Raw genomic sequence first — 144,179 nt, forward strand, 5'->3', positions numbered from 1 at the left:
AGTGGGCAGAAGAAAAGATTAAATATTGAGGGAAAAAAATCAAATGAGTTCTGACTTTCCCAAAATGTTCATATGTCAACTGTGGCTTTTGTTTTAAATTTCCACTTCCCCTTCATCTGGAGAAATAACTTTCCACTTACAATTTCCTCAGACATTGTAAATATTTTCCATTTTCACTGTGGTCTAAATATTTTTTCCCTGTTTTTAAGATACACCTTGCTACTTCTTCACTCCATTGAGCTTGAATATATTAATCTCTGTCAGAGTATAGACAGACCAAGAACATATAAGCTGCTAACAAATGTCATGTATGTCTGTGACTAGGATGTTATAAGTGTAGATTCTTTTTTGTTGTTGTTGTTGTTGAGACGGAGTCTCGCTCTGTCGCCCAGGCTGGAGTGCAGTGGCCGGAACTCAGCTCAGTGCAAGCTCCGCCTCCCGGGTTTAAGCCATTCTCCTGCCTCAGCCTCCCGAGTAGCTGGGACTACAGGCGCCCGCCACCTCGCCCGGCTAGCTTTTTGTACTTTTTAGTAGAGACGGGGTTTCACCGTGTTAGCCAGGAGGGTCTCGATCTCCTGACCTCGTGATCCGCCCGTCTTGGCCTCCCAAAGTGCTGGGATTACAGGCTTGAGCCACCGCGCCCGGCTAGTGTAGATTCTAAGAATGTCCTGAGCATACCTGACGTCATGCTTCATGGTGTCAAAAGAAAAAGAACCACGCATTTGAATTAAGAATCGAGACTTGCTGGGTGGCATGGACTGGATGTTTTTGATAAGTAAGATTAACAAGTGATTTCAGAGCGTTCTGATGCAATTATTATAATCTTAAATCACACTACCATATAACAGAACAGAGGTTTCTGAACATAACCTTTATTTGATCATTTTAGTATATGTATTTTTTGCCCATTCATATATTTATTTCACCAGTTCAGAATACTTATAATGCATCAGGCTTCATGTGAATTACCAGGAATTCACAAATGTATAAAATATCAAGGAACTTAGCATCTAATGAGGGAGACACATGTAAATAAATAAAGTTTAACTTACGTGATATAAAAAGTGAAGTGGTAAATAGTAATTTTGCTAAGTTACTGTTGTTTCTGGGGGTATTACTGGTTTTATACAGAAAGCATTATATACAGAAAGTATATCAGCATAGCACAATAGACAATCCAATGTCCTTGTTCCTTCTCAGGGGACTCTGATTATCCCCTATATCACAATATAAATAATATAGCTGAGGGGTCGAAAAGACAAAACAATTCCACGGGATGAATTAAAGCAGGAAACTGATAGGATTAAGAGCATATTCGAGCCGCTCCATGTCCTCACATGGCCTCTTCTCTGTACACATACAGAATGAGCCACCTCCGGTGGCTCTTCCTCTTCCTATAAGGACAGCAGACCTTTAGGATTAGGGCCTCACCTTTATGATCTCTTGTAACCTTAATTGACTCCCTTTAGGACCTATCTCTGAACACAGTCACACTGGAGATCGGTGCTTCAAAATGTGAATTTTGAAGGGATACAATTTGGTCATAACACATTCCCCGCTCCACCCCCACCCCACCCATAACACATTTACACTTCTGGCCCCCATAGGCCATATGCATAGCAACACTAAATTACTTGAGTTCCCTGAATTGCCCACATTTTTTTCCTCCATGGCATTGCTTGTGCTTTTCTCTCTGCTTACTTCTCCTTGTTTCCCCGCCTGCCAAATCTTCAGCTCAACCTTATCTGTGAAGTTTTCCCTGACTTTCTTTAGGAAGAATTATTGTATCTCATATATAATCTCCAGTATGGCATTATCATATTAAATATTTGATGGTAGATGCTCAATAAATATGAATATTTTTGAACATATGAATGACTTAATATTTGACAAGACTTCCCAATGTTGTGGAATTCTGAAGCCAGATCTCCATTAAGTTATATTCATGGAATACTGCTATGCAATTATGTCTTTCCCTCCAAACTTGATATATGAAGTAAGAGACAGGGGCTTTTGCCTAAGACTTTCAGGGAGAAATTTAATTGAGGAAATATCTAATAATAAACATTATTGCTAATTTTATATTTTCAGTTCGTATCTTAATCTTATTTCCTGAAGATGAAGAATTTTTAGTTAGGAAACACAGTGATGTTATTTAAAATAAAAAGGATAAAACAGGCACATCTGGGAAACCCAGACTCCCTAATGATGTGGAACAGCTTCTCCAAAATGACCTATGACTCCATTGTAGCATTACTCAAATCCTACTTATTATTCCCTTGGATTGCTGCAGTCTAGACAATTTCAGGTCATAGACCAGTGTATATTCCAGATATTGAGGGTGCAATCAGATTTTCAAGTTCACACCCTGTGTTCACTGCCTAGCACTCACTGTCAATTGGAACATATGGCCCAGATAATAGAAAAATTTAGCTGCTAACACCTCTCACTAATAAAAGGAACTGTCCAATGACTTTGATAATGTGGAACTCATAATGTCTCATTGTACTCATAATGTAACAGGTGACTTACTTATATGGATGATACTTCTTATGATCTGAAACAGGCAGTCTGAGCTTAGAAGTAAATATTAGCTGTGTTACCTTAGGCAAGTTTGTTACTCTGTAGCTCACTTTCCTCATCTTGAAAAAGAAATAAAGATTACCTCTCAGGACCACTGACAATATTAAATGAATTAATATATGCAAAATACTTAGAATAGTATCTGACATTTAGTAAACACTGAAATGTTAGCTATTATGATTATTATTGAAGTAGTGCTTACTTAGAATTGGTCCTACTTAAGTATACTCCAATGAACAAGCCTGCAGTCTTAGAATTCCACATAGACTTCAACGACTACAACCAACCAGGGAAGGATACTTCTCATGTGAAGGATGTCTTAACTTTTTTTTATTTTTATTTATTATTTTTTATTATTATACTTTAAGTTCTAGGGTACATATGCATAACGTGCAGGTTTGTTATATATGTATACTTGTGCCATGATGGTGTGCTGCATCCATCAACTCGTCAGGACCCATCAACTCATCATTTACATCAGGTATTAACTCCCAATGCAATCCCTCCCCCTCCCCCCTACCCATGGTAGGCCACGGTGTGTGATGTTCCCCTTCCCGAGTCCAAGTGATCTGATTGTTCAGTTCCCACCTATGAGTGAGAACATGTGGTGTTTGGTTTTCTGTTCTTCCGATAGTTTGTTGAGAATGATGGTTTCCAGCTGCATCCATGTCCCTACAAAGGACACAAACTCATCCCTTTTTATGGCTGCATAGTATTCCATGGTGTATATGTGCCACATTTTCTTAATCCAGTCTGTCACAGATGGACATTTGGGTTGATTCCAAGTCTTTGCTATTGTGAATAGTGCCGCAATAAACATACGTGTGCATGTGTCTTTATAGCAGCATGATATATAATCCTTTGGGTATATACCCAGTAATGGGACGGCTGGGTCATATGGTACTTCTAGTTCTAGATCCTTGAGGAATCGCCATACTGTTTTCCATAATGGTTGAACTAGTTTACAATCCCACCAACAGTGTAAAAGTGTTCCTATTTCTCCACATACTCTCCAGCACCTGTTGTTTCCTGACTTTTTAATGATTGCCATTCTAACTGGTGTGAGATGGTATCTCATTGTGGTTTTGATTTGCATTTCTCTGATGACCAGTGATGATGAGCATTTTTTCATGTGGTTGGCTGTATGAATGTCTTCTTTTGAGAAATGTCTGTTCATATCCTTTGCCCACTTTTTGATGGGGTTGTTTGCTTTTTCTTGTAAATTTGTTTGAGTTCTTTGTAAGTTCTGGACATTAGCCCTTTGTCAAATGAGTAGATTGCAAAAATTTTCTCCCATTCTGTAGGTTGCCTGTTCACTCTGATGGTAGTTCTTTTGCTGTGCAGAAGCTCTTTAGTTTAATGAGATCCCATTTGTCAATTTTGGCTTTTGCTGCCGTTGCTTTGTGTTTTAGACATGAAGTCCTTGCCCATGCCTATGTCCTGAATGATATTGCCTAGGTTTTCTTCTAGGGTTTTTATGGTATTAGGTCTAACATTTAAGTCTCTAATCCATCTTGAATTAATTTTCGTATAAGGAGTAGGAAAGGATCCAGTTTCAGCTTTCTACTTATGGCTAGCCATTTTCCCAGCACTATTTATAAATAGGGAATTCTTTTCTCATTTCTTGTTTTTGTCAGGTTTGTCAAAGATCAGATGGCTGTAGGTGTGTGGTATTTCTGAGGACTGTTCTGTTCCATTGGTCTATATCCTGTTTTGGTACCAGTACCATGCTGTTTTGATTACTGTAGCCTTGTAGTATAGTTTGAAGTCAGGTAGTGTGATGCCTCCAGCTTTGTTCTTTTGACTTAGGATTGTCTTGGCAATGCAGGCTCTTTTTGGTTCCATATGAACTTTAAAGCCATTTTTTCCAATTCTGTGAAGAAAGTCATTGGTAGCTTGATGGGGATGGCATTGAATATAAATAACCTTGGGCAGTATGGCCATTTTCACGATATTGATTCTTCCTATCCATGAGCATGCTATGTTCTTCCATTTGTTTGTGTCCTCTTTTATTTCACTGAGCAGTGGTTTGTAGTTCTCCTTGAAGAGGTCCTTTACATCCCTTGTAAGTTGAGTTCCTAGGTATTTTATTCTCTTTGAAGCAATTGTGAATGGAAGTTCATTCCTGATTTGGCTGTTTGTCTGTTACTGGTGTATAAGAATGCTTGTGATTTTGCACATTGATGTTGTATCCTGAGACTTTGCTGAAGTTGCTTATCAGCTTAAGGAGACTTTGGGCCGAGACAATGGGGTTTTCTAAATATACAATCATGTCATCTGCAAACAGGGACAATTTGACTTCTTCTTTTCCTAACTGAATACCCTTGATTTCTTTCTCTTGCCTGATTACCCTAGCCAGAACTTCCAACACTACGTTGAATAGGAGTGGTGAGAGAGGGCATCCCTGTCTTGTGCCAGTTTTCAAAGGGAATTTTTCCAGTTTTTGCCCATTCAGTATGATATTGGCAGTGGGTTTGTCATAAATAGCTCTTATTATTTTGGGATGCATTCCATCAATACCGAATTTATTGAGGGTTTTTAGCATGAAGCGCTGTTGAATTTTTTGTCAAAGGCCTTTTCTGCATCTATTGAGATAATCATGTGGTTTTTGTCTTTGGTTCTGTTTTTATGCTGGATTACGTTTACTGCTTTGCGAATGTTGAACCAGCCTTGCATCCCAGGGATGAAGCCCACTTGATCATGGTGGATAAGCTTTTTGATGTGCTGCCGGATCCGGTTTGCCAGTATTTTATTGAGGATTTTTGCATCGATGTTCATCAGGGATATTGGTCTAAAATTCTCTTTTTTTGTTGTGTCTCTGCCAGGCTTTGGTATCAGGATGATGTTGGCCTCATAAAATGAGTTAGGGAGGATTCCCTCTTTTTCTATTGATTGGAATAGTTTCAGAAGGAATGGTACCAGCTCCTCCTTGTACCTCTGGTAGAATTCAGTTGTGAATCCATCTGGTCCTGGACTGTTTTTGGTTGGTAGGCTATTAATTATTGCCTCAATTTCAGAGCCTGCTATTGGTCTATTCAGGGATTCAACTTCTTCCTGGTTTAGTCTTGGGAGAGTGTAAGTGTCCAGGAAATTATCAATTCCTTCTAGATTTTCTAGTTGATTTGCATAGAGATGTTTATAGTATTCTCTGATGGTAGTTTGTATTCTGTGGGGTCAGTGGTGATATCCCCTTTATCATTTTTTATTGCGTCTATTTGATTCTTCTCTCTTTTCTTCTTTTTTGTTTTTTTATTATACTTTAAGTTCTAGGGTACATGTGCATAACGTGCAGGTTTGTTACATATGTATACTTATGCCATGTTGGTGTGCTGCACCCATCAACTTGTCAGCATCCATCAATTCATCATTTATATCATGTATAACTCCCCAATGCAATCCCTCCCTCCTCCCCGCTCCCCATGATAGGCCCCAGTGTGTGATGTTCCCCTTCCCGAGTCCAAGTGATCTCATTGTTCAGTTCCCACCTATGAGTGAGAACATGCGGTGTTTGGTTTTCTCTTCTTGTGATAGTTTGCTAAGAATGATGGTTTCCAGCTGCATCCATGTCCCTACAAAGGATGCAAACTCATCCTTTTTTATGGCTGCATAGTATTCCATGGTGTATATGTGCCACATTTTCTTAATCCAGTCTGTCACAGATGGACATTTGGGTTGATTCCAAGTCTTTGCTATTGTGAATAGTGCCGCATAAACATACGTGTGCATGTGTCTTTGTAGTAGAATAATTTATAATCCTTTGGGTATATACCCAGTAGTGGGATGGCTGGGTCATATGGTACATCTAGTTCTAGATCCTTGAGGAATTGCCATACTGTTTTCCATAATGGTTGAACTAGTTTACAATCCACCAACAGTGTAAAAGTGTTCCTATTTCTCCACATCCTCTCCAACACCTGTTGTTCCTGACTTCTTAATGATTGCCATTCTAACTGGTGTGAGATGGTATCTCATTGTGGTTTTGATTTGCATTTCTCTGATGGCGAGTGATGATGAGCATTTTTTCATGTGTCTGTTGGCTGTATGAATGTCTTCTTTTGAGAAATGTCTGTTCATATCCTTTCCCCATTTTTGATGGGGTTGTTTGTTTTTTTCTTGTATATTTGTTTGAGTTCTTTGTAGATTCTGGATATTAGCCCTTTGTCAGATGAGTAGGTTGCAAAAATTTTCTCCCATTCTGTAGGTTGCCTGTTCACTCTGATGGTAGTTTCTTTTGCCGTGCAGAAGCTCTTTAGTTTAATTAGATCCCATCTGTCAATTTTGGCTTTTGCTGCCGTTGCTTTTGGTGTTTTAGACATGAAGTCCTTGCCCATGCCTATGTCCTGAATGGTACTACCTAGGTTTTCCTCTAGGGTTTTTATGGTATTAGGTTTAACATTTAGGTCTCTAATCCATCTTGAATTAATCTTCGTATAAGGGGCAAGGAAAGGATCCAGTTTCAGCTTTCTACTTATGGCTAGCCAATTTTCCCAGCACCATTATTGAATAGGGAATCCTTTCCCCATTTCTTGTTTCTCTCAGGTTTGTCAAAGATCAGATGGCTGTAGATGTGTGGTATTATTTTTGAGGACTCTGTTCTGTTCCATTGGTCTATATCTCTGTTTTGGTACCAGTACCATGCTGTTTTGGTTACTGTAGCCTTGTAGTATAGTTTGAAGTCAGGTAGTGTGATGCCTCCAGCTTTGTCCTTTTGACTTAGGATTGTCTTGGCAATGCAGGCTCTTTTTGGTTCCATATGAACTTTAAAGCCGTTTTTTCCAATTCTGTGAGAAACTCATTGGTAGCTTGATGGGGATGGCATTGAATCTATAAATCACCTGGGCAGTATGGCCATTTTCACGATATTGATTCTTCCTATCCATGAGCATGCTATGTTCTTCCATTTGTTTGTGTCCTCTTTTATTTCACTGAGTAGTGGTTTGTAGTTCTCCTTGAAGAGGTCCTTTACATCCCTTGTAAGTTGGATTCCTAGGTATTTTATTCTCTTTGAAGCAATTATGAATGGAAGTTCATTCATGATTTGGCTCTCTGCTTGTCTGTTACTGGTGTATAAGAATGCTTGTGATTTTGGCACATTAATTTTGTATCCTGAGACTTTGCTGAAGTTGCTTATCAGCTTAAGGAGATTTGGGCTGAGACAATGGGGTTTTCTAAATATACAATCATGTCATCTGCAAACAGGGACAATTTGACTTCTTCTTTTCCTAACGGATACCCTTGATTTCTTTCTTCTGATTGCCCCAGCCAGAACTTCCAACACTATGTTGAATAGGAGTGGTAAGAGAGGGATCCCTGTCTTGTGCCAGTTTTCAAAGGGAATTTTTCCAGTTTTTCCCATTCAGTATGATATTAGCTGTGGGTTTGTCATAAATAGCTCTTATTGTTTTGAGGTACATTCCATCAATATCGAATTTATGAGGGGTTTTTAGCATAAAGGGCTGTTGAATTTTGTCAAAAGCCTTTTCTGCATCTATTGAGGTAATCGTGGTTTCTTGTCTTGGTTCTGTTTATATGCTGGATTACATTTATTGATTTGTGAATGTTGAACCAGCCTTGCATCCCAGGGATGAAGCCCACTTGATCATGGTGGATAAGCTTTTTGATGTGCTGCCGAATCCGGTTTGCCAGTATTTTATTGAGGATTTTTGCATCGATGTTCATCAGGGATATTGGTCTAAAATTCTCTTTTTTGTTGTGTCTCTGCCAGGCTTTGGTATCAGGATGATGTGGCCTCATAAAATGAGTTAGGGAGGATTCCCTCTTTTTCTATTGATTGGAATAGTTTCAGAAGGAATGGTACCAGCTCCTCCTTGTACCTCTGGTAGAATTCAGCTGGAATCCATCTGGTCCTGGACTTTTTTGGTTGGTAGGCTATTAATTGTTGCCTCAATTTCAGAGCCTGCTATTGGTCTATTCAGGGATTCAACTTCTTCCTGGTTTAGTCTTGGGAGAGTGTAAGTGTCCAGGAAATTATCCATTTCTTCTAGATTTTCTAGTTGATTTGCGTAGAGGCATTTATAGTATTCTCTGATGGTTGTTTGTATTTCTATGGGGTCAGTGGTGATATCCCCTTTGTCATTTTTTATTGCGTCCATTTGATTCCTCTCTCTTTTCTTCTTTATTAGTCTTGCTAGCGGTCTGTCAATTTTGTTGATCTTTTCAAAAAACCAACTCCTGGATTCATTGATTTTTTGGAGGGTTTTTTGTGTCTCTATCTCCTTCAGTTCTGCTCTGATCTTAATTATTTCTTGCCTTCTGCTAGCTTTTGAATGTGTTTGCTCCTGCCTCTCTAGTTCTTTTAATTGTGATGTTAGAGTGTCAATTTTAGATCTTTCCTGCTTTCTCTTGGGGCATTTAGTGCTATAATTTCCCTCTACACACTGCTTTAAATGTGTCCCAGAGATTCTGGTATGTTGTATCTTTGTTCTCATTGGTTTCAAAGACATCTTTATTTCTGCTTTCATTTCGTTATGCACCCAGTAGTCATTCAGGAGCAGGTTGTTCAGTTTCCACGTAGTTGAGCAGTTTTGATTGAGTTTCTTAGTCCTGAGTTCTAGTTTGATTGCACTGAGGTCTGAGAGACAGTTTGTTATAATTTCTGTTCTTGTACATTTGCTGAGGAGTGCTTTACTTCCAATTATGTGGTCAATTTTGGAATAAGTGCGATGTGGTGCTGAGAAGAATGTATATTCTGTTGATTTGGGGTGGAGAGTTCTATAGATGTCTATTAGGTCCACTTGGTGCAGAGATGTGTTCAATTCCTGGATATCCTTGTTAACTTTCTGTCTCGTTGATCTGTCTAATGTTGACAGTGGAGTGTTGAAGTCTCCCATTATTATTGTATGGGAGTCTAAGTCTCTTTGTAGGTCTCTAAGGACTTGCTTTATGAATCTGGGTGCTTCTGTATTGGGTGCATATATATTTAGGAGAATTAGCTCTTCCTGTGGCATTGATCCCTTTACCATTATGTAATGGCCTTCTTGTCTCTTTTGATCTTTGATGGTTTAAAGTCTGTTTTATCAGAGACTAGGATTGCAACCCCTGCTTTTTTTTGTTCTCCATTTGCTTGGTAGATCTTCCTCCATCCCTTTATTTTGAGCCTGTGTATGTCTCTGCATGTGAGATGGGTCTCCTGAATACAGCAGACTGATGGGTCTTGACTCTTTATCCAGTTTGCCTGTCTGTGTCTTTTAATTGGAGCATTTAGTCCATTTACATTTAAGGTTAATATTGTTATGTGTGAACTTGATCCTGTCATTATGATATTAACTGGATATTTTGCTCATTAGTTGATGCAGTTTCTTCCTAGCCTCGACAGTCTTTACATTTTGGCATGTTTTTGCAATGGCTGGTACCGGTTGTTCCTTTCCATGTTTAGGGCTTCCTTCAGGGTCTCTTGTAAGGCAGGCCTGGTGGTGACAAAATCTCTAAGCATTTGCTTATCTGTAAAGGATTTTATTTCTCCTTCACTGATGAAACTTAGTTTCGCTGGATATGAAATTCTGGGTTAAAATTCTTTCTTTAAGAATGTTGAATATTGGCCCCCCTCTCTCTTCTGGCTTGTAGAGTTTCTGCCGAGAGATCTGCTGTTAGTCTGATGGGCTTCCCTTTGTGGGTAACCCGACCTTTCTCTCTGGCTGCCCTTAAGATTTTTTCCTTCATTTCAACTTTGGTGAATCTGGCAATTATGTGTCTTGGAGTTGCTCTTCTGGAGGAGTATCTTTGTGGTGTTCTCTGTATTTCCTGAATTTGAATGTTGGCCTGCCCTACTAGGTGGGGAAGTTCTCCTGGATGATATCCTGAAGAGTGTTTTCCAACTTGGTTCCATTTTCCCCCTCACTTTCAGGCACCCCAATCAGATGTAGATTTGGTCTTTTTACATAATCCCATACTTCTTGCAGGCTTCGTTCATTTCTTTTTCTTGTTTTTTCTTTTGGTTTCTCTTCTCGCTTCATTTCATTCATTTGATCCTCAGTCACTGATACTCTTTCTTCCAGTTGATCGAGTCGGTTACTGAAGCTTGTGCATTTGTTACGTATTTCTCGTGTCATGGTTTTCATCTGTGTCAGTTCGTTTATGACCTTCTCTGCATTAATTAGTCTAGCTGTCAATTCTTCCCCTCTTTTTTCAAGATTTTTAGTTTCTTTGCACTGGGTATGTAATTCCTCCTTTAGCTCTGGGAAGTTTGATGGACTGAAGCCTTCTTCTCTCATCTCATCAAAGTCATTCTCTAACCAGCTTTGATCCGTTGCTGGCGATGAGCTGCACTCCTTTGCAAGGGGAGATGCACTCTTATTTTTTGAATTTCCAGCTTTTCTGCCCTGCTTTTTCCCCATCTTTGTGGTTTTATCTGCCTCTGGTCTTTGATGATGGTGACGTACTGATGGAGTTTTGGTGTAGGTGTCCTTCCTGTTCGACAGTTTTTCTTCTAACAGTCAGGACCCTCAACTGTAGGTCTGTTGGAGATTGCTTGAGGTCCACTCCAGACCCTGTTTGCCTGGGTATCAGCAGCAGAGGCTGCAGAAGATAGAATATTGCTGAACAGCGAGTGTACCTGTCTGATTCTTACTTTGGAAGCTTCCTCTCAGGGGTGTACTCCATCGTGTGAGGTGTGGGGTGTCGGTCTGCCCCTAGTGGGGGATGTCTTCCAGTTAGGCTACTCAGGGGTAAGGGACCCACTTGAGCAGGCAGTCTGTCCCTTCTCAGATCTCAACCTCCATGTTGGGAGATCCCCTGCTCTCTTCAAAGCTGTCAAACAGTTGTTTGCGTCTGCAGAGGTTTCTGCTGCTTTTTTTTTGTTGTTGTTGTTGTTGGATGTCTTAACTTTTCTACTGATGAAGCTTTGTTTATGGGCCAAAGTAGAAGATCTGATCCAAATATTCCAAAATGAGTCAAGTTAAAGAAAAAAAAAAAAAAAAAGAAAAAAGAAAGAAAGAAATGGATGAAGAGAGGAAGCAGTGCTGATAACCAAAACCCATCAACTCCATTAGCTATTATTCTTTGAGAGTTGAAAATATTTGTACAATGCTGCTATTAGTGCGTTTCTTTAGAAAAGACAGCATATAACCTTTTAATGTATACATAGAATTCTCACATTTCTAGAATTACAAGTCATATATAAATTCTACAAACATCTGAGGATATTAATTTTCAAGCCCATAACTGGAGTCTTTTTCTTGGTGTAGTCCTGATGTCAGTAAACTTCCTTGGCCATGTGAACCATGGGAACTATTCTTGGCTTGCGGCTTCATTCAGCAGTGATTTGGTGAGATATCTGTGGCCATCATTGTCAACAGAACCTTATTTTTTCTTCTCCCTCTGCCGCATTGACAAAACACTGTTATCAATTTCACTTGGAATGGTCACAACAACTTGGAAACATTGCACTTCAATCTAAGTGTGAGAGGAATTCCACAACTTTCCCTACTGCAGTACGTGATTACTTATTCCTTGCAGGCATTCAGGTGAATCTGGAGTCAACCTTTACTCTTTCTTTTATGTTCATACCTCATATCCAGTTTACAGAAATCCTGTGTCTCTACTTAAAAAAGAGGCTGCCAGAAACCAATCCCATTTTATTTCCCCCAAGGCTACTCCTGGACTAAGACATCGTAACATCTCACCTTGATTATTGTAATTTTTTTTTTCTGAGAAGGGGTCTCGCTCTATCGTCCAGGCTGGAGTGCAGTGGCGCCATCTCTGTTCACTGCAACCTCCGCCTCCTGGGTTCAAGCGATTCTTCTGCCTCAGCCTCTTGAGTAGCTGGGATTACAGGTGCATGCCATGGTAGGCTAATATATATGATTTTTATATACATACATTTATATATTAATAAATATATATATTCACATATATTTACTAGAGACAGGGTTTCCCCATGTTGGCCATGCTGGTCTCAAACTCCTGCCCTCAGGTGATTCACCTGCCTCGGCTCCCAAAGTGCTAGGATTGCAGGTGCTAACCACCGCTCCGGTCCTATTGTTAATACTCTTTTAACTGGTCTCCCAGCCTCCTTGCTTACTTACCACCTTCCTTATGGTCTATTCTCAACATAGGAGCCAATATGATTATTTCAAAAGTCAAGTCACATCAGGCTACGCTTCTGCTGAAAACCTTTCCATATAGCTCCCGGTCAAGTCCCTAACAAAAAAGCTGTATGATCCTAAGCTTTTAGCTCCCTCACCAGCTTTTCTCCCACTTCTACCCTCAGACCTGATTTCTGTCTTACCTGTTGGGAATGCTATTCCTCTATGTATGTATCTGCCTAACTACTCTTTTCCTTCTTTGCTCAAATGTTACCTCGGGGAGGTCTACGCTGGCTATCCTATTGAAATATGCATATGTCTGTACACACCTAAACATCTCCTATCCTGTCCTCAATGTTTTCTCCATAGCATTTATCACTATTTAATACAGAAGTTCCCATAGTGTGGTCCCCAGAACTTTAAAGTTCCCAAGTGATGCTGATGCCGGTCATCCAGACACCACACCTTTGAGAACCAGTTTCAGGAGAATCTGTTCTCAGACTTGCAACATTTCTAATTTGGGTAGAACTACACCACTCAAATTTTAGGGACCACCTTAAGTGTCTCTTAAAACTCAGAAGGCTGGGACCCATCCCTAGAGTTTCTGATTGGGTAGGACATGTGGGGCCCAAGATTTGTATTTCCAATCACACTCAGAGAGCCACTGATGAAATGTACTGTATATTTTATTATCTATTTCCTGCCTTTTAGAATGTTAAACTCTGTGACGGAGGGACTTTTTTTTTCCCTGCTGTTTCTGCTTGCAAAGAACAATACCAGGCACATAGTAGCTATTCAGTAAATATATATTGAAGGAATAAATGAAAATTGCTCATCCTATTGTTACATCAGAACACATCTCCTAATTTTACTGTAACATTTTATAGGAAAAAATACAAATACAAAGTTAACAAACATTGTATAGTTCAATCCCCTCATGCAAGAAGGCATTTTTAAGCACTGGGCCACATAGACAACTGGGATTTCCTGATACTTGGGAAATAAATTATTAACAATTTACATTACTAGAGCATTACTATTGACACTAAACATTTATGAAATGCTACCAAGGTGCTAAGCACTTCGGGTACTGTATCTCTTTTAATTCTCTTAACTATTGAGATGGCTAGTGCTGTCATTTCCATTTTACAGAGAAGGGCTCTGTCACACCATGCAGCCCACTATCAGTGAACTCCATAGTTTCTATTTCGTCTCCTTCCCTTCATATGCTCTCCCAACTGGGAACCAAAAGGTACGGTATGAAATAGGAGGTGATAGGTTTACTTTTTAGTGTCCAGACATACCAAGGTTTAAATTAAAATTTGCTGAACATCGTATAACACTAAAGATCATCCTGGCGATCTAGTAACGTTCTGAAGAGCACTGGATTTCTAGATGCAAATGTGCAACCCTACAAATGTTCATACATCTTGTAAAAGATAGGGAAATGTTTTTTAGGAGGCATGTTTTTTGGGGATATTTTTGTGATAATTTAGAATAGTCAGTCTGAATATTTATTCTACCAAACCTTGTACAATAGTATTACATTTATGCAGAAAATAATGGATATAAATGATTGAGTTAGTGATGCGTTTTTTCCCAAACAGGCCATTAGACTAGGTGTCTTTTTCTTAGAGGGCCAAACAGTAAATGTTTTCGGACTTGCAAGCCATACAACTCTGCAGTTGTGGAAGCAACCACAGACAAAACATAAATGAATGAGTATAGGCTTGTTTCAAAGAAACTTTATTTACATTAACAGGTAGCCAATCCATGAGCCAAAGCTTGCTCACCCTTGTGTTTAAAGATTTCCATCTAAGTAGCATGAATAAAATGGACCAGATAAATTTCAGGTAACTTTGTCAAATTTATCATTAAAAACAACAACAACAACAAAAACTGTCTCTTCCTATAGAAACACCCATATTCCTATAAATAAAAATGACTTTTAAAAAAGACAATTCTAGCAGGCAAATAAAAACAGACATTTGTCTTTGTAGTAAGTTGAATTAGCTAAATGAATCCTTGTATTTTTCACACAGTACAAATGCAGGTGGTACACAGTAAGTTCGTAATTCCCCACAAAACTTACAAACTTAACAAATGGGAATCTAAACATAATATTCTGAATCATCCATAGCTATCCACTGTGTGGAATCCATTCTACAGCAGCAGAGGAGTACCTTAATTTAAAGCACCAAGTTTCCAGGCAAGTATCTTCTTTTCATTCTCTAATACATGCAGTCAAACTGCCTATGAAGCAAATACCAATTCATCTTATGCTTTAATAGATAAGGTAAAGCAGTTGGGAAATCAACATTATTCTTAAGTCTGAAAGTGATTCTACCTCTTTACCTTATCATATTTTCTCCCATGAAATATTAAACTTTTAATGGAGTTATATTTAACATAAGAATTAAAAAAAAATTGAACTGAATGTCTTTTCAGATTAATCCAGCAGTTTAGAATGTTCATATTTGTTTTATGTCTTGAGGGAAACAAAAACATAATTTCTAATTTAGAATATTCTGGCAATCTTTATTAAAAGTTACATTTATAATTTTATAGCAAAGTAATATCATCTGTTTGTCCAAACATTACAGATTTAAAAAAATTCCCCTAATGTATGTAAATACAAAGGTTATTCCCAGTATACATTTTATAGAGGTGTGTTTTCATTTGTTGAAGCAGGGTTCAATGGGAATTTTTAGGGTCTTGCTGACATCAGCCCTATATACTCAGAGATGACTGAATCTACTAAATGGACAATGAAAACTGGTTGAGGCTGCTGATGAATGCTTCAATAAAAATCTGATACACACAGATTTCATTGTCATATTAAACGAAACCAAGTCTTCCTTAAAACTGTGATCCTGATAGGCTGAAGATAGAGTAATGGACTGTTAGTTCCTCATGCCAAAAATACATGGGTCTGTTATACAAAGGCTTCATTCTCTGCCCGTCGTCAGTAACTTGAGCGCCTTTTGTAGATTCTGTACAGCAGTGCTTACATCTTCATACTGCAGAGCACTGCCAGCATATTTGCAGTACTTCTGAGCTCTAGCAAAGTCCTCTGGGGTTAGACGAATATCCCCTAGAAGAAAAAAAAAAATCAAGATATTTATAAGAATATAAAAAGTGTTCTGTAAGGTTGGGCAAATGCTTATGTTTAAGATTAAAAAATATATTTAAGGCTATGTAAAAACCGTAGTTTTAGTCAATCTCATAAGAACTTTGATACATTTTCTTCATTCTTTTCAATTGTATTTTTATTACTAATATAAACCATAGACACACCAATATGTAATATCTTAGATGAATAAGATTTTCCTTCAAGAAGCAATAAGGACAAACAAGGATAGTAGCTTTGGTGTCTATGCTAGAATCACTTAGCCTTTCTCTTCATGGAACAATACACACAGACTAAACCAATCCAACCCTCATTTGAGCTGGACTATAAATATACCCTTCAATAAAAAAAAAGTGAATAACAAACTTTATGTAAAGAAAATCAGGTTGCTTAGCTTATTTTAAGCATGAAAATATTTTACATTTTTGTGCCATCTATGTAAAAATCTCTTAAGATTTCTTAAATTTTATATCACTGAAATATGCAATTAAACATGTAAACAACCATTACATATTATTTCTCTAAAATTTATTCTTAGCAAGTTTTCTAGTTATACATATGATTAATATGTAGGGCCCAACTAAACAATTTCAGTAACAAAAATTAAAAACATTTCATTTAATCTAAGACACAAATTTCCTTGAATATATATTTCTAAAGACAAAATAAAAAATGGACATTATATCTTGTCTTTTGAAATAACCACCATTTTCTTTGGAAATTTTTATGAGAATTCTACGGAGTACTAATCAGAAGGCTGGGAGGCATAGAATATAACAAGCAGATAACATATTTCAATTCTGTTTGAAATAAGTGCAAGACTGTACTGATAAATAGAATGACTTCATTTAGTTGCTTTTAATTTTGCCGTATGCATATATTTTATGCTGTGTGTGTGTATACACACACACAGCATTTCAAAGATTTCAAAGTAGGTAGCAACTCCAGGCAAGCTGATACAATATTCTGATCCAAGTTATTGCTTTATAAAATTTTCAAAAAAGAGTACTGAAACAATATATGCTACCGTTTCCAGCACAGTGCCAGGCATCTGTAGGTACTCAGCAACTTCACTGCATGAATATGAAAAAGTTATATTTTAAATTATTTAGTCTATTTTAAAACTAAGTTCATATAGAATTAAACATTAATTGCAGATTTTAAAATACACATATATTTACTAGCGTAGGGTACCATAGTAAGTCTTCAAATATTTGTTGAACTAGTAGTATTTAAGATTACATAAAATTTGGCCTTCACTGTTGTGAATCAGGGATTACCGATTCCAATTTTAATAGAGGTTACTGCCTTGGTGTTTGTTGCCCATTAAACGTAAACATCAGCTATCCTGCAGTTCTGTTTACAATTTAGTCAGGTATGCTCCAGTTCATATTTCTGATCTTGAAAAATACCTACCAGATTCTTTAATGGTTTTTCAAAATATATTTACCCTACATATGCTGTCTAGGTGAGAAAACATCGTTGAAAATTGAGTTTACTTTAATGCTACATTTTGTGCTTTAAGTCTCTCCTGTCTCAGGGCACTCTTTTAAATATACAGACCATCCATCCAGAATTTACTGGACGTGCTGAAAGAAGGCCGTAATGGTCAGATTAATGTTATTTCTACAGCATTGGCTTTAGCACTGTTTGGCTGAGGTATCACTTATTAATAAGGTAAAATGGCAAGATCTCTGTTACTATTTTTGTTTTATAAACTTATCTACTAAGGATTATTTTAAAACACAAATATTGTATTTTTGTGAAATAATTTCAATATTTATAAAATGTGAATGGAAATATATTATCAGAAAAATATAATTATAAAATATATAAAGTTTACAGACATGCATAACTAATTATATAACTCATATATAAAATACAAGAACTAAATAACCAGTGTATAGATTTAGATCCAAAATGTAATTTATAGACAGATATTAGATTTATTTTCAACAATGAAAAATATAAGCTAAATAACCATGTTACTTGCTATTTTGTAACACATAGGCTCTCCTTTATTTTAAAAATATAGTAGTCTACAATTCATTAATAAAATATGAATTAAATTCTTAAACTAAGTAAAAATAAAATGTCACCTAATTACGAGTCTTTAAAATTAGCATTTAAAAACTCAACAAACAAAAAATATATAAGGGTAAACACATTTCAGAAAGAGAACAAGTGTTAAATTTCAGTTTATCTGATTTTATACTCAAAATGGTCAATATAAGCTTAATGCACCAAAATAAAAGCTGTTTTTCTATCATTAACATTTACTAGAGGCCATAATCAGAACCACAGTATGTGCAAGTGGACCTTAAAGATGTTTCAAAGATTAGAGGGGTTGCCTAATATATCTCTCTTCTGAAATTTTAGCTTATAAGTTCCAGATGAGTTGCAGACAGGACCATCTATATATAAGAGGGCTTCATCTCTTCAGAGGTCAGGACAAGATCAGGCAGAAGAGAGCTAGAACTATCAGTTAAATTCTCTACTACAGTGGCAAAGAGAGCCTGGGTCAGCACTGGATCAAAGATAACATTACTTGGTGTGAAGAGAAAACATTGCGTGCCCAGTTGACATAAGCATCCATTTCCAAGGTTGATATATCTAACGTCATAAGAGAGGATAGAACACTTGTAAATAATCTCCAAAATGAGTCTTCAGAGGCTCTTTCCAATTTTACTAGAGAGTTCTAGAAATTCTTATGTCAAAGGCCTTGGATGATCTCATTCTGGTATACTCTATTATCCTTTGACTTGGATGGAATGCACAGGACACAGACAGAACCTTCATACATACAGGCATTGCTAAAAGATGTCACTTAACAATTTCAACGACAGTAGTAACACATACAGGCAGAATTTCATTATGTCAAGGGCTGTGCTAAATACTATTCAGATATTATATCACTTAATGCTCAAAAACCTTTTTTTTTTTTTTTTTGAGACAGAGTTTCGCTCTGTCACCCAGGCTGAAGTGCAGTGGTGCAATCTCGTCTCACTGCAAGCTCCACCTCCTGGGTTCACCCCATTCTCCTGCCTCAGTCTCCCGAGTAGCTGGGACTACAGGCGCCCACCACCATACCTGGCTAATGATTTTTGTATTTTTTTTTAGTAGAGACGAGGTTTCACCGTGTTAGCCAGGATGGTCTCGATCTCCTGTCCTTTTGATCTGCCCGCCTCGGCCTCCCAAAGTGCTGGGATTACAGGTGTGAGCCACCACGCCCAGCCAATGCTCAAAAAACTTTATGAGGTAAGTTGTCATTCACACTCTCATACTATTCAGAGATGTAAAAGTAAAAAAAGTAAACACTGTGCTTCAAATACCCACCTATTGCAATCCCACTCTCCAGAGTCAGCCACAAATTCATTACAATATATTTAATATCCATTAATATCACACATATATGCATTAAAAGGTGATTAAGTACTAAGCACTAACGAGAAATATGTAGCAGAAAAGGGATATAAGAAGTACTAGAAGCGGTGGTAATGGTAGTCACAGTGGTTATAAATGCACTATTTTTTAAAAAACACTTTATTTTTTAGAGCAGTTTTAAGTTCACAGAAAAGTTGGGAGAAAGGTACAGAGATTTCCCTTCTCTTCTCTTCCCCACCATGCATAGCTTCCTCCATTATTAAACTCCCCAACTTGAGTGGCACATTTGTCACAATTGATGAACCTGCATTGATCCATCAGTATTATCCAGAGTCCATGTTAGGGTTTACTCTTGATGTTTTGCATTCCATGAGTTTGGACAAATTTATAATGACATATATCTATTGTTATAGTGTGACATGGTTTGGATTTGTGTCCCCACTCAAATCTCCTTTTGAATAGGAGGAGAGGCCTGGTAGGAGGTGAATGGATCATGGGGGTGGATGTCTCCCTTGCTGTTCTTGTGACAGTGAGTTCTCATGAAATCTGATGGTTTAAAAGTGTGTGGCACCTCCCCCTTCATTCTCTTATTGCCGTGTGAAGAAGGTGCCTGCTTCCCCTTTGCCTTCCACATGACTGTAAGTTTCCTGAAACCTCCCAGTCATGCTTCCTGTGCAGCCTGTGGAACTGTGAGTCAATTAAATCTCTTTTCTTCATAAACTACCCAGTCTCAGGTACTTCTTTATAGCACTGTGAAAACAGACTGGTATAGAAAATCGGTACAGGGAGTGAGGCACTGCTATAAAGATACCTGAAAATGTAGAAGCAATGTTGGAACTGGGTAACAGGCAGAGGCTGGAACAGTGTGGAAGGCTCAGAAGAAGACAGGAAGATGTGGGGAAGTTTGAAACTTCCTAGAGACTTGTTGAATGATTTTGACCAAAATGCTGACAATGATATGGACAATGAAGTGCATCCAGCCTCAGGTGGTCTCAGATGGAGATGAGGAACTTATTGGGAACTGGAAGAAGGTCATTTTTGCCACGCTTTAGCCAAGAGGCTGGAGGCATTTTGCCCCTGCCCTAGAGATCTGTGGAACTTTGAAATTGAGAGAGATGATTTAGGGTATCTGGCAGAAGAAATTTCTAAGCAGCAAAGCATTCCAAGAGGTGACCTGGCTGTTTCTAAAAGTATACGCTCATATGCATGAACAAACAGATTATCTGAAACTAGAACTTATATTTAAAAAGCAGAGCATAAAAGTTTGGAAAACGTGCAGCCTGACCATGTGGTACAAAAGAAAAACCTATTTTCTGGGGCAAAATACAAGCCTATCACCCAAATGTGCATAAGTAAAGAGGGGCCAAATGTTAACAGCCAAGACAGTGGGGGAAAATGTCTCTAGGGCATTTCACAGACCATCATGGCAGACCCTGCCATCACAGGCTTGGAGACCTAGAAAGAAAAAAATGGTTTCATGAGCCAGATACAGGGCCAGCTGCTCTGTGCAGCCCTGGGACATGGCACCCCAGCTGGTCCAGCTCCAGCCATGGCTAAAAGGGGCCAAGGTGTGGCTTGGGCCATGGTTTTAGAGGGTATAAGCCCCAAACCTTGGTGGCATCCACATGGTGTTGGGCCTATAGGTGTGCAGAAGGTAAGAGCAGAGGTTTGAGAACCTTTGCCTAGATTTCAAAGAATGTATGGAAATGCCTGGATGTCCAGGCAAAAGTGTGCATCCCCACTGGGGCACTGCCTAGTGGAGCTGTGAGAAGAGGGCTACCATCCTCTAGACCCCAGAATGGTAGACCTACTGACAGCTTACATCATGCACCTGGAAAAGCCACAGACACTCAACACCAGCCTGTGAAAGCAGCCAAGGGGGCTGTACCCTGCAAAGCCACAGGGGTGGAGCTGCCCAAGGCCTTGGGAGCCCACCCCTTGCAATGGCATGACCTGGATGTGAGACATGGAGTCAAAGGAGATTATTTTGGAGCTTTACGATTGAATGACTGCCCTGGTCGGTTTCACACTTGCATGGTGCCTGCAGCCCCTTTGTTTTGGCCAATTTCTCCCATTAGGAATGGGAGCATTTACCCAATGCCTGCATCCTCACTGTATCTTGGAAGTAACTAACTTGCTTTTGATTTTACAGGCTCATAGGTGGAAAGGACTTACCTTGTCTCAGGTGAGAGTCTGGACTATAAACTTTTGAGTTAATGCTGAAACAAGTTAAGACTGGTGCACTATTGAGAAGAGATACTTGCATTTTGCAATATGAGAAGGGCATGAGATTTGGGAGGAGCTAGGAACAGAATGATATGATTTGGACTTGTGTCCCTGCCCAAACCTCATGTTGAACTGAAGGAGGGGCCTGGTGAGAGGTAACTGGATCATGGGGGTGGATGTCCCCCTTGCTGTTCTTGTGATAGTGAGGTCTCATGAGATCTGATGATTAAAAGTGTGTGGCACTTCCCCCTTCCCTGTCTCCTGCTGCCATGTGAGGAAGATGCCTGCTTCTCCTTCACCTTTCGCCATGATTTAAGTTTCCTGAGGCCTCCCAGTCATGCTTACTGTTAAGCCTGTGTAACTGTGAATCTTAAACCTCTATTCTTCATAAATTACTAGTCTCAGGTAGTTCTTTATAGCAATATGAGAACAGACTAATACACAGTGTAATGCAAAACAGATTCACTGCCCTAAAACTTCTCTGTGATCCACTCATTCATCCCTCCCTCTCCCCCTAACTCTTGACAACTACTGATCTTCTACCTCCTCTATTGTTTGCCTTTTTCAGAATGTCACATACTTGAAATTATACAGTATATAGCTTTTTAAAATTTCACTTTGTAATATACATTTAAGTTTCCTCCGTGTCTTTTCATAGCTTGATAGCTCATTTCCTTCTAGCACTGAATAATATCCCATTGTCTAGATGTACTGCAGTTTATTTATCCATTCACCTACGGCAAGATAATCTTGGTTCCATCCATGTTTCGGCAATTATAAACAGAGCTGCTATAAACCTTTGCTTGCAGGTTTTCATGTGAATATATGTTTTAAACTCATTCAGGTAAATACCAAGGACACAACTGCAGGATCCTAAAGTAAATATATTTAGTTATGTAAGAAACTGCCAAACTGTTAAAAGTGGCTGTTATCATTTTGCATTCCTACCTGCAATGAATGAGAGTTTCTGTGGTTCCACATCATCACCAGCATTTGGTGTTGTCAATGTTGTACATTTTGGCCATTCTAACAGGTGTGTAGTGGTATCTCATCGTTTTAATTTGCATTTTCCTGATGATATATGCGGTGAAGTATCTTCTCATATGTCTGCTTTCCATTTGTATATCCTCTTTGGTGAGGTGACTGTAAAGGCCTTTTGCTAATTTTAAAAGAGGGTTGCCTGTGTTATGTTTTTTAGGAGTTTTATGTATGTTTTGTTAACAGTCCTTAATCAGATAAGCCTTTTGCAATGTTTTCTCTCAGTCTGTGGCTTGTCTTTTCATTTTCTTGACAGCATCTTTAGAAGGGCAGAAAATTTTAATCTTAATGAAATCTGCCTTATCATTTCTTTCTTTTATGGATCATGCATTTAAAAAGTCTTTGCTCAGCCCAGGGTCATCTGGATTTTCTCTTTGCGATCTTTCAGAGGTTTTATAGTTTCGCATTTTACTTCTTAAACTTATTTTTATTAAGGTATTCATATATAATTTGCCATCTTTATAATTTCAAAGCATGCATTTCAGTGGTAATAAAAACACATATATTCTTTTTTTTCCATTTTCATCCTCCACGCCTTCCCCCTTTCCTTCCTGGCCTTTGGTAACCACCAATCTACTCTCTATTTTCATTAGATCCACCTTTCTTTGCTCCCACATGTGAGTGAGAACATATGATATGTGTCTTTCTGGGCTTGGCTTATTTTATTTAAAACGATGACCTCTAGTTCTATCTATGTTGCTGCAAATAATATAATTCTTTTATTTTTTTGGTTGAATAATATTCCATTGTGTATATATACCACATTTTCTTTATTCATTCATCCACTGATGGTCATTTAGGTTGATTCCATTTTTGGCTACTGTGAATAGTGCTACAATAAACATGAGAGTGTAGATTTCTTGCAGCATATTGATTTCCTTTCTTTTGGATTTTCCTTTGGAATTGTTGAATCATATGGTACTTCTATTTTTAGTTATTTGAGAAACCTCTGCACTGTTCTCTATGCCTGTCTTTTGGTATGAGCCATTTTAACTAGGGTAAAATGATACTGCAATGTGATTTTGATTTGTATTTCTCTGACGATTAGTGATGTTGAGCATTTTTTCATATACTTGACATTTCTTATATGAAATGTTAGATCTTTTGTCCATTTTTAAATTGAATTATTTGTTTTTTGCTATTGAGTTGTCTGAGCTTCTTCTATATTCTGGTTATTAATCCCTTGTCAGATAGATGGATTGTGAATATTTTCTCCCATTCCATGGGTTGTCTTTTCACTTTGTTGGTTTTTTCCTTTGCCATGCTGAAACATTTTAGCTGGATCTAATCCCATTTGGCCATTTCTGCTTTATTTGCCTATGCTTTTGAGGTCTTCCACAAAAAAAATCTTTGCATAGACCAATGTCCTGGAGTATTTCTCTAATGTTTTCTTGTATTAGTTTCACAGGTCTTAGATTTGAGGTTTCAGATGTAAGTCTTTAATCCATTTTGACTTGATTTTTGTGTATCATGAGAGATGGGGGTCTACTTCCATTCTTTTGCATATAGTTATCCAGTTTTCCCAGCATTATTTATTGAAAAGATCGTTCTTCCCCCATTGTAGGTTCTTGGCACCTTTGTCAAAAATGAGTTGGTTGTAAATGCATACATGTATATCAGTATTCTCTGTTCTGTTCCACTGTTCCCTGTGTATGGTTTTACGTCAGTACCATGTTGTTTTGGTTATCATAGCTTTGTAGTAAATTTTGAAATCAGACAGAGGGTGATGCCTTTAGCTCTGCTCTTTTTGCTCAGTTCTGCTTTTGCTATTCAGGGTCTTTTATCATTCTATATAAATCTTCGGGTTCTTATTTTTTGGTGAAATGTCATTCTGCGAAGAATGTCATTGGCATTTTGATAGGGATTGAACGGAATCTGTAGATTGCTTTGGGTAGCATTGTCATTTTAATAATATTAATTCTTCTAATCCATAAGCACGGAGTATCTTTACATTTTTTATGTGTCCACTTCTATTACATTCATCAGAATTTTATATAGTTTTTCTTACATAGATATCTCATCTCTGTAGTTAGATCAATTCCCAGGTATTTTATATTTTTTGTAGCTGTGGTAAATGGGATTGCTTTCTTAATTTGTTTTGCAGATTATCTGCTGTTGGTGTTTATAAATGCTACTGATTTTTGTATGCTGATTCTGTATCCTGTAACTTCACTAAATTTATCAGTTCCAACAGTTTTTTGGTGGAGTCTTTAGGTTTTTATAGGCATAAGATCATGTCATCTGTGAGCAAGGCTAATTTGTTTTCTTCCTTTTCAACTTGGATGAACTTTCTTTCTTTTGCCTAACTGCTCTATTCTCTATATTATAAAATTGCTCTATACTAATTTTATATTAGAGTATTAATTCTACCAGTGGATTTTATACCTTGAAATGTTTTCTTCTGCACATTAGTGTTTTCTTTCAGACTGAAGAACTCCTCTTAGCTTTTCTTGGAAGATGGGTCGGCTTTTGTGTTTAGGAGAGACTGTATCTCTCCTTCATATTTGAGTGACAATTTTGCTGGATACAATATTCTTAGATGATAGGTTTTTTTTGAAAATGTTGTTCCAATCCCTCCTGGCCTGTTGAGAAGGCTGTTGCCAGATGACTTGGAGCTCCTTTATATGCTATTTGCTTCTTACCTTTTGCTGTTTTAAGGACCTTCTCTTTGTCCTCGGCCTTTAGCATTTGATTACTACATGCCTTTAGGTAGTCTTATTTGGGGGTTGAATCTGTTCGGTGTTAAAAGACCTTCCTGTACCTGGATATTTATATCTTTCTCAAGTTTTGAAAAGTTTTCAGTTATTATTTCTTTGAATAAGCTTTCTACCTCTCGTTCAGCTCCCTCTTGAACATCAGTGGCTCTTAGATTTGGTATTCTGAGGTAGATATCTATATCTTGTAGCCAGTCCTTTTCATTCTCTTTTTTCCCTCCTCTGACTGTGTATTTTCAAATAGCTGGTCTTTGAGCTCACTGTTTTTTTTCCTCTGCTTAGTTCATTCTGCTGTTGAGAGCCTCAAAAGACTTTTCCAGTTTGGCAAATGTATTTATCAGTTCCAGTATTTTATTTTTTGTTTTTAAAAACTATTCCAATATCTGTCAAATTTCTTTATGGCTTTTCTGTATTATCTTAGAGGTCAATGAGTTTTCTTAAAATTGTTATTCTGAAGTCTTGGTCAGAGAGCTCACAAACTGCTGTTTTGTTAGGGTCAGTTTTGGGATTTTTTTTTTTTTTTTTTTGACGGAATCTCATTCTGCCACCCAGGCTGGAGAGTGCAGTGGGGCGATCTTGGCTCACTGCACTCTCCACTCCCCAAGTTCAAGTGATTCTCCTGCCTCACCCTCTCAAGTAGCTGGGATTATAGGCATGCATCACCACGCCTAGCTAATTTTTTTTGTTTGTATTTTCAGTAGAGAGACAGGGTTTCACCATGTTGGCCAGGCTGGTCTTGAACTCCTGACCTCAGGTAATCCGCCCACCTCAGCCTCCCAAAGTGCTGGGATTACAGGCTTGAGCCACCGTGCTCGGCCAGGATTTTTGCTTTGTCCTTTTGAGAAGGTCATGATTCCCTGTTTGCTGTTGTTTCTTGTGGGTCTTTCCCATGTCTTTGCACTGGAAGAATTATTTATTCCAGTTTTCTCTGTCCAGCTTGTTTTGGTTTTTATTGCATGTATTTGCTGACAAATCTTCACTGTTATGTCGCTACCTCCTTTTCAGCTCTAGGTGGCGCCGTACGCGCAGGTTTCCCTCAGTTCTAGTAAATGTTTGGAGCACTGAATTACACTGGCAGTGTGGGAAGGCAGACTAGGTAGGGGTTTGTGCTTACAGGACCTAGGAAATATACCTCCTGCAGCTTGGTACTGCTAAACAGCCACTCTGATTTGGTGTCTCCTTTGGCCAAGATGCAGAGTGAAGTCCCTGGGGCTGGGAATAATAGTCTCTGCTGGTCTTCAGTGATATTTTCCCTTCAGGCAGTCATGATGCTACCTGTGGGTTAAGGCAAGGACAGGTCTCCTGCCAAGGAACCCAAGAAGGTGGGGACGATGGTTGACCACTTCAGTTTTACTTCTTCCAGTGTAGAAATTATGAGGTGGCGGAGATTTTCTGTGTGGACATAAGGGCAGGGCAGAAGCATCAAGAAAGTGGAAGTCCGATTCTCCTACTGGAGTTTTTCCACTTCTCTGTGGCCCAGGAACTATTTCATCCTCATACTTGGGCTCTGGGTTGTTGCTGGTGTCGATCTCGGTGCTGTATATTTGTTTTTTTTTTTGTTTTCTGTTGGTGGGGAATGAAGTCAGTATGCTTCTACATTGCCATTTTGGAACCAGAAGTCCCTAGTTTTGGAGTTCAAATTTAGGCATCAGACTATGTTGAGTTAAATTTTGAGATGAGTGGAAGGTCTGTGTCTAGATTCACCCTTTTTTTGCTGTATGTGACTGTCCTGTTATTCCAGCACCATTTGTTGAAAAGAGTATCTTTTTTCAATGGTATTCCCTTTGCTCCTTTGCCAAAGATCATATGACTTTTTCTATATGGGTCTATTTTTTGGACTCTCTGTCTCACTGATCTATTTGTCTGTTCTTCCGCCAATACCATACTGTCTAATTTACTGCAGATTTATGTTTTGAAGTCTAGGTGGTGTCAGTCCTCCAACTTTGTTCTTCTCCTTCAATACTATGTTGACTATTCTGGGTCTTCTACCACCCCATATAAACTTTAGATAGCTGGAGTGCATATGCACCAAATAATTTGCTGGGATTTTGATGGGAACTGTCCATAATCTATAGATCAAGCTGGGAAGAACTAACATCTTGAGAATACAGAGTCTTCTTATGCATGATTATGAAATCTCCATTTATGTAATTCTTTGATTCTTTCATCAGCATTTTGTAGTTTTCCTCATATAGATCTTGTAATGGGTTTTGTTACATTTATACCTGAATATTTTTGGTGGAATGCTAATGTAAATGGTACTTTGTTTTCGATTGTTGTGTTTATGTAAACACAAACACAATGGCAGTGTATTTTAATTTGAAATCCCACTTGTTTTGTGCTATGTGGAAAGCAATTAATTTTTGCATATTAATCATGTATACAGCAATCCAGCTATAATTGCTTATCAGTTTTTTGCTTGATTCTTCCAGATTTTCTACAGACCATCATGTCATCTATGAACAAAAATAGTGTTATTTTTTCTTTCCCTATCTTTAGAGCGATAATATTTCTTTTTCCTTTCTTACTGCACTAGCTAGGACTTCCAGTATAATGTTAAAATGTCAGTGTTGATGTTTATATTTCATCCTGAATGAAGTACTCTATGTTTTGTCATAAGCCTGGTACCTTTTGAAGGAGAATGTTCTTTGTGTCTAAGTCAAATGAAATCCTTTTCTTTTTTATTCCATAATTCTATTACGGTTCAAAATCAAGGCATATTTTTGTTTGCTTCCAAATTAAGATTTCTTGTATAATATCAAAATTTTTCTTAGATGTTTTGTTTTTTTTTTTTTTTCTTACTGGTAGGATTCTACGGCTTCTTATCTATGTCTTTCATATTCTGAAGCTTCTATTCTATATATTACATGAAATTCATGTTACTTTTCTTAAAGGAGGGGAGTTCTCCAATTTCCTATTCTAATTTTGGAGCAATTGCTTTCCAAGCATGTGGGAAAGCTATCATAGTATCTAAAGAAGTATATTTCACCATTTCTTATATTCCATATTTCACTTTTGCTTGATTACCACCCTTATCTTGATGGAGTACATCCTAAGTTCCTTAAGAAAGGTATGTGCTAGGCAAAAGGTGAGAGTTCTTACATATATAAAAATTATTTTGCCCTAACACCTGCCTGACAGTTTAGATGGGTAAAGAATTCTAGGGTTCTGGTTCTACGTGGTAGACTAAGCATATATAATTAACTATTGTTTCTCCTGAAACCATAATGAAATGATAAAGTAACACAAAAGGAAATAAATCCACAAAATTGAAAAGGAGAAGAGAAGAGAAAAAGAATGAAAAAACTGAAAAGGGAAAATTGACAAGAGATTTAAAGAACATCTCCCTAAAACTGTGTAACAAACTGCCCAGATAGTGTTAGGACTCTTAAGGTAGGTATGATATCCAGCTCACCCACAAAAGGCTCTCCTCATTCCATGGCTGAGAGGCAGGAAGGCTTAATTAGCCAGTTCCCACTCATACAGGGAGAACAGAAAATTTGAGGTGAAAACACACTGACAGACAGTATCAGAGGAAACTAAGTAACAGCTATTAGAAATAAATGGCTGGGCACGGTAGCTCAATTAAAGCTTACCAAATATCCCAGCACTATGGGAGGCTGAGGCAGCCGGATCATGAGGTCAAGAGATCGAGACCATCCCCTGGCCAACATGGTGAATCCCCATTTCTAATAAAAATATAAAAATTAGCTGGGCATGGTGGCGCATGCCTGTAGTCCCAGCTACTGGGGAAGCTGAGGTAGGAGAATTGCTTGAACCCAGGAGGCAGAGGTTGCAGTGAGCTGAGATTGCGCCACTGCACTCCAGACTGGCGACAGAACGAGACTCCATCTCAAAAAATAAAAGAAAACAAAAAAGATCTTCACTTTAAATATAAAAGGATTAAATATCATCTGACATATGAAGAAAACAAAAGTCTGAATGAGAAAGACCAAAATAAACACAATGCCTGATTTGGGCTAAAAATCAGAGAAGTAAAGATTATATTTACACCAATCATTTAGCCTGTAAACCAAACAACCAAAGTAACCTCAGAAATTTATATTTTCAATAATGGTCAGTTCCTTTCTTTTTAGATAATTTAGTAACAGTGCAGATAAGTCACAATCAGAACTCACAATAATCTTGAACTAAATTAATATAATCTAGCATTGGCTTCCATGGCAGCCTTGGCTATACGTCTGTTCTATATTCGGTAGTGCATGAAGAAAATAACTGTAACAAAAGAGGACACCTTTGGATGTTGGTATTTTTAATATCAAACAATCCTGGTTCATTTGAGAATCTAGTGAACATAAGTATTCAAGGAAATTTATTTCAAATTACCTAGAAATTCAAATTTAAGTAACAACATTTAAATATATGGTACTGTCAAGGTAAAATTACAAAACAGCAACCCAAAACAGGAGATAAATGTATCTCACAAAACAGTCAGCTGACTTACCCTGGGAAATTGTATTGAAAAGTGCGGGATCAATGGCAGGTATAGTCTGTTGAGTAGGTTGGATAGTATTACTTGCTACACCTGCAAATCAGAAAAGCATAAATGGGTATAAAAGTATTACACTTTTTAATTATACAGTAGGGCAGCACTTAAAAATCATGAGGCAATTTCATTATTTTATTTATTTTCTTGAAACATCAATGGATTCTAATTGGATATACTTATTTGATGTTGGAGGATATTGAGTGTTTACATATGTGTATGGGTTATGCTTTCCTAATATATATTTTGTCTAATGCTTCAGATTACTTCTCAATTAAAGCTTACCAAATATCTGTAGAAGTAACAGACTTCCTACCTTTCAATTTCTCAGCCAATTTAATTTGGTGATAAAGTAGGACAAAATTCTAATTTAGTTTAACTTAGATGAATCCAGTTTCATCACTGTGCATGAAATTTCAAATTAATATTTGTAATTTTCTAGTTTACACATTTTAAGATATTTTTATATATCCTAACAATTATCCAATAAATAACAGTTTTGACTTTGTTAGAATGTTTCAAAACTGTCATATTAATGAGTAACTTAGCATTCTTGATTAATGGTAAGGAATATACTAAAGTTGAAGATTATTCATTAATCATCTAAAAAACTAACAAAAAGTGTTAAAAGTTCCCCCCCGAAAAAGGACTGAAATGATTCTATCAGCAGGAAAACAAAATGAGGAAAAGTTGATTATGGCAAATCAATGGAGTTAAACAGTCTCTAATACACTGAATTCAAATAGGCGATTTGTAGAAAGGGTAAAGTGGGAAAAATACTGGAATAAGAAAAAGGAAACAGAGAAAAAGGTTAAATAAAGAGGAAGTTTCTAGGGGAATGGATAGGTATCCACTGAGAGTTCTAGAATAATGGTTTCACAAAAGATGGCTGAAGTTCTAAAATTTTCTAAAGGTCTAAAGTTTTTCTCGTATGAAGTTCCAAAGTTCTTCTGGTGTGAAGTTTTGACTTTTAAGATTTTTTTCATTTCCAACCTAAGAGAAAAAATGGTTTAAATATACATTATTTACCTCACTTAATTGTGCTTAAGGACAAACTCGCTCCATATTTATACCCTTTGGAACTATTAAAAGCCATACAAATCTTGTTTTTTAACTAAAAATTGAAAAATTTTAAAGTACATAGGGATACAGATGAACGGTGAAGTACAAATTTTATATAGTACAAAAAAATATAAAGGAGAAAGCCTGCCTCTCCTACTCCAAAGCACTTCAGGGCTAGCACCAGTTTCTATGACACCTTTCCACCCACCTACAAATAACTGTGTGTCCAATCCAATCCATGTATATGTCAATGCTGTTCTTTGCTGAGAAATTTGTGTACTTGTCTAAACCAAAATCTTCTAGAAGGCATACTGTGTGTGTGTGTGTTTTGCAAATGGTAGTAAGTTCTGCATACTATACTGTTTTATGCATTTTTCACTTAATGTGTCCTAGCAATAATTCCAGATTAATATATATAAGTCATGCTGTTTTTAATGGTTAGTGTCCCATCCTCTGCATGCACAGTTTATAAAGCAATCCATTACTGATGGACATTTAAGTTTTAATTTCCAATCTTTTGCTATTACAAATAATCCTACAGTAAATATTCTTATATACTGTGTATATGAATATATTTATAGAAAACTGTATAAAATATAAATCCAAAGTGAGGAGACAGACCCATTTTAGGCTGATCTATTCAATGACTATTTTTTGCTTGATTTTGATAAATACTCACCGAATGTATTTAAATTATAAACATCTGACAATTTTCTCCATAAAAGTTGCCAAACACTGAAAGGCATATAAATATATATTATTTTAAAAATGCTAGAATGTAAAATCTGAGATGGATCTTCAGAGACTAGTCGTGTCTAGTGCTTTGAAACAGGTGTACCTATAGCTTATGTAGATTACATGTATTTTTCATATATATCTTTATAAACAAGGTAAATCTACTACACTTAAACGGTCCAATCTATAGATCAATGCCATTTGTTGCTAAGTAATTTGCATTTCTGCCTAAATTAAAATACTCCAAACAAATCTCTAAATAGAGAAGGCTATCCAGAAAGTGTGATTAAACAGACTCCTGAAAGAACATAACATTTGGAGAGACACAGAAAAAGAAAGACATGTTACCTACATTACCTATGAGGAACAGCATAAGCAAAGAATGAGTGAAACCTTAATCATGAGAGATAGTGTTGACAGAAATGCGTAGGCCAGAGTATCAACAATAGGATATCAAAGCTTACAGAAGAATGCAAACATGGTACTTCTGACACAAGTACACAGCCTATATTTTGATCTATGAAGTGAGTTGCATTTTACAATGAAAGGCTAGCTTTGATCATAAAATAACTTTATTATTTAATCTAGCTTTATTATTAAAATCTTCTCCTGTAATATGAACTATAAAAAGCTTTTGTTTCTTGAGAAAGAATAAAACACACTGTATCAACTACATGTGATATCTGCGCAGTGGTGAAAGCACAAGAAGCAAACATTTCGCCTGTTTAAACAATCACTATCCCTGTCCTCATTGAACCCCCTTTGCTTTTTTGTGGAAGAACTAAAAACTGCAAATTAGTACATACTATTCTTTTCAGCTATCTTAAGGATTTCCCTTTGATAAAAGTGCATCCTGGACCTTTATATGAGAGAAAATAAATCATTCTTAAAGTGAGTAAGAAGGGAAACATTTGCTATTATTTATACATTAAAAACATTTTGTTTTTTATTAGGCAACTATGAACTACTTTTTTTTTACCATTTCAAATATAATAGAAAAAAAAATCTGGGGCTAAAAGGAGATTTCAACATCTCAAACCAATCTTAAGGGGAAATATACTATCAGAAAAGTAGGTTTTGAGAGGATTTGAGTTCCCTGGAGGAAGGAACAGAGAAGGCAGGTGGCCAAAACATGAAGTCAAAAAAACTTGGATTCAAATCCTGGTTCTGTCATTACCGGGTATGTTTGTTTTCTTAGAATAACTGCTTAGTCTCTTGAGAGTTTGTGAATTAAAGACAGTAACATATAATATAGTTGCGCGAGAATAAGTGTGGAAATTAGCTATGATAATCGTTTGACTGGTAAGGCTACAAGAGTGTATAAAATATGATAGGATCTCATTCTATAAAAGTTTTAAGTTTTTTAGTTTTATTCTTCCCTCTAAGGAACAAAAGAGAGAGAAAACAAGAGGCTCATGCTAGAGTTAACTGGATCAAATTGAACTGTTTTTTTATGACAGAAAACTTTCTAATGGAAAACCACCTAATATTTATCTTTATGTCATGACTATTCTAGCCAGGAGATACATTGTGTATTAGTTTGAACATATAAAACTACCAATACTTTATCGTTTTTGTTACACAAAACTAGCAATTTCATATGGATCAATCTACTATAGCCCTCCTACTAAAAGTGTTTTCTCTTTCGTATACTCATAGAGTTTAGCTATATATAAAATATACATTGATATGCCTATGCCACAACTCTGCCTGGAGATATACTGTCTAAAACAAAACTTTTTGGACAGTCTTTCTATAAGGTTAATATCCTACCCCCAGTTGTGATACTTCTCTTGATTTGCATAATAATTTTAAGTGATCATTAACTTGCCATTAAATACCTTGTCTCTCCTTGGCACAGAAATAGGAAGGAAGAGGAAAAAAAAGAGGGAAAGGAGGCTAATTTGCTGAAAACTCATTTTGCGATAGGCCTACTACTAGTCCATTTTTATAGTTTTTCCCTTTTAATAATTAAAATAACCATGAGAAGTATGATTAATTTCATATTAGAAGAAAAATTAAGGTCATGAGAAGTTAAATATCAGCTGAGTTTATGCTTTAGCACGGGGTAGAAACAAATAACCAATATGATTTGCCTCCTAAATGCATTTTATTTCCTCTTGGCTCCTCTATAGAATGCTTGTGTCTAGGACTCTTGATCGGATTTAAACCTTCAAGCATAATTTGAACAGTATTCATCTATGGCAAACAGATCTAAGTAGCTGGTTTCACTTACATTATTCTACACTGGAAATAATGAATATTTCTAAACATAACAAAATACTTAATAGTGTTTCAAGAAATTTTACTTCCAAAACAAATGCAAATAGGTTTGTCTATTAATGTCATCACACAGGCCATAAAATATTGAAATGTCAGGGTAAAATATGCTGAATGAAGACACAAAAAGAGATCAGTGCTAAAATTATTTCATCAATAATCTTAAAGAAAATGTTAGCAATATTTTTGCAGATAATATAAACTTGAAAGTTTAAAACAGGAGGAAAGACACTAATCATACTTGATGTTACAATGATCAAAATAGAAAACTTGCATATAATGTAATTCATGCAAAATAACTTACAAGGTTTGGGTAAAATAAGGCTGACAAACGAAAGTCAATAAAGTAACAGTGTGTTACATAATAGGAACAGTAGAAATCAGGGCTCGAAGGATGACTATCATTCCATTCATTAAGTATTTTAAAGCATTTATATAGTTTATTACCATTAAGTCACCTGGGATAAAAGTAAATTTTTAAGAAAAGTTTTTGAAAAAATTAAATTAAATGTGAAATTTAAATAATAGTTGCAAGTGTGCTACTTGGAGATAAAGGTGACACTTTGTCAACAATGCAATTAAAGGGAAGAGTAACTGAAATTTTGTCAAAGTGTCTTTACTGACCCTGACTTAACTACTGAGGACTAATTTTGTCAGATTTTTAAAAATAAAAACATACACATAGAGCACTGATTTATTCAAAGATAGGTCTTTCTTTCCTGTTAGTTTTTTAAAGTGTCACATTTGTAAGGTTAAAAAAAAAATAACCCAAATCCCTCCTTTCACTTGTCTTATGATTTCATTGTTACTGAGATTTTATGCCTTAAAGCCCATTCCCTATCACGGGCAGAGGCATAGTCCCAAGGGAATGAAACAAACAGGTATCACAGTGAGACCCTAACTGACACATCCTTTAATCAACCCCACTCACCTCTGAGCCATTCTAAAACAATAGTGAGGGGAAAAGAAAGGGAAGAGAAGAAAAAGAAAAACAGCATATATATGAAAAGCATAGAAACTAATCTTATTAATAAAATATAAAGTTAATAGTAATCAATGCACATAATACTTGTCATTTCTCAAATAATGAGAATACAACTTTTATTAAAACTTTAATGAAAATAATTTAATGTTTCTTGTGGGTTCAAATGGAATTCAAGGAACTTGTCATGTTTCACGACCATCATTATGAGGCACATATATGATAAGAAATGCAGTTCTTATTTATAAAAGGGGAATTAAATAAATCATTCAGTTATAGTTTCCTACCTGTGCTGTGAGGCACTTCTGCTGGTGTATTAGCTGGAGCGTGTGCACCCGGAGGAATCTGTATTCCAGTATAGTTGCCTGATGGCATGTTGCTTGGGTCATAAGTTGAAGATGATGATGGCTGAGTTGGCTGAGTGGGCAGAGAGGCTGCTCCAGCATCTTCATTTTCTTCAACATCTATCAGATCACATATACACAATGTTATACTAGGTATTTTGAAATACAAATGCTAAGTATTCTTATTTCACTATACACATGACAAATAGAATCTTTAAATGCAATTCTATTTAACCAGTGGAGAAGCAGGCTCTCTATGCTTAAAACAATATTTTTAATTTTTTTTATTTTCTTAAAAAATGTAAACGTACCTGACAATATGATTATCACATCTTTCAGGTTAATATTTTCTAATTCTATAAAATCTCTGCATATAGTGTGTGTGCATGTGTACATATGTGTGTAGATATATATATACACAAATATCTACATATGTGTGTAGATATATATATATATACAAAAAAAAAATACATATATATGTATTTTTTTTTTGAGATGGAGTCTTGCTCTGTCGCCCAGGCTGGAGTGCAGTGGCATGATCTGAGCTCACTGCAAGCTCCGCCTCCTGGGTTCACACCATTCTCCTGCCTCAGCCTCCTAAGTAGCTGGGACTGCAGAGGCCCACCACCACGCTCGGCTGTTTTTTTTTTTTTTTTTTTTTTTTTGTATTTTTAGTAGAGACGGGGGTTTCACCGTGTTAGCCAGGATGGTCTTGATCTCCGGACCTCGTGATCTGCCTGCCTCGGCCTCCCAAAGTGCTGGGATTAAAGGCGTGAGCCACCGCGCCTGACCTATATTTTTCTTTAAGATAAACTTTCTTTAAACTTATGAAGACTCAAGGACATTTCTGGCAAAACATGTCACATTTACGCTATCCAATAAGAACTCCATTTTCTGACAGCTGACTTTTACTTAAGATTTACTGTGTACTAGCTACTAAATGATTGTGAGTTGTTCAATGCATTTGGCTAATAAAAACAGAGAAATAAAATATTGCATTTAGCTATGTAGAAAGAAATGAGATATTTCATTTTGAAAAGTCCTGAAATGTAAACTTTTAAAATATACTGTATCATGAGCCGAATTTGAAAACTACTTTGAAAAATTGAATTTTGAGTATAAAATAACAATCAGCCACTATTGGTAATCATAATAACTTAAAATAAAAGCAAGCTAGAGCTACAGGTTCATCAAAGAGAATAGATCTTACTGCTTCCTACCACATTTTTAAATAACTTTTTTGTCTGATTATAAACAGGTTATTCAATGTAGTTAATTTCAAATAGGAAAAAAGTTAAATTTACTTACTAATCTGAGATGAGCATTTTATCAAGCAACCTTGTGGATGTATTTATACTTTACACACATTAACATGACTTTTCCCAATACTGGAGAACTCTAACATTTTTACATTCTGAGAAAGAAAAAAGCTCCACAACATAAAAGCACTAGAGCATGACCAAAAGTTGGTAGAAACGAGAGTAAAGGTAAGAGGAAATCTTACCAGGTAACATTTGATTTTATGTGGCTTTTCATCTGAGGGCACTCAATAGTCTACACAAAAGAAAGAGTTGCCAAGAAGTGAGTCATGAAATGTTTGTATGAATCCCAACTAAATACCTACAAGTTCCTGAATTACGCACACTCAGGTAAGACTCTAGGGGGCCCTGGAGAAAAGCAACAACTTACAGCTGAAAGTGGGGGACAAAGTTTGAGTTCTGGCAAGTCAATGGTCTGCTTGAACAAGAATCAGGACTTTGCAGAGAAAGATAACAGGCTGCAGAGGAGCTTCAACATGTTATCAACAATAGAAGTTATTAAAAATTAGGGAAGAAAAGGAAAATGTGAAAAAAAAGAGTCTACAAAAAAGACCTCAAAATGACCCTGATACTGAAAATCAGCAAAAACGCACTTTAAAGCAGCTATGACAAATTTGTTCAAGGCCATAAAGAAAAACATAGACATAACAAATGAAAGAGAAAAAACTAACCGGAGGGGGGAAAAACTGTAAGAGGAGAAAAAAAAACAGATGGGATTAACAGAAAGGAAATGGCAAAATAGGTTTAAATCTAGCTATAGCAATTACATTAAATGTAAATGAACTAAACACTATTTCTCACACAGGGGCTGAGAGTCAGAATAAAAAAGTGCTTTTATGTTTTTTGCAGGAAATGTACTTTAAAACACAAAGATCTAGATTTGTTTAAACTAAAAGGAGGAAAACTGACATACCATGAGAATATCCAGTAGACAAAAGCTGGTGACTAATTTTAATAATAAACAAATGGAATCAATGACAAGGAATATTAGCTGAGATAAAAAGGACCATCATAATGATAAAAACGTCACATAAATATCAAGCTGACAAAAGCTGGGGTGGTAAACTTTAAAATCAGGACAAACAGAATTAATAACCTGGAATATCAGCAAGATATAGTGGGATGTTCCATAATAATAAAAAGGTTAGTTCATAAAAAATAACTATAAAGGTACATGTGCCTAATATAATAACAGAGTCTGAAAATGAAACAAACTGACAGAACTAGTAAAACCACTATAGTTGGAGACTTAACACAGAACATCAGAACCAGTAACTGCAGAATACATTCTTTTCAACTGCACATGGGACATTCACCAAGACAGATCATATGCTGGGCCATGAAATAAATCTTGGTAAACTACAAAATACCGAAATCTTTTATAGTATGTTCTCCGACTAAAATGGAACTGAATTAGAAATCAGTAAGATACCTAGAAACAACTCCAACATTCTGAAATTAATATATTTAAATAATCCATTACTCAAAGAAGAAATCACAAAGAAAACTGTAATTATGGTGAACTGAGTGATACCAAAATTTGCAGGATGTCACTAAAAACCAATGCTTAGAGGGAAACTGATAGATTTAAATTCTTCTATCAGAAAAGAAAGATTTAAAGATCAAAGATCCACATTTCCTCCCTAAGAAGCTAAATAAAACAAAAGTAAATTCAACTCTAAGTGTGGTGCAGGAAAAAATAAAAGGAATAGAAAAGAAAAAAGAAAAAAACTTACTAAAAACTTGTGGCCGGGCGCGGTGGCTCAAGCCTGTAATCCCAGCACTTTGGGAGGCTGAGACGGGCGGATCACGAGGTCGGGAGATCGAGACCATCCTGGCTAACACGGTGAAACCCCATCTCTAATAAAAAAAAAATACAAAAAGCTAGCCGGGCGAGGTGGCGGGCGCCTGTAGTCCCAGCTACTTGGGAGGCTGAGGCAGGAGAATGGCGTAAACCTGGGAGGCGGAGCTTGCAGTGAGCTGAGATCCGGCCACTGCACTCCAGCCCGGGCGACAGAGCGAGACTCTGTCTCAAAAAAAAAAAAAAACAAAAAAAACAAAAAAAACAAAAAAAAAAACTGTTGAAATAATAAAAAAAAAATTAAAACATCTCTGTCAAGAGGTTGGGGGGAAAAAAGAGGAAACAGCTATTATGAATATGACAAATGAAGGAGGTGATATCAAATACATCCTACAGACAGTAAAAGGATAGTTATGACAATAAGAAAATATTATGCCAATAAATGGCACTGCCTCAGGGAAATGAACAAACCACTTGAAGATACAAATACCATAACTCACCCAAAAAGAGATGATCTGAATAGTCCTAAATCTATTGGGGAAATTGAATTCATGGTTAAAAACCCTCCTACAAAGAAAATGCAGGGCCTAGATGGAATAAGCAGTGAATTACATCAAACATTCAAGTAAGAAAAAATACCAATCTTACGCAAACACTTTCAGAAAACAAAAGGGATTACTTTCACCTTGTTTTACGAGGCCAGTGTAACCCTGAAACCAAATCTCACAAATACTGAAATTTAGACATACAAATTCTTAATATCAGAATCAACTCCAGTCATATAATACAAGGCCTCATCATGACTAAGTTTACCAATGAGTGCAGGGTTGGTTCAACATTTGAAAAATCAATGTAACTCATATTAACAGAAGAAAAAAAGTCCTATGACAAATTCAATTAAGTGCATAAAAAGCACTTGACAAAATTCAATATTTATGACAAAACTTCTCAGCACCCTAGAACTAAAGAAAATTTCTCAGTATTGCACAGGGCAAAAAACCAAACAAAACAATGGACATATTTATTGCCACTGGCACAACAGGCAGGAAAAAGAAATGAGGATTGGAAAGGAAGAAGCAAAACTGTCTCTCCTTGCAGATGACATAATTATCTACATACAAACTCTCAATGAATTTACAAAGTAATTATCAGAATCAACAGGTAAATTTAGCAAGGTTGCAAGATAAAAGATTATACAAAAATCAATTGTAATTCATATTAGAAGCAAACGACTGGAAAACTAAATTATAAAATTAATTTCATTTACAAGAGAATGAAAGGACACAAAATACTTGAAGTAAATTTAACAAAAGAAGTATAAAACCTCTACTCCAAAAAATCTAAAATACTGCTGAAAGAAATTACAGAAAGCTTAAATAAATGGACAGATATATTATGTTCATGTACTGAAAGACAATTAATTCTCCCTAAGTTTAATACTAATCATAATCCCAGTAGGCATTTTTTTCTAAAAAAGAGAAACTGAAAATCTAATTCTAAAATTTATGTGGACGCTCAAAGGACAGAATAGTTAAGATAAAGGAAAAAGAAAAGAAGACTGAGTTACTCAGCAGATGGGTCAGAGTAATACACCCAAATGAGGAACGTGTGGACTCCAAAATCCAAATAGGTCCACTAGGCACTGTACTCTATTCTTGGTTGTAGGAGTGGCTAGATACAACAATATCACCTTAGTATGAATATCTTGACATGCCCCATATTACTAGAACTTTAGAAATTTCACTGAGGTTCCTGAATTTTAGTCAGACTGATTTCCCATTCTCTGAGAAGCAAATGTCTTACCACTAAGTCCAGATTAGTTGCTCACGAGGTCCAATCAGCATAATGTCATCAATATAATGGACCAATGTAATATCTTGTGGAAGGGTAAGAAAGCTATTAAGATCCCTGCAAACTAAATTGTGACATAGAGCTGGAGAGTTGATACACCCCTGAGGTAGGACAGTGAAGGTGTACTGGGGCCGTGCCAACTGAAAGCAAACTGCTTCTAGTGAACCTTATGGACAGCTATGAAGAAAAAGGCACTGGCCAGATCAACAGCTGTATACTGGGTACCAAAGAATGTTAATTTGCTCAAGTAATGAAACCACAACTGGTGCAGAAGTTGAAACAGGAGTCACATAAAGGAACATAATAAAGAATAATGGGTAATGAATTATAATCACTGAATATAAATTCATGAGCCCATATTGATGTAAATAATTAAATAAACACACACATTTATTTATGTATAGACTGGAAAGTCCATCCTCATGGTAGAGTGCCAACTAATTAAAACAAAAAGAATGATAAATCATCAACCTAGGGGGTGAAGTTGCATAAAAAATATAGGATATTTACGTAATATCCAAGTATCTTCCTTAAATAGCAAAGGGAAAAATAACTTTAATGGGGAATAACTCAGAAGACATCACATTACCCAAGTGATCACTTAACATCACCAATATTTCATCAAAATCGTATACTTCTAATATAAGCCAGGGAGGATAAAACCTTATTTTGGGCTATTCTGCCAAAAATGCATAGGGTTAAACTAATTATGAGGCAACATCAGACAAACAAATTGAGGAATAGTTAACAAGTAATTGTACTTTTCAAAAACATCAAGGCAAAGAAACACTGGAAATCTACCCCAGATTAAGGACACTAAAGAGATATGGCACCCAGATGCGACGTATGATCTATTTGCATGAGGAAAAAAACTGCAAAGGGTATTACTGAGTCAATTGCTGAAATCTGAATACAGATGGAGATCAGTTGATACACTGAATAAATACTATACTTCTCAATTTTGATAAGTACACTGTAGTAAAAAGAATGCCACTATTCTTAGAAAACACAGAAGTATTCAGGAGTAAAAGAGCATATCTCTAATTCCTAACAAAGACCTCTCTCTCTCTCTCTCTCTCTCTCTATATATATATATATATACAGAAAATAAATAAATATATATATAGAAAATAAATACATATATAGAAAAAAATACATATATATATATCGTCTTGTGAAGCCATAAGCCATTTCTAAGGAGATACAGCTAAAAATCATGACATTAACACCAGATTATGATACCAGGTTGTATTTTAAAATTTTACACACACACACACACACACACACACACTATCTATCTATCTATAAATAAAATAACCTCATGTCCTTTCTTGTGTATGTGTGGTAGGGAGAGTGGGGAGAGAGAAAAGGGGACAAGGGGTGAGAAAGAGAAAGAGACTATGAATCAATGAGAGAATGTTTAATTTGGGATCAAAGGCCTACCGGAATTCTTTATATCATTCTGGCAATTTTCCAGTAAATTTGACATTGTATCAAAACAAATTTACCATATAAAATGAGTGGTTTCAATGATCTATTGTTCTTTTTTTATCATTAATTCTACAGATGCTCATCAACATATGATGGTGTTACATTCCAATAAACCCACTGTAAGTCAAAAATCTAAGTAAAAAATGCATTTAAAATACCTAACCTACTGAAGATCATAGCTTAGCCTGGCCTACATGAAACATGCTCAGAGCACTTACATTAGTGCAAAATCATCTAACACAAAGCCTTTATGTAATTTAATAAATACTGTACTGCAAGTGAAAAACAATGACTTTGTAAGGGTTCTCGAAGTACAGTTTCTATTGAATGCATATTGCTTTGCTATCTTCTTAAAGGTGAAAAAGTATACCTTAAACGATAAGTTGAAGCCTGTTTGTAATATCTATTAAAATGTCATGGTGATGTGGTATTCAGCTAGAACTTAATACACAGTACTGTTTTCAAAAGTATATACTCTTGTTCTTTATCTAAGTTAACTAAAGTACAGTATCTATTATTTTATACTGGTTTTACTAGAAATTCAATTCCAGAACAATAAAAAATTAGGTTTTTGTGAAATATACTATCTTTTACACTTAGACTATGATCCAAGAGTTAATCCTAAAACACAACAGAATATAATTCTACATTCAGAAAAAGAAAACAAATCAAAGTCTTAAGACTTTTCTCACACAAATTCAGATTTAATGACATTATATCTTGTAGATATATAGGCTATCTTTGAGAAGATATTATTAGATGTTATGACATTAAGCCCTGATTATGACACCAGGTTATGTTTTAAGTTAAAGAGTTGAAAAAGTATGCAGTGAACATATTCTTCTTTATATTGTAGAGGATTTATTATTAATATTCTGTAGCTTACAATATTCTACTATCCAGAAACTCCATCAAATCTGTATGAAAATAACAGAAATGACAATTTCCATTTAAGCTGACTTTTGGAAAACAAAATCTACATTAAATAATCTATTTGGTATTATTAATAGTAAGGGCCTACAATAACCATTTCAGAACAAAACAGATCAATGTGATAATCAAAATGCACACTTCCTACTTTCAAAGGCAAAATGTTAAAGAGTTTTTAAAGAAGTCATTGATATTGAAAGAAAGCCAAAAACCCCAAACTGACAATTTATTAGGTATTTCAGTATACCTAAAATGAAACATCTAAAATAGTCCTGAAAAGTAAAACAGCTAGCTGGTTTCACAAAAAAATGTCTAGGATGAATTTAAAGACCAGATAATTCCACTGTTCCAAAGCATAGAAAAAGACTAGAAACATTCTGATTATATTTATGAAGTAAGCATAACATCATAACATTGATACCAAAAAGGAAAACTGTAGACCATTTTTAGTTATAAATGTCAACGTAAAAATCCTAAATGATATAGTAGTGAAATGAACCTATCAGTATAATAAAAACAAATATATCATCACCAAGTGGGGTTTATTACACAATGTAAAGCTGGTTCAATAACAGGCAATATTTCAATATAATTCATTATAATACTAGATCTAAAGAGATTAATCAGATTGGGGTTAGCCAACTATGGCCAGTGGGCTGGTGGCCTGTTATTGTAAATAAAACTTTACTGGAACACAACCACACTCATTTTTTTACATATTATCTATGGCTCCTTCTGTACTATAACAGCAGAGCTAAACAGTTGCAACAAAGACAGTATCATTCATAAACTGAAAACATTTATTATCTGATCCTTTAAGAAAGTTTACTGATGCCTGTAATGGGTAATTATCTTCATATATGCCTAAAAGTGTGTAGCAAAATGCAAGGATCGTTTGGAATTTTCTCAGTTCCAAGAACAGTGGTCATTCTCTTTATAACCATCTATTCACTACGTCTAATACATAAAAAACAAGTAAGTGAAAAAAGGTTTCCCTTTTCTATTACACATTAACTGAAAGGCCAAGTAAAATAATGACCTTTTTTTTTTCATGATTAAAATTTGTAAAACACATTATGTGATGGTAAAATTTTCCTGTATATATTAAGTTTAAAAAAAAAACACAGCCAGGTACAGAACAGCATGTATATTACCAGTTGTGTGAAAAACGGGAGCATATATGTTTCTACTCGGTAGTAAATTCATAAAAAATTATCTCTGTAAAGATACACAAAAAAACTAAAAACAATGCTTACTTGAGTTTTGGTAGGAGATGTGGTAGACAGGAGAAATTCACTTCATATTTTTTATATACTCTATGATTTTTTTTGAACCATGTGAATGTAAGTTACTAACTCCCCAAATAACCTACACAACTCAAAGACATTTACAAAAAATTATACAGTATTCTTTGTGGTTTGAAAACATTTTATAAATTATAAATGGATTGCCTTTCCTATATAACAGGAATGAAATCTGATTAAAAGTAGGAGACAGATAAGTCATTTTGTTGACATGGACAGGTATTACAAGTTTGACCTTTATTTCTATTTCTCACTGTCCCTAAGTTTATGATTTTATACTTAACTTTTAGAGATTCTGGGCCTGATGAAAACAAAATTGTATTGTTCCCTCCAAAAACTCTGAATAATCTACTGAATAATTATGATTCTACTAAGTCCTTTTACTCAGAATAAATAAATACATACCATTATCTTCTTCAATTCCAACAGGGCCTGCTTGAGGAGTCTCCCCATTCTTTAAACAATTATGGATGTATGTTGCCTTCCATCTGGCATACTTCCTGTGTTTCACATTCTAAAAGAGAGCATTTTTATATCAACATTGGACTACAGTAAAGAAGTAAAGAGTAAACATTTATGATGATCTATATCATATTTCTGACATAAAACCTATTTATGCAGATTACAGCTCTGAAAGAAACTGGCAACTCCCGCCCTATTGCTAGAATCCACCAAGTATTTAAGGCTTGACAGAATTCATGAAAAGCTATTGTTCTCAAAACGCATGCCCAGTTCTATCATTTAACATTTCAGAAAGGATATGCAAGGTAAAAACAGCAGTGTCCCTCCAGGAAAATTTGCATCTCTTCTGCACAGGGGAGAAACAGGCTAAAGTAGAATTCTAAGACTAAATATAAAAATAACAATAGATTTAATTATTTTCACTAAAGACAAAAAAAAGACCTGTACAAATGAAGAAAAAAAAAACTAAGATGATGTAGTGGTTAGAGCAAATGCTAGACTGATAGGTAAACCTGACTTTTTAACTAGTCACGTGCTAGTTAACAGCTCTGAACCTCAGTCACACTGATTCTAAAAAGGGAAAAATAATACCTAATTAGGTTGTTGTAAGAAGAACTGAAAAGATGAAGAACCTGTTAGTTGCCTCTTCTATGCCTTAAAACTAATTTTACATGATATGCTAATGTTACAGGATATAAGATTAAAATTTGCTTTAAAAAATATAAAAACCTCTTAGAATTTTGGATGTGCTAGTGATTTTTAGTTTATATTTTCAACTGACCTTTATAGTGGCATCGTTATAACTTGGGAACTTGTCAGAAATGCAGAATCTTCAAGCCTACCTCAGATCTACTGAACCTGATCTACAAGTGCCAGTCTGCACCTGCACTACAAGAACCCCAGGTGCACATTATAGTTTGAGAGCAAAATATGCACATTAGAGTTTGAGAGCGAATGTGGTTTTACTATCTGAAAAAAGGCATGGTGGCTCACATCTGTAATCCCAGTACTTTGGGAGGCTGAGGCAGGCAGATCACGAGGTCAGGAGTTCGAGACCAGCCTGGCCGACATAGTGAAACCCTGTCTCTACCGAAAATACAAAAATTAGCTGGCTGCGGTGGCAAGCGCCTGTAATCGCAGCCACTCGGGAGGCTGAGGCAGGAGAATCACTTGAACCCGGGAGGCAGAAGTTGTGGTGAGCCAAACCATGTCACAGCATTTCAGCCTGGGCAACAGAGCAAGAGTCTGTCTCCAAAAAAAAAAAGAAGAAGAAGAAGAAAATAAATAGCTAGGCACAGTGACTCATGCCTGTAATCCTAGCACTTTGGGAGGCCAAGGAGGGTGGATGGCCTGAGCTCAGGAGTTGGAGACCAGCCTAGCCAAAATGGTGAAACCCCATCTCTACAAAAAATACAAAAAATTAGCCGGGCATGGTGGCAGACACCTGTAATCCCAGCTACTCAAGAGGCTGAGGCACGAGAGTCATGTGAACCCAGGAGGCAGAGGTTGCAGTGAGCCAAGACTGCGCCACTGCACCAGCCCAGCTCCAGACCTCCTCCCAGCCAAAAAAAAAAAAAAAAAAAAGAAATAGAGTATCCTTTTGCAAAGATCCACTAGGTCATGATGAGTACAAATGCAGCATGTGGTCCAGATACTTAGTTGAGTATTCTATAATGTGAGTCTCTAGATACTACTAGAGGTAGCTTCTGTACAGAAAACTAAAAAAATTAACCCCTAAATTACTGAATTCGTATCACATTTCCTTCTTATCAAACACTCCTCTTACATATTCAATTAAAAAATCTATACATGGATTCTGATTTTTCTTCCAGGTATGACATTTTGCTCCACTTCACAAATGAGCTTTCCGACAGAAGTATCCACATTTAAAGTCTTCACTTCTTTACCATTCAGTTCACTCTGGGGCTGGGGAGGGTGTATTTCTTTTCTGTTTACTTCATATTCTCCAGTAACACAAAAGGTTAGGGAATCTGAATATGCCTGTGTCTTTTACTGGTAGGGCGCCCCCATGTGTCAGCCTGTACCTCACTTAAGTTATCAGTTCATTTGAGGAACTGACCTTGCTAATATCAACTGCCTAGTCCACTCTGGAAAATCCAAGGCACACTTTTTAGGTATCATCTTACCAAACTGCTACACTCTGTAAATATATTAAAAGCCCTGGACTATGCCAATCTTTGGGAAACATTCTCTACCTCTGGTTTTTGTGACACTCAATTCTCTTGGTTTCTTTCCTATCTCCTTTGGCTCCTAATCTTCCAGCTGACCTTCAAGTAATTTTAAATACTCTGTCCTAGCAGAGAGTGCAAAATAGTGGGTGCAATCAATAACAACACATATAGAATTTTTAATAAGAATTATGTTTTCTATATTCAAATATGGGAAAAGTTACAGAAAAGCCAAATTTCTAACTTCTCTTTTAAAAATGAAAGATCTGGGCCCACATTTATTTAGTAATAATTATCTGAGCTGAATGAATACAGGCAGTTCCCTTCAGATAATGTACATTCATTCATTCTCCCTCTCCCCCATCTCAAGTACATACAACATACCAGTTGCCATTTGTTATCTTACAGTGGGCTGTCTTAAGTCATTATACCACCTACCAGATTCATACAAGCATCATGATCCTGCCATCTAGCTTATTTTTTTTTTTTTACCACTTCATATGCCTCCCCATAGCTTTAAGTACTATTGATAAATTTATTATTCTTAAATTTATGAATCTAGCCAGAATCTGCTTGGACAAATATCCAACTCACTATGTGACATCACCACTTGGATGTCTCACATACAATTAAAATTAAAACTCTTCTTTTGATCCCCCTACCACCTTTCCTTTCCTCTGGGAACTTCACTCTCAAGTAAATGGGAGGAGTCATTTTTAACAGTTATCCCTATGCTTTGCCTCTCTCCCCACTCCCTGACCTAATTCACTAAGAATCCAGTTGATTTTCCTTCTGAAACATACCTTGATTGGTCTTCATCTCCCCATTTTCGCTGCATAGCCCCCTAATTTGTCCCAACTTCCATTCTTGCCCTAGGCCCTACCACATCTTCCTCATCTAGTACTCCGAGTACAGGGATCTTTCTAAAATATAAATCCATTAATATCAATCTTTTCATTTAAAATGCAAAATAAATTCTAAGTTTGGATACAAGGGTCTACTCTACCTGATTCTTGATTGTCCAACCTCTTCTCAATGTCCCTATCCCATTCACTGACTACTATCCAGCTATGCATTTTTTTTCTGTTACTACACACGCCATGGCCCATACAACCTATTTGCCTGTTGTCTTTTTTCTTCCTCACCCAGCTAACTCACTCCTATTCAGCTCATTCCTCATATGTCAGATCAAATGCCACTTCCTAAGAAAGGTTTTCCTAATGTTCCCAATCTAAGGTCAGACTCTCCAGTAATCTTACATCTTTTTTTAAAACAACATTTATCACAGTTTGTAATTATATAAGGATGCTGACAAAGTGTCCTCTCCGACTCTCAAAACACACACATACGTTACAATATAAGCTCATTAAAAGAAGAGTCTATCTGTTGTTTATACCAACTACTTGGCTTTGTGATCAGTATGTAGTAGCTGCTCAAGATGCATACATATCTCCAACGTATGACAGCTTAACTGATTCTAACTGAAGTTTCTGAATAAAGAGATCATTATTTCTGTCGTATGTAAGGGGCTATTGGATTTAGTAAGTTCTGTTACATTTATGATACAGTTAGATAGAATGACTTGAAATTTCCAGTGTTTGTTTTAGGCCTATAGAAACAGCAATAACCTGTGGTTCACCTTTTTCTTTCGTTTTCATTCTTTCAGAGCAAAGAATATATGCTAAAGCACTGACTTTTCCAGATTTTTAATTTTTCAAAATCTTGAGCGATTAGAACTGAAGGGCTACAAATGTTAGATTATTATCAGATTTGAATCTCTATGTTCACATGTCCACTTGAATTCAGTATCTGCAAAATGACATTCTTTTAAAATGTTTATTATTAACCTAGGCTCCAGCAATGAAAACTAATGAAGGTAATTATCTACTCTACATTTTTAGTGGTTTAAATTTTCCCTCTTTGGGGGAAAACATAAGATATGTATAGTTAACCTCAACATACTTTTAGGCTCTGTAAAAGTTTGCTATTAATTAAGACCTTTAATTAGCAATATGGGATATATAAAGTAAGTCAATACATTATTTCTGCCCTTAGGGAGCTAATCATCTGGCTATGGATATGAAATTAAAATACAAAGAACTATTACTATAAAAACACACTTAGTAGGAAGTATTACACTTGTTTCCTATAGTAAGTACATGGAACAATTCAGAGAATAAAGAAAAAACAGAATAAGGTAAAGGAAATGATGCTTTAGTTTGGCCATGCAGGATGGGTAAGTTATGAAAAAACTGAAGCGGTAACAAGATCCTGGAGAGAAGGAAAAGTACAAGCAAAGGTAGAAATAAGGAAATATTTGGGGAATAAAGATAAAGAAATCAATATGCCATGGATAGAAGACACATATTAAATGCTAGTTGGATAAGATAAATCCAAGACAAGATTAAAGTATTGGACTGACATCTTTAGAACATCCTACAGGTTATAAAGTATTTCCACACATTTTCCTCTACTTGGTCCTCATCAGAACCTCGAAATTTAGGCAGGTCACATTGTACTCACACTAAGGCTTTGAGACATTATAGGACAGGCTCAGTATAAATACAGTTTAATCTGGCATTCAAGGCCCTCCACATTGTGGACACTCAGTCTTATTTCCATTTCCCTCAATCAAGATTGGATCCCTGTCTTACCTGTATTCTCTTCTCATGTTATTCTCTCTTATCTAATATGGTTTCCTTTCTGCCCAGTCTCCTTTCCTCCAAGGCTAAGTGCAAATGCTTACTCCCTATGAAGCGCCCTCATTTCCACTAAATCAACAGTTATTTATTATTTACTCAAGTCAGATACTATGCTAAGCGCTGGGGATCCATGAGATGAATGAGTCAAGCATGAGCTTTACAGTCTAATGTGAAACCAGGCAATAACTGACATTCCTAAATCTGGCACATGTCTTATCTGAAGTCCCATATTTCTTCATCCTTCTTTCTTGGGATTCAATAATCCTATCATTTTAGAGACGAAGAAATGTCATTACAAAAATAAAGTAATTTACTGAAGGTCATACTGTTTTAGTAGTAAAGTTAGCCACTCATTCGGGTCTATCTTGGTAAACTACAATTACCACACTGCAATTTGCAACTCAGATTAAAATATATGAAATAATAGAAAATAAGCCTTAAAGGTCAGCTACTTAATGTTTATCAATGTAGAATGTATCTTTTGGTAGTTACAAAGAAAACTATTTTAAAAGTAGATGAATAAATTGCTAAGGAAAGTTTAAACTGCCTTCTTTGAGGGTCTTTAAAATTAGGACAAATTTTTTTCTATCTGAAATAATTTAATCCTGTCTAAAGACTTAGTGGAAAAGTTGTAATGACTTTAGAAGGTTCTTTCAGTCCTAATATCTAAGTATTAGCAGTGTAGAGAAGTTTAAAACAATTTGGGTTTCTGCATTAGTAAGCGAAATTTAAGAAACTAAGTTGAAAAGGGCTCATTTCAGTAAAGCAACTTAACATTTTTTATTTCATACTGTTTCCAAAACATCCCTATTCCTAGACACTGATGTATATACTATTTAGCAGAAATTTCTGGCAGTTGTAACTCCACTAATTCACTTTTCAATGTTGTTTTATTTAAAATAAAGGATGTAAAGGATGCCGGATACTAAACATTATTTTAAAAGGAAATTTTCAAGATGTATTTTTGAAATTCATTAACTCCTTTTTGCTGATTAGACATCCTTTCTAAGAAACAGGAACTGCAAAAAGAACTTTTACTTTTGTCCTTGGCCTCTAAGTTCCTGTTTTGTTACTGGATTGATGAGAATCACTGACAACTGTAAATTTTGGCCACTTAAGAATTACCATGAATTTTCATTTAATTTTTAAATCACTTGCTACACTGAAGCATGACTGGCTAGAGAACAGCAACTGCAGGCTGGAGCAGAGATTTTCAAACTTAGTACCTTTAAGATTCACAAGAATGTAATAATAAATTCCTGGCTAGAACGATGAAAAATGTGATATAAATTATTCTCCATTAGCATACCAAAAAGTCACCTTGAAAGACAAAGTTTTAATTCTTCTGTCTCTATCTAATTCTTCCTCTTTGATTTTTATATTGGACCCATCCTAGGCAAGTTTTTAATCCCCACTACTCACTGCAACAGTTTTCGTCAAGGTTACAGATTACTTCTATATTCCTATTAGGTTGGTGTGAAAGTAACTGTGCTTTTTGCCACCTAAATTCAAGGCTTACATGCCATCTTCCTTGACCCCTATCAGCATGAACAGGTGATTACTTCCCACCCCATTCCTTGATGCCCCACTTTACACTTGCTTTCTTGGTTATCAAGACCTCCTGGTTTTCCTTCTCCCTTGCTGTGCTCCTTCAGTCCTTTATACTGGTTCTTTTTCATGTCCCAGTGTCAGGAGTACCTCAGGCTTCAGCTCTTGGATTACTTGTCTCCTCTTTCTACACTTGATGATCTCATGCAGTCTAATAAATATACCACCTTTAAATACCATGAGGTGTATTTGCTAACTTCCAAATTTATATCTTCTGTTCAGACTTCTCTGAACCTTAGGATTTTGTATAAGTATATACCCAATTCCACATTTCTTGTGTTTATTTGATAAGTCCTGATTTTCCCCCACAAGTCTATAAATGGCTACAGTGGTTAAGAATGATCTTACAGTTGTCAGGTCCAACTCTTGGGAGTCATTTTTGAGTTCTCTGTATCTTTTACAGTTTGCCAATGAATCTGTTAAATTTTGTCAGCTCTACATTCAAAATACATCCAGAATCCAACTATTACTCACCATGTCCTCTTCTGCAAACTCTGATCCTAGCAAGATCTTTTACCTTGATTATTTAATAATGTACTAATGAGTTTGCCTTTTCCAATCTTGTCCATTACAGAAAGGAAAAATACTTTAAAAATACAAGTCAAAATTTATCAATTCTCTGTTTGAATCCTCCCCCCCCACCACCCTCATCCTCATCTCCTATCCTATCACTCCTTCTCATTTTGGATTCTGCCACATTGTTCTCCTTGTTATTTCTTGAACAAGAATAGGTAGCTTGTACTGTAGTCTCAAAAATGTAGCACTTTATCTTGCTTCTTCCTGGAACTCTCCCCAAATTACAAAAATTGCAAAAATGCAATACACATTAGCCTGAGAATCCACAGCTTTCATAACACTTTCAAAGTAGTCAGTGATAACAATGGGATTAATAACCTCTAACTTTGTGGCAACATCACAAATGCATTTATACTCTTAGTCCTTCAACCTCCCAAGTTATTATATAAACAAGACTTCCACATAACTCCGAGAACACTGAGAAGTGGTATAAGAAATGCTTGAAAAACACATACTGAACAAATGTATTATTAAAATGATTCAGATACTGAAATATTTATAGTCACAGATTACATGTATTTCCTGATATTTATTCAACATTTTAATCTCTTTATATTTTTCAAAGCAACTATAACTTCATCAAACAAGTTTTTAAAAAGGAGAGCAAAACTATACCCCCAAAATCGTAACTATAACTTAATATACAAATACATAAATATAACTCCATTTTTAAAATATCATAACATTGGAATATACGTTCCAAGTAAACAAAAGATTTCCAAACAAGGTATGGTCAGGAACTGTTTAATACTTAATCTACTGGGGTAAGACAAGAAACCAATGTTAATTATTTTCTGGGGAAAAAAAATATATAGTTTTCATCAAACAGAAGTTTTAAAAATAGGACAACATACTCTCATATGTCTTCTACTCAGATTCTCCAACTATTTAATTTTTGTTTTATTCATTTATTTCTATATATAAATGTATAAATATATATATATATATATATATAAATATAAAAAGTGTGTGTGTCCGGCCAGGCGCGGTGGCTCACGCCTGTAATCCCAGCACTTTGGGAGGCCGAGGCGGGTGGATCATGAGGTCAGGAGATTGAGACCATCCTGGCTAACAGAGTGAAAGCCCATCCCTACTAAAAATACAAAAAATTAGCTGGGTGTGGTGGGGGGGCGCCTATAGTCCCAGCTACTCAGGAGGCTAACGCAGGAGAATGGCATGAACCTGGGAGGCAGAACTTTCAGTGAGCTGAGATCACGCCACTGCACTCTAGCCTGGGTGACACAGCGAGACTCCGTCTCAAAAAAAAAAAAAAAAAAAAAAAAAGCTTGTGTGTCTGTATGTATCTATTTTTTTTTCTGTACCATTTAAGAGTAAATAGAAGACACTGTGTCCCCTTTCCCTTTCATTGCACTTTCCAAAATCTAGGACAATCTCAAAAATCAGAAAATTTAATATTTCAACAACACTACTGTCTGATCCACAGTCCCAAGAAATTTTGTCAATTGTCCAATCATGTCCTTTGTAGTTATTTTCCCCCCAGGCCCAGATCTAATCTAAGGAGCATGATTAGTATTTCTTGAATTTACTTTTTTTTGTTTGTTTTTTAAACAACACAAATTTATTATCTTATAGTTCAGTAGGTCTGCTACACATCTTATCAGAATAAAATAAAGCTTTCAGCAGTCTGTAGCCCTTCTGGAGGCACAATAGAACCATTTCCTGCTCATTCAGGTCATCATATGGTTGTAGGACTAAGGTGCCTGTTTTCTTTCATTTATTTATTTATTTTATTTTTATTATACTTTAAGTTCTAGGGTACATGTGCCCAACGTGTAGGTTTGTTACATATGTATACATGTGCCATGTTGCTGTGCTGCACCCATTAACTTGTCATTTACATTAGGTATATCTCCTAACGCTATCCCTCCCACTTCCCCCACCCCCTCCACAGGCCCCGGTGTGTGATGTTCCTCTTCCTGTGTCCAAGTGTTCTCATTGTTCAATTCCCACCTATTAGTGAGAACATGCAGTGTTTGGTTTCCTGTTCTAGCGATAGTTTGCTGAGAATGATGGTTTCCAGTTTCATCCATGTCCCTACAAAGGACATGAACTCACCCTTTTTTATGGCTGCACAGCTTTCCATGGTGTATATGTGCCACATTTTCTTAATCCAGACTGTCACTGATGGACATTTGGGTTGGTTCCAAGTCTTTGCTATTGTGAATAGTGCTGCAATAAACATACATGTGCATGTATCTTTATAGCAGTATGATTTATAATCCTTTGGGTATATAACCAGTAACAGGATGGCTGGGTCAAACGGTATTTCTAGTTCTAGATCCTTGAGGAATTGCCACACTGTCTTCCACAATGGTTAAACTAGTTTACAGTCCCACCAACAGTGTAAAAGTATTCCTATTTCTCCACATCCTCTCCAGCACCTGTTGTTTCCTGACTTTTTAATGATCACCATTCTAACTGGCGTGAGATGGTATCTCATTGTGGTTTTGATTTGCATTTCTCTGATGGTCACGGATGATGAGCATTTTTTCATATGTCTGCTGGATACATAAATGTCTTAAGAATTGTCTGCTCATATCCTTTGTCCACTTTTTGATGGGTTTTTTTCTTGTAAATTTGAGTTCTTTGCAGATTCTGGATATTAGCCCTTTGTCAGATAAGTAGCTTGCAAAAATTTTCTCCCATTTTGTAGGTTGCCCATTCACTCTGATGGTAGTTTCCTTTGCTGTGTAGAAGCTCTGTAGTTTAATTAGATCCCATTTGTCAATTTTGGTTTTTGTTGATATGGCTTTTGATGTTTTAGACATGAAGTTCTTGCCCATGCCTATGTCCTAAGTGGTACTGCCTGGGTTTTCTTCTAGGGTTTTTACAGTTTTAGGTCTAACATTTAAGTCTCTAATGCATCTTGAATTAATTTTTGTATAAGGTGTAAGGAAGGGATCCAGTTTCAGCTTTCTCCATATGGCTAGCCAGTTTTCCCAGCACCATTTACTAAATAGGGAATCCTTTCCCCATTTCTTGTTTTTGTCAGGTTTCTCAAAGATCACACGGTTGTAGATGTGTGGTGTTATTTCTGAGGGCTCTGTTCTGTTCCACAGGTCTACATCTCTGTTTTGGTACCACGCTGTTTTGGTTACTATAGCCTTGTAGTACAGTTTGAAGTCAGGTAGCGTGATGCCTCCAGTTTTGTTCTTTTGGCTTAGGATTGTCTTGGCAATGCGGGCTCTTTTTTCGTTCCATATGAACTTTAAAGTAGTTTTTTTATTTCCAATTCTGTGAAGAAAGTCGTTGGTAGCTTAATGAGGGTAGCACTAAATCTACAAATTACCTTGGGCAGTATGCCCATTTTCATGATATTGATTCTTCCTATCCATGAGTACAGAACGTTCTTCCATTTGTTTGTGTTCTCTTTTATTTCGTTGAGCAGTGGTTTGTAGTCCTCCTTGAAGAGGTCCTGCACATCCCTTGTAAGTTGTATTCCTAGGTATTTTATTCTCTTTGAAGCAATTGTGAATGGGAGTTCACTCATGATTTCGCTGTTTGTCTGTTACTGGTGAATAAGAATGCTTGTGATTTTTGCACACTGATTTTGTATCCTGAGACTTTACTGAAGTTGCTTATCAGCTTAGGGAGATTTTGGGGTGAGACGATGGGGTTTTCTAAATATACAACCATGTCATCTGCAAACATGGACAATTTGACTTCCTCTTTTCCTAACTGAATAACCCTCATTTCTTTCTCCTGCCTGATTGCCCTGGCCAGAACTTCCAACACCATGCTGAACAGGAGTGGTAAGAGAGGGCATTCCTGTCTTGTGCCAGTTTTCAAAGGGAATGCATCGTTTTTGCCCATTCAGTACGATATTGGCTGTGGGTCTGTCATAAATAGCTCTTATTATTTTGAGATACGTACCATCAATACCAAATTTATTGAGAGTTTTTAGCATGAAGGGCTGTTGAATTTTGTCAAAGGCCTTTTCTACATCTATTGAGATAACCATGTGGTTTTTGTTTTTGGTTCTGTTTATATGCTGGATTACATTAATTGATTTGCATATGTTGAACCAGTCTTGCATCCCAGGGATAAAGCCCACTTGGTCATGGTGGATAAACTTTTTGATGTGCTGCTGGATTTGGTTTACCATATTTTATTGAGGATTTTTGCATCCACATTCATCAGGGATATTGGTCTAAAATTCTCTTTTTTTGTTGTGTCTCTGCCAGGCTTTGGTATCAGGATGATTTTGGCCTCATAAAATGAGTTAGGGACGATTCCCTCTTTTTCTATTGATTGGAATAGTTTCAGAAGGAATGGTATCAGCTCCTCCTTGTACCTCTGGTAGAATTTGTCTGTGAATCCGTCTGGTCCTGGACTATTTTTGGTTGGTAGGCTAATAATTATTGTCTCAATTTCAGAGCCTGTTATTGGTCTATTCAGCGATTCAACTTCTTTCTGGTTTGGTCTTGGCAGAGCATATGTGTCCAAGAATTTATCCATTTCTTCTAGGTTTTCTTCTTTATTTGTGTAGAGTTGTTTATAGTATTCTCTGATGGTAGTTTGTTCTGTGGGGTCGGTGGTGATATCCTCTTTATCATTTTTTATTGCATCTATTTGATGCTTCTCTTTTCTATTTGTCTTGCTAGTGGCCTAAAAGTTTTGTTGATCTTTTCAAAAAACCAGCTCCTGGATTCATTGATTTTTTGAAGGGTTTTTTGTGCCTCTATCTCCTTCAGTTCTGCTCTGATCTTAGTTATTTCTTGCCTTCTGCTAGCTTTTGAATGTGTTTGCTCTTGCCTCTCTAGTTCTTTTAATTGTCATGTTAGGGTGTCAATTTTAGATCTTTCCTGCTTTCCCTTGAGGGCATTTAGTGCTATAAATTTCCCTCTACACACTGCTTTAAATGTGTCCCAGAGATTCTGGTATGTTGTATCTTTGTTCTCATTGGTTTCAAAGAACATCTTTATTTCTGCCTTCATTTCATTATGTACCCAGTAGTCATTCAGGAGCAGGTTGTTGTGTTTCCATGTAGTTGGACGGTTGTGACAGAGTTTCTTAATCCTGAGTTCTAGTTTGATTGCACTGTGGTCTGAGAGACAGTTTGTTATAATTTCTGTTCTTTTACATTTGCTGAGGAGTGCTTTACTTCCAACTATGTGGTCAATTTTGGAATAAGTGCAATGTGGTGCTGAGAAGAATGTATATTCTGTTGATTTGGGGTGGAGAGTTCTGCAGATGTCTATTAGGTGTGCTCGGTGCAGAGCTGAGTTCAATTCCTGGGTATCCTTGTTAACTTTCTGTCTTGTTGATCTGTCTAATGGTGACAGTGGGGTGATAAAGTCTCCCATTATTATTGTGTGGGAGTCTAAGTCTCTTTGTAAGTCTCTAAGGACTTGCTTTATGAATCTGGGTGCATACATATTGGTATTGGTATTGGTATTGGGTGCATACATATTTAGGATATATCATTAGCTCTTCTTGTTGAATTGATCCTTTTACCATTATGTAATGGCCTTCTTTGTCTCTTTTGATCTTTGATGGTTTAAAGTCTGTTTTATCAGAGACTAGGATTGCAACTCTTGCCCTTTTTTGTTTTCCATTTGCTTGGTAGATCTTCCTCCATCCCTTTATTTTGAGCCTATGTGAGTCTCTGCACGTGAGATGGGTCTCCTGAATAAAGCACACTGATTGGTCTTGACTCTTTATCCAATTTGCCAGTCTGTGTCTTTTAATTGGAGCATTTAACCCATTTACATATAAGGTTAACATTGTTATGTGTGAATCTGATCCTGTCATTATGATGTCAGCTGGTTATTTTGTTCGTTAGTTGATGCAGTTTCTTCCTAGCATCAATGGACTTTACATTTTGGCATGTTTTTGCAGTGGCTGATAGCAGTTGTTCCTTTCCATGTTTAGTGCTTCCTTCAGGACCTCTTGCAGGGCAGGCCTGGTGGTGACAAAATCTCTCAGCATTTGCTTGTCTGTAAAGGATTTTATTTCTCCTTCAATCATGAAACTTAGTTTGGCTCTATATGAAATTCTGGTTTGAAAATTCTTTTCTTTAAGAATGTTGAATCTCTTCTGGCTTGTAGAGTTTCTGCAGAGAGATCTGCTGTTAGTCTGATGGGCTTCCCTTTGTGGGTAACCCGACCTTTCTCTCTGGCTGCCCTTAGCCTTTTTCCCTCGTTTCAACTTTGGTGAATCTGACAATTATGTGTCTTGGAGTTGCTCTTCTCAAGGAGTATCTTTGTGGCATTCTCTGTATTTCCTGAATTTGAATGTTGGCCTGCTTGCTAGGTTGGGAAAGTTCTCCTGGATAATATCCTGCAGAGTGTTTTCCAGCTTGGTTCCATTCTCCCCGTCACTTTCAGGTACACCAATCAGATGTAGATTCGGTCTTTTCACACAGTCCGATATTTCTTGCAGGCTTTGTTCATTTCTTTTTAGTCTTTTTTTCTCTAAACTTCTCTTCTTGCTTCATTTCATTCATTTGATCTTCAATCAATGACACTCTTTCTTCCAGTTGATTGAATTGGTTACTGGAGCTTGTGCTTTTTTCAGGTAGTTCTCCTACCATGGTTTTCGGCTCTATCAGGTCATTTACGGACTTCTCTCTACATTGGTTATTCTAGTTAGCCATTCGTCTAAACTTTTTTTAAGGTTTTTAGTTTCTTTGCGATGGGTTCGAACTTCCTCCTTTAGCTTGGAGAAGTTTGATTGTTTGAAACCTTCTTCTCTCAACTCGTCAAACTCATTCTCCATCCAGCTTTGTTCCATTGCTGGTGAGGAGCTATGTTCCTTTGGAGGGGGAGAGGCGCTGTGATTTTTAGAATTTTCAGCGTTTCTGCTCTGTTTTTCCCCCTTCTTTGTGGTTTTATCTATGTTTGGTCTTTGATGATGGTGACATACAGATGGGGTTTTGGTGTGGATGTCCTTTCTGTTTGCCAGTTTTCCTTCTAACAGTCAGGACCCTCAGCTGCAGGTCTGTTGGAGTTTGCTGGAGGTCCACTCCATACCCTGTTTGCGTAGGTATCAGCAGCAGAGGCTGCAGAAGAGTGAATATTGCTGAACAGCAAATGTTGCTGTCTGATTGTTCCTCTGGAAGCGTCGTCTCAGAGGGGTACCCAGTCGTGTGAGGTGTCAGTCTGCCCCTACTGGGGGGTGCCTCCCAGTTAGGCTACTTGGGGGTCAGGGACCAACTTGAGGAGGCAGTCTGTCCGTTCTCAGATCTCAAACTCCATGCTGGGAGAGCCACTGCTCTTTTCAAAGCTGACAGACAGGGACATTTAAATCTGCAGAGGTTTCTGCTGCATTTTGTTTGGCTATGCCCTGTCCTCAGAGGTGGAGTCTACAGAGGCAGGCAGGCCTCCTTGAGCTGTAGTGGGCCCCACCCAGTTCAAGCTTCCTGGCTGCTTTGTTTACCTACTCAAGCCTCAGCAATGGTGGGCACCCCTCCCCCAGCCTCACTGCTGCCTTGCAGTTAGATCTCAGATTGCTGTGCTAGTAATGAGGGAGGCCCCATGGGTGTGGGACCCTCCAAGCCAGGCATGGAATATAATCTCCTGGTGTGCCATTTGCTAAGACCCTTGGAAAAGTGCAGAATTAGGGTGGGAGTAATTCGATTTTCCAGGTGCTGTGTGTCACGGTTTCCCTTGGCCAGGAAAGGGAATTCCCTTACCCCTTGTGTTTCCCGGGAGAGGCGATGCCTTGCCCTGCTTCGGCTCTCACTCGGTGGGCTGCACCTAACATCCTGCACCCACTGTCTGACACACCCCAGTGAGATGAACCTGGTATCTCAGTTGCAGAAATCACCCGTCTTCTGTGTTGCTCACACCAGGAGCTGTAGCCTGTAGCTGTTCCTGTTGGGCTATCTTGGAATCACCTCAACCTTGACTTTTAAAAAAATATCAACCAAGCAGTAAAATGTCTATTGATTTGTCTGATGTCACCTCATGATTAGGTTTGGGTTATACATTTTTGGCAGCATTATCACTGAAGCGGTATTTGTCTTTTTCAGATCATCTTATTAGGATGCACATGATGTGGGCTGTGCCAACATCAGTGGTGTTAGGTTTAATGACTTGGCCTAAAGAGGTGTGTGACAAGTTTTCTCATTATTGAATTACTATTTTCCTCTGAAAGAAATAAGCAATTTGATAAGATATTCATAGATATGTATATTTACTTCTTTTTATCAAACTTTCCACCTACTACTTTTAAAGCTCACTAATAATTTTCTAATTTTATTATTATTTGTACATTTATAGTTAGAATCCTATGAAAATGAGCCTTCTCTGCTCTTCTATTATTTATTCATTCATTTATTTCTTCATGTGTATCAGTCTGGACCTATACAGATTCTTTATTCAATGAGTTATCATCCATTACTATCATTCTACTTTTTATGCTCAAACTGTCCCTGGCTTGGACAATGGGAACACTTTCAAGTCGGCTTCTGGGTCCTATGATTATGATAACACTTTCCTACTTTCTGTCACAAAAAGGTCCGGCCTTATCTATAGCTTTCCTGGACTCGGTCCTAGATTAAGCACTTTCTATGAAAGTCCTGGTTCCTTATGCAGAATAAAATTAGAATAGAAAATCAGGTACTAGGGATGCTCACTGTGCGCTCACTGCTACTGGTGCATCATTGCTCCTAGGAGAGCACAGAGACACACAAATAGTACACATACAGTATACATATTATACCTATATATCTATTCATCTAATATATTTTAAAAGCATGAATTAATAAGATTACAACAATTCCAACTTAATAGCATAACACAATCTAGTCTTCTCTCATTCCACATCGTAACTGAATTCCTCAAAAGTGAGAAAAGTGTCTCCCTCAATATATTTAATCATTTGGTCACTCCCAGAATACAGAATAAGCAGGTTTAGAACTGCCAACTCATACTAAGACAAACCAAACTTATAAGCAAAATAGTTCAATATTTAACTTCTGCAGTAAAATGAACATACTTTGAGATGTATACATCTTCGGTGCACAATATTTTGACAAACAGATTAGTATACCTGGGTAAACCATACTTCTAATTATATCCCTTCCTAGAGCAACTTCCTTTGGTGTGCATGCATGTACACACACATACACACACATGTGTATGAAGGCAGTCATATAGTTTGCATTCTTCCGGCTTTCTTCCTCAGCATAATGTCTACGAGATTCATCCATGTTGCAGGTTATATCAGTAGTCAGTTCCTTTTTGTATCTAACACCCCAATGTGTTTGCCAGTGCTCCTGTTGGTGGACATCAGGGTTGTTTCTAGCTTTGGGCTATTATGAATAAACTTCCCATAAGTGCTCCTGAACTAGTCTTTTTCCGGACATATGTTTTTATTTCTCTTGGATAAAAACCAGAAAAGGAATTGCTGGGTAAAGGGAGTATGTTTAGCATTAAAAAAAAAAAAAACTGGCCAACTCTTTTCCTAAAGTGGATGTAACATCTAACATCTCCATCAAGCAATGTATGAAAGCTCTTGGTTTTTCACATTCTAGACAACAGTTTATGTGGCCACTCTTTATTAGTGTTATTTTATTGATTTTTAAAAACTATTCCATCAATGACTAACGGGGGGTATTAAAATTTCCAACTATGATTATGAATTTTTTCTTATTTTTCTTTTCTTTTTGTCAATTTGTTTCATATAGTTTGAAAGTCTTATTCTTAGGTGCACAGATATTTGTAACTGTATTGTTTTCTTGATGAACTGGCCCCTTTATTATTATAAAATGTTCCCTTTTATTTCTAGTAACACATCTACTCAAAGCCTATTTTATCCATGGCCACTTGGGATTCTACTTATTTAGTATCTGCATTGAGCATCTTTTTCCATATTTTCATTTTCATAATATTTATCTTTGTATTTGAACAGTACCTGCTATAAACAGTATACAGATAACTAAGAAACAGAATAGTGGCAGACAAAATATTAAAAAATAAAAAAACAAAAATGTTGAAGGACTGAAGAAAATAGACTTTAGTTTTATACAAGTGAGTAATGACATGAAATTAAAAGGAAAAAAAAAATCAAGAAATGACCAAGAAAAATATCATTGAGTAAATGAGATCTATTTTGGAAAAGTTATGAAATATAAGTTATATATAAACAAGTATAAGGTATTTTTCCATCTACAGATTAAAAAATGAAACACTACCGCAACTTTTCAAGCAGAAACTAATCAAGAAGACAAAGCCCCCTCTTCAAGTTCTTGCCATATAATTTATTCAAAAATATAATACACAAAAATGTAGTTAATACATTCATAGTGTAATATTCATAAAGTTAGAACTCTAAATACAGGTGGGGGAGAGCTGAGAGAACGGAGAAATTCATGTAAGGACTAGAATAATGTAGGTGAGACTCGAAGAGAAGATAAAACTTAGGCAAAGCCCGCTAGAAACACAACATTTCCAAGGGTAAAAAATGAGAAGACAGTGAGCAGCCTGATCTACAAAGAAAGTAGGACTGGCAAATAGTGCTGCAAGCAGAGTACGGAGCATTACAGAAAACCTGAAAATCTGACAGAGGAGCTTGGACTTGCAGTGTTAGGAAGTAAGAGGTTCCTGTAGGTTCTTCAATGACAGTAGAATGAATTGCAGGGAAAAAAAAAGCTCAAAATAGGATGCATTAGTTATGCACACTGCATAATTCATCTTGTGAATCAGTGGCCTTTTTGAAAGGGGATGGAATTTTAAGTAAAAATAACTTAATTAGAATACCCCAAATCATCACATACAGATATCATACAGAAGGCTTTGGCTATTCAGATTGTTTACATCTTGTATTAGTCTATTTTCACTGCTATAAAGGAATACCTGATGTTGGCTAATTTATACAGAAAAGAGCTCTTACTCATGATGGAAGGCAAAAGGAAGCCAGCGTGTCACAAGGTAGGAGAGGCAGCAAGAAAGATGCCAGACTCTTTTAAACCACCACTTCCCACATGAAATAACAGGGCGAGAACTCACTTATTACCATGGGGAGGGCACCAAGCCATTCATAAAAGATCCACCCCCATGACCACTCCTCCCACCAGGCCTCACCTCCAACACTGAGGATCACATTTTAACATGAGATTTGAGGGGGACAAACATCCAAACTATATAATTCCACCTCTGCTTCCCGCCCCCCTCAACTCTCATGTCCTTCTCACATTGCAAAATATAATCATCCCTTCCCAAGAGTCCCTTAAAGTTTTAACTAATTGCAGCATCAACTCAAAAGTCTGAAATCTCATCTAACAATCAAGGCACATTCCTTTCACTTGTGAGCCTGTATGATTAAAAGCAAAGTATTTACTTCTAAGAAAGAATGGTGGTACAGGCATTGGGTAAGCATCCCCATTCTAAAAGGGAGAAACTACCCCCCAAAAGGCGTGATAGGCCCCACACAAGTCCAAAAACCAACAGGGTAGACATTAAACTTCAAAGTTTCAAAATAATGCTTCACTCCATGACCAGCATCCAGGGAACACCGGTACAAGTGGTGGCCCTGGGCAGCTCTGCCCCATGGCTTTGCAGGGTGCAGCCCCTGTGGCTGCTCTCATAGGTTGGAGTTGAAAGCCTGCACCTTTTCCAGGCTCAGGGTGCAAGCTGTCAGTGGCTCTACCACTCAGGTAGGCCTGGGTGGTGGCAGCCCCGCTCCTACAGCTCCACTAAGCAGTGATCCAGGTAGGACTCTGTGTGGGAGCTCCAACCTCACATTTCCCTTAGCACTGCCCTACTAGGATCTTTCTGTGAGGACTCTACCCCTGAGGCAGGCTTCTGCCTGGGCATACAGGCTTTCCCACACATCCTCTGAAATCTAGATGGAAACTGCCAAGCCTCCTTCACTCTTGCATTCTGTGCACTTGCAGACTTAACACACCATGTGGAAGCTGCCAAGGCTTACAACTTATGCACTCTGGACCAGTGGCCCAAGGTATACCTGCAGCCCTCTGAGGCACAGCTAGAACTGGAGCAGCTGGGACAACCATAAAAATTTTCAAACTTTAAATCAATTAAAAATAATTGTCTGCATTATAAAGATGTTTAAATTAAAAGACAAATATACAAATAAAAATTATGCCATTCCCTTGCCCATTTTCTTTTTTTATTTTAGATTTCAGTGTTTCCCAAAACACATTCTATGAGAAGGAAAACAACCAATTTTGAAGAAAGTTTCAGCTTTGATAAAAAGCTACGGAATATCAAGCAGTTAAATAACACCAGTGCCTTTCCTTATCAACAAACAAACCAGTTATGGTGAGTCTTGAACTATATCTATCTAATGAGTATACATTAAAAAAAAATTCTGTCTACCTGAAATCTTCAAACTCATTCCTTTCCCACTTTTCTGTTTCCTGTCTTTGTCTCTACCAGTGTTTTCAAATTACACAATGAAACTAAAGTGGAATTGTAGAGGAGGAAATGAGTTAATACTGCTAAATGCTTTGAAGACCAGTTTACATCCATGGTTTTGGAACAACCCATCTTTTTATAGTATTTGAAATAAAGGTTATAATAGTTTGTGTCTTGTTTTAGGCATATAGTGCTTAAATGACAGGTAAGTAAAAAAACATTACATGTTCTTAGACAACAATGAGGACCTGTGAGAGGGCTGATGCTGCTGACTATCTTGCTTATCAATATTTGTAAGGGCTGCTAAAATCACAGCTGAAGTGTACTTCTCCCTTTTCCACCTAAACAAGCATTACTGAAAACTCCTGGCATTTTAAATCATTATTATTATTATTATTATTATTATTGTTTTTGTTTTTGGAAACAGAATCTTGCTCTATCACTCACGCTGGAGTGCAGTGGCACAATCCCGGCTCACTGCAACCTCTGCCTTCTGGGTTCAGCAATTCTCTGCCTCATCCTCCCAAGTAGCTGGGACTACAGATGCAGGCTGCCACATCTGGCTAATTTTTTGTATTTTAATAGAGTAGGAGTTTCACCGTGTTGCTCAGGCTGTTCTCAAACTCCTGAGCTCAGGCAATCCACCTGCCTCGGCCTCCCAAAGTGCTGGGATTACAGGCGTGAGCCACTGCACCCGGCCTAAATCATCGTTTTTTAAAAACCTCAGTAATCACCATGAAGACTCTGTTTCTAAAATGGAAAACGATGGAACAAAATACAATACTGAAAATAAGAGAAAACAAGTCTCAATAAGGCTGATCACACTGGTTGGCCTGAGGCATATGGATAGACTTAACAGTATTTTCCTTTCCTTGGCTGACTTTATACAGTTAGTCAACCTTAGTTTGTAGTCAAAAATCAGTTTACTAGCCATGTCAGATCACTGTAATATACTGCATATGAGAAAAGTTAGTATTTTGAGTGTCAAGCAATTTGTACACTTCTACAAATGTACAAATATGTACCTATACACAATTTTTGCTGAAAGTGCAAACTTTATATATAACAAATTTAAGTTAGTAAAAAGCACCCACATAATTACATATTAACTGTGTATACACACATTTTTCAATACAGATATGCAGGATTTATGGAAGGCCCAAGAATATACTTCAGCCCAAAGCATATGACCACAGAGATGTCCCTTTCCACTCTGGCCATAGAGGTTTAATTTCTTCTTTCCATCCCATTCCAGACCCCTCCAACTATCTAGAATCCTTTATCCACCAACAAAGATGCAATCTCCTACTTTATTCTCGCACTAGTGCAAGGCAAAGGGCCTTAGGGAGCAGGTTATGTAGTGAGATAGGGGGTAAAAAAAACCTTTTACCCTTACTCTTTAGTAACTCTAATATCTACACAAATCCCATCCCATCACCCCAATCTCACCTGAAGCCTTCTCATTGGCCTCATTTACAGTGTTTGCCCTAGTTTCTATGTTCAAAAAACTAAGGAAGCTGGTTCTTCATTAATGGTAGCTAAAAGTAGCTAAAAGTAAACCTAGATTTTTCTCCTGAAATACAGATAAATTATGTAGTGTATGTATGTGGAAGTGTTACATATTCTTTAAGTGAAAAGAACCTATTACTTACTTAAGATTTCTGGAAATTTTGTTCTTTTTCCTATGACTATTACTTAACCTGTTAGCTGGGTTCACCAGTTAGCAGTTATAACTTTAAAGGATTATGTGCTTGCTTCTAAAATGCATAGCTGAAGGTAGCTTCCCTAAGTAAGAAATAGGAGAAGGCAAGGAGAGCACAATAAACCATGTGGCATTCTGATCTGCTACTTTGCCTTATCATGATCCTCTCCTCTCGTATCTTGAATTTCCATTCACATCTACAAATGTGTTTCTTTATTAACTTCTCCTCTTACGTTGCAAAAATAGGTGTTTACCAAGGGTTTTAACTTAGTCATCTTCTCTCTCATTCAAAACAATCCACTTGCCTGAAGGGTTGGTCTAATCTTATAACTTGAATTGTCCCCTCTACTTTGCTGTCTTTTGCTTATTTATTTCCAAGAGGCTTCTGGTGATTCCTTTTTGGCTGTCAAACTTGCAACTCTAATTTTAAAATCTAAGTTTCAACAAATTGTTGCTTCTCAAATCAAAAACAACTCATCATGTACGGTTCTCCACCTCTCAAATAAGGCCCACAGTTAATCATCAACCAGTTTTTTTTTTTTTTCTTTCTTTTTTTTTTTTTTGTCAAATGGTTTCGTAGTTCTCCCTCACTCCAGTTCATTGTACGGACTCCTATTATACGAAGCACCCCAAGGCATAATTCTTTACTCAAAAATACAAATTGAAGATTGCAGGTCTTCCATCATCTGTCTGACCTGGCGTATGACTTACTCTTCTAATCTGAATTCTCACCATTCTCCTTCACCTACCTAGGACTCTCCAAAGTTCTACTGAACCACTCAAAGCTTTCCTTCATGTCATATTTATATTACCTCTGTATCCCCAAGTATTTAGCATAGTTCCTCACACTAGTAAAACGGAGAAGAAAAGAAAATTTGGATCATTAGTAACAGGAGATGAGGTGAAAGGGAGTTAAAAATGTGGATCCGGCCGGGCGCGGTGGCTCAAGCCTGTAATCCCAGCACTTTGGGAGGCCGAGACGGGCGGATCACGAGGTCAGGAGATCGAGACCATCCTGGCTAACACGGTGAAACCCCATCTCTACTAAAAATACAAAAACTAGCCGGGCGAGGTGGTGGGCGCCTGTAGTCCCAGCTACTCGAGAGGCTGAGGCAGGAGAATGGCGTAAACCCGGGAGGCGGAGCTTGCAGTGAGCTGAGATCTGGCCACTGCACTCCAGTCCGGGCGACAGAGTGAGACTCCGCCTCAAAAAAAAAAAAAAAAAAAGGGGATCCATGAGGCCATCAGAATATAAAAAGGTAATACCCATAGGTTATCAGTTCTCCTTTATATGACTCTGTACAAGAGTTAAAACATCTGAGAGCAGTGGCTCTGAATGGGCATTGCTCCATACCTGAAAATATCTCAGGTGGTTTCTGGTTAGCTCAGTTACTGGGAAATGACACTGACAGTGTGTGGGCAAGGGCCAAAACTGCTTTATGTTTTGGAATAAAAGGGACAGTCACATTAAAAAAAAAAAAAATGTCCTGGCTGGGAGTGGTGGCTCATGCCTGTAATCCCAGCACTGTGCGAGGCCGAGGCAGGCGGATCACGAGATCAGGAGATCGAGACCATCCTAACCAGCATAGTGAAACCCTGTCTCTACTAAAATACAAAAAATTAGCCAGGTGTGGTGGCGCACACCTGTAGGCCCAGCTACTTGGGAGGCTGAGGCAGGGTAATCACTTGAATCCAGGAGGTAGAGGATGCAGTGAGCCGAGATTGTGCCACTGCACTCCAGCCTGGTGACAGAGTGAGACTCTGTCTCACAAAACAAAACAAAACAAAACAGTCCTTCATTTGTCACAACTTTGAAATGTCCTGAACAACTTTCATGCTGACATAACCCCTGCTTATACTCATCAAGCTTAGAGAGTAACTTCATTTTGAATATAAAGAAAAAACAACTTTTTGCAGTTTTGCTATACAATCTTTTATAAACATGCCTTATACACTGATTGTACTTTGTTTTGTTTGGGACTTTAATAAGAGCTAGTCATCATTTTGAAAAACAAAATTCTATCACAGAAAACAACATTGCCCGTAGTGTTCAAATCATTCATATATACACATTTGTATCCATCTCATTTATAACTCTTTCTTTTTCTAGATTAATACATTCCCTCTCAGAAAATAAATTCTCCACATGAATGGTAAAGCCTGTTATGGTGAAAATAATACTGAACTTAAGGCAGTAAATTTGTCATTGAGCCCCCATTTGCCCATGTATAAAATGGTTATGTGCTTTGCTTACCTTACAGTCATTATGGGAATCAAACTGATAAAATGAACAGGAAGTATGTTATAAAATATTAAGTCCTATATGCATTTTACAAGGGAAACAAACCATTAACAATAATGCCGACTAGAAATGAAACAGAAAAAAAGGTCATAAAAAGATTCTACCTCCAGTGTCAGTGTGTTGGCTCACACCTGTAATCCCAGCACTTTGGGAGGTCAAGGCGGACGCATCACCTGAGATCAGGAGTTCGAAACCAGCCTGACTAACATGGTGAAACCCCGTCTCTAGTAAAAATACAAAAATTAGCTGGGTGTCATGGCATCTGCCTGTAATCCCAGCTACTAGGGAGACTGAGGGAGAAAAATCGCTTGAACCCAAAAGGCAGAGATTGCAGTGAGCCGAGATCGCGCCACTGCACTCCTGCCTGGGCAACAAGAGCAAAACTGTATCTCAAAAAAAAAAAAAAACAAAAAAAAGATTCTACCTCCACTATGTTCAACAAATTACAGTGTAAAAACTTAACAACATACAGGATTAGTAATATGTTAATACTTAATAAGATCAAACTCTAAACCTATGCTGTCCAATACTGTAGTCACACATATGTTGAAGTGTAAAATACATGCTGGATTTAAAGAACTTATTACAGGCCAGGTGCAGTTGGGTTCACACCTGTAATTTCAGCACTTTGGGAGGCTGAGGCAGGCAAGATTGCTTGAGCTCAAGAGTTCGAGAGCAGCTTGGTGAAACCATGTCTCTACAAAAAAAATACAAAATTAGCCAGCTATGGTGGCTTGTGCCTGTAGCCCCAGATAGTCAGGAGTCTGAGGCAGGAGAATTGCTTGAGCCTGGGGAGGCTGAGGCTGCAGTGAGCTGAGATCACACCACTGTACTCCAGCCTGGGCAACAGAGCAATAACCTGTCTCAAAAAGCAAACACAAAAATAAAAATAGAGAACTCAGTACAAAATTAAAGTATATTATTGGAAATAATTTATTTTTTAAAAATGGCCAATAAAAAATGCAAAATTACATTTTTTGCTTGCATTAATTTCTGACAGACATTCTGCTGTAAATAAACAATGCAATAACAATATTCATAAACAGAAATATTACTGATCTTCGGCTAAGAAGACAATAAAGAATGTACACTCACTTCATCAGTGAGTTCTCCAAATACTGTTATGACATCTATCAAAAGACTTGCAGTATAGAAGGACTTGATCATGTTTCTGGAAGACAAAAGAGAGTCGGTCTAGTTTAAATATGAAACACATTAAAATGTAGTTTCGTCATGTAGCTGTAAGAAAAAAAAATTCCTATCTTTATAAGAGCACTCTGAAATTAATGTTTTAAATAAAATCAGATTTCAAGAAAGTAACAAAAATGGTTTTATAATCTGTTACTATGAGAAAGTAACAAGGCTCATATTACAAGTAAATGCGCCACGGCAAGACTTTTTGTATGTTTTTGATTTTAGAAAAATGTAATTATAGTATTATCTGACTCCATATGAAACCATAATGTATTTCTTTACATGCAAATATTATACTGAAAACTCATTTGAATTGACTGGGGTGGGTACCTTCAAAATCAAAATCAAAATTAAAATCATGAGGCGAGGCTGTGATTTTGGCTAAAATCAACTCAGATTTTACTAAATGTTAAAAAACAGCTAAGTAGAGTATATTTACTAAGTAAATAAATCTGCCTGGGTATTTCTTCTTTCAGCCATTTTCTTTTAAGAGAAAGGCCAGAATTTGTAACCTAAAATTACTGTGAGGTTCGATAATTTTTTCTAAAAAAACCTAAACCAATCAGCAGGTTAGAAAGTGTTCCAGAGAAAACTAGTTTTGGTTATACAGTTACAAAATTAATAAAATAATTTTTATTTTTCTCTTTACTTACTTGTGAAATCGCCCAGCACGATCTTCATTGTCTGCATACAAAAACATTTTCAAAGCATAATTCTCCAAATGGGCACAACCCACTATTTCTTGAGTAATAGCTTCATTATCACCCAACTGCTTCTTTAGCTAAAATAAAATCAGATACATAGCTTATGATTTTGGACTCTTAGAAGTGTTGGCTTAATTACAAATAATTCTAATAATCATTTTAAGTAAATTATTTTACATTCATTTCAATAAAAGATGTTATCAATGAAATCTTGCAAAAAGAGTTGCTATGCCTCTGCCAATGCATTTAAAACAAAATCCAATGCTTACAACTTTGAAGAAACACACTTATGATAAACTGAAAATATAATTTAGCTCTAACAATCAAAATAACCAAGCATAAAACGATAACATATCCAATTATCCATATGAAGGAAGCATCAAATACTTCAAAATGATGTTTTATTACCCAAACTATAAGTTATCCTAAAAATAGAATTAGAAAATAATTTCTAGGCATATATAACTTAAAATTTTAATTTATTCCCATTTTTTCTGTCAAATCTAAAAAAAAAAAAAGACTAGAAGGTTCATCATGTCCTAAAATAGTATCTCTAGGCTGGCCACAGCGACTCACGCCTGTAATCCCAGCACTTTGGGAGGCCAAGGGGGCGGGTCACGAGGTCAGGAAATTGAGACCATCCTGGCTAACATGGTGAAACCCCATCTCTACTAAAAATACAAAAAGAAATTAGCCGGGCATGGTGGTGGTCAGCTGTAGTCCCAGCTACTCGGGAGGCTGAGGCAGGAGAATGGTGTGAACCGGGAGGAGGAGCTTGCAGTGAGCCAAGATCGCGCCACTGCATTCCAGCCTGGGCGAATGAGCTGGACTATGTCTCAAAAATAAATAAATAAATAAATAAATAATAATAATATAATAATGTCTCTCAGAGCACATCATGTAAAGAACAAAAAAGATCTAATTCTAAGTAAGGTATAAGACAACAAACTCAGAATCAAATTATGGAAGCTAAAAAATTTAGACAAATATATACTTGCAATCAATGCAACTTATATCTGTACATTTTTAGCCCTTTTCTATAGACAAAATAATTTAAAACATTAAAAAAAAGTTCCTAATTTTTACTCAGACTACAATACAGGAATAAAATAACTCCCTGGAGTATCAGATCTGAGCATCATACTAGTTGATGAAAAACTGCTTTTTTTTAAAGTAAAAAATTAAAATTAAAAGAAGCCCCAGGATTTTTCATAAAATCAGCAAAGTAAATACTTTCATAATTAAACAGAATAACTTACGGTCCAGAAGAGATTTAACGCTGAAATTTAAGGAAATTTTATCTATGTTTATCCTGAACAGAAAAAAGAAAAAAAAAAACCCCACAGGTAACAGTAATTTATGTATCCAAACTGCAAAATCATTTGTAAAGGCAGATTTCGTTACAGAATAATTTTAGTGAGAGTAGGCCACTTCATCTCATCTTCATCAGAAAATATCTGACAGCAAAAACATAATATATTTGAAGTTTTAAAACTGTAATACAAACATCATAGTGTGCCCTCACCACAGAATAAACTTACCCTACCTGTCATTTAATGTAGGTAGTGATAAATTCCTGATGAGTCCCTTTATAAATGTGATTTTACACTTCAGAAAACTGTTTGAATTTTGTCTTATCCAAGAACTATTATCTGAGCTACTACTGCTATGCAGTGAAGTTAATAAAGAGACATTACACTATACAAAAAGCTAGAGTTGGATTTTACAAATATACTGCTATGTGTGAGAAACATTCTCTTCTACCCCAACCCATTCCCTAAAAAGAGAGTACTCAAATTTATCTTGTATCCACAGAAGCAGCTGTAGAAATGGAAGGCCAGATAGGCTCCAGGAACAGCTGAATTTCCTCAGTGTTGCCATGAGGCTGATTTTGGGTAGTTAACAGTAGCAGATGACAGGAGTCAATAAGCCAGAGAGCCAAACCAAGTGAGAGAACACTACTGCCCATGGCTGCTTTATACAACTAGGTAGGAAGTTCTGTCTTCGCATAAGTCTTGTTTGAATGATAACCTCCTAAAAATACATAAAAACAATGAAAACAATGAAAAGCTCTGGGCTGACTAGTGTAAGTGTTTTCATTTTGGTTTTTATTTGTCTAAATTTTCTCAAAGCAAAATAATACTGAAAGAGACCAAATTAAATCTACAGGCAGGCAGCCCGGGCGGCGCCTTGAGCCTAGTTAAAAGTTGACGCCGGACCTAACCGATAATGTTATCTATAGATTTCAGATGTTGTATAGACAAGCAATGTGAAAGTCCCTGTCTTGTTCTTTTTCTGTTCTAATTACTAGTGCTTGCCATATATCTCTCAACTTCCTGAGCCCAGTATAAACATATCCCACCATATGTCTCCCCTCCATATATCCCTCAACTTCCTGGGCTCATCCCACCATATGTCTCCCTACCATATATCTTTCAATTCAAAGACTACCATATATCTCAACTTTAGAAGGACACCACCTGGAAAATCCCCGATAAGAACACAGCCGTTTGTGAGAGCGCGGGAACCAATAAAAAAACTGCTAAATGTATAAACTTAAAATGTTAACCAATTGTAATGCTGTAACCTAGAGAATTCCCTCGTTCCTCTGCAACTTTACAAGTCCTGTTTACATTAGGCTATAAAAGGCAAGCGCACGCATTGTTCAGGGCCCTCATGTATGTTGTGGAACGGAGGGACCAAGTTCGAACTTGCATTAAAGATCCTTGCCGCTTGGCTTTGACTCTGGACCCTGGTGGTCTTTTTCGGGGAACAAACGGTCTGGGCATAACAATACAACTGATAGAATAAATAGGTTTCTAATTCTTCTGAGGTTGGATATCTAAATAAGCAAATAAAAAGTAAGTCACGACTATTAATGTAACAGTCTTGGAGGAGATGAATTAATGAGTGTACCCTGACTTTGTTAGAAGAGAAACCAGGTACGGCTGAGTCCAGGAGTTACAGGACAGAGTCCTCATTACTAAGTGTGACTACTAAGGCTGGCACTGCCGTCTTTGTGCACTGACATCCAATCCAATAGGCACTTCTCAGTAAGTCCCTCTACAGTGATCTGTGAAGTTATATTAGGTTCAAGAAGGTGACTAATTACCACTTTCCTGCTAGGAGGGAAGGATGCCTAAACCCTAAGAATATCTTGCCCTTGGGACCCCAGAGAGGGAGGAAGAAAAGATAAGTAATTGGCATCATTTCCTTCATTGTTCCTTTCACTAAATACACACCCTATTATTTCATTATTACAAGAAATATTAAGATTCCCAAATTAATCACCCATGTAACTGCAAGGGAAGGTTAAAAAGGGTTTTTTACGGTTGGGCATGGTGGCTCATGCCTGTAATCCCAGCACTTTGGGAGGCTGAGGTGAGTGTATAACTTGAGGTCAGGAGTGGGAGACCAGCCTGGTAAAGAAGGTCAAACTCCGTCTCTACCAAAATATACAAAAAAACTAGCTGGGCGTGTTTAGTGTGTGCCTGTAGTCCTAGTTACCTGGGAGGCTGACGTAGGAGAATTGCTTGAACCTGGGAGGTGGAGGTTGCAGCAAGCTGAGAGATCACGCCACTGCAACGCACTCCAGCCTGGGTGACAGAGTGAGACTCTGTCTCAATTTAAAAAAAAAAAAGAAAAGGTTTTTCACCTATAAAAGGATGAGCCAAAGGCTATCTATAATAATGTGGAACAAGATATGATGGCATATGCAAAGATATTTGAACATACTTTAACACTCATAACTCCTCTGGAAGTATACAGTAAATAATTGAAAAAAACTTATGTCTAGTTTTTCCTCAGGTATAATGGCATTGTTGATTGTTGCCAAGGGAAAGAACTAAAATGACAACACAGACACACAAATGAATAAAATGGTATTTTAACCATAACTGGAAAATAAATGATTAGTGTTCAACTTACAGCTTCTAACTGATCCATTAACTTTGATAAAAATTTGCGACATTCAGGAGTTTTACTATCGATCTTCATTCCAGTCTGCATTGCGTATAAACGACCTAGAAAGAAAAGATAATTTGAACAATTTCATTTTTAAAAATCCATGTTTATGAGTTTTTAAAATATAATTGCTAATAAATAATTTAAAATTCAAGTACATTTAGAAATAAAACTGATTTACTATGGAAGTTATAAACCTAAAAAGCACAAAAATATTATCCAAAGAATGCAAGATATCCATAATGATAAATTTTTTTTATCAAGTAAAGCCTTCTCTTCTGGCATTATGTAAAAAAAAAAAAAAAAGAATGACTAGGTATGTCCTAAGCTATCAAAGGCAACTATAATTTAATTGGTAAGACAAAGCACACAGCAAACAACCATATGTACAAGAGCACCTGCCAAGTGCCAAATAAGTGATACTGACAAAATATACAAAATGGGATGGGATAGTGGGAAACGAGACTTGAACTGCGGTTTATAGAAAGAATTGCTACAGTAATTTTACATATACTCTCTCTTTGAATAAATATATCTTCTCTTCAAAGAGTTAATAAAAACAACTGAGATAAGGCTAAACCTAAATAGCTGACACCACAATTTTAGTTGTTTTCCCAGTGATAAGAACTGTGAACAGCTCTGGTGGTAATTGCTGTTACCACTGATGTATACTATACGATGTCTGTAATTTACCCCTTACATTCAACAATATGTCCTGGAGATCTGTGTCAGTGTTAATGTTCTACAGTATGAATGCATCAAGGCAACAAAAGCACATTCAAGCAGCTCTCAAAATTTCATTATAACTAATGTTGTGCATAAATGCAACAACAAAATGCAATGAAATTTTTGAATGAAGACTGATGGTAAAACTCATGAATTGCAAAATACCTCCTTGTGCACAATGCAAGAGAGTTCCCAGGGGAACCAAGAGGTGAGATTCCTGGGTCATAGTCTCTGTGCCTTTTTCATTTTGAGACCTACTGTTAAGCTGCCCCCACAAAACAAAAGTATCAATACACAGTTGTATCTGCAATGTATACAAGCACTCATTTTGCCTAAACTCACAAAACACTTATTAAACTTACATTCCTATCAACCTGAAGACTAAAAGCACTCTGTTTGATTTTATATTTTCTTTCCTAACCACTAAAAAACTATTAGGTATTTACTGAATAGCCCTGTATTCTCATTTATGAATTAAGGATAGCTATCAAAATAAAATAATCTTCTGCCAAATTGGTTTGCTTTTAAACAAATTGACTTGTAGCAATTCTTTACACAGTATGAAGTAGAGATATAATGTTCCCCCACCAAATGAAATCTTCTACGTGTTTATTCTCTACCCTAACTAGAATTTACACTCCATGATGACAAGGATGTTAGTCTATTTGGTTTGCTGATGTATCCTTGGCATCTAGGATAGAGGTTGGCCCTTGATAAACATTTTCTGAATAGATAAACACATGAATGAAAGAATAGCTCATTTTATCCTACTGATTTAAATGTCATTTTTATCATTCATTATCATATATTAAGTTTCCATGGTATACTAGGGCCCAGCTCTGTATACTGCCTACCCTGCTGTGCTATTCTATGGGTCTATCGCTGTTTGATTTACTAGAGCTTTATAACAAAGCTGAATATCTGAAACTCTCAGAATTTCCAACACAATTATGTTTACATGTCAAAAATTCTCTTTAAAAATTAATACATGCGTGAAACAGTTACCTATTTATCATATCTGTGTGTTTTAAATTTTAATGGTTTTATCTGGAGAAACTGCTTTTTAGTGCTTAGGCTTTGAGGGCGTCATATTACAGAGCTTGAAGTTTAATTTAATAACGCATTCATAACCACATATCAATTTTAAGGATTCGATCCATCTAGATATTAAGGAGAGAGAGAGAAAAAAACAGAGTTCCAAAAGTTTCACCGAGATTTACTGCTACCCAGTGTAGTGCATGTTGCTTTCACTGCACACTAACTAGCACTGGAGATCACTTTGACATACAAAGGGATTCTAATTTGATCTCGGATTAAATGTTACCTTCTCACAAGGTAATATCTATAAATCTTAATATGCTCTTTCCTCCTCAAATTTAAGCTTATTGTATTTTACTGTATTGCCAAAATTTCCCAAAGAATATTAGGTATCCTTTATCTTATTTTTAAGAGGATACTTCTAGCAGAAAGTAGGATCAGTTCCATGCCAGGTGGCTCATATTCCCCTAAGAGAGCCACCACCCTAAGTTATACTGAAGCTAGCTAGGTCCTTGAGATCCATATGATCCAAGGGATTGGCAAAACAATTGGCTAGAGTATCGAAAATAAAATATTAGCATTTCTATTGATACTTTATCTAATTCTTTAAAAATTTATATTTTACATATCTCTTATAATACAGTATTAGTACATCAATATGTAAATGTAATTCATAAATAGTTTACATAACATATTGCAGATTTGTGTTCAATGTCTTTTCTAACTCATATGGATAGGTGATGAAAAGGTCGAGAATTGCTGCTTTATGGCATCCTTACTCCTCTCAACTATGAACTATGTTTTTTTGCCCCAACCTAGCCCATGCCTCTTCCCCACACCCCCATACCTTCTACCAAAATCCCATGGAACCACTGCTTTTCATCAGCGTACTCCTCTATATTTTCTGATTCCTTCTCCTTCTCTGTCTTAACTAAAAGCAGATATCACTTGAAGAAATCACTGTATTTGCAGTCCTCTTTAGTAAGTTAAAAGAAAAAATCTATCACATACCTCCTTAGGACTGGCAAGCTGCTATATTACTAAGGAGTTGTAATGTACCTAGCCCAAAGAGTACATGTCCCAGTACTCTCCAAAGCAAAGTATGGCCATGTAACCAACACTAATATTACGTACCCAGAAATAGTTAGGAAAGACTGTTGTAATGTCTCCACAAAAGGGGGAATGACAGCAGGGAAATATCTTGCAGACCCTCTCCCTTTTTTGTTCCCTACTACCTAGAATATAAATACTAGATGACTGAAGCCCTAGTACCTATCTTGGGCTACAAAGCAACCTTGAAAATGGTAACCATGTGCTGGCTGGTAGACCTGAAACTGGAATCAGCTGGGGTCCCTGATGACTTACTGGAATTGGTACACTAGCACAGGGTACTGCCAACATCAGACTTTCTTTAAATTATAGAGTAAATCCTTATTTTACTTACCCATTGTTATTTTGGATTTTCTGCAATAAGAGAGTAAATCAAATTCAAATGTAAACACAGCCCATATTCACAATTCTTATTGACCCTTGACCTCCAATAATTTTATGTGCTCTCTTTCACTCAGTGGTCATTCTATAATTAAATTGCCATCTCAAACCTCTGCCAAAATCAATACATCAAGCACCCACTCTCTAAACATAATCTCTTCTTCCAACATTCAACTATGCGCATTACTACTGGTTTCCAGTGCATTGGCTTCTTACTACTTCTTCATTACTATCAGTCTTCTCTCCTTTAACTTCTCTCTGCAACTAGCTTTGATGTTACATTTTAATAACTTTATTTTATTATCTCCTTCTACCTCTAAATTTTTTTATTACATCCCTCTGGCAAAAGCATACTCATATATAAACCCAACTATCCTCTTTCTCTGTGCCTGCATCCAAGTAGCAGAGACTGATGACAGATTGTCTTCATTACAAATATCATAATTATCAATCTCAAATAGGCTTGATACTTGCTTTCCCAACATCCCAATTGACTATTTCAAACACATTTTAATCTCTAAGACAACCGTCTTACCCAAACATACATATACATTAGGTAATTACTCATGATCTAAATGTGCACTGACCAACATAAAAAAATGATAATTTGAAGGATGGTACCGACAGTGTCATCTCCCTACAGGTCTTTCTCTTTTTTTTTCTTTAACCACAGTAGTGAACACTATGTGAGCCCTACCATTCATGGAGCAGAGTTAGCTACTTGATAGATTAATTTTGGGAAGAAATATAGAGAACAACCCAGCCAGTAAAGAAATAAGGTTGATTCCTAAGACTGTCCTTGGCTTTAGTGACAGCCATTTCAGGATGTAACCATTAAGCAAACATGCAGATAATTAATATAGCACATACAAATATAAACAAAATTTCCACTTCTTGTCCTTTTGAAGTTAACCTAATCCAAATAACTAATAGTTAAACACAGTGTAATAATAATATAGTTTAATAAGCCTGGTCTACATTCATTTCTTTCTTAGTTTGTGTGCATATTTAGTCGTTGCAATTGCAAGGACATTATTATATGGTAATACCTTTAATTGAAGAATTGGATCCTCTCAGCATTAAAAGATTTAGGACAAAAATTGGCCTGGCTTTTATATTTCTAAATACCTTATGTTGCAAAGAATTCTTAAGTACAAAAAATTTACCATAAGATACATTTCTACTATTAATAAAAAGGAAAATTCCTTGAATTCACTTAAGAAAACTCAGTTTAAGTACACTAAAACATCTTTTTGCCACAGGGATGAAAAAAGGATCTCTTTCATAAAGAACTCTGAGACAAGTAATTCATTCTAGCAGCAGCAATATGATGAAAAATTAATGTCTAACATGGAAAATACCTACAAAAACAGAACAAATAAACATGTAGCTAAAATCATGTATACGAAAATATATTTATTTCATCAAGGAAATGTGTTTATTTTTATGAATAAATATTATATTTGAGTAATGAAGCATATTTGCAAAAGGATTAAATACTTTCCAACATGACTTTAATGTGAAACATTTAGAAAACAAACATTTACTAATTCTGAAAGTATGTGTAATCCAGAGTTCCCCAGAATTTGAACATTAACATTCTAACACATCCTTGCTTATCCATAAGAACATAAAACTATGAAATATGCATAATAAAAACACATGCAAAAAGATATAAAAGCAACTGTGAGGAGTGAGGCTTTGATAGGTTAAAAACTGTGGCACTCAATAGAATACATACTGATACATAAAAGCAAATTTTATTCCAAAAAATAGAACTGAATCTTATTCTATTCCTAAGTATATTGCAGATCTCTTCTATATGGTTAGCGTGGGGAAAAGAAAGAGAGATCAGCCTGTTACTGTGTCTATATAGAAGGAAGTAGACATAAGAGACTCCATTTAGTTCTGTATTTGAAATGCTGTTAATCTGTGACCCTACCCCCAACCTTGTCCTTGCAAGAAATATGCGCTGTGGTGACTCAAGGTTTAATGGATATTGGGCTGTGCAGGATGTGTCTTTGTTAAACAAGTACCTGAAGGCAGCTTGCTGGTTAAAAATCCTGCCCGTCCCTGGGCAATGGAACATCTCCCGGTAAAACCCATTGTGTGCTTTGTTTACTGAGCAAGGAGAAAACCGCCTTTAGGAATAAGGTGGGGCTTGCTGGAGCAATACTGCTAAAAGGTTTACGGAGATGTTCGCATATGCATCTAAAGGCACAGCATTTTCCTTTAAACTTATTCATGTTACAAGGATTTTTGGTCATGTCTTACTGCTGATTTCCTCCCTACAATGATCCTATTGTCCAGCCACTCCCTTATCTTTTTGATGGTAAAGATAATTATCAATAAATACTAAGGGAACTCAGAGGCCGGTGCCGGTGTGGGTCCTCTATAAGCACAGCACCGGTCCCCTGGGCCCCGCTTTTCTTTCTCTATACTTTGTCTCTGTGTCTTATTCCTTTTCTCAAGTCTCTCGTTCCACCTAACGAGAAACACCCACAAGTGTGGAGGGGCAGGCCACCCCTTCAGTTAGTATTATCCTTTGTGAAGGGCTTTCTGAATCAATGATTATTACACAGTTTTTATACAAAATATATCCAACTACTTTCCAAATTAAATAATTTAGGCACACTATTTGACCAAAAATAAAAAAAAGGAAAAAGGAAGGAAGCATGAATGAATGCCTGCTAATGAAGAATACTTACTTCACTCGTCCCTTCATTAAATAGATAACTTTTGGAACTCCTATCATAACAGTGATTTTAAGAAAAAGTCACTCTTGATTTCCTATTAAATGATATAATGAAAATCAAAGTATAGGGTAAGAATACCTGGCTTTTTCATTGTCCAAAGAATAAACAGATAATCACTGGGATTCTGAATACTAGCGTTGTGCTGACACATAGCAAACACTAAGTGATGATCATCTGATTATTAAAATGAGAACACGGATTCTACTTCTGGCCTTAATGAAGTAACTATGGTTATCATCCCAGTGTAAACAGAAAAAATCTGGACAAAATATATGAAACAAGTTCAGACAACAAAGACAGAGGAAGACCATGATACCTGGAGAAAGGAAACAAATGAGGTGGCACCAATGATCAACCCAGCATTATGCCTGGAAGCACATGCCAAACTAAGGCCCAGGAAGAGGAGTCCCAAGCAGAAAACAGTCCTCTTGAGCTGAAAAAAACACACTGGAGTGAATTCAGGGAGACTGAGGCAGTTGCACATTAAGGGGTAGAGTTCTAAAGAGAAGGGAGCTATGCAGGAAAAAACCCAGAAACCTGAATAAGGGTAACCTGGAGACTCAGCTGAATACTAACATGTGGCGTGCAGGGGGAAGCTCCTCAAGGCCAAAGAATGAACAAAACCTGTTCAATAAGCTGAACTGTTCCCAATGCACAGACAGGGCTAGAACGCATTCAAGTTCCAACAAGAGAGAGTGAAGAGTCCTATGTGTTACACTGGGTATTCAGTAGACAGTCCCTGATGGGCATACTTTGGTAGTGGTGTTAAAACTCTCCCTAGAGCAAAGACTACTTTAGACCTACCCCAAAAAGCTAAAAACAAATAAAAAAAATACACAAAAGAATCAAATTGAACTCCAAATTACTTAATTGTTGGCCAGATTGAATCCCTTCAAAGAAAGACCACAAACTCCAGACATTCAAGAACGTAAAATTCACAAAGTCCTACTGCCAGTCAAAAATTACTGAAGAGGCCAAGAGATAGGAAAATGTGATCCACAAGAAGAAAAAATATAAGCCAACAGTATGAACAGAACAAACAATGACAAAATAATAAAAACAGGAGATAATGACATTAACATACTAGAGAACTATAGAAAGAATTTTAAGAAAACAATGAATAGAAAGGAGAAATGGAACATACACAAAGAAATCCAAATGAAACTTCTAGAGGTAAAAACTATAATACCAGCAGGGCGCGGTGACTCATGCCTGTAATCCCAGCACTTTGGGAGGCCGAGGCAGGTGGGTCACGAGGTCAGGAGATCGAGATCACCCTGGCTAACGTGGTGAAACTCTGTCTCTACTACAAATACAAAAAATGAGCCGGGCGTGGAGGCAGGCGCCTGTAGTCCTAGCTACTCAGGAGACTGAGGCAGGAGAATGGCATGAACTCGGGAGGCAGAGCTTGCAGTGAGCAGAGAGGCGCCGCTGCACTCCAGCCTGGGGTGACAGAGCGAGACTTCGTCTCAAAACAAACAAACAAAATATATATATAATATCTGGGCCAGGTGTGGTGGCTCATGCTTATAATCCCAGTACTTTGGGAGGCTGAGGCGGGCAGATCATGAGGTCAAGAGATCGAGACCATCCTGGCCAACACAGTGAAACCCCGTCTCTACTAAAAATACAAAAATTAGCTGGGCATGGTGGTGCGTGTCTGTAGTCCCAGCTACTCAGGAGGCTGCAGCAGGAGAATGGCTTGAGCCCAGGAGGCAGAGGCTGCAGTGAGCCAAGATCACATCACTGCACTCCAGCCTGGCAACAGAGCGAGACTTTGTCTCAAATAATAATAATAATAATAATAATAATAATAATAATAGTAATAATAATACCTGAATTGAAAAATTCAGTGGGTAGGACTAATAGTACAGACACCAAAAAAGAAAAGAGTAGTAAACTCTGGAACACTGCAATATAAACTACCCAAAGTAGTTTATATGATTTTTAAGATGGGGTCTCACTCTGTTGCCCAGGTTGGAGTGCAGTGGCACAATCTCAGCTCACTGCAACCTCCGCCTCCTGGGTGCAGATGATTCTTCCACCTCAGCCTCCCAAGTAGCTGAGACTATAGGCGCAAGCCACCCATCGGGGTAATTTCTTTTTGTATTTTTGGTAAAGACAGGGTTTCACCACGTTGCCCAGGCTGGTCTTGAACTCCTGAGCTCACGTGATACACTTACCAAAGTTTTGAGATTACAGGCATGAGCCACCATGCCCAACCAATACGGGATTTAAAACTTGGATCTTGATGAGTACTGGAAATCATATTTATGTCATAAAATATAAAAATTTTTATTTTTACATTTTATAAATTTCTTTAAAAGAGAAGAGTTAAAAACATACATAAGGTTTACGGTATAAGTATAAATACAATGTATGACAACTATAGGCAAAGGACATGAGGGGGAAAAGACAGTAAAGATCTTTCCTTATTTATATGTTAAGTGGTATGAGACAGTAGACTATGAAAAGCTATTGTAAGCATTCTAGAGCAACCACTAAAAAAATAAAATAGGAATATCTAGTAACTCCACAGTGGAGCTACGATAGAATTCTAAGAGAATTTCAATTATCAAAAAGGCAGAAAAAGGAGAAAGAAGAAACAAACAACAAATGAGACATAGAAAACCAATAGCAAGACTTAAAACCAAACATACTTATTACATTAATTATAAATGTTTTAAACATTGCAATTAAAAGGTAGAGGTTGCATAATGGATAAAAACATAAGACCTAGCAATATACTATCGACAAGATCCCAGTGAACTGGAGTAATAACTTGACAATAACTAATATTAAATGAGTAATCACCATGGATCATGTACTCATTTAGTCATATAAAAATAGAAAAATTGATTAATCCACCAAAAGTGTTTGTGAAGTTGATCTTACTATTATCCTGAGTATACTAATAAAAAACCTGAAGCTCATAAGGTCATGGGGGGCCATAAACGGTAGGTTAGGATTTGACTCAGGCGCAGTCTGGCTCCAGAGTCATTGTACCCTGCATCCAGCAAGATGTCTCTCTTCATACACATACATAAAATTTTATATAACCACAAATTTTACATACATGGCAACATGTAATTTGTTTGTACCCTTCATTTTTACATTATGCTGTGGGTTATGGCATCTTTTGTGATAAATGTAACTCCACATATTTTTAACAGTTACATAATATAAACTTTCCATACTGATGGGAATTTAGATTTTCAATTATACTGGCTCTTGGGGGAGCTAAAAAAGTGTGGAGGCTTTTTTTTTTTCCTTCCATTTTAAAATACAATGTCTGGGGGTACTACTACCATTTAAAACAGTATCCTGAAATGTACTGGGCAGCCCTGACAAATTGTTCCTCCAAGATGTTAACAGTGTCACCAAATAGAAACAATAATAAATTGAGGTTAAAAAAAAAAAAAACAACCCAAATAGTAGAAACATAAAAACCTGACAAGCCACAGAAAAATAAATATAAAAAAACATAAAAAATGTAAATGTAACAGCCCAATGAAGAATTTCAGTGAAAGTAGGAACTTATATCAAGCATGGTTATTGAAACCTACTATATATAATCCTTGACTGTTCAAGAGTATATAAGCTTCGGCCGGGCGCGGTGGCTCAAGCCTGTAATCCCAGCACTTTGGGAGGCCGAGACGGGCGGATCACGAGGTCAGGAGATCGAGACCATCCTGGCTAACACGGTGAAACCCCGTCTCTACTAAAAATACAAAAAACTAGCTGGGCGAGGTGGCGGGCGCCTGTAGTCCCAGCTGCTCGGGAGGCTGAGGCAGGAGAATGGCGTGAACCCGGGAGGCGGAGCTTGCAGTGAGCTGAGATCCGGCCACTGCACTCCAGTCCGGGCGACAGAGCGAGACATCGCCTCAAAAAAAAAAAAAAAAAAAAGAGTATATAAGCTTCCACGTTGAACAACCAAATGCAATTGTCATAGAAGACAAACCTTATCAAAGATGCTTAACTTCTATGAATGCCAAAAAAGAAATGAAAGTTAAGAATGTGTTATTTGACTCCATAGCCCCTTTGACTTTACGTTTTTTTCTAAAGAGATGTAAAATGAGTTGACATTACTCAAAAAGGAAAGTATTAAATGACAATTTAAAAAAATAAAATTCATGTTTGCATGTATGTTCACAAAACAAACATAAGAGGAATGGAAGGCTAATGGATAAATCAGCAGTCCAACATTCTGTGTGTTTATTGTCTTTGCTACAGTCAAGTACCTGAGAAAGCTTATTAATTAAAGAAAAGTAAGTACTCAAGCAATAAGACTATAGACTCTAGTTTATCATTCAGGAACCAGCAAAGACTGAAAAGAACTGCTTCTCTTTATTGGTTTAGTTAAATTTGTCTGAATGAATTTAAAATCCAATTTCTATGTGATTAACCACAACAAAAAATAATAAAAGGCAAGTTCTTTTTTTTTTGAGATGGAGTCTCGTTCTCTCACCAGGCTGGAGTGCAGTGGCACAATCTCGGCTCACTGCAACCTCTGCCTCCTGGGTTCAAGCGATTCTTCTGCCTTAGCCCCCTGAGTAGCTGGGAATACAGGCGCACGCTACCATGCCTGGCTAATTTTTGTATTTTTAGTAGAGATAGGTTTCCCCATATTGGCCAGGCTGGTCTTGAACTTCTGACCTCGTGATCCGCCCACCTGGGCCTCCCACAGTGCTAGGATTACAGGCATGAGCAAGTTATTAATGCAAATATCCATGTAGTTTACCATCTATCAATAAAGAAATCCATTATTATTTAGCATTTACACTAAATTAATATGTTCTACTTGAATGTCCTGTAACATCTCAGAAGTAAAATAACTTTATTTATACATACAGCTTCCTGAACAACCGTACTATATTTAATTTTCTGATGATATAAACAAATGAAGACTCTTGAGACTGTGTAGATACTTTCACTGAACTGTTTACTAACTTTACAATGTCACCCCCTAGAGGAAGCTTTAAAAATTGAAACTTGAAATTTTATACATTTACTCATGGCAAAATGAAAAAGGAAGGGGAAAGTTCTTTCCGAGTTTAGCTTTATCTACAGTACCAAACCGGGTAGAATCAAAATATTCATGTAAGAGTACCCACTTTTAGTACAGATTCAAATATTTTCTGGCATCATTAAAGAAAAATAAAGAGATGGAGCTCAGAGACATACTGTTAAGAGAAAGCATCTCCTTCATTTTCCACTCTCCACTTAGGGAATCTCCCAGATTATTTCACTGGTTTTTTTGCCTTTTTCTTTTGTCATGGATTGTACTATTCCCTTTCCCCTCAGTTACTCTGTGGCTCACTCAATAACTGGTTCTCTAATTACTAGCTACTACCAACAATTTTTCATTTAACCTTTTTTTTTTTTAATCTGACTTCAGTTATTCAGGTCCTGGTTCAATCACTTAGTAACGGAAGGACTAGAAAGATTGTGAGGATCAAATCCGACATCCTGAAAGAAAGCACTGTTAAAATGCCAATCAGCTACAGGAACGCTAGTTGTTTGCCTTCCTTATTAGGTGACAACTATATGGCTACACTTCCCTCTAGGGATCACAACTGCCTTAAAATTCAGGTCAATTTGGCTAACATTTTTTGAGCACCTGTTCTTTATTATGTAAATATCTCCAGTGGCCTAGCACTACCAGGCAGAGTAAATGAATAAAGACTGGAGCAGAGTGTAAGCCTTCCTCAGTTTACAGTCTAGAAGAAAGACAAGCAAATGAAAAAGCAATTATGGTAAAGCTACACCAAGGTACAAAGAACAAAAAGAAACACCTTAAAACCAGGAGACTTAAGAAAAGGCCTCCCAGAGAAAGTGACATTCAAGCTAGTACCCAAAGGATAAAAATCTAGTGAGTGTAGTGGGGAAGAGAAGAGGTATCAAGGCAGAGAAATAGAATGTTAAAAGGCTTGGAGACAACACAAAGTGCCTAATGTTTTAGTAGCAAAGTGAAATTAATTTGTAAAACTACAAAAGGTGATTCAGAACTCAAATCATGAGGGGTTACTGAAGACAAAGATTTCCTCAGATAGACATATGAAACTGCGTGTATAATAACTTCGTATCCTACACTTTCATGTAAACGTCCCCCCATGTTATAAAAGATGCTTTGTAATGTTTAAACAATTACATTACTTTCTATGCAGCAGATATAACATAATTTACTTAGCCATTTCCATGATATGTATTTTAGGATATTTTGAGCTTATCACAAATGTATAAATAATCATTCAGGAAATTCTGCATAAAGGTCTTACTAAATGTATGGTTATTTCCTGAACACGTTTCCCCAAATTGGAATTACTGAATTAGATACTCTACATTTTGCCAAATGTTTTCCAAACTTTGTACCAATCACACAACCATGACAGCAAGGATTTGACCACATACTCATTTGTACTGAGTCATATTTTTACAGTCAAAAATTGTTATTCCATTTTAATTTACATTTATTACTAACTAGGATGAATGCTAATGATTAGTATTCCCTCCTTCAGTAGTTGTATGCACCTATTTTTAATCTATGGGGATCTTTTTTATTTTTAAGGGATATTTATAAGCTGATATATATATCAGGGATATTCGCTCTTTGTCGCTCATCTACTGGAAATGTTTTTTCCTGATACAGTACTTGTTAATTTGTACTGCTTGTGTCACACACAATTTCTAAATGTTCACAGTCCACTCCATCATTTACTCCGTGTTATTTTCACTAAGCATTAGAAGCATATCATTCTAGTGGCAACAGGGGTTACACGTTTGAAGCAAAAACTGGGAAGCTATGACATTAGCTTAGAATGTCTAAGGTATGGATATAGTGACAGAGAAAATGAGAAAATAAAAACAATTTTAAAACTTTTATGATTGGTTGATTATGAGACATATGAAATAAGAAAAGAAAGACTAAGTTTTTAACTTTCAGCTAATAAATTTCAAAATACAGTAGAAATGAAAGATTTCCTAGAAAACTCTACTATATCAACAACGGCTCAAGAGGAAAATATTTTTCTAATGGAAGAAATTGAGAAATGTAACTTCCCCCAAAAGTGCAAAGCTGTGTTGAATCAATGACTTTTTTTAAATCTAAAAAAAGCGATAAATCTGCTGCCTTTTTAACCCAACTCACATTTGAGGAAAAAGAATAAAAGAATAATTTTCGCAACAATATCTAAGAAACCAGAGTAACATTGTTACTAAAAATCTCAAAATGATAACATAACTACAATATAGTAAGAACTCTCAAACAACAATAATGAGCAAAGACATGCAGACATTTTACTGAAGATGATATCCATATGGTAAATAAGCACACGAAGAAGTTTTCAACTTTATCAGCTATCAGGGAAAGAAAAATTAAAACCACAATGAGGTATCACTGTACCTATTAACACTAAAATTAAAAACAGTGACACAAAATGCTGGTGAGAATGAAGAGAAACTGGATCACTTATCATGCATGTGTTGCCAATAAGAGTGTAAAATGGTACAGCTGCTCTGGAAAACAGTTTGACAGTTTCTTATGAAACTAAACATGCAATTACCATATGACCTAGCAATTGCATTTTTGGGCATTTATCCCAGGGAAATGGAAACTACTAGAGCTGCACAAAAACTATATGTGATTATATTCACTTTATTCATAACTGTCACAAATTGAAAACATATTAAATGTCTTCAATGATTGAACTGTTACACTATAGTACACACATACCGTGAAATTCTACTGAGCATTAAAAAAGGAATAAACTTGGATAAATCTCCAGAGAGTATGCCAAATGAAAAAAGCCAACAGCACATTTTAAATGATAAAATTTTAGAAATGGACAACTAGTTACTGGCTACCAGGGGACGGGGGTGAGGTAGCGAAAGGGAGAAGGTAGGTTATATTAATAAAAGGGCTACAAGAGGAATTCTTAACTATTCTCTATCTTGACTATGGTAATGGGTACAGGAATCAACACCTGACAAAGCTGTTTAGAACTAAATACACACACACACACACACACACACAAATACATGTAAAACTGAGGAAGCCTGAATAAACCAGTGAATTGTACCAATGTCAATATTCTGCTTAGGGTATATTATTAGTTTTTTAAGTTCTTTTTGAAACAACTATTTCAAAAGAAAAACTTTAATTAAAAAAAAAAATGAAAAATTAATGGGATTCTTTCCAGAAATGGAGGGATGTTTCAAATATGAGAAAATTTACTATTTTGCTACTTACTATATTAAAAAGTTAAAAACATTAACTACATTAAAAAGTAAAAATTACAGTAAAAAAATGGCCAAAAGTAATTTGATATACATTATTTCAACATTCATTCCTGATTTTAAAAGAAAACAAGACCAAACAACTTCAAAATGTAGGAATATTAAGGTAATTTTAAAAACTGATAAAACACTAGAAAATTCCCATTAAGGCCAGAAGTGAATCATTTTTGGAAATGATAAAAATACTAGAAAGGAGAGGGCACAAGGTGTAAATCATATGATAATGACCTATGACTCAATCAAAAGTTTACTATAAACATAGTAAGGTAATGAGTTAAGACAGAGTACTGGGATTGTTTCCATTATGTTTTGTCATTGATTTGTGGTAGAACATTAAAAAAAAAAAAAAAAAGCTGTGAATTACTGTATAGTTCATTTATTCAATCAACAGGTAAGTTTTACAGGTTATCTATCATGTCTTAGATACTATATTAGGAGTTGGAAATTCAATGATCATCGTAAGACATACTCTTGCTCTCATACAGTTTACATTTTAGTAGACTATTCATAATATTTAGAGAGGAGGCATTCATTAAGAATTTATAAATTCCTGGCCGGGCGCGGTGGCTCAAGCCTGTAATCCCAGCACTTTGGGAGGCCGAGACGGGTGGATCACGAGGTCAGGAGATCGAGACCATCCTGGCTAACACGGTGAAACCCCGTCTCTACTAAAAAATACAAAAATCTAGCCGGGCGAAGTGGCGGGCGCCTGTAGTCCCAGCTACTCGGAGGCTGAGGCAGGAGAATGGCGTGAACCTGGGAGGCGGAGCTTGCAGTGAGCTGAGATCCGGCCACTGCACTCCAGCCCGGAGACAGAGCGAGACTCCATCTCAAAAAAAAAAAAAAAAAAAAGAATTTATAAATTCCATTTATGTGTCAGCTGGTAAAAAAAGAAAAAGATAATCCCTGTCCTCCAGGAGAATCAAGATTGAAAGATAAACAGATGTTTATATTATAACACATGTGATGAGGGGCACACAGGAACAATTCCTAGATCATCTTTAAGAGGTCATGAAAAATAATCTGTAGGAAGTAAAATTTGTACTGAGTCAGAAAGTGAGTCAAATTAATAGGAATGCAGAAGGATTCCTGGCAGAGGGTAGCACATAGCCCATGGAGCTTTTATGAATCAGCAAGTAGTTCAGCAAAAAAATCTTGAATTTTTTTCTCACAAAAAAAAAAGTTCCCTTGTTCTAGGAATTTATAAAATTATTATATGCTCTGAGAGTATAGAAATGTATCCCTTAACACGTTTTTAAGTTGATGTCTACATCTTTTCACAAGAAGGTTTCACAGGTACAAAAACTGATTTCTATACTTCATCAAATGTTGACAAAAGTTATACCTTTCAAACTAAAATATCATAGCAACTTGATATTTATCATGTTTTAAAATACAAAAAGTTCTTTTTTAAGAGTCAGAAATTGTACACTATTTTCTTCTTTTAACCCATATTTCCATTTACTTAGCCTACAGAATTTCATGTTAAAGGAACAGATTTGTATGCTCAAATTTTTACTTGATTAACATAACACATTTCTCTGCAACAAAAGATTGAAAATTGAAATTTAAATTTTTACAAAATTTCCTGTGAAATAAGGTGCTAGGTGTTAAAATCTTCTTCCAAAATTGAGTCTGCAATTGTTATAATACATAATTGATCAAAACAACAAAAATAACACACATTTCAATAATCATTAAATATAAAAAGTAAAATTTTATTGGCAATACAGCTTATAATGAATTAAATCAAATATTTATGTATTAATATTATTTACTCCCATAATGAGGAAGAGGACACTATTGGGGTTCTATTGTTATTTTTATAAATTTAAATTCACAAAAAATAATCCCCCCGAAATCCCAGTTTTTCCGACGTTACACAGCAAAATCACCAAAATCTTTTTTTTTTTTTTTTGAGACGGTGTCTTGCTCTGTCACCCAGGCTGGGGTGCAGTGGCGCGATCTCGGCTCACTGCAAGCTCCGCCTCTCAAGTTTACGCCATTCTCCTGCCTCAGCCTCCTGAGTAGCTGGAACTACAGGCGCCTGCCACCACGTCCAGCTAGTTTTTTGTACTTTAGTAGAGACGGGGTTTCACCGTGTTAGCCAGGATAATCTTGATCTCCTGACCTCGTGATCTGCCCGTCTCGGCCTCCCAAAGTGCTGGGATTACAGGGTTGAGCCACCGCGCCCAGCCAAAATCACCAAATTCTTTAAATTATTTCTGGGTTATAGGCTAAAAACCATATAATCATCTATCATCAAATATTTTAAATAATTTATAAACTGACAAATTAGGCCGATTTTAAAATTTGTTTAAAAATTAAAAAGGGTTTTTTACCCCACCATTACTCATTTTCTTAATTCCTGTGAGGTATGCAAAAATATATTACAAAGTTTCATCATCTTCTTTCAATCAGAGCCTTCTTATTCATTGTAGGATGCAGAAAAGATTGGGAAAACTTGAAATATTTGTTCCAACGTCCCTCAGCAAAAAAAAAAAAAAAAAAAAAATTGTAACAAATAAGGTTTAATCTTATCGGTGACTTTATTTTCTTCTTTCTCTTTCTCTTTATTCTTTTTATTTATTTATTTATTTATTTATTTATTTTTTGAGATGAAATCTTGCTCTTGTTCCCCAGGCTGGAGTACAATGGCACAATCTCAGCTCACTGCAACCTCCACCTCCGGGTTCAAGAGATTCTCCCACCTCAGCCTCCGTAGTAGCTGGGATTACAGGCACCTGCACCACGCCCAGCTAATTACTGTATTTTTAGTAGAAACGGGGTTTCACCATGTTGGCCAGGCTGATCTTGAACTCCTGACCTTGGGTGAACCACCTACCTTGGTCTCCCAAAGTGCTGGGATTACAGGCGTGGGCCACCGCGCCCGGCCAACCTGTTTTAAATGTATTTCCAGAAGAATAAAACAAAACAAAAAAACTCAGAGCTGAAGATTTTAGCTTATTTAGTTTAAAGAGAATGTCTACCATACTGTTTAAAAGGCACTGTCAGTTGCTAGCGCCAAACCAATCAGCCAAGTAAGAGTTACTTTTTCAGAGAAATACAACTTAATATTCCAGTTGGAATGTCAATTCATGTCCCCATTTTATTTCTGAATTCTAATTCTAAAATAGCAATAAGCTGCAGAGCCTTGCAGGAGCTTGCTTGGATGAAACAAGGTACTCTCACCTTCAGTATTTCTCCTTTGTTCTTGGTTTTGCTCTCAACTCAAGAATGGTATTCTTTAAAAGGCATGCAGAATGAGGCGGTAAGGTCAACTCATGAAAATTTTTATCATTTTGAGAATTCAGAATACTGCAACACAGGACCGTTTTTAACATGAGGCATTACCCTTAACAGATATATGTATAAATGTAAAAGACTCTGAAAGTCTGAGATTTCCCACCGTGGTCCCTCCATGTCCCTGTCCCTACAGCTAATCTTCCTCACATCTTCTTGCACATGACCTTGGCCCCAAACTGTTACTCCTCACCCTCCTGATAAAATCCAAAATGACCTAACAATGGCTGCTAATATCCCAGAATAACTCCTCCCTCTTCTGAGATCCACTGACCCACTGCTCCTGAAAAGAGACAAACTCCAGGTGACTCCCTGCATCCCCCATATACAACTCCAGGTGACTCCCTGTATCCCCCATATACAACTCCAGGTGACTCCCAGCATCCCCCTTATATAAAGTTCCACGCCCTTACCCCCTTTCCCCCAAATTAGAATGTTCTTTTGGAACCTTTCATGCTTAGCATTTTTTTTTTTTTTTGAGACGGAGTTTCGTTCTTGTTGCCCAGGCTGGAGTGCAATGGCATGATTTCGGCTCACTGCGACCTCTGCCTCCCGGGTTCAAGTGATTCTCCTGCCTCAGCCTCCCACGTAGCTAGGATTACAGGCACGCGCCACCACACCCGGCTAATTTTGTATTTTTAGTAGAGGCGGGGTTTCTCCATGTTGGTCAGGCTGGTGTTGAACTCTCGAATGAAGTATTTATTCTTTGCTCTGGCTGGTTTTCTTCAATGTAAGACCAGGAAAGATAGGAAGGTCTATCCAATGCCTTAATTAATGGAGGCTTCACTGACACCGGTAATTTGAATTGTCTCTTTTGTCTGGACACCTTGGAGGATTTTCCACCTTCTCTTTCAAGGCAATACAACATAAAAACACTCAGGATGCCTGAGAGTATGCCGTTCTCCATTAAAGTGGGAGAAAGACAACTGTGAACAGGATGAGGAAAAGATAAGCAGCATGTTATATACTACTTTGCTACCCTGATCACAGGAGCTTTGTCAAGATCAGTTTTTGGAAGGAAAACATGGAAGCCAAGAATTGGAAAATTGATTCCTTTGGAATTATTTGCCTACTCCAGTTTGAAGAGTGCTGGTCTAGCCTGACTAGCCCACAATTGTAAGGAAAGAAGTCACCATGAGCAGTGTTCTGTTGAAAAGCAGAATCAGACCCACAAATACAGCAGCTACAGATGTTATCAAACAGCAAATATAAATTGATATATTTAAAGTGTTCAAAGAAATAGAGTGTTTAAAAAATCAGTAACAAGAAACTATCAGAAATGGCCAGGTCAATATGAAACAAAAAGACAGCACTCAAATAAAAAATTAAAGTAGAAATTCAATAAAAGGGTTAAACAATAATACACGGGGAGGTGAAGATACATCTCAAGAAATTACACAGAATGCAGCACAGAAAAACAAAGAGATAAAAAAAAAATTACAGAATCAAAAGACAAGGAAGTTAAATGGGAGAAGGGCAAAACATGTCTAATCAAACTTTCACAAGAATAGAAATAGAAGCAACATTTGAACAAATAATAGTAGAGAAAATTTTCCAAGATTGATTAAAAACACCCATCTACAGATTTAGAATGCCAAAGTCCCAAACAAATACACAAAAAGAAATTAAAGCTTATAAAATCAGAAGGTTAAGTCCTAAGAGATTCATACATTGATAACATTTTTAAATTAAGAACTTTGGAACATCAAAGGTCTTCATAGAGTGAAAAATGAAACTGAAATGGGAGAAGATATTTACAACACATATAACAAATGATTAACATCTAACATTATTAAGACAAGACTGTGACAGATAAATGGGCAAAAGTAATAAACAAGCATTTCAAAAGCGAATCACAAATGGTTAATTAACATATGAAAAGATGCTAAACCTCATTAAGACTCAGAGAATTGCAAATTTTGCTCCAATGAGACACTACCATTTCACACTCACCAGATTGTCAAAAACTAAAAAGTTTAATAAATCAAATGTGGTGGGCATATTGGTGTTCATTTTATTATTCCTTAAACTGTCTGCACATTATATATGCTTTCATATGCACGTTTCATAACTAAAATTGTTAAGTGTCACCTGAGCAATAAAAATATTTCTTCGTAAGCCTGATGAGAGCAGTTTCAGTGAAATACTGGGCATGAAAACCAGATTGCATAGGCTGAAAGGCTCTACAAGGTAAAGGCGTAAAGCTAACTTACAGACAACTATTTCAAGCTTACCTATGAGGCTGGAAAGGCAGAGCTGCAACTTTAGGGAATGTCATGGTGAGATGTTCTGTTTTATTTTTAAATAAAGGAAACTGGATTAGGTTTAGAAACATCTAGAGGGAAAGGACGACAATGAAAAAAGTGTCCCTGGTTTGTCACAAAGATACATAATACAGGGATCAGGAACAGGAATTTCCTTTAGGGATGAGAGAGATTCTTTGTCCTTATCCCATCATTCCTAAGCCCCATCCACTCCAGTCACAATGGTCTACTTGCTCCTCCTCCTAGCAAGCCTCTACCTCGGGACTATCTATATCCTCTATGGAGAATACTCTTCCCCAGATGGTGCAAGGCATGCCTTTCACTCTTTTCTTTCCCCAGATGTCAACTCAGTGAAGTGTTCCCTGACCACTATGAAACTGAAATCCCATCTGCACTCCCTGCCACCACTACTCCTGATACTCTTATTCCTTTTCCTTGCTCTGTTTGTCTTCATAAGCTCTTAACACTCCACGTATGATAGACTTTATATTGTTGAAACTCTCTACCTCCATTGTATGTAAGCTCCAAAAATGCAGCAACTGCAGTCACAGCGCCAACTAATGCTTGACACAAAGGTAGCTCAATTAACACATACTGAATGAATATGGACCCTGCTTGAGGAAACTGAAGAACAAGTATAATGGAAATGATGCTGTAAGATTTGAACAAAATGAAGTAACACACAGAGAATAATCAATTTGTTGCCCACAGAAGAGGTGACATTTGGGTTACATCTTGAATCATGAATTTGCGAAGTGCAAGAAAAAGGTGCACATTCCAAGAGTGGAACATGGGAGGTCTGAAAGGGCCTTGCACATTTGAGAAACAGGGTACATTTGGAGTATGGTACAGATAACAGTGACCAGATTTTAACTAACCTTACAATCTACACAACAAAGGACGCATTATATCCAACTTCTCAACTCTAAAAATCATTTTCTGAATTATAGTTGTTCAGTTACTTGTTTTATTTTGCAGTAACGAGTACAGAATACAAAATAAAGTTAACAAAGAATTACCGGAACTACTCCCTTTACTCACCGCAAGTTTGAGCAGAGTTAATCTATGTATTTTTTTAACCAAACTGTAAATTAAATGTATAACACTCAAAGTGCAAATACTGCTTTCAAAGGTCTCAACAGCAAGTATTATTCAAAGAAGTCAAAACTAAAAATTCTGTATGGCAGGAGAGAGCAGTTGGGTGGGGAAAGGGGAATGGTCAAATTCAACCACTTATTTAGTAGCAGATACTCCCCATTTAACCATCTGAGTTTTTGAATGGGCTTGCATGCTGTCATAAATAACTTTCACTTATTACTATGTATTCAACTAGTCTATCATCCTTTTATCCACATCACTACTTCTTTCGGACACTCACCTTCGTTTTAAACCTAATTCGATTTATTTTCAGGATTCCTATTTGAGACAGGAGGCTCTTGTGTGTTACATACAGAGATAAAACCTTGGAAGATCGTATTTCACAGTTCAAGAGCCCGTGTAGTCAGTACTGGAGTATTTAAGCACAAGATGGGGGAAGCAGTGGACGCCCTAGTGCTTTGGGATTCCTACTGCCAGTGGGTGGGGACCCAGGAAGTTCCCTGGGTAGACTGGAGGTCAAAGCTCAGGTTTAAAGCCGGGGGGCGGGGCAGCCCCAAGAACCTCGGAGAGGTGTGTGGGCCCTAAAATGCAACTGGGAAAGGAGGGGCGCGGCCACTCGAAAAGACTCACAGTAATAAGCCACCACAGGGTCCCGCTTGTCATGCTCCTGAGCCGTCCTCAGATGATGCTGTATGCTCTTAAACTGTGCGGGCAGCGGGGGCAGCGGTGCAAGCGCGGCCATCTCTTCTCAGAACTCACCACTTCCTACTCGCGCGCCACCGACACTTCCGCTTCCGCCTGGGCGGTAGCGCGCACGACCGTTCAGAGCAAATCCTGCCCGCTCTTCCGTTGCTGAGCGTCGTCAAGACAACTACGGATCCCCAGCTGGGACAATTTCAGTGTGTTTGGCTGTCGGCGGTTAGAGCCCACAAAACACTGAGCATTTTGGCGCCTATGCCGCGCATGGCGCTAGCGCTCTCTGCTGGTAGGAGGGAGGGTTTTTGTTTTGTTTCGCTTTTTTGTTTGGTTTTTCGTTTGTGGCAAAAGGAAGGATAGAAAAGGAAAAACAAGAAAATAATGTATGTTGACTGGGAGAAAGTGTAAAGGCAAGAATAGCCTTTGGTGTCATTCAGGAATTACCACTTCCAATTAATATTCCATGTTAATATTCCATATAATAGTGTCCGTTAGAAGCCTTTTTGATTTTAGAAGCTTTAATTTCAGTACTTGCATGAGAGATAAATAATGTGTTTAAATTGTAAATTAAATTTTTCTGTGTTGATATACTGGATAAAATAATCAGATTTCGCCCCAACTTAAACACTAAACACATGAAGCGTAAAGAAGATTGAACTTTTGTTCTCATCTGTCTAGTATGTATTTTAGTGAATGAATAACCAGTAGATCACCTTTTTTTTTTTTTTGCCTGGAAAGTGACTAACAATTTGCAAAATATTTTCATATTTATTATCTTTTCTTAATGTAAGATAGGGTGTTTGGGACTTTTTCAACTCTGGTAACTCTTAACCATTGTACAGTAGGCATCAATTTTTCCTTCTACCCTCAATGACTTCAATTCTCTTCCACTCCTCTCCATCCCATACTTATATACTTCAGGACTGTACACTTATTTACTTCCTCAAATAACCTTCTTCTTTATTTTATCTCAGTCCTCAGTTTTGAGGATTCATCTTAAAACTAGTTTGCACTGAAATCACACTATCCCCAAGAGCCAGAATCTCCAGCTCGGAAATTCCCCTCTGCCTACTATTTTCTGATCACTCTCTCACGCCCATAAGAAACCGCTCCATGTCCTTCTTTATATTATCCCACTCCACATACGTTGTCTAGACCTGTTTGCAAAGTCCATCATCTTATTCTGGGTCGGGCTTTTTTACTCAGTTCTGTCTTCAGGACTAAAGTTTGCCAGTCTCTTTCTCATTTGCATACATTCATGCGTACTCTTATTTGCACACCCTCATGAGCAGGACTGAGGGAAAAATGAGAAAGTGAAGTGGTTGGAATTGGATTTTACTCTCTGATCTGCCAATATATGCTCTTTTCTTTTCTTTTCCTTTCCTCTTTTCTCCTTCCTTCCTTTCTTTTTTTATTTCTTATTTTATTTTATTTTTTTAGACAGGTTCTCACTCTGTCACCTAAGCTGGAGTGCAGCACACTATCAGAGCTCGCTGCAGCCTTGAACTCCTGGGCTCTTGCCTCAGCCTCCTGAGTGGCTGGGACCACAGGCACATACCACCATGGCTAATAATTATTATTTTGTTGCCTAGGCAGGTCTTGAACTCCTAGGCTCAAGTGATACTCCTGCCTCGGCCTCCCAAAGTGCTGAGATTACAGACAAGAGCCTCATACTGTCTTCTTTCTAAATATGCTACCCCTTTCATGAGATGATAATTGATTTGATGGAGAATAGTACAGACACAGTGTTAGTGTAACACACATTGAAATTAGGCTATGAAACAAAGTAAATATTAATGACCATGAGGTTGCTTTTTCTTGTTTTACTACGATATTTTACTAGAAAGACCTAAATTCTTCTTCTCCATTCATCTCAGACCAGTTTCTGAAGGATCTGACATCACCCTCCAGGACTGGGCTAGAACCTTGGCAAGTAAGGGGAGGGCAGAGCTGTAGAACAAAATAGGGGGTGAGGGCAACCATAGGAAGAAGAAAAGGGTGAGGAACTAGAGCTGACAGGTGTTTTGATGGGAAAAAACTTTTTGTACCATTCCCTAGACTCTATGTGTGATCATCTGGCAATAAAAATATTCTGTGTCAGTTTGGTCAGAACCATCTTGGTGGCAAATGACAGGGCATCAGTCAATGTAATCAGGATAATATATCTATAGCTGTATCTTTTTAATATACTATATGTGGTAGAAATTTGGCTTCCAGTATCATGAGACTTACATCCTATTATTTTAGCATCCCCCTAAGTAGAAATAATTTTTCCTTAAAAGTTCCAGCAGAAGAATGATAGGGAAGACCCTGAAAACTTGGTTAGGACCATTTGCCACCCCATCTGCCCATGGCTGGGACATGTAGACATTATAAACATTACATTTTATGTTTTAAACATGGATATTTAGTTGTTCTGCACCATTGAATTACATTAGCACATTTAAAACAATAAGCTAACTATATGTGAGCAAACATATTTCCAGTCTCTTGATTGTTCCCATTCCATATGCCTATCTTCATGCCTGGTCTACATGATTTGGATTATTGTACCTTTAAAGAAGTCTTCAGAGTATGTAGTGTAAGCCCTCTGTCTGTTTTTGCTTTTGTTTTTGTTATTTTTTCCTTTGCTTTTTCAAAATTGTGTTGGCTATTCTAGGTCTCCTGTATTTCCATATAAATTTTAGAAACATCTTGTCAATTTTTATATAAGTTTCCTAGGATTTTGACTGGAATTATATTGAATTTACAGATCAGTTTATAATGACTAAAGTTACAAATAAGTAAGACTTCCAAGCCATGGCTGTGACATGGTTTATTTTTCCACTTAAAATGGTGCAGTGGCTCACGCCTGTAATTCCAACACTTTGGGAAGCCGAGGTAGGTGGATCACCTGAGGTCAGGAGTTTGTGATCAGCCTGGCCAACATGGTGAAACCCCGTCTCTACTAAAAACACAAAATTAGCAGGATGTGGTGGCACATGGCTGTAATCCCAGCTACTTGGGAGGCTGAGGCAGGAGAATCGCTTGAACCCGGGAGGCGGAGGCAGCAGTGAGCCAAGATTGTGCCACTGCATTCCAGCCTGGGTGACAGAACGAGACTCCATCTCAAAAAATAAAAAATAAAAATTAAATAAAAATTAAAATAAAAAATCTTTAATTATTTTCATCACTGTTTTGTAGTTTTCATTGTGCAGGTCTAGCACATATTTTGAAAAATTTATCCCTATGCACTTCATGTTTTTTGATTCCATTGTAAATGATTTTTTTACATTTAAATTTTATTTTTTATTACTCTATAGAAAAATTATTCTTCATAAGTTTATTTATTTATTTATTTAAGAGGCAGAGTCTTGCTCCGCCACCCAGGCTAGCGGGCAGTAGCACAATCATAGCTCACTGCCACCCCAATCTCTTGGGCTCAAATCATCCTCTCATCTCAGCCTCTGGAGTAGCTGGGACTACAGGCAGGCACCACCATGCCTAGCTAATTTCCTTATTTTTTGCAGAGGAGGGGTCTTGCTGTATTGTCTAGGCTAATCTGAAACTCCTAGACTCAAGCGATCCTCCTGGCTCCACCTCCAAAAGTTCTGGGATTACAGGCGTGAACCACAGTGCTTGGCCTACAAATTTAATTTTCTGGAACATTCTTTAGAATTTTCTATGTACGTGATCACGTCTGTGAATAAAGATATTTATCATTTTGCAATTTATATATTGTTTGTGTTATTGTACTTATTGAATAAATATATATTTAGTATGTATATGTTTATTTTGTTTTTGTCTTATTGAATTTTAGTTCAACGTTAAACACACGTGGGAAAAGTAGAGAGCCTTGCCTGTTTTGAGACTACAGGGGAAATTGTTAATTCCTGTAGGTTTCTTTAGATGCTATTTATCAAGCTTAGGTAGATCTCATTTAAAGTGAGAGGTTTAGGGTTTTTGGTTTGTTTCATTATAAATGGGTGTTTATAATATAACTTTTCATTTCAGGGATAAATCCCACTTAACATGATGTATTATTTTTATATATATTGCTGGATTCTATTTGTAAATATATGTTTGCTAAGATTTTTTAATATCAACATTATGCTGGCCTCCTTACATGAGATGGCAAATGTTCTCTTCTAATTCCTAAAAAAGATTTTGGAGTATTATTTCTTCCTTAAAGATTTAATGGAATTCGCCGCTTAATTCATCAGGGCCTGACATTTCTTTATGGGAAGGTTTTGGATTTAAAATTTTAAAAATCCGTATATGGATAGTTATATTTTTGTTTACGTCTGTCAATTTTTAGTAGTTTGGAATTTAGAAATTTTTTCATCTAAGTATCAAAAACTTACTGACCTAATATTGTTCTGGATGTTTCCTTATAATTGTTTCAAGGTTTTACTATAATGTCCCTTTTCTGATTTATCTTATGATTTTCATTTTCTCCGTTATTATCTCATATTATCAAACCAGAAATTATAAGTTTTGTTAATCTTTTCAAGGAACCAGATTTTGGTTTAATTGATTTTCTCTATTGTCTTTGGGTTTTATATCACTATGTTTTATATTTGCATTTTTATTTGCATCCTTCTATTTAATTTGTATTTAAAGTATCTTTTAAAAACTTCAGGCTGGGCATGGTGGCTCATGCCTGTAATCTCAGCACTTTGGGAGGCTGAGGCGGGTGAATCGCATGGTCAGGAGTTCGAGACCAGCCTGGCCAACATGGTGAAAACCCATCTCTACTAAAAATACAAAAAATTAGCTGGGTGTAGTGACGGGTGCCTGTAATCCCAGCTATTCGGGAGGCTGAGGCAGGAGAATCGCTTGAACCCAGGAGGCAGAGGTTGCAGTGAGTCGTGATCGCACCACTGCACTCCAGCCCTGATGATAGTGAGACTCCTTCTCAAATAAATAAATAAATAACAAAAAACCCCAACAACTTCAGAAAATGAACAGTTAACATTACTATATAATGTCTTTTCTAACATAATATTTAGAACTTCCAATATTCCGCCAAACACTGTTTTAACTGCTTTCCACTTATTTTGATAAGTTGTAATTGCAATTTTGTTTAAAGTAGTTTTTAATTTCCCAGGTATTTTTTTTCTTTGATCCATGGGTTAATAAAAGTATGTTGTTAATTTTTCAAGCATTTGGATGTATCCCTCATATCTTAATTTTATTAATTTCTAGTTTAATTCCATTGTGACCAGAGACTATAGTCTGTATGATTTCAATCCTTGAGACTTTCTTATGGACCTCTTTTGGTGAATGTTACAATGATCTCTTTTGGTGAATGTTACATACACACTTGAAAAGAATGTTCTGTTGTTGCTGGGTGGAGTATTCTATAAATATCAATTAGTTCAAGTTATGTATTAATAATTTATAATCTTCTATATCCTTTCTGATTTTCTATTTACTTTGTCAGTTTAGATGCTATTACTGAGAGAGAAGTGTTGAAATCTTTAGCTATAATAGGATGTATTTCTTTTTTCAATCTACCAAGTTTTGCTTCATGCATTCTGAATCTCTATTAACTGGTGGCATGCATATTACAACTATTATGCTTCATGATGAAATTATACTTTAAACATTATGAAATGTCTCTTTAATCTCTGTCATCATTCCTTGCTGTAAAATTGACATGAGTTTTCTCATATTAATATAGTCAATTGAGCTCTCTGATGCTTAGGGTTTGCATGATACATCTTTTCCCATTTATTTCCTATAAAATATTTAAGATTTTAAAATATTAAACCTTTAAATATTTAAAAATGTTTAAAGTGGGGTTCTTGTTAATAATTTGGTCTGGCTTTTAAAAAACACATTTAGACAATCTCTACGTTTTTGGAGTGCCAAGATCTCTTGTATTTATTGTTAACTATTGATATGTTTGGGTTTGGTTCCACTACCTTGTTATTGTTTCTATTTGTTTCACCTGTTTTTGTTCTCTTTTTTCCTTTCCCGCCACCTTTTGTATTAATTAAATGTCTTATGATTCCAGTTAATTTTGTTCGTTTGCTTGTTAAACCAAAATTGTGTTGCTTTTTTAAACTAGTTGTTTTATATTTTATAATATACAACTTTAAGTTATCACAGCAAACTCCAAATGATAACATACTTTACATATATTACAAGAATCTTATAATTGTATACTTCTACACTTGATTTGATTTGCCAAGGTTTATCAATTTTATTGTTATTTTCAAGAGTGATCTGGGATTCATTTTATTTTGTTTGTTTTCTAAAATATTACTTTTTACCTATATCCTTATTAAATTATTTTTGTTTATCTCTGTTTGATAAGTTCTTAAGTTTGCTTTTTGAATTACATTTATTGTTTCCTTTTTCATAATAGATTTATTTTCAGCTGTCAATTTTCAGTGCAATACAAATTTGCTCATATCTCATAGGTTTTAATATGTAGCATCTCACTTCTTGTTCATATAAATAGTCGGAAAAACTTCAGTTTAAATTATCTTATTTGACCAAGAGCTTTTTACGAAATGGTTTTAAATAGCGTTTCAAATGGTTAGATGTTGTTTAGTTTTGATGTTCTTATTAATTTTTACTATATTTGCATTTTAGTCAGAAAAATTAGTTTTCATATTGGAATATGAATTTTTATATATTCAGGACTATATAGCTGTGTGCTAACAATTCTGATATAATTACTAATAAAATGAAATCATAGTAGGTCGGTAGTGAATTTCCAAGACTGTCTAAACCACCTCTCTCATCTTATTTCTGTCTTTAAACATAACAATATGTAGTGTTTAGTTCAAAGAAGTAGAGGCAAGCAAGGTTTCTTTGGTGGCTTAGAGATGCCATCCTTCCACCTTGTCATTTGAAGAGATCAAGAGCTCAGGGAGGCTGAGGAAGCTAGAATTTGACGGATGCTACAGTAAGGTGAGAGCTGGAAAATGAGAGCGCTCCAGAGATCTGCAAAGGGCCTTTCAGTGAGTCCTTATCAGTGCAACATCTTTAAATATCTTTCCAGGAAAAGAACTAATTGAAAGGATCAAAAGGAACAATACTCAAGATTCATACAAGACTGAGAATATTTGCTATTCCCAAAGTCAGAGTGGAAAAATCTCTTAATAAAGAGATATATGTTGACCATGCCCTACCCTAAAGGATGAATTAGAGTAAGAATAAATCCAAGTGTTTATCTATGATTGGGCAATAATATTAAGGGGAAGTCTTCTATGGGATTTTTTGGAAATTTGATCTTCCCTGGGAAAGAATCCTGAGAGGCAAACCAGAATAAGGTCGTTTTGCCCCATCTCCCTTCTTGCCTTGGACAGAGAGAACCTGTTACCTGTAGCAATGGCAATTTGTGTCACCACCACAAGTCAACCAGCAGGAGGGAAGAATTCAAGATTTTTGAGACTAGTGAAAGGATAGTATTTCCAAACCACCAAAGAGGCATCTGATAGAGCACTCAGAAACCTTCTTCCTTAGTATTGGGGCAAAACTGGCCTTTCAGTAAGTACTACGCTGGTCATATATAACAAAGCTTAAAAGGAAGCAGAAAGGATCATCTGTTTCCAAGTAACTTAACTGTGCTCCAGAACTAAGTTGAAGAATATTTATGAGAAGAAAAATAACCGGCATCCAAGAGGATAAAACACACAATGCCTGACATTCACTAAAAAATTACTAACCTTGGAAAGATGCAGCAAAAATAGGACCCATAACGAAAATGTGTATGTTTGCCAGCAGATTGGCAGGAGCATTCCACCTTGAATGCGGGCAATCAAGGGGTATGTTATCTATAGAGAATTTTAAAATAAGGATAAAATATTAAACATGGTTGCTGTTTATTAACACCAATGGTTAGTTATTCTAAACAAAGAAAGTCAATACTTATCCTTTGTAGAGTGGACAGTTTTTACCAGTCCCCACCCTGTTGGCATGCCACTGCTATAGTATGATTTTATAGCTCACGTGCTAGATTATGATTTTATAAAGGTATTAAATCTTGATGATCTTTTTTTATACAAATTTTTTAATGCAGTACTTGTTAACAAATAGACATCAGTAGCTATTTGTGGAATGAAGATAAGTTGGATTTTCTCCTGTGCTCTCATGTAGAGAAAACCTCAATGATGAAAACCTTAGATCCAGAAATTCATGATATCAAACATAGGCTGCATAAAGCTTAAGGAAAAATGAAAAACCTTAGTATCCGAGTATACTCATTTCCCTGTTAAGTTACCAGTATAAGGCAGTAATACATAAGGATTTTAAATAATATCAAATGAATCAAATGATTGTTGGTGAGGCAGGCAGATAAAAAGAAATGCACTAAATCAATATACAATTGTCTCTGAAATAATTTCATAGCTATTGAGGAAGTCTAACAATATAAACACAGTGTTCCCTTTTGATAAACATAGAAGTTATAGTTACAGAACATCTGTGGGCACAGAAAGGTTTTTTTTTTTTCCCGAGAAGAAACAAGGATCCCATGTGCAGTATTATCCATAGCATTTTTTATTTATTTGGTAACTATATTTCTATATCATTTTGATATTGAAACTTTCAAGAAAACTGATTGAATAAAATTTTAAAAATGTAATTGTTCAATTTCTTCAAAGTAATGGTCAAACTATAGAATTACTCCTTAATAATTAATTTATAACTTTTGTGCTTAAATAAGTTATATTTTACATGAATGCAAAATAATTACACCCTCAAATTTAAAACTGTATAGTTCCACAGAAAGGAAAATATGAAGATCTGGATTACGACTTTGGCCACCCAAATTAACCTACCTGAGCATCAATTTTCCACTTCGTAAAAAAAGACAATAAAAGTTTCTCTGGCCACAAAATCTAATCAATTAAGATGTATGTGAGAGAACTCTGTAAAAGCACTATTTAAAAATAAATTAACAGTAGTTCTGTGTATATTTTCTAATAAAAGTTATCAAAATTAAAATAAAATGAAATATTTCTTCAAGAATCCTTATCTTACAACCAGGCATTATATTTTATAGTAGACATAAATTTCAGGCACATTGAAGTAAGTTTGTTTTGAAATTGTGGTACTCACTGAGTATGATAAAACTAAATAAAAATGATAAATAACTGTAGCATGACAATAGGTAATCCATTCTTTGGTCATTGTCCAATGGAAAGTATAATCTTCTAAATATGATCTCAAAAATCTCAGCAACACATAATACCATTGTAATTGCTGTAAATGTATACATTGCAATGAGAAAAATGGTTTTTTCAAAGTATTCTGGAACCATGCATCTTATAATCATGTTTTCCCCAAGAAATCTAGCATCACACAGGTAAAGAGACTTTACTTGGAAACCAAAGAGGTAAATCTGAAGCCAAAATGCTATTGCGTCTAAACTAATTCTTAATATAACAGAGAGTATATAAATTACAGTGCAAATAGGCTTTTGAAGAATGCATTCTTGATTGATGCTTTTACATGCAGCATAAAGATGGAAAATAGGTCCAAGAACCAGGACAATCACTAGTTGTAATGTCCAGAACACCTAAAGTATGTCAGAAATATCTTAGTAAATCAATTAATCAATATGTAACTAAAAATACACTAAAAACGCCACTAACTCTCAACAGAGACTAACTTAAAAATTCCAAGTTTCATAAATATATGTCTTAATATAATGAAGGTAGTAATATTGAACATATTTATTGTGAAAACATAGTCATATATTACTGTAACTGCCTCTTAATGACTGATAATGATGAAGTAGTTTATTTTAGCCAGCTAATTTCTGTATTCCAAATATAGGTCTGGAGAATAATGATAACATTAGTAGATAACAAAATGCCAGAATTGGAAGAAACTCCCCAAAACTCAATTTATCTGAAATATACAGCTAATTAAAGAAAAAGTAACATAATCCTTAAAAAACAAACAAACAAACAAACAAAAACCTGTTAGGGTATTTCTCATATTATGACATTATTTTACATTTAAAGAGAAAATGAGTTTGTTGTAGAGTTAATGTTTATGTGCACACAGAAAAACTTACTTGTGGAGTGATTGGCCTGAACTCATTGTAACAGAAGAGATTTATTTCTCTTTTGTCTGTATTGCAACTGAAGTGCAAGGCCTCATTCCCATAGACTGCAAAGCCTAGCGCCCCGAGGAAGAACATTTGGATTGATCAAAAGAAAAGGGTGTGGAATTGACCAATCACAGTTGGAGGTTTAACCTGTTATGGTTTTAGGAGAAAAAAAATCTTTTAAACACAAACATTAAAGGAGGACATTAAAAAAAAATCCTTATATCACATTTAAAAAATGTAAGATTCAAGAAGTTTTGAAGCCAAATCGACCCTTAGAGATCATCAAATCAAATATAATTCCTGCATTATGAGATTTCTCACTCCTAAAATATGAAAAGCAACATTTGATAGGGACATGTTGCTAATCAAATGTGTAATTTTGGAAATATTTAAACAACTTTGAACTCAATTAATATCCCCACCACTGTAATCCATTTGAAGTAAAATCAGAATATCTAATACTTCTTTTTGAAAATTAGATAACAAATCCAGTAGTGAGCTCAGTCCATACACTATCTTAACAATCAAATAATGTTTATTAGTTTTAATTAAAGCTTTTTTCCCCTACTTCTTAATTATGGAATTGAGAGAGTGAGCCACACTAAAACACCAATATCTAAAGATACTTCCTGAATTTTTCTCTTTAGAGTTTTAAATTCAGAATATTTTGAAGTATATGGTTGATACTTACAGTATTCTCCATAGATGTAGAGAATTTATTCACCAAGACTTATGCAATTCAGGTTAAAATACTCAGAAAAGACTCATACAATTGCTTTTTTGTTTGTATAATACTTACACATCCTTCATAGAAGTTTTTGATGTAATTTAGAGACATGTCTCAGGAGATGTTATCCTGGCATTCCTGTGGGTTAATTCTTGACCCACATTGCCAGTTTGCTTCTGCCAGAATCAAGCTCTTTTATTCTCTCAGGACTGTTACAGCAGAAAACACTCATCACTACAAATTTCTCTCCCCTCTTCCTTTTCTCTTAGATCTCTGGGGCCCCGTTCAACCTTCCTATCTCTGTCCCAAAACAAAACAAAAACAAAGAAACAAAAGCGGAGAGCATGTGGCCAATCTAATAATCCTTTGACTTACACTGTCAACATAGCCAGCCAGGAGTGCCAGCAAAGCAAGAGACCAGCCCCACAAAGGTTCTGAGCACTCAACGCTTCTACAAATACCTAAATATGGACTGTATCTAAATTAGTGGGCTTTTTAGCTTGGAGTTTTCTCTGATAATGTTGAAGTAATCTTTTTATTTTCCTTTTTATTTTATTTAGGTGTGTCCTAAAGGATAAGTACATGGGAAATATTCCTGATTCTTTATTGTTTACTTCCATAGAGTATAACTGATTTCTGGGAAGTCTTAAGAAATTGTAACACAGGATATAATAACTATTGCATTATTGAATATTATTGATGTATTGCTATATTTGTCTAGTTGTTGAATGCTTGCCACAGACATGGAAAAATCTGTAATTAGATCTCTGGGCTAAGGAAAAAGATAGCGAACTGCTAATTAAGGCAAGACCTTCCCATCCTTTCTGTTGTCCTTCAGTAGGTACATCATCTATTAGACATTGTTATGGGTGTTGAGGACCAGCAGGCACCAAGACAGACCAGTAATTACCTTCTGACTTACATATCTGCTTGCTATCTTCCATCCACCTATAATGTCATACAGCTAATTGTTGATTATATTTGCTTTCTTTACTTGCCTTTCTCATTTTCTTGTGATCTGCCAAAGGTTGTAACTTCAGACAATGTCATTGCTTTCTTCCAGCAAGTGGAGAAGTGACTGCATGATACATATATTTGTAAACAATAAACAAGGGACAGTGTTCTTGTTGAATAGGAGTGCTGTGCTGGATAGGAAGAAATAAAAATGGACAGCTTAATGATCCCTCAGAATGGTTAGATAAAAGATATTTGTGTATATTCCCATCTTCTCAGAATCAGAATTTCAGGTTTACTTTGTGTTGATTCCCAAGAAGGGACATCTAAAAGCCCTAACAACTATTTGCATAAGAAGGAATAGTGCTTTGGCTTTTACCATTGTACAGTATTGAATGCTATTGTTTAGTCAACTGTATACAATTGTCAGACATGTAGAAATCATCAGTGTCTCTTTTCAGGGATGTATAAAATTGTCTTGAACCTTAATTGCATGTGTAGAAGAAGGGAGTGTGGCATCATTGTCATTGCTGAGATCTACAAGGGGCCAAATAATTAATACCAATCTTTCTCTTACATGTTCTCATCCAATTGGGTAATAAGACAAAGGAATAAACCATATGTGGGCCAAAATATCACACATAAAGATTAGGCTGAAGAGCTATGTTGCTTATCTTTTTAGGAAAGTGTGATCCTTAGTGAGACTGGCCTCAAATGTATGGCAATTGGTAAGGGTGTTTATTGGAGTGATAACCTGGGTTTCTTGCATGCTAATGGCCGCAGGTTCCATAGTCGCAGGTTGCAAAAGCAGAAAAAGGGTGATTCTCAATGTACAAGCATTGTTTAGTACTCAGCTTGCTTCATGTTTGCTAATGTTACATTAGGCAAAGAAAGTTCCAAAATGAACCCAGATTTGAGAAACATCGTCTACCTCTTGATGGATCTGTGAAGTCACGTTGCAGAGGTGTGAATGTATGAAAAGAAAGTATTTGTGGCCAACTTTATATTCTATCACAATGTGCCCACTGATTACAAATATTAACATCCCTCCCGCATGTCTTCACTTTCATTACAGGATGCCAAAACTATCATCTAATTGTAGAATTAAAATTGAAGTCCAGGATTTTGTGATTTGTATTATATCTGGATGTGGCTACTCTTGATCTAGAATCTGGAGAAACAAAGGGAAAAGTTACATTCTACATGACATCAATATACAATGGTGATACAGGAATAGGATGACTACAATAGACACTTACACTTTAAAAGTGGAAGAACAGGAGATATGTAACTGTCACTGGTCCATAATAATTCTGAAATCTTGCAAGGAAAAATATTGCCTGTTGTCCCTACTCTGGAGGCAGGGAACATTCCCTGATTGAGGCACGGTTGTATTACCCTGAAAGCTGTTCCGCAGTATATTATACTCTCCTTCTTAAAGGAAGTGGTTCCCTGGTCCATTGTTGTCAGTGGCCTGTAGTTCCATTCTCTGTGTTCTTGGCTGAAAGCATCTTCCCTTTTTCATTAAAAAAAGAAATGATTATGCTTGAATAAATAACTTGCTCAGATTGCTTCTTGCTAGATAAAAGCTGGGGGGTCAAAAGTCTTTTTTATAATTTGACCAATATCTGGCCTTTTAAGCCAAAGTAATAGCTGTTTTGCTGATACAAACCTCTTAATAACTCTTTGGCTTTCTGTGTAATAGATTTAATATACCTAGTTTTACTAAGAGTCATATAATTAAATAAATATCTCTCTCTACAAATATATTTATGGCTGTTTTTGGATTAGACTTTTCAGAAGTGCTCTTAAGATATTTAGAAATATTTTGTCTAATTGAGATAGTCATTAGTCATGCCTTAAATATTTAAAAAGTCTAATCAAAGGACATTATAGCCACACCATTGATTTGACTTTTACCCTAAGACCATTTCTTACATTAGAAAGTTTTATTGGCTAGGGAGACTAGAAATGAGAAAAAATATTCACATGTAGCCAGTCCCGAACTCTCTATATTTTCTCCAAGTTCTTCCTGCAAACTCATCTCTAGGTCTCTTTACAAGGTAATGTAGATTGATTGCTGAAACATGGGTAAGTGAGGGGGAAATAAACTTTGACCTTATTTTCTCCTCTGAAGAGCTCAGAAAATTATTGGAGGACATAGCACCGGGATGGTGCTGCAGAGATTGACCCTTATCTACACTCCTCATCAGATCTCAATATGAAGAGCAAAGGCCAAGCAGAGAACTAACCAAGTACAATATATATCAAGGGTGTAGTTGAGAAATACAAAGGACCCCATATAAACAAATGGCATCAATGTGAGTAGGAGGGAGCACACAGTACCTAAGATCACAGGCTCTGGAATCAGAGATTTGAGGTCTCAAGCAGATTATTTCACACCTGTGAATCTCAGTTTCTCAAAATGGCAATGAAAATTGTATTTACCTCAGATGATTGTTGTATGTGGATTATTAAAGGATTTGGAAAACATTTATCCTGTCCTTAATGAGAGCCTGGATCAACTATGGTCTCCTTGTTATACAGACTATAATATATTAACAAATTAATACTCCTTAAGCAAAGAAAAGTCACTACTTCCTTGAGGGTAAAGAACCTTTGTGTTAGCCAGAGTAAGAGTGTTTTTTGGAAGAATAAATAATACATACAAATTCCATGTCTGTTTTCAATGTCTTTTCTCTCTCTCTCTCTCTGTCTCTGTACTTGGAAACTGAGTGCATTTTCCTTCTGAGTCTATCAGGATACCAAGACATCTACTTGTCAGCAAGGACTAGTGGGATTGAACCCCAGAAAGGCTTATGGCTGTTAGTTAATTTAATCATCAAAATATTCCTCTGTTCTTTCAGCCCTAAAGATTTTTTAGTAAGTGTGGCTGGGGAAAACTTAAAATCACGGCAGAAGGCGAAGGGGCAGCAGGCACATCTTTGCATAGCCAGAGTAGGAGGAAGAGAGAGAGAAAGAGTGGGGAGCTGCTACATACTTTTAAACAATCAGATCTCACGAGCACTCACTATCACAAGAGTAGCACTGAGGAGGAAATCTGCCCCCATGAGTCAAACATCTCCCACAGGCCCCACCTCCAACACAGGATTACAATTCAATGAGATTTGGACACGAACACAAATACAAACCATATCAACATTTAAATCACAAAAAAAGAAGTAAAATTATCTCTGTTTACAGATAACATAATTATACAAGTAGGAAACACTAAAGACTCAACCAAAAAAATCCTGTTAGAACTAACAAATGAGTTCAGTAAAGTTGCAGGACACAAAATCAACACACAAAAATCAGTGACATATCTGCACACAAACAAAAATGAGCTATCTGAAAAAGAAATTAATAAAACAATCTTATTTTTACAGTAGCTGTAAAAAGAAAAAAAATACTTATGAATTAACTTATCCAAAGAGGTGAAAGACTTGTACAATGAAAACTATAAAACACTGATGAAGAAAAGACAGATAAATGGAAAGACATTCATATGCATGTATTGGAAAAATTAATATTATTAAAGTGTCCACACTATCCAAAGTGATCTACAGATTCAATGCAATCTCTATTAAAATCTCAATGGCATTCTATACAGAAATAGAAAAAATAATCCTAAAATTTTTATGAAACTACAAAAGACCCCAAATAAAGCGATATTGATCAAGAAAAACAAAGCTGGAGGCATCATACTTCCTGATTTCAAAATATACTATAAGGACTACAATAATCAAAATAGTATAGTATTGGCATAAAAACAGACACATAGACAAATGGAACTTAAGGGAGCCCCAAAATAAGTCCACCAGAAGGTCAACTTATCTTCAACAAGAATGTAAAGAAAATCCATTGGGGAAGTGATAGTTTCTTCAACAAATCATGCTGGCAAAATTGGATATCCACATGCAGAAAAATGAAACTGGACCTTTATTTCACCCCCTATACAAAAATCAACTCCAAATAAATTAAAGTTTTAAGTGTAAGACTTGAGAACATAAAACTACTGGAAGGAAACATAAAGCAAAAGCTTCTTTACATTGGTCTGAGCATAGATTTTTGGATAGGACACTAAAAGCCAGACAACAGAAACAAAAAAAGAGATAAGTTCTTTGAATTAAAAAGCTCCTGCACAGCAAAAACAAAACAAAACAAAGCAAAACAAAAACCACACACACAAAAGTAAAAAATCTTCAAAACCAAAACCAAATAAACCCCCACAAAACCCAACGTTGAATGAGCAACCTACAGATTGGGAGAACATTATTTGCAAACTGTGTATCTGATAAGGGTTAATATCCAAAATATATAAAGAACTCATACAACTCAACAGAAAAAACAAAAATTCCCCCAAATAACCTGACTCAAAAATGGGCAGAAGAATAAATAGACATTTCTCAAAAGGAGAACCATAGATGGCCAATAAGTATATTAAAAAGTGCTCAACATCTCTTATTATCAGGGAAATACAAATCATACTAATCAAAATCACAATAAGATATCACCTCACATCTGTTAGAATGGCTATCATAAAAAAAAGATGTGTTGATCGAATGTAGAGAAAAGGGAGCACTTGTACACACTGTTGGTGGAAGTGTAAATTGATATAATAAGGAAAACAGTAGGGAGATTCCTCAAAAAATTAAAAATAGAGCTACCTTAATAATTCAGCAATCTTACTTCTAGGTGTATACCTGAAGGGAATGAAATTATTATCTCATAGAGCTATCTGCACTGCAGTGTTCGCTACAGCCTGATTCAACAATAGCCAAGGTGTGGAAACAATCTAACTGTCCATCCACAGATTAATGTATAAAGAAACACACACACACACACACACACACACACACACACAGAGAGAGGGAGAGAGAGAGAGGAATATTAAGCCTTTAAAATGAGGAAAATCCTGCCGTTTGCAACACGAATAAAAATGAAGGACATTATGTTTAAGGGAAATAAGCCAGAAACAGAAAGACAGATACTATATGATTTCACTATATATGGAATCTGTAAAATAGTCAAACTCATAGAAGCAGAGAGTAGAATGGTGATTGCCAGAAGCTAGTGGGAAGTGGGAAATGGGGAGATGATCAAAGACTAGAAAGTTTCAGTTATGCAAGATGAATAACTTCTGTAAATCAAATGTACAGCAATGTGACTATAGTTAACAATACTGTATTGTATACTTGAAATTTGGTAAGAGGTAACTCTTATATATTACATATTCTTACTGTGAATATGTGCACACACACACACAGGTAATTATCACACACACATGAAGATAATTATGGGAGGTGATGGATATGTCAATTAGCTTTACTGTGGTGATTATTTCACAATGTATATGAATATCAAAACATGAAGTTGTACAACTTAAATACATACAATTATTTGTTAGCTATACCACAATAAATATGAAAATAAAAAAGCAAGTTACATTCATTGCTTTAGAGCTGTGCTTTTCTATGTGTTTGTCCTTATTCACCCATTTTTTTCATTTAAATAAATTTTGAATATCTATAATACCAGCTGCTGTGCGAGGTGTTAGAAATTTGTGAGAACAGTGTAGCCCTTGCCTCCATGGGGCTTACATAATAGCATGAGTACTTGTATATGTATGTATATGTGTATGTGCATACACATGTATATGTGTATATGGTTGAAATGTATGCTGCTGATAATTTGCTTAAAATAAAGCATGATTTATATTTAATCCTTCAGAGTATGGTCACAAACTGTCTTGGCTTATTTTACATCTGGAAAACAAGGGGAAGTAATCTCTATATATGTTTCCTCTCTATCGTTTTTTGATTCTCAGTATTTTGCATTGTGTCAGAGTAATTTACCCTTCTTCTCATGACATACCCAATGATGGTAAAGTGGGGTTGAATAGAGGTCAATTTAGGTACTCAGAATAGTATGTTTCACAGACGGACAGCTGAGATAAGGCAATCTGAATAGCTGCCTAGATTCATAAATCACAACCCTTAGCCAATTCACATCTCACTGAAATCTCTGACCTGCCAAAATTAGGTTTGTCTTTCTGCATGAATAATTTATATTTTCTGAAATGGAACTGGGGATGGCTTAGTAGAAAGGGTCAATAACCAATCATGTTATTTTGGGCAAATGATTTAACCTTCTGGGGTATGTTTCCATGTCTCCAAAAAGAAGGGATTGGATTCTATGATGGGTAAGTAATTTCACAATTCTATGGTTTTATGATTCTAATTCTTATAACCATACTTAGAAGTATTGTACTTGCTCTGAGATTTATTGTCAGTAATTTAGATGGTGCCAGCAATTGCTTGACCTAATGGTTAAATTGAAGGTCTTATTTTCCTCCTTTTTCAATGAGTTCATATTTAAAATATTCCTAAACTGCATGATTTCTAGTTGTATAACACATAAAACAATTTCTTTTTTGGATAGGTCACCCACATATCTACAGCTATTATTTTTGGCGAGCGATATGCCATCCACATATCTCTATAGGAAAGCCTTGCCTGGAAATCCAGAAGACTTGAGAGTGCATTTTTTTCTCTACTTTACTGGCAATTATTTAAACACACAATATTCATTCTGCTAGTTTCAGTTCTTCCATCTGTAAAATGGAGAAAATGATTCTTACCTACTAGACATGTTGTGATCAAATGAGATAGTACATGAGATAATATCTTGTACAGTGCCCGATACATATGGATTTCTCCAAAAACAATCTTTTCACTCTTATTACGGAGACTAGACTCATTCTGGCAAGCTTGGGAGAAAGTGTACCAAAGAGGTATAAACTTGGGTTCTTGAATAAACAAACATGGATAGGTACATATCTTGTAATAAAAAAACCTTGGAAAAATTACCTAACATGTCTAAGCCTACTTTCCTCATCTTCTTGGGGTTTCTGGAGCTGTCTTGATCTGTGGGTTTGTTTTCAATAAATTTTGGGAAAAATAATCAGCCATTATTTTTTCAAATATTTTTTCTGTCCCCTTTCTGTCTTCAGGGACTCCAATTTTTCAGCTAGACTGCTTCATATGGTTTCAAAGGTAACTGATCCTCTCTATATTCCTCCTTTTCCATCTTCATTCTTATTATATTTCATTATGAAGAGTTACTGTGTTAATTTCACTAATCTCTTCGCTATAGAATCTCATCTGAAGTTAATACCATTCATGGCTTTAAAAAAAATATCCAATGTGGTATTTTTAGCACTAGGAAGGGGTTCCACAAACTATAGCTCATGGGTGTGCCACCTCCTCTGTGAAATAAGGTTTAATTGCAGCCTAGCCATATCCTTTCATTTACATATTGTCTATGATTGCTTTTTGTCACAAGGTCAGAGTTGAATAGTTTATTGTTTAAAAATGCTAATGATCACCTCAGGCTTCAGGGAGTTGTAACATTTTCACTGTGGAGGATCTTTCCTTGATGTAGATGGCTGCTGACAGATCAGGATGTTGGCTGCCAAAGGTTGGGGTAACTGTGGCAATTTCTTAGTATAAGACAATGAAGTCTGCCACATCAGCTGACTCTTCCTTTCATAAAATATCTCTCTGTAGCATGCAATGCTTTTTGACAGTATTTTAACCACAGTAGAACTTTTTTCAAAATTGGAGCTGTTATGCCCAGACCGTTTGTTCCCCGAAAAAAGACCACCAGAGTCCAGAGTCAAAGCCAAGCGGCAAGGATCTTTAATGCAAGTTCGAACTTGGTCCCTCCGTTCCACAACATACAGGAGGGCCCAGAACAATGCGTGCGCTTGCCTTTTATAGCCTAATGTAAACAGGACTTGTAAAGTTGCAGAGGAACGAGGGAATTCTCTAGGTTACAGCATTACAATTGGTTAACATTTTAAGTTTATACATTTAGCATTTTTTTATTGGTTCCCGTGCTCTCACAAACGGCTGTTTTCTTATCGGGGATTTTCCAGGTGGTGTCCTTCTAAAGTTGAGATATTGGTAGTCTTTGAATTGAAAGATATATGGTAGGGAGTCATATGGTGGGATGAGCCCAGGAAGTTGAGGGATATATGGAGGGGAGACATATGGTGGGATATGTTTATACTGGGCTCAGGAAGTTGAGAGATATATGGCAAGCACTAGTAATTAGAACAGAAAAAGAACAAGACAGGGACTTTCACATTGCTTGTCTATACAACATCTGAAATCTATAGATAACATTATCGGTTAGGTTCGGCATCAACTTTTAACTAGGCTCAAGGCGCCGCCCGGGCTGTCTGCCTGTAGGGTCAACTTCTAACTAGGCTCAAGGCGCCGCCCGGGCTGCCTGCCTGTAGATTTCATTTGGTCTCTTTCATTCCTCCCTTTCTCAAGTACCTCTAGAGCCAATCTTGGGTCTTATAAGTCTGATTCTGTTTCAGCGTTTACAGGTTGTTATTGGGCTATGAGGACCATGTGCTGTATGGTGTCAAACCTTTCCCTGACAAACCGCAAAATTCTGTTAATAACACAAGGTCCTACGGTAAGCAGAAATAGTAGACTTAGCAGAGGTCCAAGGAAGGGGGCTAACAGGGGAAACATAGAGGAATTTTACCATTGTCATCATGACACTGAGATTACAAACTTTATAAGTAATAGAATATTACAAAGTAAGTGGGGGCAGGATGAGAGCACAGGATGGTGTTAACATTAAAATCGCTAATGAAATTTTGGAAACGCATACTCAATTGATAACATTTTATCAGGAAATAGGGTTTGAGAGCAGACAAACTGACTGACCAAAATTTATTAGGTGGGAATTTCCTCATCCTAATAAGCCTGAGAGCACTACAGGAGGCCGGGGCTTATTTCATCCCTTCGGCTTCAACTGTAAAAGGCGGCACGCCTCCAAGGGGGTCGTTTATAGGCCTACCCTCAGAGTGCATTCTCTTTCTCAGGGATATTCCTTGCTGAGAAAAAGAATTCAGCGATATTTCTCTCTATTGCATTCAAAAAGAGAAGAAATATGGCTCTGTTCCGTCCGGCTCATCAGCGGCCAGTTCAAGGTTACCTCTCTCGTTCCCTGAACATCACTGTTATCCTGTTCTTTTTTTAAGATGCCCAGAATCTATATTGTTTAAACACACATGCTCTACAAACCATTTGTGCAGTTAACTCAATCATCACAGGGTCCTGAGGTGACATATATCCTTCTCAGCTTACAAAGAAGATGATGGGACTAAGAGATTAAAGTAAAGACATAGGAATTACAAAAGTATTAAAGTAAAGGCAGACATAAGAAATTACAAAAGTATTAATTTCGGAGAAGTAATAAAATGTCCATGACATCTTCATATTTTATGTTTTTTGCCGTGGCTGTAGCCAGTCCTCCATTCAAGGTTTCTGACTCCCTGCAACATTTTCTCTCCCTTTTTTTCTATATAAATATGCCATGGCGATGAAGGCTCGTTCGTTTTCTCGATTGTGGCATAGGATTCTTTGACTGGTCCAGCACACTAAAAACAAACCGATTAAACAGAGACACATAATTTCAAAATTTGCTGCAGTAGAGTTCTTAATAGACTTAATTTAAGTTGTGGGGTTTTAATCCATAAAGAATTTTTTTTTTTTTTTGAATTACAAATACAGGAGAATTCCAGGGTGAGAATGAAGGCTCAATGTGTCCCTTTTCTAATTGTTTCTTTGCTAATAAGTGTAAAGCCTCCAGTTTTTGCTTTGGTAGCGGCCACTGATTTACCCATACCGGTTTTCCTGTTTTCCAAGTTAATGGAATGGGTTTAGGAGGCTCTACAGTGGCCGCCCCTAAAAAGGATACCCCATTTCTTTTCTTTTTTTGATTATCTGGCCCTAAACAATGTAAAATCATTGTACTTTTATACACTTCTGAAGCTGTGCCTACGCCGATAAGTCTTGTAACAGCCTTTTGTTTAGGCCAATTTTTTTCCCCAATCTTTTAGATCTAAAGTTTTCTGTTCCGGAAACCATGGACAAAACTGTTCTATTGTTTGAAAGAGCGTATTTAGATTTTTGCTAGACACTTTAACTCCCCCTCTTTTTAAGAGAATTTTTATAAAGCTGCGATGAGGCATATTTACTTTTAGTTTGCTCCATTGTTACCCTAGGTTCTTCGAGCGCGCAAGCTTACCACAAGGCTGACTGTAGACGTACTCGGGAGTCTTTCGTCGACTTGTCTTTAATGACCACACTCCAGCATACCCTCACCTTAGAGAAAAGCTTCCAAGTTGGGCACCAGATGAAGGGGTGGCGTGCCCCTCCACATCTGTGGGTGTTTCTCGTTAGGTGGAACGAGAGACTTTAGAAAAGAAATAAGACCCAGAGACAGAGTATAGAGAAAGAAAAGCGGGGCCCATGGGACCAGCGCTCAGCTTACAGAGGACCCACGCCAGCCCTTCAGAGTTACTTTCCCTTGTAGTGGGTCCGGGTGCGCTAGCCACCTCCCGTCTGCCTGCTCCCTCCCGCGGCTCAACCTGGGTGGGGGGCTGAGGCCTGCAGCCGGGAGAGGTATGGAGGGGGTTCTGTGGACAGTGGGTCCCCGCTATCAGGTAAACAGGTCCTGCAAGGGAAAGTGAGTTGCTGGAATATCAACAACAAGTTATGTCAGTCGCAGGCGCGCTCCAGAAATCTGGGTCAGAACAAGTTATGTCAGTCGCAGGCGCGCTCCAGAAATCTGGGTCAGAACAAGTTATGTCAGTCGCAGGCGCGCTCCAGAAATCTGGGTCAAAATAAGTGCAAACAAGAACCAGATGAGAGCCGGGGGACGTCTCCCACCGGTCTCTGCTGGCTGTCCTATAGCGCGTCCGCCAGGACGTATGCCAGCTTCAGACCTCGCGAGTCACAGATTCAGGCGGACTTAGAGAGCCGCGAATTCAGACAGGCTAACAGCCTCAGGCGGACTTAAAGAGCCGCGAATTCAGACAGGCTAACAGCCTCAGGCGGACTTAAAGAGCCGCAGGTTCAGAACGGACACAGACAGACAAAGACGAAGACGGGCAAACACAGACGAGCCGGCTCACCTATTAGCAGATCGATCCTAGTAGATCCGTTGACCAGGGGTCTGGTGGGCTTGGGGAATCCCGGGAGAGCCCCCAAATGTTATGCCCAGACCGTTTGTTCCCCGAAAAAAGACCACCAGAGTCCAGAGTCAAAGCCAAGCGGCAAGGATCTTTAATGCAAGTTCGAACTTGGTCCCTCCGTTCCACAACATACAGGAGGGCCCAGAACAATGCGTGCGCTTGCCTTTTATAGCCTAATGTAAACAGGACTTGTAAAGTTGCAGAGGAACGAGGGAATTCTCTAGGTTACAGCATTACAATTGGTTAACATTTTAAGTTTATACATTTAGCAGTTTTTTTATTGGTTCCCGTGCTCTCACAAACGGCTGTTTTCTTATCGGGGATTTTCCAGGTGGTGTCCTTCTAAAGTTGAGATATATGGTAGTCTTTGAATTGAAAGATATATGGTAGGGAGTCATATGGTGGGATGAGCCCAGGAAGTTGAGGGATATATGGAGGGGAGACATATGGTGGGATATGTTTATACTGGGCTCAGGAAGTTGAGAGATATATGGCAAGCACTAGTAATTAGAACAGAAAAAGAACAAGACAGGGACTTTCACATTGCTTGTCTATACAACATCTGAAATCTATAGATAACATTATCGGTTAGGTCCGGCATCAACTTTTAACTAGGCTCAAGGCGCCGCCCGGGCTGTCTGCCTGTAGGGTCAACTTCTAACTAGGCTCAAGGCGCCGCCCGGGCTGCCTGCCTGTAGATTTCATTTGGTCTCTTTCAGAGCCAATCTTCTCAAACCCTGATGCTGCTTTATCCACTAAGTTTATGGGATATTCTAGAACCTTTGTTGTTATTTCAACAATATTCACAGCATTTTCACCAGGAGTAGATTCCATCTCAAGAAATACTTTCTTTCCTCATCCATAAGCAGCAACTCCTGGTTTTATCATGAGATCACAGCAATTCAGTCACATCTTCAGGCCCCACTTCTAATTCTAATTCTTTTGCTCTTTCCATCCCATCTGCAGTTACTTCCTCTACTGAAGTCTTGAAACTTTCCAAGTTTTCCACAAGGTTTGGAATCAACTTCTTTCAAATTCCTGTTGATATTTTGACCTCCTTCTGTGAATCACAAACATTCTTAATGGCATCTAGAATGATGAATTATTTCCAGAATATTTTCAATTTACTTCGACCAGATCTGTCAGAAGAATCACTATTTATAGCTTTACTAAATGTATTTCTTAAGTAATAAGACTTAAAAGTTGAAATTACTCGTTGTTCCATTAGCTGTAGAATGGATATTGTGTTAACAGGCGTAAAGACAACATGAATCTCTTTGTACCGCTACACCAGAGCTATTGGGTGACTACGTGCATTGTCAATGAGCAATAATATTTTGAAAGGAATCCCTTTTTTGGAGCAGTAAGTCTCAATAGTGCATTTAAAATATTCAGTAAACTATGCCATAAACAGATGTTGTTTCATCTAGGTTTTGTGATTCTATTTATAGAATGCAAGCAGAGTAGATTTAGCATAATTCTTAAGGGTTATAAAATTTTTTTGAATTCCAAATGAATATTAGCTTCAACTTTAAGTTACCAACTGTATTATCTCCTAACAAGAGCTAGGCCTGTCTGCTGAAGCATTGAACCCAGGCATTGACTTCTTTCTAGCTATGAAAGTTTTAAATGACATCTTTCCCCAGTATAAGACTGTTTGATATACATGGAAAATCTGTTGTTTTGTGTTGCCACCTTCATCAATTATTTTGGATCTTCTGCATAACTTGCTATAGCTTCTACATTAGCATTTGCCACCTCATCTTGCATTTTTATGGTATGACAATATGGTATGGCAATATACCATCTTGCATTGCATGGTAAATTTTTATGGCTGCTTTCTTCAATCCTCATAAACCAATCTCTGCTAGCCTCAAACCTTTCTTTGGCAGCTTCTTTACCTCTCTTAGCCTTCATAGGACTGAAGAGAGGGTATTTTCTGGATTAAGTTTTGGCTGAAGGGAATGTTGTGGCTGGTTTTGTAACCCAATACAAACTCAGCTGCTCACTTCTTGCAAAACTAACAACATGGACAAAATTCAGTGAAAGGAAAGTGACTTTATTCCAGAGCTAACAGTGGGATAAATGGCCAAGGCTCATGCCTTAAAGGAACCATTTCAAACTTTATGCTGAGGAGAGGGACTTAGAAAGGGAACTGGGAATGAGAGGCACGTGGGGAGTAGTGCTGAGTACAGGGTCTGTGTGTCTTGTTCTGGCAGCTATCTTGAGTCATGGTCCACCTGGAGTGTGGTCTGGGGTCATATCAACAATGGCTAGGTATTGACTACCACCTTGAGGTAATCTCTAGAATTTTGCAGCTTAGATCTCCATTCCTGGTCTGTCTCAAAATTAGCCCCTGGAACTTCTAAGTAAGCATATAATTAAATACAAGTATATAGTTAGGTAAATGTGCATGGTGTAACAGAGTGTAGAGTGGGAAAGGGAGGGAAACAAAGAGTTTTAAAGCATGTTTTAATCATTTTTTTTTTTTAAGACTAAGGAGGGAATAAAAGGTTTCCGTCATTTGCTTCAAGGTTACATCTTGAGACTTGGGAGAAAATAGAAAAAGAAAAAAAGGTTTTAAAATGTGTTTTGAGACTAAGCTACTGAGTTACAGTTTGATCTTCTATCCAGACCCCTATTATTTTCCCCATGTCAACAATAAGGTTTTGTTGCTTTCTTATCATTCTTGAATTAATTATAGTAGCACTTTTAATTTCCCTCAGGAACTTATCGTTTGCATTCACAAGTTGGCTAACTAGAACAAGAGATCGAGCTTTCACTCTATCTTGGCTTGGCTTTGGTCACGCCTTCTTCACTTTGCTTAATCATTTCTAGTTTTTGATTTCGAGTGAGAGACCCGTGACTCTTTCTTTTGCTTGAACACTTAGAGGCCTTTGTTGGGTTATTATTTGGTCTAATTTCAATATTGTTGAGTCTTAGGGAATAGGGAGCCCTAGGAGATGTAGAGACGTGGGGAAACAGCCAATTGGTAGAGCAGTAAGAACACACACAACACTTGTCAGTGAAATTCAACATTTGGTATAGGCAGTTTTTGAGGTGTCCCGAAAAAATTACAATAGTATCATCAAAGGTCACTGATCACAGATCATCACAAAAGGTGTAATAATCATGAAAACTTTTGAAATTTTGTGAGAATTCCCCAAATGTGACACAGAGACACAAAATGAGCGCATGCCATTGGGAAAATGGTGCTGATGGACTTGCTGGATGCAGGGTTGATACCTACCTTTAATTTGTAAAAAATGCGCTATCTGCAAAGGACAATAAAATTAAACACAATAAGATGAGGTAATTCTGTAACAGGTAATTTTTGACTGAATGTCCGATGTTGTAAATTTTATTTTGTTGTTTGCTGAATTTTAAATAATGTTAGAATTTTCTCTGGCATGCAGTTAGTTTACAGGAATCAGGTAGACATCTTTGAAGCTTTATTTAAACATTGGTAAGGTAGGTTTAGATTAGCTTGTCATATAGGGCAAATTTAGGCTCACAACCAAAGTAACATACTTGTGAGTATTCTACAGGGTAGACCTTACATTGCAAGGTCTTTCCACTCTTCTCTGGAGACAAATTACTTTCAGCCCTGTTTGTATTTCAAATGTTTTCAAGTGTCTCTCTGGCCTTGGGTATTTTCTTGTCACACATGAACAGGTCAATACTCAGAGCCTCAAGTAGACCTCTCTGCAGATCTCTGAAGTTCTCCCTGTTTAGCTTCTACCTCTACAGTACCATATTCTTAGCAAATTCTAACCATCTTTATTCCTCCAACGTTGATCTCTGGTCCCTCAATTTAGTGAGACCACTGGGCTCTGTTAGGGTTCCATCTTCCTAAAAGGTGGTGTGAAAACTGCCTCTGGAGTAAGCCGATGCATTCAGGGATCACTCAATTTGTTTCCCTTTTCTCAGAGATTACAGTCCTGTGTTACTTGTTTTCCAATAGTAGTCTCATCTTTTATAATGACTGTTACAGGTTTTGTCCAATCATCTGGTTTTTTAGGACAGAAGAGATTATTCAATCCCTATTATTCCATTTCTTCCAGAACACAAAAGTCTCTTAAACTGGTCTTGTGGTTCTCAATAATGTTCTGAAGAGTTAAGATAATTGGATATAGGACCTCTGAATAAATACAATGTCAATGTTATAATATTTGTAATATAGTACATATGGCTTTATACTTAAAATGATTTATACGTAAAATGAAGCCAACAGATGTCCATGCAAGTGGCAAGTAGCATAAAGTCATTAATAAGCCAGACTCTGTGGGATGTTTAGTAAAATTCTTAAAATGAAAGACTCTGAAACTCTGTTTCAAGGCCGGTAACTTACTGTTTGTATGTTACTGGATACATTTTCTGTTTTTTTTCTGGGTTTCAATTTTCCTTCTGTAACAGTAAAATAACACTTACCTCATAGGGTTTCTGTTACGATTAAATTAGATAAATTGTGTAAAGTATTTAGCATAGTATTTAAACTGTAGATACCAAATTAACATACAATATTATTATATTGTTGCTATTTCTGTGTTGTTATTGAGAAGTTGGTAATTTGTTATACTGAAGATGAGTTTGTAAACCTTTACATCCCTACCACATGTAGACTCTTTGGCAGTCCTTCACACTTTATGTTTTGGGTGAGAACAGACCAACTTACTTGGCATAACTGGTTGGACCAGCTCTTAGGGCACCAGCCAATGGCAACCATGTAGACTTGGTATAGTAAGCCAAGCCTAATGAGATGGTCCTATTTAGATGAGAGTATCCTGACCCAGTCATATGTCCCTTCTTGGTGTGATGAATGCTCTGATCCTTCACCTAAGCGCCATTTATCTACTGCTGGGAATATTGGCTGCTGACAGTGTACAACTATTTCACTCACTGAGCATAACCCTCCATTGCAGGGCAATATTTCAGCCAGTTTATGTCACTTCCTAGAGGCTGACACATAACCAGTAACTGACTGATGTGGTGCTAAACGGCCTACTCCCATCTCAGTTCAGAACAATACTCAAGGTTCATTCCATCTGCCCTTGGCATTGCCTAACATTGCAGGTGTTTCTTTCTCTGTTCAGTCCTGCCTTCCTCATTTCTTTATGCAGGCAATTCCTGAGAATACTTTTCAATAAAATTTCTGCAGAGAGCTTATTATCTCAGAATCTTTTCCTATGGAACCCAATCTAATGCCCTTGGGGAGCATGAATGTAAGAAACACACAAATAAGAGAATGCTGTATTCTGAATGCTGACAATCCGCTACTCTCACCCTTCGTGAGACTTGACATAGGCCAATTAGAAGTACTGAGATAAAAAGTTGTACAACTGCTAAGATGGTTTCTATGTCCTTCTTTCCATGGGTTTCTTAACCAAAACCTGCTATTGCCTTAACAAGTCTGTAAATGTTTTCTAATTATAAACTGAAAGACTTTTATAAAACATGTGTTCCTAAATACATTTCATGCCTGCTGAGTAAGAGCTTAAAGAAAAAGAAAGGTTATAGAAAAAGTGTAGAAGCAGAGGCAACTAGCACAGTGCCTTCTGAAATTTAAAAAATGATAGCTCTAAGCAACTTAGAGGTCAGTTCTTCAGATGTTCCTACCTAAAACTGAAGGAATATAAGTGTGATTCTTCAATTAACAAGTTCTTCCATTATGAGACAATCTGCATCATATAAACCTAACTTTGGGAGCTCTCATCTGAAATAATCAAAAACTGTCATTAGCAAATGGGAAACATTTGCATTAAGGTTGGCTATGTGTATGTGACTAATGTTGTTAGTAATGACCACAAATATAAATGTATTAGAACTGGACTGTTAGCATATACCATTCAACATGCTCAGATTTTTATGTTATTTCAAATCACTTTAATACAAAAGGAGTTAATGACATTATGGCACCAGAACTGGATCAATTAGATTTATTGGTAGGAAGATTATACTCATCTTTCTGGAAAATACTGATTTTAAAATTTGTGCATGCCTAGTTTTCTTTTCTTTTTTTCTGTTTAGGGACAGATGCATCTAATAGTCAATGGTTTTTGTGAAATTATTTGTAACAAGAGTCGAACTCAGAAAGCCCAGGTTTAATACTACTCCTATATCAGTGCTTATTCCTCATGTCATCCCAATTTTCATCAATATAAATCCCATACATCATCAATTTGTTATCCTTTTTCAATGTTGGATATAATGAGAAATTGTAAATGCTTTTATTGCATACTTTAGTGTGAGAAAAATTAATGATTGCCTTGTTTGGCAAAGCAGTGTACTAAAATGTCTTCTTAATTTTGGTACATACTGAATCATATTTTGTACTATTTTTTCATATTTGGCATCATTGAAATACATAGCATTCCTTTAATTTGAGAAATACTTATAGAATTGAACTTTGGTTCATATAATCAGTCTTATGTGCATAAACTCCAGATTAATTAATTAAAACCTCATGCTAAATTGCTGGGTTATCATTAGAATTTCCGTCACTTATTCCCTTTGTGACATGTTACCAGGGAAAATTCACTGCTTTGAATAATAATGAGTTTGAGACAAATTTAGCTTTTGAAAGCTGATTAATGCCTTTTCCTGTTGTGAGCACCTAATTTATAAGACACCTTTGCTTCCTTTTATAAGGAAAACTTAATGTCCATTATTCCTTGTATTTCTACTTATTAAGTATTGAAATGTGCTAATTTATATTTAAAATATAAATATAGATATAAGGGTGTAGATTTATCGGAGCTGGCAAAATATAAAACTATATGCAAGGCGATTATATTAATATGTTGCTAACTACAATTAGTTGACTTTTTGGAGTCATATGAACTAAAACTATTAAAACCATCACATATTTTCTGATAGTTCCAAAAGAAGTGATTTCTCTAGCTCTATATGTTAGGGCTATATACTTTTCAAGGAGTAGTGAAAGCTTCTGTAAATATCTTGGTGACCTTTAGTGACCTTGTCATCTCAAGCATTATTGTACACACAAATAAATGGAAGCCGGTTCTACTATTTATGTTATTGGGATGGGAATGGAAACAATTTAAGACATGAGTTTAAGGTGCTGCAAGTTTTTAATAACAGTTTTTATCTATAAAATAAACATAGGATTTCTTAACATTTTCAGTGAGGTGGCAAGTTTCTAATAATATTAATCATGACCATACTAGCAGAAGTTAATAACTGATAAAAAACAATTATGCTAATGGCAATAATAATAATTATGACTTATTTGTCTAACAGTGAATAACATTTACAGTAATAATAAGCTGAAAGATGATTTATACCAATAAATCAGTTGGCAAAAATTTATAACAAATTTTAACGAAACATGAATAGGTAAGAAATAAAAAGAATGTGCCTAAATAATACCTGGCTAAAAATTGCTTATCAGTTGTCAAATGATACAAAAATATCTTTACAAAAAGGAAGACTCTGCTGGAATGAATTCCCTGAAGTGGTAGACAGCACAATTTGGAATTGAATGATATCACAGATATGATATAAGGGACTTCTCTTGATATCAAGATGTCAGTACTGAAAAGCATCACTACCTGTGTAACGATGCTATTTAGTGGACGTATGGTCCTAGTAATTTATCCTTGAGTTCTTCCTAAAAGGCTCTGAAAATAGAGCTCCTTGAGGGCCTCTATTTGTGTCCAAACAAGATGTTAATAACTCTTACATACGCTCTTAGAGCCATTCTATATACTGCATCCTACAGTAACTGCAGGCTGAAGAGGTATTCTTGTGTTAATGTGGGTATATGTGTTTGGGTATCTTTTTAGGAGACTAAGAGGGTGAAGAGAGGAATGGATATTGTATTAGTCCATTGTCACGCTGCTGATAAAGACATACCCAAGACTGCATAATTTACAAAAGAAAGAGGCTTAATTGGACTTACAGTTCTACAAGGCTGGGGAGGCCTCACAATCATGGTGGAAGACAAACAGGAGCAAATCACATCTTACTTGGATGGCAGCAGGTAAAAAAGGAGAGCTTGTGTAGGGAGACTCCCATTTTTAAAATCATCAGTTCTCATGAGACTACTTCACTATCAGAGAACGGTGCAGGAAAGACCCACCCCCATAATTCAATCATCTCCCACCGGGTTCCTCCCATACCATATGGGAATTGTGGAAATTCCAATTCAAGATGAGATTTGGGTGGGGTCACAGCCAAAACATATCAGTTATTAAAGTTCATACTTTGATTGAACCCTTAAAATTATAATTCAAAGGTGACCGGGCACCGTGGCTCAAACCTGTAATCCCAGCACTTTGGGAAGCCGAGACGGGTGGATCACGAGGTCAGGAGATCGAGACCATCATGGCTAACACGGTGAAACCCCATCTCTACTAAAAAATACAAAAAACTAGCCGGGCAAGGTGGTGGGCTCCTGTAGTCCCAGCTACTCGGGAGGCTGAGGCAGGAGAATGACGTGAACCCGGGAGGCGGAGCTTGCAGTGAGCTGAGATCTGGCCACTGCACCCCAGCCTGGGTGACAGATTGAGACTCCATCTCAAAAAATAAATAAATAAAAATAAAAATAAAATAAAAACAAAGTGGTTAGATAATTTTCACAACTATTATCAAATTTCAAAACATTTTAGTGTTTAAATTTGATGACCATGGAAGCAAACATTAAGTCTAAGAACTGAAAAACAGCTATTGTTCACAGGAAGAAAGAATAATACTGCTATATTTAATGATAGATTACCTCTCTTCTCCATTTCTACTACTTCTACACTAGTGTAGTTCAGGTCTAGCCTTAAAAGTTTCTCCATTGTCTTCTTATTGTCATATTACCTGCTCAAAAACATCTACACCCACCACCAGAGTAATAATCCTATTTTTGACTTTGTTGTTTCCTTCCTAATTCTCCAGAGCTTCATGACCATAGACTACACACCTTAACTTAGCATTCTGAGTGTTCAACAAGTTGGCCTTTCTAGTCTGATCTCCCATCTTTCTAGAAAATCTATGCTTCAGGCAATCCTAACTCCTATACCTCAAATATGCCTTATTTTTTTTCTGCATGTGGATCCTTTGCATGTTCTAAAAGATCCTATTTTACCCTTCCAATGTACTCTTCATCTTCCCCATTAAAATCCTATTTATTTTTTAGGTTAAATTTAAATTTCTTTTCTCTATGATCTCATTCCTGGTAACTGAGTAAAAGCAAATTTTTTGAAATTTTAGAACATTTGGCAACACACAGGCTAATATGAGGTCACTTGATATATTTGTATAAATTAGAAAAACCAATCGATTTGAGCAGAAAGTCCTGAAGGCATACAGCTTGGTGAGCAAACAATCTGAGTGAATTAGAAAAGAGTCTCTCTCAATCTTTGCAGATTTAGCTCCTTGCCAGTATGTATGACTTATTGATTAGAGATCTGCTAAGTTTCAGTTCTCTTTACTGTCACTAGCTGAGTGGACTTGAATATATTATTTTACTGCTCTAGATTTACTTTTGTCATCTGTAAAATGGGAATAATAATATGGAGTTCATAGTGTTGCCATGAATATGATAAGAGATAATGAAGGTAAATTAGCAGCTTGATATCTGGCTTATAAACTCTAATCATTAAATTGCACCGACCATTACAACAACTATGTGTTACGTTACCATCTTTACTCTCAACGCTCACTTGTTTTTCTCCTTAAAGTTTCTGTATATTAAATATAGTTAGAGACACAAATACATTTTTATTTATATTTGACTGAAATGTTTACTGGTGTTCATTATCGTCAATACCTCACGTAAATATCAACAGTACCACATTTCTTGAACCCTGATGTTATTTTCCTCTGCTGTTGACATCAGCTAGACACATGCTGACATGAAATAAATATGAGGAATATAGGAGTCTCATATTAATACCCTGACTTTGATTTAAAGTTATGACAGGTTTTGAGAAAGATATTTATTAGCATGATCCATCACTCTCATTCGATTACTGAAAAAATTTTCCATTTCCTGAAAGAAAATTTGTGAAAAAGTATTAGATTACCAACCACAAAAATGTCAAAACCACCTAGTTATCTTAAAAAATGAAAAGAAAAAAAGGTGATAGAAATGATTATCTTACACAATAGCAAAGAAAAAGGCATTAGCTTTGACCCATGGAGATTGCCTTCAAGGCATAAAGGTAATTTATTTTTCCAACCTGGGCTCATTCAAATTCTCTTTTCTGGCAATATTGCTGCAGGTTATATGCAGTGGACCAAATTCCTACCAGTCTTTTAACCTCTCCAGAACACTTTCCAACTGCATGTATATATAGGCTTTGAGTGGCACTTTTTCTACTTTGTAATTGGCTCTTCATGCTGAGAAACCCCTGGGTGATCAGGAGGGATGGCCATGAAGATGTCATGTAGGGGGAATTGGGCAAAAGGATGATTTCTGTTACACATCAATATATTTGCATGTGGGAAGTGGGATTGATTTCAATATTTTGGCTACATTTATATTTACAAAATGTCAAAGCCTCCACATAAAGGTAACATTTCAGGCAGTTATCTTCTATGTTTATGACAATCATTTAGAGGTTTGTAGATATTTAGATGCTTCCAAATTTGGTAAGGCTACTTGATATTCTTGTATATTGTAGATAAGAAAACATGCAAAGTGAGCATCATTTGATACTTGAAAACCTGTGTTCTACCTGCACTATGTATATGATAGAAAGAATAAATGTAGTGAGTGTATTTAATCAGATATATGGAATCACCTAATTTCTATTTTATTTTTAATTATTTTATATTGTTTTATTATTTCAGACAAGACCTACAGAAAGGTGATGAAAGAGTCAAAACCTGTGAGAGGAACATTTCTTATATATAATAAATCTGTTTTATAGACCTCACCAACAGTTGAATGTCAGTAAACTTGATACTTAATCACATTAAGTTCCTCATGTGCTTCATGAATCCTTTAGCAGTTTCAGCAAAAGCAGAAGTTTGAATCACCAGCTTTATTTTTATTAATGAAGTCTTCATATGCCACTCTCAGTGTGTATGATTCAATCTATTTTCAGAACTGAAAAATAAATATGACTTTAGACTATAAAATAGTTTGTCTATTTTTATAGAAATGAGAAAACAATATAAAAGGGATTCTAAATCATTTAATGTGGAACATCTTCAGCCTTTGAAAGTACGTATTTCAGCTTTTCCGAATGCTAAGCTTAATTGCACCTAAAAGTAGCATCTAGCATGTATCACAAATTTAGTTGTGGCATTTAAAAAATTTTTGAAAAAATGTATAAAATGAAAATGCTATTGCATTATGGAATAATGCTTTTACATTTTTAATGTTTTGTGGTTCCCAAGGATTTTTCACATAAATTATTTTATATAATTTTTGTTATATGTTGTGAGATGGGTAAGGCAGGTATGGCTTAATAATATTTGCTTTTGTCAATGTAAATCCTCTTTTAATCAAAGTAACTGTCGTATTTATATAAATGTAATTTATAACAAATTCTTTTTCTGATAGGACATTCAGTGCTCTGGTAACTGTACCTATACTTAAATAGCACTGATGAAAATAAAACGCTGGAGATGTCATCATTCTATTGTCATCCTTTTGTTACTTTGATTTGGTTCCTTTTGCGTTTTCAGCCAGTGATTTGTAACTGAGATTTACAAAATGTGACCAGCACTCAGTAGGTGGCGCACACGAGACGTACAATATAGAATTGTCAAATTCTATTGCCACAGAGGATTTATCACTGAGTTTAGTAATAAGGATGTTGGGAGTAAAGGCAGGCTGATTGTACTGTCTCTCATTTGAGGAGTGCAGATGCCACATCAAATTATTTGACAGATTTATGCAATCCATGCTTTATATTAATTTGAGCATAATGTTTATTGTTTCCTGTCTACTTCATAATGTTTGGGGAAAAAAAAAGAATCTTTTTCCACTGAAAACTAAGCCTAGTTTTTCACGTAAATGAAGTGCTTCCCTGACATATGCTGCAAGAGGAGAAAAACTAGATTATATTGTGGTGATTCTGTTAAACATGAAATATCGAATTCAAATGAGATTATTGGGAGCTACTAATTGCTTAGAAATTAGACTCCTGCTTATCTTTGAAAAATACCTAGCAGGTTATTTACCAGTTTCTCATTCAGGCCAAGTGTTCCAAGTTTAAAAATTACTATTTTCTTTTTCATTTTGCTCATGCTGGTTTCTAACTCCCAGCCTCAAGTGATTCTCCTGACAGCCTCTCAAAATGTTGGGATTACAGGTGCGACCCACTGCACCCAGCCAGAAAATTACAGTTTTTTGACTCTGTTAAACATTTGGAATGAAAATCAGATGTACTGTGGCTATTAAATACATATTTTGAATAAGCAAATGCTACCTAATTAGACAGGGTTGAAGTATTTGCTTACCTTGTCAATTTAAGAATTAAGCTGCAAACATGACATTGGCTTTTGTGTTGGGGAGTGCCCTGATGGTTCCTGAACAAGCTATTTGAGTGCCATCTCACCAAGAAAGAAATGGCTATGTTTTAAATGGGAATTCAGAGGCATTTACTTAAAGCATACTAATGCATGTTCTCTGGTCACCTTTCTACACAGATTAAATCAGCATTGACATTTCTGGTACCCTAAGTTTTTCACTATTCAATTTTCATCCAATAAAAACCAATCTCATCTCAGTTCTATGTTTCAATTTGCATAAAATGATTTATTCACTTTTTTATAATCCTATTTGAAACTGGTGGATGGATAAAACTATTTTAAAGAAGTTCCCTCAAATATGCCTAAGGTTAAGAGATGAATACATAAGTGACAAGCTAGTGGTTTTTTTTTACAAGTAATATTAATAACTGAAAAATTCATAGAAATCATATTATTGTATAACCAAAACAACTTTTATCACTAAGAAAATCATTTAATTTTGTTTGGGTTTTATCAACAAATCAGAAATTATGATTGTTGTATTCATTGCCCCTTGCTAATAGAAATGACCTCTTCTTAGGTACCAGGTTTTGTTGTGTAGGGTGGTATAAAGGCTAAGCCTGTGTCTCAGTGATTTCAATGTGTAAGACTTTTTTTTTTTTTTTTTTTTTGAGATGGAGTCTCACTCTGTTGGCCAGGCAGGAGTGCAGTGACGCGATCTCTGCTCACTGCAACCTCTGCCTCCCAGGTTCAAGCAATTCTCCTGCCTCAGACTCCCGAGTAATTGGGAATACACGTGTACGCCACCACTCCTTGCTATTTTTTTTTTTTTTTAGTAGAGATGGGATTTCACCATGTTGGCCAGGCTGGTCTCAAGCTCCTGACCTCAAGTGATACATGAACCTTGGCCTCCTAAAGTGCTGGCATTACAGGTGTGAGCCACCGCGCCCAGCCAGTATGTCTTATTTGATCTATGTCTAATTACACTTTATTGTTATCAAAGCTATTAAAGAGACTGATGTAAGCTATATTACTCATTTGGAAACCTCCATTATTAGGAGTTTCTGACAGATTTTCTATAAATGAATTTGGCAGTTAAGACGAAAAGCTAATGATCTGGGCAGGTCCTCCTTCACCTCCTTCTCTTTCTTCCTTTAGTTAACATCTTTGTTGATATATAATTCATATCAAATGCCATTTACCCATTTAAAGTGTACAATTAAATAGTTTTTGGTATGTTCAGAGTGTGCAACTGTCACCATAGTAAGTTTAAATGTATTATCAACCTCAAAAGAAAATCCACATCTGTAACCATTTCCTCCCAACTCCGCTAGTTGTAGGAAACCACTAATCTTTCTGTGTCTCTAGATTTGCCTCTTGTAACATTTCATATAAATTTCATGCACTCCATTTCATATAAATGTAATCATATAGTAGTGACCTTTCAAAATTAGCTGCTTTTACTTAGCATAATACTCTCAAGATACATCCATATTATTGCTTATTGATTCCTTTTTAATGATAGCCAATATTCCATTGTATGAATTTAATACATTTTATTTAATCCATTCATTAGTTGATTGGACTTTTGGGTTGTTTCTACTTTTTGGCTATTAGGAACAATTCTGTGATGATTTGTATATAGTTTTGTGTAGACATATATTTTTAATTGTATTGGCTATATACCTAGGAGTGAAATTGCTGGATAATATAGTCATTTTATGTTTAGCCTTATGAGAAATGGCCAGACTGTTTTTCAAAGCGGCTGCACCACTTTAAATTTCCAATAGCAATGTGTAAGGGATTGAATTTCTTTATATGCTTGCCAATGCTTTTTGTGTGTGTGTCCACGTATTTGGTTGTAGCCATCTGTCTTAGTTCATTCAAACTGCTATAGCAAAATATCTTAGACTGAGTAATTTATAAACAAGAGTAATTTATTTTTCACAGTTCTGAAGTCTGGGAAGTCCTACATCAAGGCGACTTCTGGTGTCTGGTGAAGGCTCATATCTACATATGGTGCCATTTTGCTGCGTTCTGACATGTGGGAAGGGGCAAATAAACTCCCTTGCGCCTCTTTTATAAGGGCATCAATCCCATTTATAAGGTTTCTACCTTTATGACTAAATCACTTCTCAAAGGCCCCACCTCTTAATACAATACCCCTATGCATTAGGTTTCAATGTATGAATTTTAAGAGAGTAACAAACATTCAGACCATAGCATTTCATCCCTGTAGTCATACTAATGAGTGTGACAAGGTAATTCACTGTGAGTTTGATTTGCATTTCCATGATGGGTAATAAGATTGAGCATCTTTTCATGTGCTGATTGGCCATGTATATATATTCTTTGGAGAGATGTATTTCTTTCTCTTTCCAATGAATACCTGGGGCACGTGAAAGAGATAAAAAAAAAAAAAAAAGCATATTTTTCTTACTTCTGACCTTATCTCCTTGAGTCCCAGTAACTTTTGCAGTTGCTGACCATGGGTGCAAGTGTGGAAGGGAAATGTGGGGTCAGAGCCCCAACACAAAGTCCCCGGTGGGGCACTGCTTAATGGAACTATGAGAAGGCGGCCACTGTCCTCTAGAGCCCAGAATGGTAGATCCACCAATGGCTTGCACCATGTGCCTGAGAAAGCCTCAGACCCTCAATGCAAGCCATGGAAACAGCTGAAGCAGGGAGGTGTACCCTGCAAAGCCACAGGGTTGGAACTGCCCAACGCTGTGGAAGCCCACCTCATGCATCAGCATGACCTGGATGTGAGACCTGGAGTCAAAGGAGATTATTTCAGAATTTTAAAGTTTAATGACTGCCCTATTAGATTTCAGACTTGCATGGGGCCTGCAGCCCCTTTGTTTTGGTAAATTTATCCCATTTGGAATGAGTGTGTTTATCCAATGCTTGTACCCTAATTGTATCTAGGAAGTAACTAACTTGCTTTTGATTTTACAGGTTCGTAGGAGGAAGGAACTTGCCTTGTCTCAGATGCGACTTTGGACGTAGACTTTTTGATTAATGCTGAATGAGCTAAGAATTTGGAGGACTGTTGGAAAGGCATGATTGGTTTTGAAATGTGAGGACATGATATTTGGGAGGGGCTAGGAGCAGAATGATATGGTGTGGCTGTGTCCCCACTCAAATCTCATCTTGAATTGTACTTCCCATAATCTCCACATGTTGTGGGAGGGACCTGGGGGGAGGTAATTGAATCATGGAGCGGTTGCACCCAGGCTGTTCCTGTAATTGTTCTCACAAGATCTGATGGTTTTATAAGGGGCTTTTCCTCCTTTGCTTAACACTTCTCTCTCCTGCTGTTCTGTGAAGAAGGATGTGTTTGCTTCCTTTTCTGCCATTATTGTAAGTTTCCTGAGACCTCCCTAGCCATGCACAACCGTGAGTCAATTAAATCTCTTTCCTTTATAAATTACCTAATCTCAGGTATTTCTTTATAGCAGTGTGAGAACAGACTAGTACATAACCATACTGGTGTTCCCTTTTATGTAAGAAGTCATTTTTATCATGCTGCTTTTATTATCATTGTCCGTGAATATTTTTACTTTGATATGTCTAAGTGTAGGTTTCTTTGTCCTATTTGGAATTTATTGAGTTTCTTTGATGTATAGATTGTTTTAAGTCAAATTTGGAAGGTTTTCAGTCATTACTTTTTTGAATAACGTTTGTGCTCATTCCTCTTTGTCCTCTACTTCTGTTACTTTCATTATGCATATTTTGGTTTGCTTAATTATGTTCTACATATTTCTATGAGGCTCTGTTTATTTTTTTCTTTTCTTTTTCCTTCTCTGTTTTTCAGATTATATAATCTCTGTCAATCTATCTTTAATTTCCCTGATTCTTCTGCCAGTTCAAATCTACTGCTGAGCACTCTAGTAAATGTTTCATTCCAAGTACTGTAGTTTTAAACTGCAGAATTTCCATTTGTTTTTTAAAATAACTTTTACTTTTTTATTGATAGTCTCTATTTTTTGAGACATTGTCCTCATACATTTCTTCACTTCTTTATGGTATTCATTAGTTTTTTAAAATATATTTATATTAGACGCTTTGAAGTCTTTTTTCTGCTAAGTTTGACATTTGGATTCTCTCAAAGGCAGTTTTTGTTGTCTACTTTGTTTCAGTATAAGGGTCACACTCAGTTTTATTGTATGTTTCATAATTTGGGGTTGAAACTTAGACATTTTAGAAAATATACTGTAGTAAATTTGTATATGGATCCTTTAAAATTTGTTGGACTTTTTTTAGTAACATGGTGTACCATTTCAATGATATCTATTTTTTCCCACAATGTTCAACCTCTGATGTCACTACTCAGAGGGTGAAGCCTTGGGTGTGTGCATAGTTACCCTGGGATGAAGTGGTTTTAGCAATATGCTCTTTGATTCTTTCTTTCTCTAATTTCATTATTAATTTGTCTGCCACTGTATTACATCCAGTTATTAGCCTCCTTGAATTGCTGACTGATTGCTTCATAGTTTTCAATAGTGCCTTGGGGGTATTAATTGTTCCACAGTGTAATCCAATTAAATTCAGCTCCCTTTCCAAGACTGGTTTGTGAGGCCTTTCTTTGATATTTGTTCCAACCATAGGAGGGCTCTTCTTAGCTATCTTTTTCTTTAATTCTCTCTGACAAACATATAGCTGGTTTATAATTTAGATAGTTCTTCTCATGGAACTACCAGTTTCTTCAAAATTTCTTGCCACCATAATCTTCATTGTTGTTAAGAGTGGCGTTCAGTTTGAACTTCCCCACACTGTTTCAAATAGAGTCAGTTCTCTTGGAGAGAGCTTTGGAACTCTCTGCTTTTAGAACTTGCTCCTGCCCACCCTCCCACAAAATGTCTGCTACAGCTCTGTGGGCAGGGGTAGTGACTTGTTTTCTCTGAGTGACATCACTGCTTTACAAATACAGTCACAGGCTAGGGTGGTAGCCTCCTGTCTCCTCAGCTTGTCTCTCCCAGCATGGAATCTACCTGCTACAAGTGAGTTGGGGTGAGGCTGATTAATGGGCTACTGTACCTGCAGTAGAACTTTTGGCCTATTAATGTTGTTTGTATACAGTAAGAAAGCCCAAACCACTCAACTGATTTTGCCTAGAATAGAGCATAGATAGAGGGAGAATGAGAATTGGTGGTGGCTGCCCCTCCTCTCCCGGGGAGATACTACAGTGTATATCTGAGGGTTGAGGGGAGAGAGAGTCCTGTGTTCTTGGCTGAACACACATGAATTTTGTCATGCTTCTGTCATGCTGAGCTGGGGTTGTGTGGAGTAAAGAGAGTGGGTCAAGTCTCAAATGCCATAGACTTTGGCTGGTTTTAATAGATATTATTGAAAAACATTTCTTCATTTGCTGTGTGCACTTTGGACAATTTCTAAAGCTTTTAAATGGTTAAGCATGTTTATAGTTTTCACCAGTTACAATTCTTTCACTGGGGATGGTGTTTGTGGAGTTCTTTATGCTGCCATTTCAGAATTAGTTCTTTCACCCTGGGCTACTTCTGCTTCTTTTTTTGTAATAGTATATATAAAATTCCTGCTTAATTTAGAGTACAATCTCCTTTCTATCATTTGGTTATGTTGTTTTCACATTTTATTTTCATTTTGGAAAAAACATGTAGTTAAACTTTTTTATCAGACTAAGAAGCTTGCCACTATTTGCCTTCCTTCTGCAATAGGATAGCCATCACATTCTTGCAAGAATCTTCTATCCCCTGAAGGTCTCTTTACCTTAAAGGTAAATTCTATTTGCCTTAATTTTCCTATGCCATGTTCTATTTTCCTAAAATATCTCTTTGATCTGGTAGTATGGCTTTGTTTTATCTACCATATATATGCTTTATCCATTGTTTGCTAACTGCCTGGAGCAATTAGGAAACACTATTTACACACATAAATATTGTGTTTCTCAAAACATATTTAAGTGGTAAAGACTACCCCTAATATACCTTTAACTGTGTGTGCCTGAGGGCCTTTCATAGGTCAACTGGGTTATCGGTGCTGTAGTACCCAATACGTGACTCCATTCGTGATTTCCACATTGTCATGGGGAATTTCATGCTTCAATATCTCTACATTTTGTTCTTAAAAAACAAAAAAGAAGGTAACTTCCATGATGTGAATGTTTTTGTTTCCTTCAAATTTATATGTTGAAACCTAATTCCTAGTGTGACGGTTGGGGGGCTCTGGGAGGTGATTAGGTCATAAGGGCAGAAACCTCATGGGTAGAATTAGTGCCCTTAAAAAAGAGGCCTGAGGAAGCTTGTTGGTTCCTTCCACCATGTAAAGATGTTGGAAGAAGGCAGCATCTGTGAAGAATGACCTTTCACTAGATGGCAAATCTGCTGGTGACTTAACCTGGGACTTCCCAACCTTCAGAAGTGTTAAATCAAGTTTAGCCTAAAGCTGCCTCCTTACATATTTCAAGTTTAGTCTAAAGATTTATCTGTACACAGTGAATTACAACCTAAATGAAAGTGTAAACAGACAATAATCTACTCTTATGCCAGTCACCAAGTTTTGGACAATCAAAGGGGGACAGTTATTCAAATCGTGTTCAAAAGAGGCAAACACTGAGCTGTATCCAATCTGCTGTTTCTTTTTTTGCTTTTATTTTTTGAGATGGAATTTTGTTCATTGCCCAGGCTGGAAGGCAACGGCACAATCTCAACTCACCACAACCTCCACTTGCTGGGTTCAAGTGATTGTCCTGCCTCAGCCTCCTGAGTAGATGGGATTACAGGTATGCACCACCACACCCAGTACATTTTTATATTTTTAGTAGAGATTGGGTTTCATCTTGTTGGCCAGGCTGGTGTCGAACTCCTGACCGCAGATGATCTGCCCGCCTCAGCCTCCCAAATTTCAGGGATTACAGGTGTGAGCCACCGCCCCCAGCCCAATTGCTTTTTCTGTACCTTACTTTCATTTTCTGAGCATCACTTTCCTTTTTCTGTATATAAATCTTCTTCCAACATGTGACTGCGCTGGAGTCTCTCTGAACCTTTTCTGGCTCAGGAAACTGCCTGATTTGTGAATTTTTCTTTGCTCTATTAAATTCTGTTAAATTTAATTTGGCTAAGGATTTTCTTTTAACAGATGGCATCAGAAGTGAGATCCAAAGTAGAGCTCCTAATGACCCCCAGGAACATCAAGTAACCGAGTGAGGTACCTGCTGGGCCCATTGTGTTCATTATTCTCTTGCAGCAGCTGGGAATTGTGGTAAATTCTCTCTTGGGTTCCCAAGCTCCATGGATTTGTTTTGAACTCTCCAAGTTTGTTTGAGCAAATTTCTGATACTAACTGGATTTGGAAGTTCCAGTGGAAATTAGACTGGGTGTAAGATCAGATTGGTTCTGATAATTAACTGGCTTGGATCCAGTTAGAGTCCTCTTATGTTTAACTAGGCCAGAAAGAAACTGGTAGTTAAGTGGCAATATTACAGGGGCTGTGAACTTTGGCTTTTGGAAATTTGAAGGGATTTTTGTGTTATCTATCGCCTTTCTTTGTTCTTGAACACTTAGGTAGGGAAATAAATAATTGGTTAAGTTGGTTAAAGAGATCTGAGAGCCAAAGCCAATATCTGAGGTACAAATAGGATCCTGAATTTCTCAATTGACTACGTCCTGGCTTACACATGCATAAGTATTAAGTTCCAGAAGCAGCAAAGACTTATAGAAATGGCAAAATCTTACTAAAGATAATTTAATGTTACCATGGAGGCTAGGCATGGTGGTTCATACCTGTAATCCCAACACTATGGGAGGCTGAGGTGGGTGGATTGCTTTTGTCCAGGAGTTCAAGACAAGCCTGGGTAGCATGGTAAAACCCCGTCTCTACAAAAAATACAAAAATTAGATAGGCATGGTGGTACATGCCTATAGTCCCAGCTACTCAGGAGGCTGAGGCAAGGAGGATCACTTGAGCTTAGGAGGCAGAAGTTGCAGTGAGCTGAGATTATGCCACTGTGCTGAGATTATGCCTGGGTGACAGAGTGAGACCTTGTCTCAAAACAAAACAAAACAAAACCAAAAAACAAACAAAAAAACCTTTAGAAAATAATTAAAAAATACAAAGTTACAAGGGAATGTTCCAAATGAACAACACTGCACTTAAAGAAGTGCATTTGAAAATGAGGGCTCCCAAATTAGTCTCATCTAGGAATGCCTATTGATATGCAGAATCTTCTAAAAAGATTTCAATATTTTTATTTAAGGACTCCTTATAAAAGGTAAATAAAAAGCTTAAAAGACTCATTGATAAGAAAAGTTAAATCTGCTGACATTTTGGCTTAGTTGTTATTCTGCCCCAAGAGGAAAAAAAGGTCTCCTAGACAGTGTTTATAAAATATAGGCCCTCAGGTAAACTAGGCTTGCTTCTTTTTCAGATCTATCCATGCTGAGTTCAGGCAGAGAATACCTTGCCCTATTCCTGATGAGCTCTGTCCTGAACTCGTAATTCTAGCTAACAAACAGTAGCTAAGTTAACAAGAACACTTATGAACCTAAAATACACCTTTCTGAAATTTACCTGGCAATCTTGAAACACTTTGGTACAAGAAATTTGCTTCTATAAAGGAAGTCTCCATTTTTAAGGATGTGTGTGGTATACCTTAGAAACTCTTACCATTGTTTTAAATTTATGTCACAGGTCATACCTTTGTTTAAGGTGTTTTTCTGGCCATCTTTTCTTGACTTAACTTTTAGTTGGGCACTGTATTTTTCCCTTAGTTTGAGCAAATGATGATACAATATTTAAGCCTAAAATCTTAGCTCTGTGCTTACAAAATATAATTCTTTTAGTTTCACCTAAGAGTTGTCTTTTTAGAAATGCAAATTTGTTGTCTAGTTAGCAATTGCTTAGGGCAATGAAACAGTAATTGGGAGATTGATCGTCTGAATGGGGAAAAGAAAAGCTATTTAAAAGCCAGCAAATTGCAATCCTTTATAAAAGCTATAAGAATTGCTTCTCTGTGTTTGTATGTCTGTATGTGTTATGTATATGTGATATTATTTAGTAAATAAAGCTGCTTAAAAATTTTTTGGTAAACAGAAATGGCTTCAAAATTACCAGTTAAAGATAATTAGAAACTTGCTTGATTTGATTTTGAGTTTATGTTTTCAGATTAGAGCCTCGGGATTTGGAGGTCTGGATAGGTGAACATGATGAGGTCTAGAGACAAGACAAGGTCTCAGTACCCAGACTAGCAAATGCAAGCCAGAATCAAGCCCAATCGGGCCATTCTTCCCTGCTCTCCCTGTTTTGCCTCCTGGCTATTTTAGGAAGAGTTAGATTGTCCAGTTGTAGTCTTCACAGCTCTGTCTTCTATTCTGATCCTTTTAGACCTAGCACATGAATTCAGGACTCAGACAGGTCATGACCATCATAGTCCTGACTTTCCTGGATGCCGCATGGTTACTTGGGACCCTGGGGAAGACACTAGGGAGGGTTCCTGTGTTTAGTTCCAAATTATTTTCAGTAATTTAAAATCTTAAAATCTTAAAGTCATATTATGTTAGATTAAGTAATAGATAATCATAAAATGTCTGAATCATTAGTAAGTTAAAATGCTGAAATATTAATTATTAAACTTGAGTTTAAGTCTATATACCTTGACATGTTATTTTTAAATGCTATAAAAAACTGTCAATAAACAATAATTTGAAAAACTATCTTTCTAAAAAAATTATAAAATGTTTTTTATCTACAAATGGTGATATAAAACAAACAGTTCAAAATTACTTTCTAGAGTTTTCACTACAAATTGGGATTGTTGAGAGTTAAAACTGTAGTTAATATATGTAACTAAAACTACTAAATATTAGAGAAACAATTCTGTATACAGAATATATAAACAAAAGTATAAACAAAAATATGTTTTTAATGAGAAAATATATAAAGGCATAAAAATGTGTGCTTGTTTAAAAATTTTGTCTAGTTTGAAGTTACAGATTTCAAATTGAAGGAGTAAAAAAATAGATAAATCTAGATGAATATATAAAGTTGGAGAAAATGTAAAACAAAAGTTTTATGGAAATCTTGTGTAGTTAAAAGATGACAGATTTTATAAATTTATTTATAGGGTTTTATTAAAATAGCTTTAGCATTGATAATACACAACACAAAACTAAAGTTTGGTTTTCTCTTTTGAACAAAAATTTTACGCAGTATTAATTATCAGGCCTCTGAGCCCAAGCTAGGCCATCATATCCCCTGTGACCCGCACCTAAACATCCAGATGGTCTGAAGCAACTAAAGATCCACAAAGGAAGTGAAAATAGCCAGTTCCTGCCTTAACTGATGACATTCCACCATTTTGATTTGTTCCTGCCACACCCTAACTGATCAATTGACTTTGTGACAATACACCCTCTCCGCCCTTTCGATAATGTGCTTTGTGATATTCCCCTGCCCCTGTGAGTGTACTTTATACAATATACCCTCCTTACCCTTGAGAAGGTACTTTGTAATATTCTCCCCACACTTGAGAATGTACTTTGTGAGATCCACCCCCTGCCCACAAAAAATTGCTCCTAACTCCACCGCCTATCCCAAACCTATAAGAACTAATGAAAATCCCACCACCCTATGCTGACTGTCCTTTTGGACTCAGCCCGCCTACAACCAGGTGATTAAAAAGCTTTATCACTCACGCAAAGCCTGTTTGGTGGTCTCTTCGAATGGATGTGCATGACATCAATTAGATATATTCAAACATTTTTCCTCAATTTTTGAGTAAACTGTAAAAATAAAAAAAGAGAGAGAGGAGAGAAGAAGAGAGAGATTCTGTCTTACACTGTCTTAAGTCTTTTCCTTATTTGGAAAGCAGCCTTCTCTATTAAAGAGTACAGGTTTTTGATTTTTTAAAATCTTTTAATTATCACTTTGGCTAAATGGATGACTATTATTTTTATGGTGACCTGTGATTCTATTTTGGTCAAGTGTTTTAACACTTTGAAATATTTGATGAGCTTTCCAAAATCAATTTCAGCTTCAAAGTTAAGTCTTTTTTGATCTCTAACTTTGGGATGCTGCAGAAGGCACCTAAAACATCCAAAGGAGAGACAAGCCGATTTTTTGACATGTTACATTACATGGAAGCCACTGCCAAATAAAAAATGATTTCAACCTTCTTCAAGTTATATTTTAATGAAATTATTAATAGATGTTCCAAAATTGTATAAAATTTCTAAAATTCTAATATGTTTAGCTATATGCTATCAACCATAATTGTGGTTTAGTTATTGCAGGCCACAGAAATGACCACATTTCCTAGTCAGTTGTGTTTTTAACTATGACCATTTATGCTAGATGTGGTGGCTCATGCCTGTAAACCCAACACTTTGGGAGGCAGAGGCGGTAGAATACCTTAAGGCCAGGAGCTCAAACCAACCTGGCCAACATAGTGAGACTCCATCTCAGTTATTTTCACAGTTGATTGTCTAATTCTAATATAGTTTCTAATGCAGTTTCTGATTTTGCTCACAAAATCCTAGAGTATGTTATCTTTAAGGAGGTTCATGAAAGTATAGAAAGAACCCTGACAAGCGCTCTTGAATACAAGTTTCTGATAACTTTAGGATTACATAATTTGGACTGGGTAAGAATTTTCAACACTTTAATGAAAATATTGATCGGTTTATAAAACTGCTAACACAGGCAGGGCAAAAATTAACCAAATACCAAGAAAATACTTTGTGAGATTTTCATGATAAACCAGGCAGTCCTTAAATACTTAGATATACAATTTGAATAAACTCCATAGTGCAAGTCAAATTGCTTGTGATAGCCCACCAGTTATCAGTGCTATGCATATGAATAGGAGAAACAACTGGTATGTTAAAAAATGTAAATCAAATGTTAAGAATGGATTCATGGAGATTCTGGGCAGCCACCTCACCCGGAGTCCTTGAAGTGTTTGTTATTAGAAGCTCTGCATTCCATGACCCATCATGGAATAAATTAAAAAATATATTATTTTGATGACTGTTCCAAATTGCTCAAGTAGTTTTTGACCAATGTTTTGTTATCAAACCCATTTCTGGGTTTTAAAACTTTACGTACATTTTTGTTACCTGATGGGCCATTTAAACACTTATAAAAGGATTTCATTCAATTGCAATTCTTAATGCATGCTTTCTGGTTTTATAAAAGCTTTCCCATTCAAGAGGGCTGTTTTTATAACAGAAGGTCATTTTGCCAAAGTGTATTTTCACTTTGACCATTTCATGGTCTACTGACTGGGGACAATCAACCCCTTCATAATCTAGAACCCAAGGATTATACTCCATGGTCTTCTCAGAGTATCAGAGAAAGGCTGCCATTGAGCCATCCACATTGCAGCAAAACTTTGGCACCTTGAACCTTGGGTTCATAATCTCACAATTCACATAGGTGTCTTGCACTTTTGCAACTGTACACTCATTTACAACCTTAAGGTAAAGCTAACCAGGAAAGTTTCTCCCCAGAAGCAGATGGCATCTTTGATATGGACAGCTCTTCCCCAAAATCATGGATCAAGATTTCTCTGTTATCATGAGACTTTTATTTTTCCATTTTTCCCTTGCTTATGTCTCTTTGAACAATAGAACTGAAAAGGGGTCTGTTGTGTACACTCATGGCATCTATTTTTATTTGTGAAAAAGTTTGCAGTCAGCTTTATACATGGACAACCTGATGCCTTGATAAATGGAAGATGAAGGGCCAACGTAGGTGAGAAATTTTAATGGTACATTTGTTGCCTCATAATTAGTCAGAAGCAAACACTGATTCACTCCTCTTAACCTACATTATAGGTTCCACTCCTCTTAACCAACATCACAGGTTAAAGAGAACATTGTTAGGAGGCTTTAATGGTTGCAGAATAGACTTTAAATTCTCTTGTGAAAGTTATACTACATAATATAATTGCTTTAAATTACTTACTGGCTAAGCAGAAGTATCTGTGCAGTTGCTTGTACTTCTTGTTTCCCATGGATAAAAAAATCTGGTATTATAGAGATTCAGTTGTAGGGGATCAATAAACAGGCTGCTTTGGTAAAGCAAGCAGACTCTTTAGCTCATTCCTTGATCTGTTTGATTGTAGTTGGTTTGGTTCATGGCAATCCTGGCTAAGAGCATACTCCAAGTGCTCTGTATTATCCCCCTGATAGTTATAATAGTAGTTTCCCTGGTGTACTGTATTCTCTTAAAAGTTTTAAATGTTTGCATGCAGCCATCTTTAGAGTGTTAAATGGTCTCTCTTCAACTGGAATGACAAGAGCTGAAAAAAAATCTGTGACCATGAGGGCACTGCAGCCTATAAACGATGTGCTGAGACCAGAAACCCAAAGTGATGGTAACTGAGAGTGGTGCTAAGGCCTGAAGTTTTGGTCATTCTCTCACCTAAGTGAGAACTTGACCAAAGAGGGTTATTTTTAAGCAAAATTATGAGAGGCCATTGTTTTGGACTGAGCTCATGCCCTAGGCCCCAATAGACCATTTTAAACCAAATTAGAGTCACTTATGCTAAATCTGACATTATCAAACTAAGACCTTAAAGAAAAAGACAGATGCTAGAACAAACCAAGTTTTGTTTTTCTCCTGTAAACAGGAGATTCCACCATAAAGAGCTACCCTCTAACCTAACCCCTACAAAGAAATTAAGCTGAAGTCCTTATTCTAACGTTAAAAAACCCACTGTTCTGCATTTCCCAATGGGTTTTGAGACCAAATAAGTACATTTATCATGGTGCTAGTGACATCAATGATAAAGTTTTGATCAATGATCAGTTTTGAGAGGATG

At 36.6% G+C, this 144,179-nt stretch overlaps 2 protein-coding genes across 2 annotated transcripts; both read right to left on the bottom strand.

Moving 5' to 3' along the window:
• Positions 1–13,414: 13,414 nt before the first annotated feature.
• On the bottom strand, positions 13,415–95,311 carry VTA1 (vesicle trafficking 1). The gene is made up of 8 exons (XM_033235284.1): positions 95,075–95,311; positions 73,438–73,532; positions 69,460–69,587; positions 68,708–68,783; positions 44,130–44,238; positions 34,972–35,148; positions 29,584–29,664; positions 13,415–15,720 (listed from the first exon to the last, which is right to left on the bottom strand). The coding sequence occupies exons 1-8, from the start codon at positions 95,184–95,186 to the stop codon at positions 15,575–15,577; spliced, it is 924 nt and encodes a 307-aa protein (XP_033091175.1). The 5' UTR covers positions 95,187–95,311; the 3' UTR covers positions 13,415–15,574.
• An 8,842-nt stretch (positions 95,312–104,153) lies between these two features.
• Positions 104,154–106,035, bottom strand: GJE1 (gap junction protein epsilon 1). The gene is given in 3 exon segments (XM_033235256.1): positions 104,154–104,657; positions 105,162–105,344; positions 105,997–106,035. Coding segments are annotated over 3 exon segments (726 nt in total).
• Between the last annotated feature and the right edge of the window lie 38,144 nt (positions 106,036–144,179).

This window comes from Trachypithecus francoisi, unplaced genomic scaffold (assembly GCF_009764315.1).
Source record: "Trachypithecus francoisi isolate TF-2019V2 unplaced genomic scaffold, Tfra_2.0 Lachesis_group15, whole genome shotgun sequence".
Lineage (NCBI taxonomy): Eukaryota > Metazoa > Chordata > Mammalia > Primates > Cercopithecidae > Trachypithecus > Trachypithecus francoisi.

Excerpts from the sequence above, each read along its gene's own strand:
- VTA1 (XM_033235284.1), bottom strand. The coding sequence starts at position 95,186 with ATGGCCGCGCTTGCACCGCTGCCCCCGCTGCCCGCACAGTTTAAGAGC. Across the intron at positions 35,149-44,129 it reads TGGAATTGAAGAAGATAATG|ATGTTGAAGAAAATGAAGAT; the intron begins GTATGTATTTAT and ends GTGATCTGATAG. Across the intron at positions 15,721-29,583 it reads TTTCAATACAATTTCCCAGG|GGGATATTCGTCTAACCCCA; the intron begins GTAAGTCAGCTG and ends TTTTTCTTCTAG.